The sequence below is a fragment of the Heterodontus francisci genome, chromosome 9 (genome assembly GCF_036365525.1).
Source record: "Heterodontus francisci isolate sHetFra1 chromosome 9, sHetFra1.hap1, whole genome shotgun sequence".
Taxonomy (NCBI): Eukaryota; Metazoa; Chordata; class Chondrichthyes; order Heterodontiformes; family Heterodontidae; genus Heterodontus; species Heterodontus francisci.
Genome location: NC_090379.1, coordinates 50759361 through 50892605, shown reverse-complemented (window position 1 = coordinate 50892605; position 133245 = coordinate 50759361). Strand labels below are relative to the sequence as shown.

General features: G+C 43.7%; 1 protein-coding gene across 1 annotated transcript; it reads right to left on the bottom strand.

The window, feature by feature from the left end:
* Positions 1-23502: 23502 nt before the first annotated feature.
* On the bottom strand, positions 23503-122683 carry c9h14orf180 (chromosome 9 C14orf180 homolog). The gene is made up of 11 exons (XM_068038148.1): positions 122647-122683; positions 121309-121441; positions 117685-117829; positions 116618-116728; positions 115300-115360; positions 111032-111137; positions 80019-80049; positions 74312-74393; positions 39681-39841; positions 39080-39218; positions 23503-31084 (listed from the first exon to the last, which is right to left on the bottom strand). The coding sequence occupies exons 1-11, from the start codon at positions 122681-122683 to the stop codon at positions 30885-30887; spliced, it is 1206 nt and encodes a 401-aa protein (XP_067894249.1). The 3' UTR covers positions 23503-30884.
* Between the last annotated feature and the right edge of the window lie 10562 nt (positions 122684-133245).

Sequence of the window (133245 nt, the reverse complement as noted above, 5' to 3'; positions counted from 1 at the left end):
TATACAGCACCTTTAAAATAATAAAATGTCCCACCGCGCTTCAAAGGATTTGAGACTGAGCCACATAATGATATATTAAGGCAGATGACCAAAGGTTTGATCAAAGAGGTAGGTTTTAAGGAGTTTCTTAAAGGCTGAGAGGTTTACAGCAGGAATTCCAGAGATTAGAGTCTTGGCAGCTGAATGCCTGCTGACCAGCGGTGGAATGATTAAACTTGTGGATGCTTAGGAAGCCAGAATTAGAAGAATGCAGATATCTTGGCGGGGTGGGGGGCTGGAGGAGATTACAGAGATAGGAAGGAGTGCGATCATGGAAGAATTTGTTAACAAAGATGAGAATCTTAAAATTGGGGTGTTGCTTAACTAGGAGCTGATGTGGGTCAGCAAGCACAGATGATAGGTGATTGGGACTTGGTGCGAGTAAGAACACAGGCAGCCGAGTTTTCGATGACCTCACGTTTACGGAGTGTAGAACGTGGGAAATTGGCCAACAAAAATAACTCTGCTGATCATCCAACAGAGTTGGCAGTCAACCTTACAAGAACCCCTGAGTCTGGGTTGTATAATCTGATAAAGTATCAAATGCCACAGTTTCCCCATAATGAGAAGCAATCAACAGTAAAATTTGCTCATTGAGCTACTCTTGGTAGTATTTATCTGGTATATATTTGGAAAATTGGTGTGTTAGCATTCAGAAAAAACAGTAACTAATATTTGCTCTCGTTCATAAACTTGCTTGTAGGAGTAACTTATCTCTATCGCACATGAACCACATGTGAGTATTTCTGTGTAGTATAGATGTTGATGCCAGATACTCTGTGGGAGATGGAGCAATAAACCAAGACATGAGATATTCAAGAGTATAGGATTTGATGCAACTTAAATATTGCTGATGTGTCAGTTATCTGGCCTTCAGTCAGAAACAGGGTAAGCAGGGGATGCCATAACAGAGATACGATCTCAGACCTGTGTCAGCTGCAGGACTAGATCTGTAACTATGGAGCAACATAAGATGGTACACTTAATGGAAGTGAAATTGGCCACCACATTCTCAACTTCTATGTTATGAGATGAGTCCAGGCACCAACTAGGATCAGCTGGTATGCAGCTCCTTGCTGTATCATGGAGGCGCCACAAGTCCCATCTGCCATACATCGCCTTAAACAAAGAAGCAATAAGTAGTTTAATTTTATCTTGGAATACAAAGATCTATGCAACACCAACTGGAAAGATAGATTTAATTTTATCATATGCAAGGCAAAATTGATTGCATTCATTACAAAGGACAAAGCAGTTCGCTTGATTGGCACCCCATCCGCAAACATTCACTCCCTCCACTACCGATGCACAGTGGCAGCAGTGTGTACCATCTACAAGCAACGCACCAAGACTCCTTAGCATCTTCCAAACCAACGACCTCTACCACCTAGAAGGATAAGGGCAGACGGTACATGGGAACACCACCACCTGCAAGTTCCCCTCCAAGCCACACACCATCCTGACTTGGAACTATATCGCCGTTCCTTCACCATCGCTGGGTCAAAAACCTGGAACTCCCTAACAGCACTGTAGGAGTACCTACCCCACATAGACTGCAGCGGTTTAAGAAGGCAGCTCACCACCACCTTCTCAAGGGCAATTAGGAATCAGCAATAAGTGCTGGCCTAGCCAGCGACGCCCATATCCCAGGAACGAATAAAAAAAAATCATTGCTCATGCACCTGTCAGTGGTACCCTCTATATTATTAACAAGGTGGGTTAGTGAGCCTGAAATACTCAGTAGTATGCTATCAGCAGAATGTTCTGTGAGTTAAAGCTTATTTTCCAAGGAATACACATGTCACATATCTTGAATGAATCTGCCCTTCTCTCTCATTGACTTGTATCTTAACTCTGCTTCAAATATTTATTCAATTTTACCTTAAAAAATGCAGTGATCTCTGCCTAAATCATATTCTGTGGCAAAGCATTCCATGCTCCAGCAGCCCTCTTAAGAAATTATTGCTAACCTCTCTCCTTACTCTTATGGTAATAATAGTATTTCCCTATTCACATTATCAAAAGTCATTATAATTTTAAAAACACCAACTAAATCTCCTTTTTGCCTTCTCTGGTCCAGTAGAGATAGTCGCAGTATCTCAAGTATTTCCTCCTAATTAGTTTCCCAGCCATGGCATCATTTTAGTTGTACTCTTTATGGCTTTACTTTTCTTAATGGGCCACCTAAATCTGCTCACAGTAGTCTAACTGTGGCCTAGTCAATGTTTTATATAAGTTCACCATTACTTCTTTACTCTTGTATTTTATTCTCCTGTTTATAAAAACTAAAACTATATTTCTCTTTGTCATAGCTTTATCAGAAGGTAAGAGTATTCTTGACAATCCAGATTATTTTGAGAAGGTGTAAGATATGGTAGATGGAACAAATGCAGTTAATGTAGTGCACACAGCCTTTGTCAAGGTACCTCTTAGGACACTACTGAAGAAGATTAAAGGGTTATGGAATTAGATGAATATAGAAAATTGGATTAAAAGATAGAAGGGAGGATTCAGAATAGAATTAGGGATAGTTGGAATAAAATCTGCAGATCGGGGTTCACATTGTGATGGATGTCTAGGTGCAAATTTGTTGCTGATGCTACCTAACATACGGAGTTTAAAATATGACGAAAGACTTCAAAAAAAGGGATGTTTTCATTAGAACATCGAAAATTAAGGGTTGATTTGATAGAAGTGATTAAAATTATGAAGGGATGGGACAGATTCAATCTGAACAGACTGTTCTAGTGATTGAAGGATATAGATCAAAGACACATAGCTAGATTTAAATGGAAGAGATTTGGGACAGAGAGCAGGGAAACATTGCATCCCCATTACCCCCTCCCCACCCTACCCCTGTCAAAATAAACAATGGGCAATTCTAATTAAAATAATGTATTAAAGGAGACGTTCCAGCATAGATAGAAAATTGGCTGACAGACATGAGCAATGAGTTAGGATTAATTGGGTATTTCTCTGACTTTGAGAAGGGTTAAAAGTGGTTTACCCTCAGAATCAGAGGGTGTGGGGTTGTGGAATGCATTACCATAATTAGAGATTGAAGCAGAGACCATGGGGTTAAAATGCTATGGTGGTTCTTCCAATCATCTGCCGTAACGGCAGTTGTCTACGTCTACTTGTTGCTTGTGAGGGAGAGTCTATTCTGTTCCTGAGGTGGAGGTCTGCCTACTTAGAAATTATTCTCCAACCACTTGCACAGAGGCAGCTGCTGGCACATGAGAGCCACATGCTTGTTTCTTTGCTTCTGCATGCATGCTGCTGCTACAGTCTCAGTCCTAACTATGACTGTTGTTCTCTGTATAAAAAAACCATTGCACTGCAGCAAACTCCCTGTATTCCTCCTACCTCTCCCACTCTCAACTGTAAATAATGGCCAATTTTAATTAACATAATTGTCCAAAAATTATTAATCAGTGTCATGACGCTTACACGGCCTTAGGCATCAGCCGATGCTCTTTCTGTCCTTCATGGCTATCCCTAGTATGTTCCCAAGTGAATCAGAAATACCCTCTGCCCTCCAGTGGCAGCTGTGCCTTTAGCTGTCTAGGTCCTATGCTCTGGAATTTCTTTCCTAAACTTCTATGCTCTCCACCTCCCTTTCTTTCTTTATGACCCTCCTTAAGACTTACTACTTTGACCAAGCTCCCAGTCACTCTTCCTAAGATCTCCTTCTGTGGCATCAATCTTTGTCTGATTACACTTGTGTGAAGATCTTTGGGAAGTTTTTCTACATCAAAAGTGCTAAACAAATGCAAGTAGTTGTTGTTGTAATAATACAGTACAATTTTTTTCTTCAGTTTAAAAGCAGAAATGCAATAACTTTTATCAACAACAACTTGCATTTATATTGCACCTTTAACATAGTAAAATGTCTCAAGGTGCTTCATAGGAGTGTTATCAAACAAAATTTGACACCAAGCTACATTTTTGGGTAGATGTCCAAAAGCTTGGTCAAAGAGGTAGGTTTTAAGGAGCATCTTAAAGGAGGAAGGAGATATAGCGAGGCAGAGAGATTTAGGGAGAGAAATCCAGAGATTAAGGCCTTGGCAGCCAATGGTGGAGCAGTTAAAATTGGGGATATGCAAGAGGCCAGAATTGGAAGAGTGCAGAGATCTCAGAGGGGTGTAGGGCTGGAGGAGATTATAGAGATAGGGCAAGGCAACACATGGAGGGATTTGAAAACAAGGATGAACATTTTAAAATCAAAACATTGCTCAAATAGGAGTCAATGTAGGTCAGTGAGCACAGGGTGATAGGTGAACAGGCCTTGATATGAGTTAGGACACGAGCAGCAGAGTTTTGGGTGATCTTAAATTTGTGGAGGGTGGAAAATGGGAGTCTGACCAGGAGTACATTGTAATAGTCACGTCTAAATGTAAAAAAGGCATGAATGAAGGTTTCAGCAACAGGTGAGCTGAGCTGGGTGGGGGTGAATGGGGTGGTGGGGGGATGGTGGTGGGGTGGGGAATTTGGATAATGTTACAGAGGTGGAAATAGGAAGTCTTGGTAGTGATGCAGATATGAGGTCGGAAGCTCATCTCAGGTTCAAATACAACACCAAGGTTGTGAACAGTCTGGTTTGGCCTCAAGACAGTGTCACGGAGCGGGATTGAATCAATAGCCAGGGAACGGAGTTTGTGGCAAACGGAAAATTAAATGCGATGAGACAATAGGGATAATCACAGAAAGAATAATCATATACAGACTCTGAGTGGAGTGGGTTAGATGGACCTCTTCTCATTTGAAGTTTTCTTATGCGTTCATATTAGAAAATTTGCCAAAAGCAAAATTACAAACGTATAATCCACAGCAATTGGTATATATAAGTGCGTAAAATTATTTTATTGCAACTGCTTAAAAACCTTTCATACATTTAGTGCACATTTATTATCTCAGCAGTTCTGAGCTATATTGAGCTATGCTGTCCATTAGATGAAATAAAATATATAGAGCAGTCTTTGCAGTGGCTATACATCAACATCTCTACATCTCTGTTTTCAATGGGAAAATCCTAATAAAACCACAAAGATGTTTGGATTAATCAGTCAGTTGTTACTTTGTAATATGGAGACCTTTTTAAGATAAAATATGTATTGTGTGCAGTTTTATCAAATGCTACAAGTTATACTGCATTAACTCGATACTTATGATGAACTGTGTCCATAATCAGAAACTCACTATTGTCCCTTCAGGTACACAAGGCAAGTCCATCAGTCACTAACTAGTCAAAATCATTACAACCAAGGACAGACAAATAGGTTTTCCTATCATCATTTTCAGTGGATTAATCATTGTACTAAATTTAAAAAAAGGGAACAATTTATAACCTTCTAAGAAAGTTGCACCACAGGATATGGAGGCTATGAGACAAGGATCAGTGGCCGGCTCAAAGTCCACGAGAGAGAGGTGTCAGGCTAAATAATAGCATGACCTGTGGCTTAGGAAATTTGAGTTGCTAACAATTTATTTCATGATTGCCCGCAAAATATAGGTTCAGTGTGCAGCTTATATTGTTTGTTAATATGATTTTGTATTATGATTAATTTTAAAGAAATATTTTGAACTTTTGGTTAGATTACTGTTATAGTGGGTAAAATGACATCAGCCTAGTTTTATTTGATATCTGTTTAGGTCAAATCCAGGAGCATAAATGAGGGGACATAAGATACAAAGTGCTCTAATTTATTGTTAAGAACTATCATACAGAAACCAACTGACAGTAAATAAACAGGGAACTTTTTATTTTTATTTAGAGATACAGCACTGAAACAGGCCCTTCGGCCCACCGAGTCTGTGCCGACCAACAACCACTCATTTATACTAATCCTACAGTACTCCCATATTCCCTATCACCTCCCTACACTAGGGGCAATTTACAATGGCCAATTTACCTATCACCTGCAAGTCTTTTTGATGTGGGAGGAAACCAGAGCACCCGGTGAAAACCCATGCAGACACAGGGAGAACTTGCAAACTCCGCACAGGCAGTACCCAGAATCGAACACAGGTCTATGGAGCTGTGAGGCTGCGGTGCTCGCCACTGTGCCGCCCACTTTGTATACAACAACATGTTTTAAGGATAGATCAGTTCAGGTAGTTTATCGTGAGGTCTTGTAAATAAAGCAGCAGAATCTGGGATTTAATTTTCACTAAAAAGTAATGTTCTTTGCAAGTTGCCATACAGAAGATATGTGTTTGTATTCTGAAAGGTCAGTCAGTGGCTTTTACAAGTAAATTATTAATTTTCCATATTGATTCTTTAACAATGTTTCTTTTGGCATATATATTAGAAAAATGAGATTCAGTATTAACATTAATTTTTAATTTCTAAAACCCTCCGACTGATAATTGGAACATTGCTATGACCAGTGGAAATAGGTGTTGTTAGATTGCCTAAAGTGTATGCTATAAACTAATCAGTCAGTATTTTGATATGGTGATATAGGAGGGAAATCTATAAGCAACCAGTCAGTTTAACTGGATAATATAGACACATAAGAACATATGACTTAGGAGCAGAAGTAGGCCATTCGGCCCCTCAAGCCTGCTCTGCCATTCAATAAGATCATGGTTGATCTGTTTGTGTTTCGAATGCCACACTCCCATTTACCCCCGATAACCATTGATTCCGATGCCTAACAAGACACAGTCCTGCAGGGAACCATAGATCAAGATAAATTGTAAGTGGCATTTCCAAAGGTTCAGCAAGCAATAATCATTAGCTAAGTAAACATGGTCCCTTCTTTAAAATGCCCACATAGTTTTGTTATATAGATGCAGGTCATTGGGGAGTATTGAATATATAGATCTTCTGAAGGAACAAGCTTTGGCAATATTTCCCCAAAAGCCACATTATCTTTAAAAACATCAACAAGTTTTAAATATTGTCCTAGCACTGGTATTGTGACACACAATCTCTTTTCAGGAAAAGCTCACGATTATTGATATTCCATAATTTTATTCTTGGACTACCACTAAATTAACCTTTAGGATTGCATATATTATAATTGTCAGCTACCACTGTCGAGGCTGAGACACTGGTTCATGGTGATCAAACAAATCAATATCGTCTTCATTATACTAGACTTCAGAATCCTCCTAGATCCCAACAGGTACCCTGGGGACAGCACTTTCTCCATGAAAGCTGCAATTGTTAAATTGACACCTAAGCAACTGGCCACAGTAGAAATTAACTGCATGCCAGTAGTTGCTGGCTATCAAAATAAAAATGAGATCCTCACTTTCAAATGTTGCTGACATGATGGAAAGGAGGTGGAGCCTTAAATGGTAAAGTACAGGATAGGGCTGATGGAACAGAAATGGGGGCAACATCACAAGTCACAAAATACACAGAAGCAATTGGATTTCTCATGTAGCAACACCAGGTTTCATTCAGTGACCATAAACTAGTATCAATGAATATTGTGGGGCTTGTTATCCAACAGTGGAGGGGCTGTGGATCGTAGGACACCCCAGTTGCATCTGCTCAGCACCTTGTCACAAAGGCACAACAGGAATACGGCACTAATGCCACTATATTCCATATTCCACAGCTACATTTTAAAACTGGTCCAACATCCAATCCTGTCCTCACCCAATGCCCGCAAATGCACTTTCAAGATGGCATCATTGTATAGTAATCAGGCACAAGAACCTGGTTTAATGGTAATAAGCCAAATACAGGTAACTCAGCACAGGCTGGTGATTAAATCTGGGACTGCATGGCTTAGCTACTGACTGCTTTATCCAGCTGAACCACTGGGTGGAGCCTGAAGGGAGCTAAATCTAAAAACGTACTCAATATTATTTTTTTCATTGGGACAAAACCATCAACAATCAACTTAAAGTGACAGGCATGTAGCCAATGTTAAGCAGGGAGAGAACATCATACGCGTGGGTAAAATATGCAAGTGTCCTTCGTGTACAAAAGTAACAGAAATAAAAATGTTTCCTTACATCTCATTGAAGTGAGAACTCTCCTGTTCTGCTTCACAGGAATGTGTGTACCAGTGCTATGGGTCTCTCTCCATCACTTAATGCTTTCCCCATACCTCTCTGGCTGAACAGCTTTACAGCAAGAAAATATCACCCCAAATCCAGGGCACTCACTTAAAAGTCATCCTCTCCTTCAACAACAAGACTGTGGTTCTGTGAAATTGCAACAGTGACTACACTTTAGAAGTACTTCATTGGTTGTTAAAACATTTTAGCCTTTGTGAAAGGCACTATATGAATGCAATTCATTCATTCTTTTTCCCTTCATGAGAATGGCCTAATTATAGGCTTTGTTAGAGTCTTATCCTTCTGGTGTGCTGAGTGTGAGATGGAGGGAAGTTTCAGAAATGGAGCAAGGTATTTCAGATAGTGGCGAGAGATGCAGGGATTGGAGACACAAATTGGGCTGGATTTTACGTCGAGCGGACGGGAGCTGGCCAGTCGGTGGTGAACCTGCTTCCGCCCAGCCCGGGGGTCCCCGGGCTTTAAGTGTTCCGCGGCGGGACTTCCACCCGCTTGAGGGAGGAAGTCCTGCCTCATTGACCTGCCGGCCAATCATCTGGCTGGCAGCTCTTAGTCCCAGCAGTGCCACCGGGAGTGGTGGCCACTGCTGGGACTGCAGCCCAGCCAAGGACATGGAGCCAGGAGTCCAGGTAAGTTGGGGTTTGCCTTGCCGGGCTAATCAGTTGCACCCCAACGAGGCAAGGATGGTCGTTTGGGGGTAAGGGGGGGGGCGTCACGAGTCCTGGGTGTGGTTGGGGAAGCGGGGGCAGCCCTCAATCGGGCACCCTGTGCCCATTTGTCTGGACCTCTCCCCCCACCAATAAGCTGAAAGGCCGCCAGGTTTCACTGGGCAGCCTTTCACATCTCCCGGACGCCCGCTTCCCACAGGCAAAATCCCCGTGGAGGTGGGCGAAGGCCCTTAAGTGGTCAGTAAGTGGCCATTTAAGGGCCTTGATTGGTCTGGGGCGGGCGTCCCATTTCTTGCCCCCTCCCACCTCCCCAGCCCACGTAAAGTGGAGCAGAGACGGGAGCAGGTCGGGAAGGCCTCCCAGAGCCTCCCACTCAATTTTACGCCACCCCCCACCCCACCACCATCCGGCTCGCTGGGGTGGCCTAAAATTCCGGCCAATGGACATGGTGGTGAATCACAGATACTTAGCAGATACTGGTGATTAGATCTGGGAACTTCTTGGCATGAATGGAGAGAACAAGAATTTCAGAGATGTAAGGATGGGGTGAGGAATGATAAATTGTCATTCACTCCTTTACAAATTAATTAAGTAAAATGTTAATTTAAAATGGGCAATATGCCATGATAAAGATTACTTAATAGGTGTACTTTACAGAATGTGAGGGACAAAGGTGGTGGAGTCTGTACAGAGTGAAACTGGAGCAGAGAAGAGAGATACCGAGGAAGGTACAGTCTGGCCTGATTGAGGGGAATGTTTTTCTAATATATTTGGTCAAGATATCAAGATCCCATATAAAACCCTAATGAGCTAAGTGAGAATAAATCTGCTTCAAAGTTCCTGCTTGGAATACCAGTTACAGCCATGTGAAAAAATATAATTTAAGATCAGTAAAATAAAGAAATCGAAAATTACAATTAATAATAAGGAATTATGAATGGATTAATTTATTCTCGTTGTCTAGGTAGGTGACTAATTGGAAGTTATCTAAATCTGAGTTCCCAAAAATCAAGAGTAATGTGGCCTCTTGAGCAGCATAATCCCTCACACAGTACAAACTATCTTTTATATATCAGTGTTGTGTGTTTTGAACATGTTAAACAGGGTAAAAACATCATTGCCACTCTGACCAGTATCTGAGAGAATTTATTGCTCTATTCATCTGGAAAGTTTGCATGGACAACATGGAGTGAATGCCCTGCCAAATTATACATTTGAATTTTATAATACACAAATACCCCTTGATGCAGAATTAATTTCCTGTTAGCATGATTCAGCACATGCTCCAATATAAGCCCATGGGCAAAGTTGAGCAAATAACTCTACCTTGATATGCCCTATTTTTTCTCACAACCAGTAGGTTTAGCACACAGTTGTGACACATCATTTTGCCTAGGCATACATAGTTTGCGTGTATATTTGTTGTGTATTATGAAACAATATTAGCAGTAGCACATTATATTGGACCAGTTCAGCGCCATTTGAGCAGTGGATGTATATCTAAATGAATTATGAACAGCTAGTGAATGTCTAACAAACCTGGAACTCAGTGTCACGAAGCGTGGAAAACAGGCCAAGCACCTTTTTCTTCTTTAATGTATACTCAGAGCAAGAATTTGGAAACCACCTGACTCAGGTAAATTGAGCTTTATGATGCGATGGGACAGTTTCACCGACACAAGTGCAAAAAGGTCAAGGTGTGGTGGTGAAAAAAAAATGGCCAAGGCCAACCAACCTGCCTCTGTTCCTCTTGTGACTGTCTTCCTTTCACCCCAATACATTTCAATAAGATTTATATTGAATAGGATCCTTCTCAGCTGTAGAATGGAGCTACAATCTGCTTTAGAAGCTTTTAAAAAATTACTCATTCCATTTTTACTTCAGTTCTTCATGATAAAAAAAGGAATCCAATTCGAGTCTAGTTAAAACCATTGATAGGGAGCCTGGGAAAATTATGGATCATGCAGCAGATACTTGTCAGCAGCAACATTCATTCAGACTGTAAGTTCAGTTTGGACCATGGTATTTATAATGGAAGCATTTGTTCTGTATTCTTGTGATTTAATGGCTGTTGCATCTTGCCACGACACCTATTTATGCAGCAGAACCACTGGCACTACTCGTTACAGGGTTTAAGTACTCCTTTTATTGACTTGTTGAAAGAAAACAGGATAACTGATATTTCAGTTAAAACCGAGCAGACTGTAAATGGACTTTACAGCGAAGTCTAACATAACTGCATGTACATTTACAAAAACATATTTTTCATGATTGTTTCTTTAGAGCTCATGTCATTAATGAAGAGATCTTCTGTTATCACAACCATGAAGTGAATAGAGCACTGCTACCCTATCTACATCAGTTGAGTACAGATCTTAACCCATAGTACACCAGTGTTGAATTTTTATTCATCTGGGCATGACTGGATTCTGAGGACTATCAAACTTTCATTTATCAGCAGCACTTTCTGCTTTAAAATGAGTTTGTAATGCATCATTCAAGCCAAAGATCAATCTCGAGACTTTTGGGTTTTTCACAACGCAACTCCTTTCAGGCGACCAAAACCCAATTTTTCCAAGTTGCTCCCATCTCCAAAGTAGAACTTGTGAGCCAAAAGGATGAAAAACAGAAGAAAAATTAAAGTTAGTTTTTTTTAAAAAGATAACAGTAGTCAAAGGTTGAACAGACTGGGCTTGTTTTCACTGGATTTTAGAAGAGTGAGGGGAGACTTGATTGAAGTATATAAGATCCTGAACGGTCTTGACAAGGTGGATGTGCAAAGGATGGCCAGAATTTTACTTTCGTTGGATGGGAGCTGTCCATGCACTGAGAAGTCGGTGACGATCCTGCCTCCACCTGGCCTGGGGATCCGGACCACATTTTATAGTACTCAGGCCCTTAATTGGTACGAGGCGGGACTTCTGCTTCATTGAGGCAGGAAGTCCAGCCTAATGGAGCTGCCGGCCAATCAGCGGGCCAGCAGCTCTTAATCCCAGCAGTGCCACTAGGAGTAGTGGCCACTGCTGGGACTGCAGGGGAGGACGGCCCTGGGAGAGGATAAGTTTTTGGGGCCTCACTGGGGGTGATCGGTTGAGCCCTGCCAAGGCATGGGTGGTTGATTTGGGGGACAGGGGGGTGTGTTGGGTGTTGGGGGTGGTTGGGGCATCGGGGGCAGCCCTCCATCGGGTACAGGGTGCCTGATCATGAGGGCCCCCCCCATCCCACAAAGCTGTCAGAAAGCCAACTGCTTTTGTCAGGCGGCTTTTCTCAGACTGGGCTGCCTGACCGGCCAAGGGTAAAATCCCTGTGGGGGTGGGTGGAGGCCCTTAAGTGGCCATTAGCTGGCCACTTAAGGGCCTTGATTGGCTTGGGGCGGGCGGGCCGGTTTCCGCTGCTGCCACCCCGCGTAAAATGATGGCGGAGGCAGGAGTGGCTTGGGAAGGGACCCCGAGCTTCACATTCCATTTTACGCCGCCCCGCCCCCTGCCACCAACCCGCTCTTTGAGGGGGCGTAAAATTCCGGCCGATGTTTTCTCTTGTGGGTGAGTCCAGAACTAGATGGCCACTGTTTTAAAATTAGGCATCACCCTTTTAGGACAGAGATGAGGAGAAATTTTTTCTCTCAGAGGGTTGTACGACTTTGGAACTCTCTGCCTCATAAGGTGGTGGAGGTGGGGTCATTGAATATTTTTATGGTGGAGGTAGATAGATTCTTGTTAGGCAAGGGAATCAAAGATTATCGGGGTAGATGGACGTGTAGAATTCGAGACACAAACAGATCAGCCATGATCTTATTGAATGGTGGAGCAGGCTCGAGGGGCCGAATGACCTACTTCTGCTCCTAATACGTATGTTTGTACGTATTAAGAAGGGCAATAAAAATATAATGCTCAAACATTATGAGCAGTTGGTAGTTCTGTACTGCCTGGGATTTGAATATTGTCTGAGCAAAGTGCAGATAGGAAAATCAGGCAGGAAGGATCATGCACCCATAATTCAACCTGCCTAGTCTTCCCCCAGTTAATTTAATTTAGAAGGAAGATCGGGTCAGCTCTGTTCTGGGTGTGTGATCCACCCCACCTGATTTTCCTCCCTGCACTTCACTCAGATAATAGTTTATGCCCAAGGCAAAAATCTCTCCCATTGTTTTATTTTGATGAGGTATCCAGGCCAAGGATGAATTGGTCTGTTCTCTTTGCAGATGCTGATTGACCTACTGTATATTTTTAGGAGACGGAGAGAAAAGGCTGTGCCAACAAAAGTATTTAAAAAAAATTTAAAACTGTGATTTCAGTGTTTACTTTTGTGGTATGTTGCTGATGTTAAAGTAGTAAAGCTACATTTGGCATTTACAATCACACATATTTAAATCTCATGCTTAGCATTACCAACCTATTATTTCTTTACCTAGACTGTCTACACAATTACTGTTTTGAACTTTGGGTAGTGTCCTGGATTATGAACCCAGGCCTGTCATCTGAGTGCCTCAAAAAATTGAATAGCTTTAGTATTGTATTAGTATTTCTTTCAGCAATGTATGCAAGCTGAAAGTTGACAAGAAATGCCTAATCCTGTAAGGTAATTATTTTTGCTAAACATCTAATATACCCTAAAATAAAAGCAAAATACTGCGGATGCTGGAAATCTGAAATAAAAACAAGAAATGCTGGAACCACTCAGCAGGTCTGGCAGCATCTGTGGAAAGAGAAGCAGAGTTAACGTTTCGGGTCAGTTCCGAAGAAGGGTCACTGACCCGAAACGTTAACTCTGCTTCTCTTTCCACAGATGCTGCCAGACCTGCTGAGTGGTTCCAGCATTTCTTGTTTTTATATCTAATATATCCTTGCTGAATGACCTACTGCAGATAATACAAATTGGATTAATCCAAGGAGTTATAAAAACACAAAATGGAGTCTAACACAACTGGTAAAAGAACAGTTCTCAGTTTTTAAATATAGACACTATATATTTGCTACAATTATGATAATATATAGTTTTTTACATCTACTTATGTTTACAGACTTTAAGAATCAGGTGCATCCTATCAAATATGGCTATTTGTTCTTAACAGGTTGGGGCCAGGCTAAATTCAGCTCTTGTTTTGTTTCTGCAATTCTTATCTTGACCATGTAGATGCCTATATACGAGCAAGTCTTTTTTCTCTCGATGAAATTAATACAATCTCATATGTAGTCCACTATAACTGATGCACATATTTTAAATATTTTATACATAAATTTTGTAAGACAAGTAGTAAGCTTGTTTTCAGTAGTATTTTAAAGCTGTAACATCATTCCCTCTGTGATGGACACAGCAACTTAAAGTTAATACTCGTGGTGAAATATGCCATAATTATGCTTAACAAATTACATCAAATTTCTTCCCTTCTCCTTATTTCAAATGTATAAATGTAATTGAACTCCCAGCATTTCTAACAAGAGTGGGAGTAATCAGCTTTCACTGATGCTTTTCAATTAATTATCTTAACAGTTTTCTTTCTCTGAATTAAAAGAATGCTAATGTGACTTGAGTCCCACTGAGTGAAATTAAATATTATGACATGGGTCAGTGGCCATGATTCACCATATGATGATTTTTAAAAAATCTAGACTGTGCTGACAGGGAGATATTCTGAATGAAAAGCAGCTGCTGTCCCTCACAAACGGAGTCAAAATTGATAGGAGAGTCACTCCAAACACCTTTACCTTGGTACAGACTGAAGAACTGCATTACTCGAAACATAGGAGGAGGTTAATTACTTGCCCTTCAGTCAGAGAATACTACCAGTCATCAAAAGAATGAAGGGTAAATAAAATAAATCCTTAACAACAGACTAAACAGAAAATAGGAAGCAACATAATTAACTAGGATTCCCTGTTAACAGTGGTTAAATTATTTTAGCAGGTTATTTCAGAAGAAAAAGACAAAAACTAGCAAATAAAAGCAAAATACTGCAGATGCTCAAAAACTGAAATAAAAATAGAAAGTGCTGTAAATATTCAGCCGGTCCGGCAGCATATGCGGAGAGAGAAACTGAGTTAATGGACTGGATTTTGTTGAGGTTCCGACGTCGGGATCTGTGGCACGGGAGGTCGGCAGACTGAACCGGCAGCGGCCCGCCACAGAGCCCGACACCGGGAGTGCCTGGCCCCATCTTCCCGGCAGCGGGGAGGCTCCGTGGTGGGTCCCCTGCCGCTGGGTGACGGGACCCGACTTTGAATATGTAAACTAAGGAAATGAATACATTTGAATAAAATTGTCAGCAATCTTACCGGCTACCCAGTATCTTCCAAGCGGTGGTCAGCACTCATGCGCCTTCACTTTCCTGTCCAGGGAAAGCTGGTGCCACCGAGGTGGGGAAGGGGGGGACTTTGAACATTTAGTGTAGTGGGGGGGGGGCGGTGGGAGGATGGTGGGGGGGCTATACGGGGTGAAAACAGCATTAATAGAGTAGGGGAGGAGGGGTGGAAGGGGTGGCCTCTGCACTTTGAACAGGTTGGGGTGGGGTGATAGGTCAGATCTTCCAGGTTAGTGTTTTGGGGGGTGGGGGGAGAGAGGCTAACGATTACATGTAAGTTTTTTTTCGGGGGAAGGGGCGATATTATTTTTTGCAGTGCATGGTGGGGGAGGGGTACGGCTTTAAAAATTTAAAAATGGTGCAGAGGCAGCTGACGCCATTGCTATTGTCACAGAACCCACTCCCACACATGATTGGAGAGGGCGGCCCGACCGGCATATTATCTTGAGCCGTCGCGTGGTAGATCACAGCGGCATGACAGCACATAGCCTACGCGGCGGGCCGCCATTTTTTTCATCCACCTGCCGCTCCTCGCGATGGGAGAATAAAATTCAGCCCAATGTTTCAGGTCTGTGACCTTTCATCGGAACTGGCAAAGGTTAGAAATGGAAAACTAGCAAGTTGCTTTTAGATTTTGTTAGTCCCAGGCAGACTCCTTTAAGTCTAATGTTATTCTTTTATTGAATGACTCTCTACTAACCAACTGTAAGCTTCATCTATCTGACTCTCCTCCTCCCCACTGTGTTTGCCAGCTCCTAGTTCAGTTCTGTTCCAACACTACCTCACTAGAAATTAGACACTGAGATGAACATAGTCCAACTCCAAACTAGCATGGTGAACTCCATCAAATGAAATGATTGTGTCCAAATAGTAAAGTTAAATGTGGCTGAGGAAATGTTGCAAGTTTCAAGCTCTCTAACAAAGCTTATCCAGGTAATTGTGGAAATGAAAGCAGGTGCTACAGTTACAGCTCTACAACTCTATTAATATTGGTTCATTTTAGAATCATGGGTACACTTTATAGCATACCACTCTCTTTAGAGTCTGTGAGCAACCAGATAACTGTAATAACTATAATATACTATAACTTTTAAATGACAAATGATCAGGATGAACTCATAAAAATCCAAATGGGGGCAATTAAATGCTTTTGCAGATTTCAAATGGAGCCAAGATCAAGGGAACAGAATTAAAAAATGCAAATTTTTGAAAAATGCAAGTTCTAAATTCAACTTTATCGGTCTATTTTCATAAATTGTCTATATTAATATGAACTTTAACCCACATTTTCCTCTTTTATTTATATTACATTCAAAACGTTATGCATTTTTAAAGGGCCTAATGCTTACCGAAAAGCAATTTACAATGAGTTCTGCATGGTAAAGTTAAGTTATTAGGTTTATGGGATGGGGATCATATGCACTCTGCCTTTTAATAGCAAGATGTATATTTGCAAAATTCTGGAAGATACTTTAAATATCTATATAAAAATGTTGAATATAATACATTATCTACAAAATATCAGAATGTAGAAACAGAGGTAACAGCTTAAAATTTAAATAATGCTCAGTAGATAGAATTTAGATCTACATGAATGTTCCATTTTATTTGTTAACAGTCCAGTAGAAATTTAAGAAAAAACATTTTTTTTCCCATTTACTGTAATGGTCAATGCTTGTAAAGTGCATTAGTAATAGCAAAAAAGAGTTTTCTAGGATCATGTAATTGTTTTGGTCCTTTTCTACATTTAATCTGATATCTGATAATTAGCTATTGCAGTAATTATTTTGCACTGAAGCCATGAATTTCACCAAGAAAAATATTTTTAAGTAGTCATGTAGTTAAATAAAGATTCCTGGAAGAAACCAAGGCAAAGTAGTGGCGCAGTGGTTAGCACCGCAGCCTCACAGCTCCAGCGACCCAGGTTCAATTCTGGGTACTGCCTGTGTGGAGTTTGCAAGTTCTCCCTGTGTCTGCGTGGGTTTCCTCCAGGTGCTCCGGTTTCCTCCCACATGCCAAAGACTTGCAGGTTGATAGGTAAATTGGCCATTATAAATTGCCCCTAGAGTAGGTAGGTGATAGGGAAATATAGGGACAGGTGGGGATGTGGTAGGAATATGGAATTAGTGTAGGATTAGTATCAATGGGTGGTTGATGGTCAGCACAGACTCGGTGGGTCGAAGGGCCTGTTTCAGTGCTGTATCTCTAAACTAAACTAAAACAAAGTCTAAAATGACTCAGTCTCTTGCAGTTCACACTACACTTCTGCCCAGCTGGAGACATCCACCAAAACAGTATGAAAGACTGAACTGCTGTCTTGTGTACACATTTCAGAGAAGTATTACAATTTCAGTTAATCTGATGCAAATAGCCTGAGTGCTTGCTTCAAAAACATCAAATGTAGTATTTATGTTGATAACCACTGTTCCCTTTTTTTTGTAGAAGTGCTGGTACTGGTTTTGTTGTTGCCATTTACAGCTCCTCTAGATCCAGTTACTTTATTTGTCACATGACCACCCCCTTTTGCCCTGGACTATCACTCCTTTTGTCATCCAATCACTAATAAAAACAGAAAATGTTGGAAATACTCATCTAACAAAAGGCCCCGCTCACCGGCTGAAAATTCAGTGGCGAGCCCACCTCCGCCAGGCTCTTAATTGGTCTTGGGCAGGATTTCCACCTCCTTGAGGCAGGATATCCCACCTAATGGGCCGACAGTTCTTAGTCCCAGCAGCACTTAGTCCCAGTGGCCACTGCTGGGACTACACCCAGCCAATGCAAGCAAGGTGAAGGACAGTTCCGGAAGACAGGTAAAGTTTTAGGGCCTCGCCAGGAACAATCAGCTGGGCCCGGCAAGGCAAGAAGGTTTGGTTAGGGGGGTGGGGGGAGTGTTGTGCATTGGGGTGGTTGGAGCTTTGGGGGTGGCCCTCTGTGTGGCACAGGGTGGCTGATTAGGAGGGCCCCCTCCCCCAGCCCGGAAGAAGGCTGCCTGGTTTTGCTGTCCAGCCGTCGAGAGTAAAATACCCACAGCGGCAGGATGAGGCCCTTAAATGCCAGTTAATTGACCACTCAAGGGCCTTGATTGTCCTGGGGCAGGTGGGCCGTTTCTTGCTGCCGCCTCGCCACATAAAATTGCAGCGGAGGCGGGAGTGGGTCAGGAATAACCCCACCCCCACCACCAGCCTACTCATTTGGGGGCCATAAAATTCCGACCAAAGACTCTGTTTCTCACTCCACAAATGCTGCCAGACCTGCCGAGCATCTCCAGCACTTTTGTTTTTATTTCAGATTTCCAGCATCCACAGTATTTGCCTTTTATGTAATGTCTTGTGTTGCTTTCTGTGACTCCCATCATTCAGATTGCATGACATTCTGTGGTAATCTAGATTTGAATTTGAAGAGTGTCAGTGGATTTGAACACTTAAGGCACCTAGGAGGTATGATGGTCACTGCAAGAAAGAGCAGGTCCCTTTGTATTTAATTAAAGACAAAATAAGTATGTTTTGAATTTGCAGCTGTAGTATGAGTTGGTTGGAGTACGAAGGAGAACTTCTATTTTCGAAGGAAATTTGAAACTAACCTTGAAACAAATTGACTTGCTCTCATTCATAAACTTGCTTGTGGGAGTAACTTATCTCTAGTGCACATGAACCACAGATAAGTATTTCTGTGTAGTAGAGATGTGAATGCTACATACTCTGTGGGAGATGGAGCATCAAACCGAGGCATGAGATATTCAAGAGTATAGGATTTTATGCAACTTAAATATTGCTGATGTGTCAGTTATCTGGCCTTCAGTGTGCCATCTTATGTTGCTCCATAGTTGCAGGTTTGGTCCTGGAGCAGACACAGGTCTGAGATCGGATCTCTGTCATGGCATTCCCTGCACACTTAATGAAAGTGAAATTTGCCACCACATTCTCAACTTCTACGTTATGAGTCCGGGCACCAACTAGGATCAGCTGGTATGCAGTTCCTTGCTGTATCAAGGAGGCACCACAAGTCCCATCTGCCATATATCGCCTTACACTAAGAAGCAATAAGTAGTTTAATTTTATTTTTTATTCAAAAGTCAATGCAACACCAACTGGAAAGACAGATTTAATTTTATCATATGCAAGGCACCATTGATTGCATTCATTAGAAAGGACAAAGCAGCCCGCTTGATTGGCACCCCATCGACAAACATTCACTCCCTCCACCGTCGACGCACAGTGGCAGCAGTGTGTCCCATCTACAAGATGCACTGCAGCAATGCACCCAGGCTCCTTAGACAGCACCTTCCAAACCCATGACCTCTACCAACTAGAAGGATAAGGGCAGCAGGTGCATGGGAACACTACCATCTGCAAGTGCCTCTCCAAGCTACACACCATCCTGACCTGGAACTATATCGCAGTTCCTTCACTGTCACTGGGTCAAAATCTTGGAACTCCCTTCCTAACAGCACTGTGGGTGTACCTACCCCACATGGACTGCAGCGTTTCAAGAAGGCAGCTCACCACCACCTTCTCAATGGCAATTAGGGATGGGCAATAAATGCTGGCCTGGCCAGTGACGCCCACATCACAGGAACAAATTTTTAAACAATTACCGTTTATGCGCCTGTCAGTGGTAATGAGGTGGGTTAGTGAGCCTAAAATACTCAGTAGTATGCTACCATTATATGATTGTTCCTGCCATTGGGTGTAAAATGGTTTGATGCTTCATTTCCCAGTAGTTCAATTTCCCACTTTGATGTACAGACGTCCAGAAACATAAAAGGATAATTGGAAAGTAGAGAAAATGATAGAATCAATGTAGGTGGGGGAAAGGGGCTCCTTTTCGGCCTGTGTAGAATATGCGGGAGCAGGAGGAGGACGTGGCGGTTGCCATCAACGACCCAGAGCATCCACTGATTCTGGAGGAGCTAAATGTTGTGGAACAGCTCTGAGTTAATTCTACTGGGAGCTCGACGGGGAGGAACAGGTGCCCCAAGTGCCCATGAGGTGGTGAGGCTGAGGACCTCAATCTAGCCTCGGTCGCCCTTCCACCGTCACAGCTGGGAGCCGGGAAAGAAGTTCCACTGTGAGCTGGATGGCAACCACGAGCACAGTGTCAGCCTGAGGATGCTGATATCGAGGAGGCCGTGCAAGCTGTGGACTGGTCCGCTCGCCAGGGTCACGACCCCCACCGGACGCCTCCACCCTCCCCCCCTCGCACCACATTCCCTCCACTCCCCTCCCCCCTCGCACCCCCTTTCCCACTCATACCTCCTTCTCCCCTCCCCCACACCCCCTGCACCCCCTCCCCCATTGCACTCCCTTCCCCCTGCACCCACTTCTCCCCCGCACCCCCTTCTCCTCCGCACCCCCTCCCCCTCCCCCTCCTCCCCCCTTGCACCCTCTTACCCCCCTCCTCCCTCGAACCCCCTGCTCACCCTCCCCCCACACCTCCTACCCCTCGCCCCCCCGCCCTCCTCGCACCTCCTCCCCCCTCGCACCCCCACTCCCCCTTACCCCCGCACCCCCCACTCCCCCTTACCCCTGCACCCCCTCCCCCTGCACCCCCTCCCCCTCGCACCCACTCCCCCCTCACTCCCCCTCCCTCCCCGCACCCCCTCCCCCCTTCCCTCTTCCTCCATGAAATCGCACGTCTTACTTGTTAGTGCCCCTGCTCAGGGATAGGAGCTAACAACCCCACTGCCTTGTGGGCGTCTCAGGAGAGACCAAGGCTAAGTAAGTAAACTCTAATGGAAAATCCGGAGCGGAACCCCTAAGGCAGTCATATGTCACCTTTGGCATGTTTCCGGCAGTTCCTGCAGCCATACTGGTGCCAAATGTCGTGCTCTACACTTCTTTGGACCCCACGAGGAAGGCCGAGAGGGGGGTTTTGATGCTTGGGCAACTCACAACCTCCATACATTCGCCCAGGTATGTGCCATGGAGAGGTCACTCCATAGTCGCCTCACAGCGACAAAAACAACACAGAAGGCAGCAGTTACAGGTTATAAGTCCAGCTCAATTGGCATAGAGATTAGGCGCCACAGGGTGCCTTTGTCGGTGGGAGAGGTCATCGCATCTCACTGGACAGCTACTGCCTGCCTCAAACCGGGCAGCCCCCGGTCAGTAAGGTTCTGTCCCGCCACAGTCCACCTGCTTCAATGGGTGCTTGGAGCTCAGGGTCATTGCCCGACAAGTGGACTGTAACACTGCACCAACCAGCACGACACAAAAAGGAAAGAAGGTACCAGCCTTTCGTTTTGCAAGCTGGAACGTCAGAACTATGTGTCTTGGCCTGTCACAAATCAACAACTCTCGGAAGACCGCCATCGTTAATAACGAGCTCAGGAGACTCAATGTGGACATTGCAGCAATTCAGGAGACACGCCTCCCTGCGAGCGGATCTCTAAGAGAGCAAGACAACACTTCTACTGGCAGGATAGGGATCCTGAAGAACCAAGACAACATGGAGTGGGCTTTGCCATCAGAAACTCTTTGCTCAGCATGATAGAGCCACCTTCAAATGGCTCGGAACGCATACTGTCCATCCGACTGCTCACCGCCTCTGGTCCAGTACACCTACTCAGCATCTATGCACCAACACTGCTCCACACCTGAAGTTAAAGACCAGTTCTACAAGGAACTCCAAAATATCATTAGTAGCATTCCTAATACTGAACACCTATTCCTGCTGGGGGTCTTTAACGCCAGGGTTGGGGCCGACCATGACTCCTGGCCCTCCTGCCTTGGGCGCTATGGCATTGGAAGGATGAATGAGAATGGACAGAGACTGCTGGAGTTGTGTACTTATCATAACCTCTGCATCACCAACTTGTTCTTTCACAATAAACCCTGTCACCAGGTTTCTTGGAGGCACCCAAGATTACGTCGTTGGCACCAGCTGGACCTCATCGTCACAAGGCGAGCCTCTTTAAACAACGTTCAAATCACATGCAGCTTCCACAGTGCGGACTGCGACACCGACCACTCCCTGGTGTGCAGCAAGGTTAGACTCAAACCAAAGAAGCTGCATCACTTCAAGCAGAAGGGCCACCCGCGCATCAACACGAGCAGAATTTCTTATCCACAGCTGTTACAAAAATTTCTAAATTCACTTGAAAAAACCCTTCAAAACACTCCCACAAGGGATGCAGAGACCAAGTGGGTCCACATCAGAGACGCCATCTATGAGTCAGCTATGACCACCTATGGCAAATGTGTGAAGCGGAATGCAGACTGGTTTCGATCTCACTTTGAAGAGCTGGAACCTGTCATAGCCGCTAAGCGCATTGCACTGCTGAACTACAAGAAAGCCCCCAGCGAGTTAACATCCGTAGCACTTAAAACAGCCAGAAGTGCTGCACAAAGAACAGCCAGGCGCTGCGCAAATGACTACTGGCAACACCTATGCAGTTATATTCAGCTGGCCTCAGACACCGGAAACATCAGAGGAATGTATGATGGCATTAAGAGAGCTTTTGGGCCAACCATCAAGAAGATCGCCCCCCTCAAATCTAAATCAGGGGACACAATCACTGACCAACGCAAGCAAATGGACCGCTGGGTTGAGCACTACCTAGAACTGTACTCCAGGGAGAATGTTGTCACTGAGACTATCCTCAATGCAGCCCAGCCTCTGCCAGTCATGGATGAGCTGGACGTACTGCCAACAGAATCAGAACTCAGTATTGCCATTGATTCTCTAGCCAGCGGAAAAGCCCCTGGGAAGGACGGCATTACCCCTGAAATAATCAAGAGTGCTAAGCCTGCTATACTCTCAGCACTCTACGAACTACTTTGCCTGTGCTGGGATGAGGGAGCAGTACCACAGGACATGCGCGATGCCAATATCATCACCCTCTATAAAAACAAAGGTGACCGCAGTGACTGCAACAACTACCGTGGAATCTCCCTGCTCAGCATAGTGGGGAAAGTCTTCACTCGAGTCACTTTAAACAGGCTCCAGAAGCTGGCCGAGCGTGTCTACCCTGAGGCACAGTGTGGCTTTCGAGCAGAGAGATCCACCATTGACATGCTGTTCTCTCTTTGTCAGCTACAGGAGAAATGCCGCGAACAACAGATGCCCCTCTGCGTTGCTTTCACTGATCTCACCAAAGCCTTTGACCTCGTCAGCAGACGTGGTCTCTTCAGACTACTAGAAAAGATCGGATGTCCACCAAAGCTACTAAGTATCATCACCTCATTCCATGACAATATGAAAGGCACAATTCAGCATAGCGGCACCTCATCAGACCCCTTTCCTATCCTGAGTGGTGTGAAACAGGGCTGTGTTCTCGCACCTACACTGTTTGGGATCTTCTCACTGCTGCTCTCACATGCGTTCAAGTCTTCAGAAGAAGTAATTTTCCTCCACACAAGATCAGGTGGCAAGTTGTTCAACCTTGCCCATCTTAGAGTGAAGACCAAAGTACGGAAATTCCTCATCAGGGAACTCCTCTTTGCTGACGATGCTGCATTAACATCTCACACTGAAGAGTGTCTGCAGAGACACATCGACAGGGTTGCAGCTGCCTGCAACGAATTTGGCCTAACCATCAGCTTCAAGAAAACGAACATCATGGGACAGGACATCAGAAATACTCCATCCATCAATATCGGCGTCCACGCTCTGGAAGTGGTTCAAGAGTTCACCTACCTAGGCTCAACTATCACCAGCAACCTATTTCTTGATGCAGAAATCAACAAGCGCATGGGAAAGGCGTCCGCTGCTATGTCCAGACTGGCCAAGAGAGTGTGGGAAAATGGCGCACTGATACGGAACACAAAAGTCCGATTGTATCAAGCCTGTGTCCTCAGTACCTTGCTCTACGGCAGCAAGGCCTGGACAACGTATGTCAGCCAAGAGCGACATCTCAATTCATTCCATCTTCGCTGCCTCCGGAGAATCCTTGGCATCAGGTGGCAGGACCGCATCTCCAACACAGAAGTCCTTGAGGCAGCCAACATCCCCAGCTTATACACCCTACTGAGCCAGCGGCGCTTGAGATGGCTTGGCCATGTGAGCCGCATTGAAGATAGCAGGATCCCCAAGGACGCATTGTACAGCGAGTCCGTCACTGGTATCAGACCTACCGGCCTTCTATGTCTCCACTTTAAAGACGTCTGCAAACGTGACATGAAGTCCTGTGACATTGACCACAAGTTGTGGAAGTCAGTTGCCAGTGATTGCCAGAGCTGGCGGACAGCCATCAAGGCAGGGTTAAAGTGTGGCGAGTCAAAAAGACTTAGCAGTTGGCAGGAAAAAAGACAGAAGCGCAAGAGGAGAGCCAACTGTGTAACAGCCCCGACAACCAATTTTATCTGCAGCACCTGTGGAAGAGTCTGTCACTCTAGAATTGGCCTTTATAGCCACTCCAGGCGCTGCTTCACAAACCACTGACCACCTCCAGGCGCTTACCCATTGTCTCTCAAGACAAGGAAGCCAAAGAAGAAGAAGAAGGTGCTGCCAGCAGGATGTTTTGTGAGTTAAAGCTTATTTTCCAAGGAATACACAATGCACATATCTTGAATGAATCTGTCCTTCTCTCTCCTCATTGACTTGTATCTTAACACTGCTTCAAATATTTATTCAATTTTACCTTAAAAAATGCAGTGATCTCTGCCTAAATCATATTCTGTGGCAATAATTTCTTAAGAGGGTTGCTGGAGCATGGAATGCTTTGCCACAGCAAGGCCTGGACAACGTATGTCAGCCAAGAGCGACGTCGCAATTCATTCCATCTTCGCTGCCTCCGGAGAATACTTTCACATCAGGTGGCAGGACCGTATCTCCAACACAGAAGTCCTCGAGGCGGCCAACATCCCCAGCTTATACACACCACTGAATCAGCGGCACTTGAGATGGCTTGGCCATGTGAGCCGCATGGAAGATGGCAGGATCCCCAAAGACACATTGTACAGCGAGCTCGCCACTGGTATCAGACCCATCGGCCGTCCACGTCTCCGCTTTAAAGACGTCTGCAAACGCGACATGAAGTCCTGTGACATTGATCACAAGTCGTGGGAGTCAGTTGCCAGCGATCGCCAGAGCTGGCGGGCAGCCATATAGGCGGGGCTAAAGTGTGGCAAGTCGAAGAGACTTAGCAGTTGGCAGGAAAAAAGACAGAAGCGCAAGAGGAGAGCCAACTGTGTAACAGCCCCGACAAACACATTTTTCTGCAGCACCTGTGGAAGAGTCTGTCACTCCAGAATTGGCCTTTATAGCAACTCCAGGCGCTGCTCCACAAACCACTGACCACCTCCAGGCGCTTACCCATTGTCTCTCGAGACAAGGAGGCCAAAGAAGAACAAGATGAAGTCTTTCCCTATTCACATTATCAAAAGTCATTATATTTTTAAGAACATCAACTAAATCGTTTTGCCTTCTCTGGTCCAGTAGAGATAGTCGCAGAATCTCAAGTATTTCCTCCTAATTAGTTTCCCAGCCATGGCATCATCTTAGTTGTACACTTTATGGCTTTACTGTTCTTAATGGGCCACCTAAATCTGCTCACAGCATTCTAACTGTGGCCTAGTCAATGCTTTATATGAGTTCACCATTACTTCTTTACTCTTGTATTTTGTTCTCCTATTTATAAAAACTAAAACTATATTTCTCTTTGTCATGGCTTTATCAGAAGGTAAGAGTATTCTTGACAATCCAGATTATTTTGAGAAGGTGTAAGATATGGTAGATGGAACAAATGCAGTTAATGTAGTGCACACAGCCTTTCAGAAAACCTTTGACAAGGTACCTCTTCGGACACTACTGAAGAAGATTAAAGGGTTATGGAATTAGATGAATATAGAAAATTGGATTAAAAGATAGAAGGGAGGATTCAGAATAGAATTAGGGATAGTTGGAATAAAATCTGCAGATCGGGGTTCACATTGTGATGGATGTCTAGGTGCAGATTTGTTGCTAATGTTACCTAATATACGGCAATAAAAATATGAAGACTTCAAAAAAAGGGATGTTTTCATTAGAACATTGGAAATTAAGGGTTGATTTGATAGAAGTGATTAAAATTATGAAGGGATGGGACAGATTCAATCTGAACAGACTGTTCTAGTGATTGAAGGATATAGATCAAAGACAAATAGCTAAATTTAAATGTAAGAGATTTGGGACAGAGAGCAGGGAAACATTGTGACTGTTGTTCTCTGTATAGAAAAACAATTGCACTGAGCAAACTCCCTGTATTCCTCTTACCTCTCCCACTCTGAACTGTAAATAATGGCCAATTTTAATTCACATAATGTTAATAATGAGTCATGGTCGGTTGGGGCTGACCATGACACATGGCCCTCCTGCCTTGGGCGCTATGGCATTGGAAGGATGAATGAGAATGGACAGAGACTGCTGGAGTTGTGTACTTATCATAACCTCTGCATCACCAACTTGTTCTTTCACAATAAACCCTGTCACCAGGTTTCTTGGAGGCACCCAAGATTACGTCGTTGGCACCAGCTGGACCTCATCGTCACAAGGCGAGCCTCTTTAAACAACGTTCAAATCACATGCAGCTTCCACAGTGCGGACTGCGACACCGACCACTCCCTGGTGTGCAGCAAGGTTAGACTCAAACCAAAGAAGCTGCATCACTTCAAGCAGAAGGGCCACCCGCGCATCAACACGAGCAGAATTTCTTATCCACAGCTGTTACAAAAATTTCTAAATTCACTTGAAAAAACCCTTCAAAACACTCCCACAAGGGATGCAGAGACCAAGTGGGCCCACATCAGAGACGCCATCTATGAGTCAGCTATGACCACCTATGGCAAACGTGTGAAGCGGAATGCAGACTGGTTTCGATCTCACTTTGAAGAGCTGGAACCTGTCATAGCCGCTAAGCGCATTGCACTGCTGAACTACAAGAAAGCCCCCAGCGAGTTAACATCCGTAGCACTTAAAACAGCCAGAAGTGCTGCACAAAGAACAGCCAGGCGCTGCGCAAATGACTACTGGCAACACCTATGCAGTTATATTCAGCTGGCCTCAGACACCGGAAACATCAGAGGAATGTATGATGGCATTAAGAGAGCTTTTGGGCCAACCATCAAGAAGATCGCCCCCCTCAAATCTAAATCAGGGGACACAATCACTGACCAACGCAAGCAAATGGACCGCTGGGTTGAGCACTACCTAGAACTGTACTCCAGGGAGAATGTTGTCTCTGAGACCATCCTCAATGCAGCCCAGCCTCTGCCAGTCATGGATGAGCTGGACGTACCGCCAACAGAATCAGAACTCAGTATTGCCATTGATTCTCTAGCCAGCGGAAAAGCCCCTGGGATGGACGGCATTACCCCTGAAATAATCAAGAGTGCTAAGCCTGCTATACTCTCAGCACTCTACGAACTACTTTGCCTGTGCTGGGATGAGGGAGCAGTACCACAGGACATGCGCGATGCCAATATCATCACCCTCTATAAAAACAAAGGTGACCGCAGTGACTGCAACAACTACCGTGGAATCTCCCTGCTCAGCATAGTGGGGAAAGTCTTCACTCGCGTCACTTTAAACAGGCTCCAGAAGCTGGCCGAGCGTGTCTACCCTGAGGCACAGTGTGGCTTTCGAGCAGAGAGATCCACCATTGACATGCTGTTCTCTCTTTGTCAGCTACAGGAGAAATGCCGCGAACAACAGATGCCCCTCTGCGTTGCTTTCACTGATCTCACCAAAGCCTTTGACCTCGTCAGCAGACGTGGTCTCTTCAGACTACTAGAAAAGATCGGATGTCCACCAAAGCTACTAAGTATCATCACCTCATTCCATGACAATATGAAAGGCACAATTCAGCATAGCGGCACCTCATCAGACCCCTTTCCTATCCTGAGTGGTGTGAAACAGGGCTGTGTTCTCGCACCTACACTGTTTGGGATTTTCTTCTCCCTGCTGCTCTCACATGCGTTCAAGTCTTCAGAAGAAGGAATTTTCCTCCACGCAAGTACAGGTGGCAAGTTGTTCAACCTTGCCCGTCTAAGAGCGAAGACCAAAGTACGGAAAGTCCTCATCAGGGAACTTCTCTTTTCTGACGATGCTGCATTAACATCTCACACTGAAGAGTGTTTGCAGAATCTCATCGACAGGTTTGCGGCTGCCTGCAATGATTTTGGCCTCACCATCAGCCTCAAGAAAACGAACATCATGGGACAGGACGTCAGAAATGCTCCATCCATCAATATCGGCGACCACGCTCTAGAAGTGGTTCAAGAGTTCACCTACCTAGGCTCAACTATCACCAGTAACCTGTCTCTCGATGCAGAAATCAACAAGCACATGGGAAAGGCTTCCACTGCTATGTCCAGACTGGCCAAGAGAGTGTGGGAAAATGGCGCACTGACACGGAACACAAAAGTCCGCGTGTTTCAAGCCTGTGTCCTCAGTACCTTGCTCTACGGCAGCAAGGCCTGGACAACGTATGTCAGCCAAGAGCGACGTCGCAATTCATTCCATCTTCGCTGCCTCCGGAGAATCCTTGGCATCAGGTGGTAGGACCGTATCTCCAACACAGAGGTCCTCGAGGCAGCCAACATCCCCAGCTTATACACCCTACTGAGTCAGCTGCGCTTGAGATGGCTTGGCCATGTGAGCCGCATGGAAGATGGCAGGATCCCCAAGGACGCATTGTACAGTGAGCTCGCCACTGGTATCAGACCCACCGGCCGTCCATGTCTCCGCTTTAAAGACGTCTGCAAATGTGACATGAAGTCCTATGACATTGGTCACAAGTCGTGGGAGTCAGTTGCTAGCGATCGCCAGAGCTGGCGAGCAGCCATAAAGGCGGGGCTAAAGTGTGGCGAGTCGAAGAGATTTAGCAGTTGGCAGGAAAAAAGACAGAAGCGCAAGAGGAGAGTCAACTGTGTAACAGCCCCGACAACCAATTTTACCTGCAGCACATGTGGAAGAGTCTGTCACTCTAGTATTGGCCTTTATAGCCACTCCAGGCACTGCTCCACAAACCACTGACCACCTCCAGGCGCTTACCCATTGTCTCCCGAGACAAGGAGGCCAAAGAAGAAGAAAGAAGAATTGTCCAAAAATTATTAATCAGTGTCATGACGCTTACACGGCCTTAGGCATCAGCCGATGCTCTTTCTGTCTTTCCCTAGTCTGTTCCCAAGTGAATCATAAACAGCCTCTGCCCTCCAGTGGCAGCTGTGCCTTTAGCTGTCTAGGTCCTATGCTCTGGAATTTCTTTCCTAAACTTCTATGCTCTTCATCTCCCTTTCTTACTTTAAGACCCTCCTTATGTCATACCACTTTGACCAAGCTCCCAGTCACTCTTCCTAAGATCTCCTTCTGTGGCATCAATCTTTGTCTGATTACACTTGTGTGAAGTTCTTTGGGATGTTTTTCTACATTAAAGGTGCTAAACAAATGCAAGTAGTTGTTGTTGTAATAAAATAATACAATTTTTTTCTCCAGTTTAAAAGCAGAAATGCAATAACTTTTATCAACAACAACTTGCATTTATATTGCACCTTTAACATAGTAAAATGTCTCAAGGTGCTTCATAGGAGTGTTATCAAACAAAATTTGACACCAAGCTACATTTTTGGGTAGATGTCCAAAAGCTTGGTCAAAGAGGTAGGTTTTAAGGAGCATCTTAAAGGAGGAAGGAGATATAGCGAGGCAGAGAGATTTAGGGAGAGAAATCCAGAGATTAAGGCCTTGGCAGCCAATGGTGGAGCAGTTAAAATTGGGGATATGCAAGAGGCCAGAATTGGAAGAGTGCAGAGATCTCAGAGGGTTGTTGGGCTGGAGGAGATTATAGAGATAGGGCAAGGCAACACATGGAGTGATTTGAAAACAAGGATGAACATTTTCAAATCAAGACATTGTTCAAATAGGAGTCAATGTAGGTCAGTGAGCACAGGGTGATAGGTGAACGGGACTTGATACGAGTTAGGACATGGGCAGCAGATTTTTGGATGAGTTTAAGTTTATGGAGGGTGGAAAATGGGAGTCTGACCAGGAGTACATTGGAATAGTCACATCTAAAGGTAAAAAAGGCATGAATGAAGGTTTCAGCAACAGATGAGCTGAGAGGGGGTGGGGAAGTTGGATAATATTACAGGGGTGGAAATAGGAAGTCTTTGTGATGACGCAGATATGAGGTTGGAAGCTTATCCCTGCTTCAAATACAACACCAAGGTTGTGAGCAGTCTGGTTTTGCCTCGAGACAGTTGTCACGGAGAGGGTTTGAATCAATAGCCAGGGAACGGAGTTTGTGGCAAACGGAAAATTAAATGCGATGAGACAATAGGGATAATCACAGAAAGAATAATCATGTACAGACTCTGAGTCAAGTGGGTTAGATGGACCTCTTCTCATTTGAAGTTTTCTTATGCTTTCATATTAGAAAATTTGCCAAAAGCAAATTTACAAACATATAATCCACAGCAATTTGAAAGTAACATTGAAACAAAGCGATTACAACAAAACTCTTTCATACCAGCCCAATTCAAACTGTTGCATGAAGTGCATGAGACAATAATTTGCTGCTGATTACATGGTAGGCAGTTCGGAGTCATCCATCTATCGGTGCCAAGTAATGATAAGTCTTTGCTTCAAGTCACTTCTTTTAGTGATTTCATTGGTGAATATCGGGATCAGGTATTAGGTTGACTTTTTTAACATTGTAGCACTTTTAAAGTTCAGTAATTTTCCTTCAAAGTGGGTATCATGCTCATTGCTATTTCCTCTTTTATTTGGACCTTTCGAGTCATTGCCAATGGTTGTTAAAAAAATTGCTTATAGCAGACGTTTTTGCATTTGCTGTTGATGATTACTGTGCCAAAAGGATTCTTCCAAACGAGGTTTCTCTGATGCTGCTGATATTTGTGGATATCTTAATTTTTCCTACTCCAAGTCAACCAGCTGAAAGTCATATGCTTCACTTCCAGATAATAGCTGTAGAGTTTTGACTGAAGTTGTTCAAAGATGTTTGATGCACTCTTGCTACAACAGACCAATATGATCACCAGGCTCAGCAAAATGATGATCAATAGCTTCCAAAACATTGCTGGCAAAGGGGAATTACATCCGTAAGCTGGTAAAAAGAAATACAAACAGGTCACAAAAATGTAACATTATATCCTTTTGTATGATGACAATATTTTTCAAAATATAAAAAAATTATCTCTTCACAAATATACTAACATTCAGAATATGCATTATTATGGCAGTTTGACATGAAGAATAAGCCAACTGTTGATAGTGGGAAATGCAGGGCAGGAGACCGATTATTGAATCAGACTATAACTGAATTCAACCATTGATCTTAAACCAGGGCTTATGAGTTCAGGACAGTTGATTTAATGGTATGAGTTCTTTTTTCTCTTCTGGTTTTAAAGTTAACTGGGAACCTGACAGGCAAACTTATTTCACCTCAGGTGCCTTCCGCCCTCTCCTTCAATTGCGTCACGGCAAAATTATCGTTGCTGTAAAATGCTACATTGATAACATTTGTCAATTGCACTCAATTTCAACATTGTTATTAAATATGTGCACACATTTCCATTAAAAATACTGCAGCACTGCTGAGCCATGAAGAATAGCACATCAATAAAATGAATCATGCCACTTTTTACAGATACTCACAAAATTAAAACTTGAAACATCTCTGAAGAAATATGATTCCTTCATAACACCTATGCAATGCAGCAGTCTGAATTAATTATTTAGTATACCTCTTTTTATGAAAAAATGTTGCAATACCTTTATGTAATGATTAAACAACAGTTTATTCAATGTCAATTATGTCCTAACCAGAACTACATTTCCATGTGTCTCCAATCTGGTTATTTAAAGTCTGTCAACAGCTATTCCTATAACTTTGAAGAAAGCTACGGCCGGACTTTTACAGTCCCCAAACGAGTGGGCTGTGGCAGGGGTGGGGGGCGTAAAATTCAGTGGGAGGTGGGGGGTGCGTTCCTGACCCCCTCCTGCCTGCACCCCACCCCCACCCCCGCTGCAATTTCATGCGAGACAGTGGAGGTGAAAAATGGCCCGCCTGACCCAGGCCAATCAAGGCCCTTAAGTGGCCAATTAACTGCCACTTAAGGGCCTCCTCCCACTGCCGTGGGTATTTTACCCCCGGCGGCCGGGTAACAAATGCCTCAGAAACCCCGCCTGGTAAAACCAGGCAGCTTTCTTGTAGGCTGGGGAAGGTCCTCCTGATCAGGCACACTGTGCCCCATGGGGAGGCTGCCCGCAAAGCCCCAACCGCTCCCAATGCACAACACTGCCCCCGCCCCCCTAACAGACCCTCCTTGCCTTACCAGGACCACGCCGATTGTCCCCAGCGAGGCCCTAAAAACTTACCTGTCTTCCGGGGCCGTCCTTCACCTTGCTTGCAATGGTCGGCTGTAGTCCCAGCAGAGGCCACCTCTCCCGGAGGCGTGGCTGGGACTGACAGCTGCCGGCCCGCTGATTGGCCGGGAGCTCCATTAGGCGGGACTTCCTGCCTCAAGGAGGTGCAAGTCCCAACCGAGACCAATTAAGGGCCCTGGGAGCAAAAAACTCCAGCCTGGTTCCCCAGGCCCAGTGGAGGTGGGCTCGCAACCGACTTTTTAGCTGGTGCGCAGGGCCTCCCACGCAACAAAAAATTCTGGCCTACATTTTTTCAAATATTAGGAGTTGGACAAAAAATGCGTTGTATGAAAATATTTTGATTCCTTCCTTTGAATAGATGTCTGTCTCTTATCAGATGAATGGCCAGTTAATGCGCTTTAGGTGTTGTCGTCCAGGAGATTGGGGGGATTCCCTATTCTTCTTGAATAATAAAGAAAGATTTGCATTTATAAAGTGCCTTTCATAACCTCAGGCCATCCCAAAGCACTGTACAGCTAATGAAGTACTTTTGAAGTATCGTCACTGTTGTAATGTCGGAAATGTGGCAGCCAGTATGCATTCAGCAAACCACCACAAGCAGCAATGTTATAATGGCCAGACAATCTGTTCTTGTGTTGTTGATTGAGGCATCAATATTGGCCAAGGCACCAGGGATAATTTCCCTGGTCTTCTTCGAAATAGTGCCATAGGATCCTTTACATGGACCTCAGAGGGCACATGTTTAGTTTAGTTTAGAGATACAGCACTTAGAGATACAGCACTGAAACAGGCCCTTCGGCCCACCGAGTCTGTGCCGACCATCAACCACCCATTTATACTAATCCTACACTAAGCCCATATTCCTACCACATCCCCACCTGTCCCTATATATTTCCCTACCACCTACCTATACTAGGGGCAATTTATAATGGCCAATTAACCTATCAACCTGCAAGTCTTTGGCATGTGGGAGGAAACCGGAGCACCCGGAGAAAACCCACGCAGACACAGGGAGAACTTGCAAACTCCGCACAGGCAGTACCCAGAATCGAACCCGGGTCCCTGGAGCTGTGAGGCTGCGGTGCTAACCACTGCGCCACTGTGCCTTAATTAACGTTTCATTCAAAAACAGTCACTCCAAAAATGCAGCATTCCCTCAGTACTGCACTTGAACCCTCAACCTTCTGACTCAGGGGTGAGAGTGCTACCAACTGAGCCGCAGCTGACTCTTCAATAAATCAGAATAGTGCTATGGGGTCTTTTACATTCATCAGAACAACAGACTGCATCTTATTTTAATGTCTCATCTGAAAGGTGGCAACTTTGACATTGAGCTGAGAGTTCTGGAAACTGAGACAAGCTGACAACAAAAGTAGCTGAACCAAGAAGCTCACAGATGTGATTGCTGATCTGTGCTGGATTAGTTGATCTGTCCTGGATCAGTGAGAGAGGTGCTACAGTTGATTGCAAAATTCCAGACTCGGGGTAAATTGGAGTAAATAGGCTATGTTTCCAGTACCTGGGAGCAATCACTGCTGGGAAATGCATGTACATAAATGCTAGAGGAGGGTATGATTGAGTTCAGCTGTTATGGCTGCTGACACATTTCAGAGCTCAGTCAGCCTGCAGTTCTCCTGCCCATTACAAGAAAAGGGGGTAATCACATGCTGGTAAGTGCACAAAAAAACAGGGTTAAGTCTAGGCTCACAAAAAGAATGACTAGCTGGGCAAGCTACCAGATGGTGGTCAAAGCAAGTGCATCTGTTCCCCTGCAATGATTCAGTCTGGGAAAAGAGGGCATAATTGAAGCAGATACTCCTACAGGGGCCCAGAAAATTGGGGCGATCTCTGGTTCCACCAGAATTCTGCCATACTAGCATGTTTATAAGAAAATCCAATAAAAGGGAATATAGGTGGATTTTTTACCCCACCTCACATCAAGCAGAGTATGTCTAGGGAAATCGACTGGTTACCTCAGGAATTCCACCCAGTAGGACCTGTGTAGGCCTCAGCGGAACTCTCATCAGGTTACAGTTGGCAAGAGAATCATGGAGGTTCCAAAAGTGTTCTACAAATATCTAATCCCAGCAACTGATTCCTTTAGGAGCCAATATTCCACTCTGATAATGTTGCTTAACTATCGCATTCAAATCATTGGTATGAAAATAATCCACCTCATAAAATGATTCTATTTCTAAAATATATCAATACACAAATAAAAACCAACAGGAACCAAGGAAGAAAATGCTTTGCAGAAAATTCAGGCTCCTACAGAATTTATAGCAGCTAATACTACTTACAGGAGAAATATGGTGGTTTCACACAGCAAGAGAAAATAAATTTTATGCTCAGCAGTTTACTTTGCATGTATAATGACATTGAATTTAGTGCAGGCACTGTGTGATTATGGCTTGGATATTAGCTCTAGGCCATCTGGACTGGCTCTCATAATAAAAGCAAGTTGCCTTTTAAAATGGTATGTAGAGCCATGAGCACAGTTACAGACAAAAATTAATTGCAGAAAGGTGTTGTGTTGACCAGGCACTAGAAAGATAGATTCACGCATCTGGAGTGCGAGCACCAGAGGGCCTTTAAAAGAGAAAGAAAGCAAAAGCCAGAACCAGGAAATAAAATGACAAACAAAGAGTAATGTTACCCCTGAGAGCACAAAATAGATTAGTTTGGAGGAAAACACCCCTGTGGAGTAGTGAATACCAAATGAAAATCAATAGTCAGCAGAATATTATATCTCTTTAGAAGTTATTTAAATTGCATGTTGGAAGCTTACCTCATATTTAAACATAATTCTAATGAGCTCCTCTTCGTTTCACACCTTTCAGAAATGCTCCTGTCGCTTGTTATGCATATAAAGTTAATGACCTATTGCAATTTTATTTTGAATTAAAAAATCAATATTTCTCATTATTCACTGTGCATATTGATAACAAGAAGTTAGAATTCCATCATCTCAATAGCACAGAGGTAATTTGAGGAAGAGGGGCGAAGACTGTTCAGTTGCACTTTCACTCACCCAGCTTCACACTCATATCAGGGAACGTCTGAAACATTAGATTCAGAAAGGGCCTGTAATCAGTAACAATACAGCTAGTGTCTGAAACATTAGATTGAGCAGGGTAATATGCATCAGCACAACTGGGGTGCTCAAAATGAGTATTAGCATTTCAGTAGCACAAACAATCACCTTAAGTGGTTAACTGAAAAATCAAAAATTAATCTTTTATTCTGTGCTTATAAGGTTGATTAGAGTTACAAGAACAGTTACAACAAGGTGTTTTTATTACTAACAGGGATTTATTGAAAACTTTTGTTTAACATTTCCCTAATATTATATGATAGCGAACAAGAAATCCAAACATGATCGAGATCTTGCTCTGTATTAATCTCTCTTAAGCAGATTGGCTTGGAAGGATGAACTTCAGATCCTGAATAGTCATTCAAAATAGAAAGTTTTGTCAAGGTTAATGGTTTTTTAACACCTCTAATCATAATGGAATTTCTTCTGGAAGAATTACATTTATTCAAGGGCGATAACTGTGGTTTCATGCAGGCATTTTTGGACCAGGAGCGTAAGTCAGAGAGCAAAGGGATGATGGCGAATAGGTCTTGATGCAAGTTAGGATAATGGCAGCAGAGTTTTGAATGAGCTTAAGTTTACAGAGGGTGCAAAGTGGGAGGCTAGCCAGAAGAGCATTGGAATAGTCTAGTCTAGAGGTAACAAAAGCCAGGACGAAGGTTTCAGCAGCAGATGAGCTGAGGCAAAAGCAATGTTACAGAGGTGGAAGTAGGTGGTCTTGGTGATGGAGTGGATATGGGCTTGGAAGTTCATCTCAGGGTCAAATAGGGCGCCAAGCTTGAAAATAATCTAGTTCAGCCTCAGAGACTGGCTGAGGAGAGGGATGGAGTCAGTGGTTAGGATATTTTGGTCCAGCAGCTCCAATTTCCTTTGGGTTTTACCTACCCATTTATTTAAATTTTAAATCAAATTGCTTAGAAAAACTGTCCTTATAACAAAAATAAAAAAACTAGAACCAGCAATTTGTGGTACAGTCAAGCTCTACACACTACATCAAGCACTGCTCCCCTTGGAACTCTATCCATTGGATGTGACAACTAAACTGGGAAGTTAACCATACTCTATCAGGATTGCTGGAGCAATGGTTAACATCAATGTCACTTAAGTAGAGTACACTCTATATTCTAAATCTCTCTGTTATTGAGTATCCTCATACAATTTCTACAATGCTAATACTCATTTTGAGCAACCCAGTTGTGCTGATGCATATTACCCTTCTCAATCTAACCTTTCAAAAACTGCTGTATTGCTACTGATTACAGGCCCTTTCTCAATCTAAAATTTCAGACGTTCCCTGATATGAGTGTGAAGCTGGGTAAGTGAAAGTGGATCTGAACAGTCTTTGCCCCTCCTCCTTAACTTACTTCTGTGCTATTGAGATGATGGAATTCTAACTTCTTGTTAACAATATGCACAGTGAATAATGAGGAGAAATATTGATTTTTTTAAAAATCAAAATAAAATTGTTTTAGTTTAGACAATGGCTTTTTACCAGTATTTAGTTGGAGGAAATTTTTGTTCATCCAATTTTGGATGTCGGACAAATCTGAGGCAGCGGATAGGTTGAGAGACCTGGTGGTGAGGTAGAGCTGGATGTCACCAGTGTGCATGCAGAACCTGATCTCGTGTTTTTGGATAATATTGTCAAGAGGCAGCATGTAGATGAGAAATAGGAGGGGACCAAGGGTAGATCCTTGGGGGACTCCAGAGGTAATGGTGTGGGAGTGCGAAGGGAACCCATTACAAGTTGAATTGATAGGAATGGAACCAAGCAAGGGCAGTCCCACTCAGTTGGACAATGGAGGAGAGCCATTTGAGGAGGATGATGTGGTTAGTGTCAAAGGCTGCTGATGGTCGAGAAGGATGAGAACGGATAATTTACCCCTTCAGAGACATACAGGATTACATCTATTCCAGACAGACTTATTTTAACCAGAAAAAAAGCTCAAAATAATACCTAAAATAAAAGCAAAATACTACAGATGCTGGAAATCTGAAATAAAAACAGAAAGTGCTGAAAATACTCAGCAGCTCTGGCAGCATTTGTGGAGACAGAAGCAGAGTTAACATTTCAGATCTATGACCTTTCATCAGAACTGGCAAAGGTTAGAAAAGAATTAGGTTCTCGAAACATCAACTCTGCTTCTCTCTCCACAGATGCTGCCTGACCTGCTGAGTATTTCCAGCACTTTCTGTTTTTATTTATTAGTTTTAGAAATATCAGTTGCAAAGAGCTTCAACTTCATTTTGGGTTTTACCTACCCATTTATTTAAATTTTAACCCTCTTTATTTAGATGGTGAAGTTAGAAAAACCTTCTTTATCACAAAAGTCAAAGCACTAGAACCAACAATTTGTGGTACAATCTCCACACACTAAATCAAGCACTGATCCCCTTGGAACTTTATCCATTGCATGTGACACGATGTATGAGGATTGCTGGAGCATTGCTGTGAGAAATCTCTGTTAATGGGTGTCCTAGTACAATTTCTACAAGTCTTGTTGTGTTTCCTATAACCACATTGGTCAAATTTGTGGAGAAATGATTTCTAGGCATTCAAGATAGAAAGAGTGTGCTCTACTTAAAATGACATTGATGTTAACCACAAAATAATTTCCTCACCAATGGAACTAACAGACCAAAATATCCTCTTTAGCAGAATGACAGCATAGCAAAGAGAGCAGAAATAGAATGGTCACCCAGTGTTGTCTTTGTGGGGGAGGTCAACCACTAACATGAGATCAGGTTTGCTGGGGATTTTGCAATACATTTGAAAAGAATATAAAGATTTTGCTGACAGAAATTTATGCAGAGCTAAAACCATCTGGGAAAACCCAATCAGAAGGATAATGAGATTCATATAGCACATCTTACAGTTGACTCCTGGCTAGTGTGAACCTAGAATTTTTTTTTTGTTAGACACTGAATTAAATTCACAAACTGGCATCAATGATATGTTTTTAATATGTATGTTCTTCCAATGCAGTAAATTAACGCTTTAATCATATTTTAGGTTGAATATAAACAAATTGATGTCAGTATATATGTCAAAATAACAAAACTGAGAATGCTGGGCATTTGAAATAAAAATAAATGTTCTGGAAATGCAGAGATTGACCAACGCTTGAGAGAAGAAGACAGGTTAATGTTTTGGATGTAACTCTTTGCCAGACCTGATGTAAATATTCCCAGCATTCTGTTATCATTTTAGGATATGTAATTCGCTATGCGTATATACGTGCATGGCAACAACAAAAAGGAACAAATGTTAGTAAACAGACAACAGCACTAATATGTCTGCTCAAACAAACCTTTCTTTCAAAAAATAAAAATGGAGAAAATGCCTAAAATGCGAGTTGCATTGAGAGCAATATCCTTAAGGAATAATCTGTTTTGTGAGTCAGGCTAATATATTAACTCCTATGAAATTGTGAGTTATTGGACCTGAAAGAGCATTGTGTAAGAAAAGTTAAGGGTGAAAAAAGGCCATTTAGCTCATCAAAGCTCATCCCTTTATTCCCAGTAAACCACAACTCAATATTGTGCACCTTATATTTCAGCTATCCATTTGCTTTCCTTTTTATACAATATAAAATAATCAAAATTGGTCAAACATACTGTGAAAAATTATTTCATCCATTTCTCGAAACCGAACTCTTCTTTCAGTTCTTCTTCTGTGAGAAACATAACCTTCTTCATTTCTTGTCATATCGGATCTCTTCCTCAGTATAGACCGTGGATATTTAAGTGTGATCACCTGCTGGTTTAAAAATATTTAATAAGCTATCTCTGTCTATACCCCATCATACTTAAAATTTACACTTCTCTATTTGTGGTTGATATAATTTAATTTAAAGAGGAACACTATTAAGCAAATGGCTTTAGAATATTGAACTCCAATTCAAATTTCCTTTTCTGGATCCCCAGCTTTTCTCTCAAAATCCATGGAAACCTATACCATGCCATTAAATTTTCATTGAAAGAATAATCTGCAAAGAAAAAAATGGGTCAATAGCGACCCTGAACTGAACTCTTGACTAGCTGAAAATACCTGATCAAGAAGCGAGGCTTAGATCTGATTTGAGTTTTATTTAATGGGGTATAAAATATAAATGACAACCAACTGAGTCTGGAGCACTAGTTAATTTTTGCTTAATGGTTACAAGAATACGCACAAATGCCCCATAGAAACACACAATGACATGTTAAGACATCATACCTCCTGTGTGTGGCAAATATTTGTAGATAACCTGTTTGTTTTCATCATTTTGGAATCTGGAGTGTTTTCAAGTGTCTCTGGCAAAACTTTATTTGAAAGCTCTGGCAGTTGATCAGCTGTAGAATTCTGAGAGATGGCAGAATTGTGTGGTCTTAACAAATCTAGAGAAAATTGATAGATATAATGCATACAATTATCTATGGTGTTTGAAATAGAATACATTTAATCAGCAAACAGAAACCATGGCAACAAAATTCAGCTCGCTAGTTTTGGCACAACAGATGCTGTTTGAGGTCTAAAATGGCACCTGTGACACTTCTGCCACTTCCAAGAGGTGGTGCCGAATGCCATCTTGGTGAAGGCATGAGCATGAGCGTCCTGATTGTGTGCCAGAAGTGTGCAGAGTAGGCAGATCATGACATCAATCAGCTACTAATGCTGATTTGATGCCCTGTGTTGCCATTTTGGAGCTCGACGTTCAGCAGCAGGAAGCATCCACCTACTCCCAGCCAAAGACTTGCAGGTTGATAGGTAAATTGGCCGTTGTAAATTGCCCTAGTGTAGGTAGGTGGTAGGAGAATGGTGGGGATTAATGTAGGATTAGTATAAATGGGTGGTTGATGGTCGGCACAGACTTGTGGGGCCGAAGGGCCTGTTTCAATGCTGTATCTCTATGACTCTATGACTTGTGCTTTTTAAAGGGATCATCAAGAACTTGCAAGTTAGTTGCTAACTGCTTTCTACTAGCTCTGTTTGAGTTTATGGAAGTGCTGGGTGTTTTGAGGAGATGATTACAGTTGGGTGAAATCTGTAGGGCATGGTGCTGCAAATATGGAAGGCATTGCTTGTGTCTGCAAGGCCTCTGAGCACACTACTTGCTCCCAGTCAAGAATGCTATAGTACCAGCCTTGGGCTGTAGCATGAGAGGAAGATGGGGCAGAGGCAGCAAATCAGAAGGCAAGTTGCACGCAGAGGGAGAAGGGAGCAGGATGTGGAGGAGAAGGCCTCCCAGTAGGAGCCCTTATCCAACTAGAGTCTTCCAGGAGCATTTTTCTTACCTCCACCTAAGCCAGGAGTAGTGTGTGCAGCTTCTGTTATTCAGGAAGTAGGTGTACACAGAACTCTGCCACCTCTTGCAACCAGACATGCAGTCTCAGAGCATACTGAGGCAGGCGCTGCCAGTGGCTCTGAATGTGACCATGGCCCTGAACTTCCTCACGTTGGGAACCTTGAAGGTTGGAGAAGGCAACATTTGTAACATCTGCAAGTTCACTGCCCATGATATATTCATTCTACGCCAGTCTGCTGTTCCATCAATCTTTCAGCCACCACGTCAAATCAGAGGATGGCTGCTGGGCGACAAGGACTATCAAAGATGCAAGTTCAAGGCTCGGGCGGGAGGAGCATTACAGGAGGTTTGTCCATTTGGGCTAGTGGAAGGGAGGGACATGGCAGAGGCAGTTGATCGGATGGTCTCGATATTAGTGATAAAGAAGTCCATGAGCTCCTGGCACTTATTGTTGGAGGTGAGGGTGGAGGAGACAGGGTACAGGGGTTTAAGAAAATGTCTTGCAGTAGAGAAAAGAAGCTGGGGATTAACTTTGCATTCCAGGATGATCCTGGAATATTGAGCAGTTTTAGCAGATGAGAGCAGGAGCTGATAGCATTTTAAGTAGTCCAGGCAAATATGGTGGTGGATGGCTAAACCAGTTTTCTGTCATATCCTGTCAAGTCTGTGTACCTTGGACCTAAGGGAGCAGAGATGAGGGCCGTGCCAGGGGAACAGCCAAGGTGAGACAGAGTAATGTCTTTATTGAGGACTAGGGCATCAAAGATGAAGGTGAGGATGCGGTTGAGCAAATCAGTAACTGCAGAAATGTTGTGATGAGTGAACTAAATGAGTACGGGAGAAGGAAGATCCATGAACATCCAGATCCTTAATGATAGCAGAGCCCAGTGCCTGACAATACTGTAGTGTTTGTAACCATCTTCAGCCAGAAGTGGCAAGTGGATGATCCATCTCGGCCTCCTCCTGAGGTCCCCAGCATCACAGATGCCAGTTTTCAGCCAATATGATACACTCCAATTGATATCAGGAAACAGCTGAGCGCACTGGATACAGCAAAGGCTATGGGTCCTGATAACATCCTGGCTGTAGTGCTGAAGACTTACGGTCTAAAAGTAGCCATGTCCCTAGCCAAGCTGTTCCAGTACAGCTACAACACTGGCATCCACCCGACAATGAGGAAAATTGCCCACGTGTGTCCTGTCACAAAAAGCAGGACAAATGCCAAAAGCAGGAAAATGGCATTGGGGTGGCACAATGGCGCAGTGGTTAGCACCGCAGCGTCACAGCTCCAGTGACCCGGGTTCAATTCTGGGTACTGCCTGTGCGGAGTTTGCAAGTCCTCCCTGTGACTGCGTGGGTTTTCATCGGGTTCTCCGGTTTCCTCCCACGGCCAAAGATTTGCAGGTTGATAGGTAAATTGGCCATTATAAATTGCCCCTAGTATAGGTAGGTGGTAGGGGAATTGTGGGGATGTGGTAGGAATATGGGATTAATGTAGGATTAGTATAAAAGGGTGGTTGATGGTCAGCACAGACTTGGTGGGCTGAAGGGCCTGTTTCGGTGCTGTATCTCTAAATACATATATAAATCCAATCCAGCCAATTCCGCCTCATCAGTTTACTCTCAATCATCAGCAAAGTGATGGAAGGTGTTGTCAATAGTGCTAACAAGCAGCACTCACTTAGGAATAACCTACTCACTGATGCTTAGTCTGGGTTTTGCCAGGACCACTCGGCTCCAGGCTTCATTACATCCTTGGTCCAAACATGGACGAAAGAATTGAATTCCAGAAGTAGGGTGAGATGAGGTGAGACTGACTGCCCTTGACACCAAGGCAGCATTTGACCAAGTGTGGCGTCAAGGAGTCCCAGTGAAATTGAAGTCAATGGGAAAAAGAGGAAACATTGTCCACTGGTTGGAGTCTAACTGGCACAAAGGAAGATGGGTGTTAGAGGCCAATTATCGCAGTCCCAGGACATCACTGCAGGAGTTCCTCAGGATAATGTCCTGGGCTCAACCATCTTCAGTTGCTTCATCAATGACCTTCCTTCATCATAAGATCAGTGTAAGAATAAGAGGCAGGACGCTTAGGACTGAGATAAGGAAAAATTTCTTCACTCAGAGGGTGGTGAATCTTTGGAATTCTCTACCTCAGAGGGCTGTGGAGGCTCAGTCATTAAGTATGTTCAAGACAGAGATCAATAGATTTCTAGATATTAAAGATATCAAGCAATTGTGGGAATAGTGTGGGAAAATGGCATTGAGGTAGAAGATCATAATCTAATTGAATGGCGGAGCAAGGACAAGGGGCAAAATGGTCTACTCCTGCTCTGATTTCCTATGTTCCCTCCACCTGCTTGGATGAGTGCAGCTCCAACAGCACTCAAGAGGGTCAACACCATCCAGGACAAAGCAGTCTGCTTGATCAGCATTCCATCCACCACCTTCAACATTCATTGCCTCCACCACAAGTGCAGAATAGCAGTAGTGTGTACAATTTACAAGATGCACTGCAACAATTTGCCAAGGTTCCTTCGACAGCACCTTCTATCCCGCGCCCTCTACCACCTAGAAGAACAAGGTTGGCAGGTGTGTGGGAACACAACCGCTTGCAAGTTCCTCTCCAAGTCACACATCATCCTGACTTGAAATATATTGCCGTTCCTTCATTGTTGCTGGGTCAAAATCCTGAAACTCCGTCCTTACCAGCACTGTTGATGTACTTAAACAGCATGGACTGCAATGGTTCATGAAGGCAGCTCGCCACCACCTTCTCAAGGGTAATTAGGGATGGGCAATAAATGCTGGCCTTACTGGCAACTCCTGCATCCCATGAACAAATAAATCCTGAGAAAGGAGAGCAAGTTCAGGCTTCACAGAGTCACTGGCACTCCTTCAGGGCAGCGCTTTAGCAGTCCGAGTAATCTGCTGCAGAACAGATTGCTGGACTTCTGTGAGACCATGAAAACCCCTTTGAGCACTAGTCTCCATAACAGTTTGGCATCAATCTGAACCTGCATTGAAGCAAGCTGTGATTTCCTGACCACAATCTGACCTGCCACTGCAGCACTCAGATGTTTGGTGGCTTCCGCTTGTTCTGCAATGGGAGCCGAGATATCAGGATCAGATGCTGCATCATGGTCAGATTTGCAAGTGTTCTCTTGAAGTTGGCCATCACTTCCACAATGGAAAGGATGGTGTGTTGTAAACCCCACCTACCAAGAATATTAATTTTGTCATATGGAACATTAATTTTAAACACTTACTGTCTGGAAACATTTGCATTCTAAGAGACAATTGCCTGGAGAAGACAATGGAACTGCTCCCTAATTCAATTAACCAAATGGATTTTGATCACAAGACGTTGACTGTGTGGAAGCCAACATTCCAGCCCCGTACTGAGGATGTCTGCTAAGATTGAAAGGATCCTCAAAACTTGCCAGGCAGGTTGTTTCAGGAATAAGAGCTAGTCACATGACTGGCCTGCTGGCTCAGGTTTGGTTTGAATTGTGTTCACAGAACAGTTTGAAGTCAGACTGCAACCGAACCTGAAGAGAGAGCATCTCTCCTGGTCTCTCTCTATCTCTCCCTCTCACGCAAAGACAGGGACCCACGGAAGAAACTAAGCCAAGACAGAAAACCACTGAAACAAGTTTGAAAGAGTGCACTGGGCCCCAATGAGACGGCAAGATTTAACTGCAACCAAAGACTTTACATTGAACTCAAAAGACAGTAAATGAACTCCAGCTATTGCTTCAAACCTTTCCCCTGATTCTTTCTCCTTATCTGTCTCTATCTACATTTGTGTTTATTGTGTGTGCATGCTAGCATGGTTGCGTCGCATATTTTAGTAGGTTTAACCGAAGTAGAGTTTTAAGGTTAATAAACTTCCACCCTTCTTGTTTAAATCTAAGAAAACCTGTTTGGTTGATTTGTTTGCCATTACAATTGGAGAGCACGGAACAAGGATTCACTGAGCGGAAGCTAAAACATGGTGTTTTAAAAATTAAACCCTATTATGGTCAAACCAGGAAAAGACTGAGAGGGAACCCCTAGATCCTTTCGCACCTGGTCGTAACAGAAATTTAGGGACTAGGTCCAGTTTCGACCCATGGACAAATGAGAAATTGGAAATGGGAAGCCAAATTGATCCCAATCAAAAAGAGAAAAGTTTTCAATACAGGTTTTCTTCTGGTTGTGTGTGCTAGAATACTAACATATCTGACTGAAGCCAGTAGCTCCCCAAGCCAGGGTGAAGTAACTTGGGGTAAGTTAAAAGCACTGTCTATGGAAGAGTTGAGAAAAAATGGCTGAGCAGTGTGGGATCACTGTGCGTGCCAAGACTAGAAAGTCTGAACTCTTAAGACTAGTGGCCAACCATTTTTCCCTTGAATCTGAAGAAGCAGAAACAGGGTTAGAAATAGACTCCAACAGAGTATTGTTAGCAAAAATACAATTGGAACAGAGGAAACTTGGATTTGAAGAAAGAGAAAGAGAAAAAGAAAGAGAGGAGAGAGAAAGAGAAAGAACCTTCCAGAAGGAATGCGACGAGAGAGAGCTGAGGCAGCTTGAGTTAACTAGGGGGCAACAGAGTGACCCCAGTGAAAGCATGGCCAATATGGAGGATCGTAATTCAGGGCTGGGTACAGAATTGTTAAAATTTGCTCAACTAATCCCAAAATTCAATGCGAGAGACATGGAAGCATTTTTTGTATCTTTTGAAAAACCTGCAGGGCAGTTAAAGTGGCCGGCTGAGACTTGGACTCTGCTATTACAAAGCAAGTTAACAGGAAAATCCCATAAAGTTTATTCCCTGTTGCCAGATGAGAGTTCATCAAATTTATGAATTGACAAAAAATGCTATCCTTGGGCATATGAGCTAGTACCGGAAGCCCATCGCCAGAAATTTCGAACTCTCAAGAAGCAGGCTGATCAAATTTACCTGGAATTTAAGAAAAGTAAGCAGCTGGCTTTTGACCAGTGGCTGAGGGCTCTTAAAGTGTAGCCCAGCTATGAAAATCTCAGAGAGGTAATTTTGCTCGAGGAATTTAAAAACTCTCTCCCACTTTCCATAAAGACATATGCAGAGGAACAGAAAGTTCATAGAGCCAGGCAAGCCGCAGTTCTGGCTGATGAGTTTGCTCTCATCGACAAGTTGGTTCCCCAGGGGAAAACCTTTCTTAGTCCCCCCCACAAATCTAAAAAGGACAAAGGGTGGGAAGGTGATAGAAGCCCAAGCAGTCTTGGGAGAGAGAGAAAAGCAGGAGACACAGGGGGCCCTCCCCCAGCCAAGAAGGTTATGTAAGTAGGAGTGAGACCCGGATACCTGTGTGCTTCCATTGTAATAAAGTAGGTCATCTAAGAGCTGACTGCTGGAAACTACAGGGAAAGCCTGTAGGGTTAATCAGGGTACACCCACTCAGTGCAGGAGAAAGGACCCTGATGGAAAGCACAGCAGAACAAGTTGTAGCTTTAACTGCAGCAGTAGTAAGGCCCAGGAAACATACAGCTGTAGGTGCAGGAAAATTTAATAGGATTCCTGGAGGTTATCAGGACTTTGCATCTGAAGGGAGAGTAAGCCCATATCCCTCAAATGGAGCAAACAAGCCCATAGTAATCCTCAGGGACACAGGAGCCACTAGATCCCCTTTACTTGGAAAAAGCCTGACCTTTCCCACAGAGAGTGCAGTAAATACCAGAATGGTGGAGAATGGCATTGGAGGGCAGTGTACGCCTGTACCATTATGTTGGGATGCACTTGGAGCGTGACCTAGTTTCGGGACTGGTGACCGTAGGGATTGTCCCTAGTTTATCTGTGGATGGGGTTGACCTGCTCCTAGGTAATGATCTGGCGGGGGTGAAGGTGGTAGCTTCCCCAGTAGTGAAAGAGAGACTGCAAGAGGTCAGAGAGACAGGGCAGTGGCAGGAAACGGTCCCCTGCAGTTTCACTGAATGTGTAGCGAATTGGGCCAAGACCAAACCAACTCCCCCAGAGGAGACTGAATTAGCACTGCAGGCAAATGACCATGAGGTTTGTCTGTCTGAGACTTTCCTTGGAAAGTTAGAAGACCCATGGAATGAATTAAATGAATCTTCCCTAGCCGAGGCTCAGCGAGCCAACTCAGTATTGCGAAAGTTAGCACAGGCTGCCCAGTCTGAAATTGAAGCAGACTGAGTCCCTGATTGCTATTATTTAAAGAATGAGGTACTGATGAGGAAGTGGAGTTCACCTCACAGACCTGAGGACAAAGAGTGGACAGTAGTTCACCAGTTAGTGGTGCCGCAGAGGTACCGGAGAGAAATATTAAGAATGGTCCATGAGATTACAGTGGCTGTACATGTCGGTGTACGAGAAACCAAAGCCTGCATAAGACAGCAGTTTGACGGGCCAAAACCCCACAAAGAAGTGGTGGAGTACTGTAGGAGTTGCCACATGTGTCAGGTTGAGGGGAAGCCTCAACCTACAGTGAAATTTGAACGCCTAAGCCCTGTATCAGTGTTTGGAGGACCCTCCAGCAGAGGGCTGGTGAACTGTAAGGGACCCCCACCAAGAACAATAGGTGACAGGCAGGCACAAGGCTGGCAAAAGGTTATAGAGGAAAGGGGAAAAAGGGACAAAGAGGACAGGTTAAAGGAGATCCGAGAAGAATCTGGATGAAAACCCCTACAGTGCAGTCAGCCAACCTCGAAAAATGTTTGAAAAATTAGACCCCACATCCTCCTATGTAAATGCAGACACCAGAAGCACCCCACCAGAGTTGCTAACAGCTTTTACAGAAATCTGCAGAGCAAAGAAAGTTTTCAAGAGGGCAGAAAAACCATGAAGGTGATGCCTCACCTAGTCAATGTGCTTCAGGGGAATGCTGTAGAATCTCGACAAATACCTGCAAGCAGTAGTATCCCAGAGGACAAAGGGAAGATTAGCAAAGAATCCACCCCCACAGTCAGGAGAAAAGGGAACCAACCATCCCCTAAGGTGAAAAGCCCTTGCATGACTCATCAAAGCACTGAGAGTTCAGAGTGGATCCACCCACTGCTGGCTCCCATGAGCTGAATTCCACACCAGGGCTAATTAAATCTAATCCTCCCCCTGCAGACCTCAACAGGAACAAAGACACCCTAGGCAGTCATGGAAATGCATAAAACTGAAAAAAACTTCCCCAAAAATCACATGTTTACTGGAATGCCCATTAAACCACTGCAGGCTGATAATGAAGAAACTTCAAACCCCTTTGGGGCAACATATAGCTAGACCCATGTCAAAGGAAAAGGGGCAGTTTAAAGCAGCGCTGCTTTAACAATTTTTTGGATTTCTGAATGAATGAGAATGATTGAGAGAAATGCATGTGTGTTTTCCTGTACTTACTCTTTTCTCTATTCTCTTTTAATGAAATGCTCTTCTAAAATCACATTTTATTCCACTGGATGTGGAGGTGCGCTGAAAACCCCACCTGCCAAGACTGATGCATATTAATTTTGTCATATGGAACATTAATTTTAAACTCTTACTGGCTGGAAACATTTGCATTCTAAGAGACAGTTGCCTGGAGAGGACAATAGAACTGCTCCCTAATTCAGTTAGCAAAATGGATTTTGATCACAAGGCGTTAACTGTGTGAAAGCCAGCATTCCAGCCCCCTACTGAGGATGTCTACTAAGATTGAAAGAATCCACAAAACTCACCGGGCAGGTTGTTTCAGGAAAAAGAGCTAGTCACATGACTGGCGTACTGGCTCAGGTTTGGTTTGAATTGTGTTCACAGAACAGTTTGAAGTCAGACTGCAACTGAACTTGAAGAGAGAGCATCCCTCCCTGTCTCTCTATCTCTCCCTCTCATGCAAAGACAGGGACCCACGGAAGAAACTAAGCCAAGACAGAAAACCATCAAAACAAGTGCACTGGGCCCCAACGAGATGGCAATATTGAACTGCAACCAAAGACTTTACATTGAACTCAAAGACAGTAAATGAACTCCAGCTATTGCTTCAAATCTTTCCCCTTGATTCTTTCTCCTTTTCTGTTTCTATCTGCGTGTGTGTTTATCATGTGTGCATGCTAGCATGGTCGCATATTTTAGTAGTTTTAACCAAATTAAAGTTTTAAGGTTAATAAACTTCCACCTTGTTTAAGTCTAAGAAAACCTGTTTGGTTGATTTCTTTGCCATTACAATTGGAGAGCAGTGAACAAGGATTCACTAAGGGGAAGCTAAAAACAAGGTATTTTAAAAATTAAACCCTGTGACAGTCAAACCAGGAAACGGCTGAGAGGGAACCCCTAGACCCCTTTCTCACCTGGTCATAACAACAGGCTTCCAACTCTGCACAAAGCCCCTGAACCAAACTGGAGCCAGACTCCTCCGCACTTCTTATGACTAACAGCAGGCTTTATGGCAGGCCAGCCAATTCACCAAGCCTGTTTGTGTATGTGTGCCTTTTTCTATATGCCGCCCCATCAAAGTCTTCCTCTATAGCCGAACACATATGTGACCTCGACCTCCGGGAGCATGGACTCATGCTATCCTTTTCCCCTGTCCTGACTGTGGCCTACTCGTGCCCGGTGACTCATCAGGCTGAATTGAATCATGGGTCCTGTTGGCTGTATCGGATGCAGGTGCCGTCGCCGCAAGTCACTTGTGCGGCCGGCTGGCCGTGATCATGCGGCGGCTGGCCAATTAACATAACCAAGACTTGGGACCCTGTTGTGTGATTGCCTTTAAGAGTAATGTACCTTTAATATCTTAGTATGTTAATGAGCTAAGTACCAGTATTTAATCATGTGACTACATGCTAGAGACACTCTGTAACTGTAACACCCTAGAGGCAAGTCATGCGGCTCTCAGCTAAAGCTATAAAAAGAAATTATTAAATCACTTGAACACTGAAGAGCTTTCACTCACTCAGCCAGAGTTTAATAAAGCCCATTAAATGCTTATTGCACAGCTGTATAAACAAACAGACCATATAGTGCTGTAAGCTAGATAAAAAGACAAGCTGCTCCTGTCAATCAAACCAGCCAGTCTACAGAACAGATTTTTTTAAGGAAAAGCAGTTGAGTCACAGAAGCAAGTTCTTAAAGCAAAAGAACAACAGGAAGATGGATACTAATTTTCCCAGCATGAACTGGAAAGCCTTGGATATTTTATCAAAGTTCAAACTGTTCCAATAGAGAATCCAATTATGCTTTACAGACCAAGTAATTGCAAAACCAGAAAAACAGACTGTAACTAAATGATAGCAATTGGAAATGAGGGATTGCACAGCATCAATGCATCTGGATTATCTGAACAGGACCAGAAAGATTCCGCAAACATATGGAAAGCTCCGATTGAGACTGAATTTTCGAATTCTGAATTTTCGTATGCCCTACAGGCAATAGCCACAGGAATCAATAGAGTAGTTTGTCAGAGAGGCAGAGAGGAGCCCGAGGAGCCGGAAAAAAAAAAATCGAGAAGTGACATCAGAGTGACGTCACATTGAACAGTGAGAGCAGGGAAACAGAGAGCAGCTGGGGGTCAGTATTCAGGTAAGTTTTTCATTTAATTTAATTGAATCAACATATAGTAAGACTTGATTAATTTATAAGTATATAAACTAAAGACTAAAGCGGTTTAAAAAAAATACTAAAGACCAGTCGGAAATTTAAATAACAAATTAAAATCTAATTATATAAAATATAGATGCAGGGCCAGGTGATGTATTGTACCTGCATGATGTGGGAGCTGGTGGACCCCATTGTGGTTCCTGGTGAACACATCTGTAGCAAGTGTTGGCTGCTCGAGGAACTCTGAATCAGAGTCGATGAGCTTCGGACACTGTGACACATCAGGGAGGGGGAGAGACGCTGTGTTTCAGGAGGCAATCACACCCCTTAGATTAACTACCTTGAATTCGGCTAGTGGTCAGGGACAGGAAGGTGTGACTATGAGTGAGGTAGGTAGAGGGATCCAGGAGGTCGTGCTGCAGGAGCCTCATCCATTGTCCTTGTCCAACAGGTTCAAGATCCTTGCTGCCTGTGTGGACGAGAGCAGGGACTGTAAGGAGGATGAGCAAACTGACCACAGCACCGTGGTACAGGGAGCCATTCAAGTGGGGGGAGAAAAGAGAAATGTAGTTGTAATCGGGGATAGTATAGTTCGGGGCATTGACACTGTTCTCTGTGGCCAGGATCGAGAGTCCCAAAAGCTCTGTTGTCTACCTGGTGCCAGGGTTCAGGATATCTCATGTGGGCTGCAGAGGAACTTGGAGTGGGAGGGGAAAGATCCACGTAGGTACCAACGATATAGGTAGAACAAGGTTAGAGGTTCTGCTGAGGGAATATGAACAGCTAGGGGCTAAATTAAAAAGAGGAACCAGAAAGGTAATAATCTCCAGATTACTACCTGAGCCACGAGCAAATTGGCAAAGGTCAATAAGATTAAAGAGGTAAATGCGTGGCTCAAAGATTGGTGTAGGAGAAATGGGTTCGAATTCGTGGTACATTGGCACCAGTACTGGGGAAGGAGTGCGCTGTTCCGATGGGACGGGCTCCACCTGAATCATGCTGGGACCAGGGTCCTGGCAAATCGCATAACTGGGGCTGTAGATAGGGCTTTAAACTAAATAGTGAGGGAGACGGTTCAGTTGCATGTGTGAGAATAAAAAATACTGAAATGTTGTTTCTACAGCTTGTGGAAAATTACCGAGAAGTCATTTCTACACAACATAATGAAATCACTGAAAAAGAGAACTGATAAGGGGATGTAAGTAAAGACCTTGAGACAGTACAGCAGTTAAAAATTGTGCTTAGGCAGAGAAAAGAGAAACAGCAAGAGCTAGAACAAAGGATGTAGTGAATAAGAAACTGCCCCACTAAGATAAAGGCTGACAGCTGCAAGTTAAAACACACAATGGCGAGCCAAATAAGGTAAAACAACAACAAGAGTTAGGGGCTAGAAAGTTAGAGTAGGGGGAGAAGTAAACAGAGGAGCAGACTGTAGCAACTATAGGATAGGTTAGTGTCATAATATGTTATAACCAATAATGTAAACTAAAGGCGTGGAAAAATGGATTTGTATTGTATAAACATGAACTGAATATGTTGATCAGTGTGCCTGCTTGTAGGACACCCGATCTTGCAAGAACGTTAAATAAACTTACTTCTTCAGAGTTTGACTTGGTGTAAATTATTATCAAGTGGGCTACGTTTCTCACAATTGGGGGCTCGTCCGGGATCTCTTCATCATTGCCGGGACCGCGGCCGACGACAGACGAAAAGACGTGTCCCGTTAATTTAAAAACGGTCTCGTTTCTCTCGTCGGTAGCGGACCCGAGTAATCGACTGAAAACGATCCTAGGGAAGTCACTCTGAACGAGTATTTAGTGCAGCAGGTACACACGTGAAGTCAGGCAACTCCGTGCACGGACCAAGGTAAGAAAAACGACTTTTAAGTATTATCTTGGTGACTTATGGTTAACTGTAGGATAAGACCTTCTAAGTACTAAAAGTCCTTGAGGAGTGAATTTTACAGTCCTGCAGTATAAGACCCTTCAGCTAGGAGGTGACTACTGTATGGTATAAGACCCTTCAGTTAGGAGGTGAATACCGTAAGGTATAAGACCCTTCAGCTAGGAGGTGAATACCGTAGGGTACAAGACCCTTCAGTTAGGAGGTGAATACTGTGGGGCAGTATAAGACCCTTCAGCTAGGAGGTGAGTACTGTATGGTATAAGACCCTTCAGTTAGGAGGTGAATACCGTAAGGTATAAGACCCTTCAGCTAGGAGGTGAATACCGTAGGGTACAAGACCCTTCAGTTAGGAGGGGAATACTGTCGGGTATAAGACCCTTCAGCTAGGAGGTGAATACCGTAAGGTATAAGACCCTTCAGCTAGGAGGTGAATACCGTAAGGTATAAGACCCTTCAGCTAGGAGGTGAATACCGTAGGGTACAAGACCCTTCAGTTAGGAGGGGAATACTGTCGGGTATAAGACCCTTCAGCTAGGAGGTGAATACCGTAAGGTATAAGACCCTTCAGCTAGGAGGTGAATACCGTAGGGTACAAGACCCTTCAGTTTACCATGGGAAATAAATCGTCTAAAAAGGAAGACGATGGGAGACAAGGAAAGTCTGCCGGCAACATCCCTCCAGAAAGTCCATTGGGACGGATGTTGGAGTATTGGGATTTAGAGTCAAAAACCAAGGAGAAAAAGACCCAAATATGATCTAAGGACAGCAAGAAGGACCACCCCTAAACCCGACGATAACAACGACGATAGAGACAGAGAGTCTCCTAAGACAATGATGCCCTTGAGAGAGGTACCAATAGGAAATAATGAAATTGGATTTGTTAGTGCACCATTAACGTCAGGAGAGGTAAGAGTGTTTAAAAAGGAAATGAAAGTCCTCGTAGAAGACCCCTGAAAATTTGGGAAAAAGAAAACCCTCCCGGGGTAGGGGGAAACGAACCAGCCGAACAAAAATACCCTAATCAAGACCCGCAGTGGCAGAACAATAACATCGGCCATAGGGGCCAGATGAAAGACCTTAGAAATCTGATAGTAAAAGGCATTAGGGAATCTGTCCCGAAATCACAAAATTTGAATAAGGCCTTCGAAGTAAGACAGGAAAAGGATGAGACTCCCTCAAATTTCTTACAGAGATTACGGGACACAATGAGGAAATATTCAGGTTTAGATCCAGAAGACCCGGTTGCCCAAGGACTCCTTCGAGTCCATTTTGTAACAAAATCATGGCCAGACATCCAAAAGAAAATTCAAAAGATAGATGGATGGAGTGAAAAACAATTGGACGAACTGCTCAGAGAAGTGCAGAAAGTTTTCGTTAATAGAGATGAAGCCAGAGAAAAACAGTGAAGCTTAAATGAGATGGTAATTGTACAAGTGTTCCACCCTTTTATGTTGTAAACAAGTAATTGAAGCCCCTGCAAAACTTATGCCTTTACAGAGTTACCGCAGGCCCCTCTTGTGGCACAAGCAGACGGCGTATTGAGTGCGACCCCTCTGGGTGTTGAAGGCTGTTTCTAGACAAATAGAGACCATTAAAGGCACCTAGGTGGGATCAAAGGATTGATTTTTAAAAAATGTTTTGAAGAATCAAAAGGGGGACTGTGAGAACAGAATTTAGATTTTAGAATTTTTAAGAACAGAATTACATGGGAACATTTAAGATGAAACAATTAATCAGTCATGTATTGCTAACAAGCTAGCTGACTTCATAACTTCAGGGCTGCAGAGGCAACTTGGCCTTGCAGCTGGTACAGCGAGAGAGAGAGAGAGAGAGAGAGAGACATTGTACTTCAACAGCACTCTTCTTATCACCCAGACATGACAATCCTAGGGGAAAGTTAGAATGAAAAACATAATGACCAGGCTAATACACGCCCCCTTGTTAGAGGGTGGCTCAGCCTACCCTTCTGATTCAGCAGTTGCTGAGTTTTTTATATTTGCTTTTATATTATACTGTTTAAATGTTATTTGAGTAAATAGATCCACATAATCCTAGTGAATATATATAATCATATATAAGTTGATCAGTAGAGAGAAGGTTATCATAGAATGATAAAAGGGGGGAATGTGGAAGTGAGCAGAAAGGCATGGCACTGGTACCTGAAACAAGGTTACCCTGGACCAAATGTTTACCTATAGCGATACTCAGAATTCGGACAGCCCCTAGAAAAGACGTGGGACTGTCCCCTATGAAATGCTATTCGGATGACCCTATATGGGAACCAGGGGCGAGATGCCAACCTTCGAAACTAAAGATTCGTTTCTAAAGAACTATATACTGGCGTTGTCTTCCTCATTGTCATTCCTCAGGAAGCAAGGCCTGTTAGCACAGACACCACCTCTCGAATTTGCAGTGCACAAGATCCAACCAGGAGATTGGGTTCTGGCGAAATCGTGGAAAGAGACTAAAATACAACCGAACTGAGAAGGACCATACCAGACTATCCTGACCACTGAAACAGCCATAAGAACGGCAGAAAGAGGTTGGACCCACTACACAAGAATCAAGGGGCCGGTACAACCCCCCCGGCCGAGGAAGGAACTTGGACAACCGAATTAACAGAAGAACCATTGAAAATAAAGCTAAAAAGACTTTGAGTAACGAACTTTTTTATATAGCGGCGCGAGCGCGGAAATACTGTCTGTAATATTGTGTGCCTTTTCTCTCTCTCGCTTTCTTTTCAAAAGTAGCCAGGAAATAAAATGGGTTGGATGTTTTTGTATGCAGTATTAGTCATCCCAGTAATGGGAAAAATAACAATGAGGGACGGAACTGACGGGGACAACGGTACACGAATTGAAATCCCCGAGAGCCAGGACCCTCAGGTGGTAGAAGTAGGCTCATGTTTCCTAATCCCATGTGGGGGCATTACCAAAGAAATTATCATGTGAAGTCCCTCCATTATTATGGGGATGGACTACTAACAGGAGACCCACTCCCACCGATTATATCCATTCACCAGAGCCCCATAAAACCAGGCCCAGATTGTCCAGATAAGGAATGCAACCCTACATATATATTTGACAATAAAAAGAACCGAGTGGACAGAAACGACTGGTGGAATATCCACCCAACGCCATCCGAATGGCTAAATAACAGAAGAACGACAAATCAAAACTACCCACTTCCAATTAGACAACAAGGTGTTTGGAGTAACAGTTAGAGAAGGGAAAAAGAAAGGTGAATTAAAATGTTGTTTTCAGGTAACAATAGATAAGACTGGTAAACCATCTAACAAACTAAAAAGGACCTCTCATAACGATCCTAACATAGTAAAAATAATAGAGGTAAAAGACTTGAGAAAGACAATTGAGATAGAAACCGGTTGCGGGGACACAAATGCCTGGGTAGAATGGATAAAATATACTGTAAAAAGTTTGAACAAAAACAATTGCTATGCTTGTGCATCTGGTAGACCGATAGCTTAAGTAGTACCTTTCCCGCTGGGGTGGGAGCGTGACCGAAAGGGCATGGAATGCATGTTAGCCCTATATCAGGATAAGACGGCTTGGGGTATTCAAACTTACATATCCTTGTCATTAATGTTCCCTCCCCTAGAGAAAAAAGATTCAAGGACTCCCCCTTCATTTTTAGCCACCAGTGTGAATCACACATCATGCGTAAGTCGACACGGTGCGGAGCTAACCAGAAATATGGGAGAGTTGAAGTCATGCATAGAGACTGAGGACGTAACTGGAAGAGTCAGGGGAGGGAACTACTCATCATTGAATGTCCCCAGAGCGGATTTATGGTGGTATTGCGGAGGAAAAATCCTGAGACAGACCCTACCCTCCCAGTGGAAGGGGACGTGCGCAATTGTTCAATTGGCAATACCATTCACCTTGGCATTTGAGAAACAAAAGATAATAACGAGGGAAAGGGGTAAAAGGGAAGCGATAGCGAACTCTTTTGACGACCAGGTGTACTTGGATTCCATAGGGGTCCCAAGAAGGGTACCTGATGAATTCAAGGCCCGAAACCAAATAACAAAATGGATAGTATCAACGGGAGTACAGACATTGAGAAGGCGGCTGAAATAATGCTCAGAGGATTTGAGAGGACATATGAGACCCCTCCTCAGTATGTAGAAAACAACAAGGATTAAGTAAAAGAAAAGGGGGAATTGTGAGAATAAAAAATACTGAAATGTTGTTTCTACAGCTTGTGGAAAATTACCGAGAAGTCATTTCTACACAACATAATGAAATCACTGAAAAAGAGAACTGATAAGGGGATGTAAGTAAAGACCTTGAGACAGTACAACAGTTAAAAATTGTGCTTAGGCAGAGAAAAGAGAAACAGCAAGAGTTAGAACAAAGGATGTAGTGAATAAGAAACTGCCCCACTAAGATAAAGGCTGACAGCTGCAAGTTAAAACACACAATGGAGAGCCAAATAAGGTAAAACAACAACAAGAGTTAGGGGCTAGAAAGTTAGAGTAGGGGGAGAAGTAAACAGAGGAGCAGACTGTAGCAACTATAGGATAGGTTAGTGTCATAATATGTTATAACCAATAATGTAAACTAAAGGCGTGGAAAAATGGATTTGTATTGTATAAACATGAACTGAATATGTTGATCGGTGTGCCTGCTTGTAGGACACCCGATCTTGGAAGAACGTTAAATAAACTTACTTCTTCAGAGTTTGACTTGGTGTAAATTATTATCAAGTGGGCTACGTTTCTCACACATGGAAAAACAGGAAGTTAAAGGAGAAGGTAGGAGTGCAGGTTAGTGGTGAAGCTGATTGTTACCAAACCGCAAGAAGTATACTGGTTAAACCAGAAGAGAACAATAATAAACAGGCGAATAAAGCATCAGTGCTGAGGGACAGGTTAGGGGGTAGAGCCCAAATAAGAGTTCTATATACAAATGCACGGAGTGTAAGGAATAAACTAGATGAGCTGCAGGCGCAAATTCAAATGGAAGATTATGATGTGGTGGCCATTGCGGAGATGTGGCTGCAGGATGGTCGGGACTGGGAACTAAATATACCTGGTTATAAAGTTTATGGGAGGGGCAGGGAAAATGGCAGAGGGGGTGGAGTAGCCTTACTGCTTAGAAATAATATCACCTCATTGGTGAGGGAGGATATAAGGAGGGGAAAGCATCCAGTGGAGACCTTATGGGTGGAATTGAGGAACAGAAAAGGATCTAAAATTGTAATAGGTGTTGTTTATAGACCCCCTGGTAGCAGTTCTGAGGTGTTAGATTTATAAATGCACAGATTAGGCAAGTGTGTAACAAAGGCAGAGTAGTATTAATGGGGGATTTTAACTTACACATAGATTGGGAGAGGCAGCACCTGTCAGAAAGGTAGTGAATTTCTGGAATGTGTCCGGGATAGTTTCCTACAGCAATATGTCCTAGATGTAACAAGGGGACAGGCAATATTAGATTTAGTTATGAGTAATGAGCCAAATTTAATAGCCTAACTGTGCATGAACATTTATCAAATAGTGATCACAATATGATCGAATTCAAGGTAGCATTTGAAAGTGAAAAGCACGAATCAGCGACTAGAATTTTAGACTTGGGTAAGGCTGACTTTACCGGGATGAGACAGAGACTGTCCACAGTAAACTGGGTAGATCTGTTAATGGGTCAAACGACTGAAGAGCAGTGGAGAATATTTAAAGAAACATTTAACGAAATACAGAGTGAGTATATACCCCTGAGAGGAAAAAGCTCCACTTCACACAAAAAACAGCCATGGACAACTAAAGAGATTAGAGATAGCATAAGACAAAAAGAAAGGGCTTACGAAAATGCAAAACGCAGCACAGTTCCGGCCAAATGGGATCAATACAAAGACCAGCAAAGGGTCACAAAGCAGCTTATAAGAGCTACTAAAAGAGGTTATGAAAGGAAACTTGCAAGGGATATCAAAATCAATAAGAAGAAATTTTAAAGTTACATAAAGAGAAAGCGAGTGGTAAAGAGCAATGTAGGTCCACTAAAAGCTGAAAACGGAGATATTGTCATTGATGATGGAGAAATGGCAGACATGTTGAACAATTACTTTGCCTCAGTATTTACAGTTGAAAAGGCAGATAACTTGCCAGAAGTCCTGAAAAAATTAATAGCCGATAGGGGACAGGGACTTAATACATCAGTAAAACATCAGTAACAAGGAAATTAATGGAACTAAAGAGTGACGGTTTCCATCCGAGGGTGTTAAAGGAAGTAGGGGAACACATTGTAAATGCCCTAACTATAGTCTTCCAGAGTTCTCTAGATTCAGGAGTGGTCCCTCTGGTTGGAAAGTTGCACATGTCACTCCACTTTCTAAGAAGGCTGAAAGGGGGAACCAAGGAAATTACAGACCAGTTAGCCTGACATCTGTGGTGGGGAAGCTGCTAGAGTCTATAATCAAGGATAGGGTGACTGAACACCTCAAAAATTTCAGTTAATCAGGGACAGCCAGCATGGATTCATGACGGGAAGGTCATGCCTGACAAATCTCATTGAATTTTTGGAACAGGTGACTAAGGTAGTGGACAGGGGAATGTCTATGGATGTTATTTATATGGACTTCCAGAAGGCATTTGATAAAGTCCCACATAAGAGACTGTTAACTAAGGTAGAAGCCCATGGAGTTGATGGCAAATTATTGACATGGTTAGGAAGTTGGTTGAGTGGTAGGCGACAGAAAATGGGGATAATGTGTAAGTACTCTGATTGGCAGGATGTGACTTGTGGTGTCCCGCAGGGATCTGTGTTGGGGCCTCAATTATTCACATTATTCATTAACGACTTGGATGATGGCATAGTAAGTCATATATCCAAATTTGCTGATGATACAAAGTTAGGCGGCATTGTAGACAGTCTAGATGACAGCATAAAATTGCAAATAGATATTGACAGACTCGGTGAGTGGGCAAAACTGTGGCAGATGGATTTCAATGTGGGCAAGTATGGGATTATCCATTTTGGACCGAAAAAGGATAGAGCAGGGTACTTTCTAAATGGGAAGAGGTTAAGTACAGTGGATGTCGAAAGAGACTTGAGGGTTCAGGTGCATAGATCTTTAAAATGCCACGAGCAAGTGCAGAAAATAATCTAAAAGGCTAATGGAATGCTTAGCCTTTATATCTAGAGGATTGGAGTATAAAGACACAGAGGTTATGCTGCAGCTGTACAAAACCATGGTTAGACCCCACTTGGAGTACTGTGAGCAGTTCTGGGCACCACACCTTAGGAAGGATATATTGGCCTTGGAGGGAGTGCAACATAGGTTTACAAGAATGATACCTGGACTACAGGGGTTAAGTTACAAGGAGAGATTACAAAAATTAGGCTTGTTTTCACTAGAATTAAGGGGTGATCTGATCAAAGTCTTCAAGATATTAACCGGAAAAGACAGGCTAGATAAAGATAAACTATTTCCACTGGTTGGAGATTCTAAAACTAGGGGGCATAGTCTAAAAATTAGGACCAGACCGTTCAGGAGAGATGTTAGGAAGCACTTCTTCATGCAAAAGGTGGTAGAGGTTTGGAACTCTCTCCCACAAACTGCAGTTGAAGCTCAAACAGTTGTTAATTTTAAATCTGAGAGATAGATTTTTGTTAAGCAAACATATTAAAGGATATGGGCCAAAGGCAGATATACGGAGTAAGGCCGTGGATCAGCCATGATCTCATTGAATGGTGGGACAGGCTCAAGGGGCTGAATGGCTTACTCCTGTTCCTATCTTCCTATCTTATTATGTTCCTAGTAGATGCCGTAGTAAGGGCAACGAATGCGACTTTTCAGAAGCTGAGCTCAGACCGAATAAAGAGGATGGTAATTGTATCAACATCCATTGAAGCATTCCAGAAAGACCTCTTGGGGAAGGAGAAAGGTCACAGCATTGACACACTGCTAGAGGATGGCCGGAAATATGAAGCCATTGTTGCTGGACAACAGCACCTACCAGCACTAGGTGCAGCCAACAGTATCGGCACCATAACCAGATCAAAAAGTGCAAGCAAGCTGTGTGGTTGGTGTGGTTGGTTCCACTCCCTGCGAAGCTGTCTTGCATATCGTGACCTGTGCAATGCGTATGGTGCAAAAGGACACTGGGCCCGCCTACGCAGGAATTCTGGCTCCAAAGTCGCAGCCAGAAGTCACAGTTGGATGCAAACAAACAGGCAACAGCAGCAAGGAAAGCACCAGAGACCAGAGTAAACGCAAGCTGATACATGAAGTCCACATCAAAACAGACCTGAGACAAGACTCAGAGGGAAGCAATTCTCAGACTGAAGACTAACAGGCATTCCACATTGTGAACCTGACACATCACGTTGATGAAGTTAACATCATATACCCAAATAAAGCTGGAAAGCATACACTCAAGGTTAAGATTGACACTGGCGCTAGTGCCAGTGGCTACCAGTTCGAATCCTCAAAGATATGTACCAGAGTCATCGGAAATCGATGGTACAATTGACAACTGTCAAGTTATCTGTATACAACAGTCACCCATCCCATGCAGTAGCACATTAACATTGCAATGCAGCTGCAGCAAGTCGGCATGGAAACCACAAATGTTCTACCTAGTAGACATGAGTGGACCAACAATGGCAGGACTACCAGCGTGTAAGGACCTCAACATCATAACTATTCACGAGAGCATTGCCAAGGGGAAATCTCCAAGGACCGGAACCCGCTCACAGTCTCTGACCAGCATCAAACGGTGCAATCTGGAAACCCAGCAACAGCACAACTATGCTGCACCTTCACTTCTGCTCTTTAGAGAAATGCCAGAATGAACAGGTATCTCCATGATACCAAGTACTCTTCCTCCAACAAGTCCTTGACCTGGAGCCCCAAGCCTTCAGACACGGAGGATGAGGAGAGGCGAAGGACACCCAATGTCCTGAAGAGGCAGAGGAGGAATGAGTTGAAACATTATCCATTGGTTCTTCAAGATGAAGTTTCGGAACTTGCCAAGAATGACAAGGCCTCAAAGTTGATCATCATGAGAAAAGCAAGCTAAAGGCAGAGCAGCAGAAACTAAATACAGAGAGGGAGAAACTTCAGAAAGAACAGCAACAGATGAGACACAAACTCCCTGAGCAAGAGTTGTCAAACCACCGAGATGAAATATGGACTTTTGAGCCTCTATACTTGTAAAGTTCATAATCTCTATACCTATGTAAATAATTTTGATTTTATCTAATTTCATACATTTTTGCTTTTAGCAGACGAGACTTATCTTTGGTAAGAAGGGGGATGTTGTGTGATTTCCTTTAAGAGTAATGTACCTTTAAGATTTTAGTATGCTAATGAGCTAACTACCAGTATGTAATCATGTAACTACATGCTAGAGTCACTCTGTAACTGTAACACCCGAGAGGCAAATCATGTAAATAGATAGCTCTACACTGTATATAATAGTTAACTGTTAATAAACCTGTTTGAGATCTTCGACAACCTGATCTCCATGGATCTCATTTATGTTGCATCAGACAACATAAAAACCTTCTCATTACAGATTGGCGATGCCAATATCATCACCCTCTATAAAAAGAAAGGTGACCGCGATGACTGCAACAACTACCGTGGAATCTCCCTGCTCAGCATAGTGGGGAAAGTCTTTGCTCGAGTCGAAACAGGCTCCAAAAGCTGGCCGAGCGCCTCTACCCTGAGGCACAGTGCGGCTTTCGTGCAGCGAGATCGACCATTGACATGCTCTTCTCCCTTCGTCAGATACAGGAGAAATGCCGCGAACAACAGATGCCCCTCTACGTTGCTTTCGTTGATCTCACCAAAGCCTTTGACCTCGTCAGCAGACGTGGTCTCTTCAGACTACTAGAAAAGATTGGATGTCCACCAAAGCTACTAAGTATCATCACCTCATTCCATGACAATATGAAAGGCACAATTCAACATAGCGGCACCTCATCAGACCCCTTTCCTATCATGAGTGGCGTGAAACAGGGCTGTGTTCTCGCACCCACACTTTTTGGGATTTTTTTTCTCTCTGCTGCTCTCACATGCATTCAAGTCTTCAGAAGAAGGAATTTTCCTCCACACAAGATCAGGGGGCAGGTTGTTCAACCTTGCCCGTCTAAGAGCGAAGTCCAAAGTACGGAAAGTCCTCATCAGGGAACTCCTCTTTGCTGACGATGCTGCTTTAACATCTCACACTGAAGAGTGTCTGCAGAGTCTCATTGACAGGTTTGCGGCTTCCTGCAACGAATTTGGCCTAACCATCAGCCTCAAGAAAACGAACATCATGGGACAGGACGTCAGAGATGCTCCATCCATCAATATTGGTGACCACGCTCTGGAAGTGGTTCAAGAGTTCACCTACCTAGGCTCAACTATCACCAGTAACCTGTCTCTAGATGCAGAAATCAACAAGCGCATGGGAAAGGCTTCCACTGCTATGTCCAGACTGGCCAAGAGAGTGTGGGAAAATGGCGCACTGACACGGAACACAAAAGTCCGAGTGTATCAAGCCTGTGTCCTCAGTACCTTGCTCTATGGCAGCGAGGCCTGGACAACGTATGTCAGCCAAGAACAACGTCTCAATTCATTCCATCTTCGCTGCCTCCGGAGAATACTTGGCATCAGGTTGCAGGACCGTATCTCCAACACAGAAGTCCTCGAGGCGGCCAACATCCCCAGCTTACACACACTACTGAGTCAGCAGCGCTTGAGATGGCTTGGCCATGTGAGCCGCATGGAAGATGACAGGATCCCCAAAGACACATTGTACAGCGAGCTCGCCACTGGTATCAGACCCATCGGCCGTCCATGTCTCCGCTTTAAGGACGTCTGCAAACGTGACATGAAGTCTTGTGACATTGATCACAAGTCGTGGGAGTCAGTTGCCAGCGTTCGCCAGAGCTGGCGGGCAGCCATATAGGCAGGGCTAAAGTGTGGCAAGTCGAAGAGACTTAGCAGTTGGCAGGAAAAAAGACAGAAGCGCAAGAGGAGAGCCAACTGTGTAACAGCCCCGACAAACAAATTTTTCTGCAGCACCTGTGGAAGAGTCTGTCACTCCAGAATTGGCCTTTATAGCCACTCCAGGCGCTGCTCCACAAACCACTGACCACCTCCAGGCGCTTACCCATTGTCTCTCGAGATAAGGAGGCCAAAGAAATAAACCTGTTTGAGATCTTCAACAACCTGATCTCCATGGATCTCATTTATGTTGCATCTGACAACATAAAAACCTTCTCATTACAGACCTGTCATACTGCAGAATGGGGGAGCCCCCCCTCCCCACCCCACCCCACTGTTGATTCTGCTGCTGTAACTCCTGGACCCCCCTCTACTACTGCTCCTGCTGCTGCTGGACAGCACCGCCACCCCCCCAACCCCACCACTGATGCTGCGACTCCAGCAGCTCCCTGCACCAGAACTGCGGACCGATCAGATGGAGCGGGAGCCAACTGGGACCATGTCGGAGGCAAGACAGAGGGTGGGCCCAGAGTTTAGCGATGCCTCCCTGGAGATTCTCCTCCAGGCTGTGAGGGAAAGGTGGGAGGTCCTCTTTCCAAGGGTGGCAAGGGATCCTCCTGCCTGACCAAGCAAGCCTGGATGAAGATCACAGAGGTAATTAGTAGCCGTGGGACTGGGTTCACTGCCACAAGAGGATCAATGACCTCCTTCACTCCACCAAGGTGAGTCTTCCATACCCATCTCCTCTTTGGGGCTTGGATGTGGCGATGCAGGAGGGAGCACTACATAGGAAGGGAGTGACCACAAAGGCAGTGGCAAGAGGGTTTAGGCATCACCACATCCTGGCAGATGCATGGCTGAATCTCGGCGACAGGCCGCCTGCTTTCAGAGCTCACCCCTACTACATCCCCTGAGAGCCGATATTGGGAGGAACCATTTGGGAGACCCCATCAGGGGGCGAGGGGCTGCCACTAGCATAAGCATCCTGTTGTTATCAATACAAAGTCTAACTGGATCCCTCTTTCTGCTTGCAGGAGAAACGAGTGCATAACACCAGGGAGACACCGAGGGTTGGCAGTGTGATCCCTGATGTGTATTCTCTGACATGGGAAGAGGAGGAGGCTCTGGAACTCGCAGGGGCCCAGGGCAGTCATGCAATCGCGGACGGTGAGAATGGAGCGCCTGCATAAGAAAGTGAGGAAATATTTTGTTCATATGTCCTCCATCACACTTCTGAGATCCACATCACGCATGGTTGGTATGAGAAGATATGAACAATCTAACTGACAAATGTTTGTGTTTGCCCATGCAGGTGATGACACTTCGGAGGCAAGCTCAGCCGCTGGGACAGCAGGCCTGCAGTAAACCTCTGAGAAGGAGGAGGAACAGTCAGAGGATGCACCGTCACATCATTCCCCGGCACCATTCCCCAGCACAGATACTTTCACATGGGTGGCTATACGCTCAGACTTAGATTCAGGGTCACAAGCTGGTGAGAGGACCACACATGTGCCGGAGCAGCTGGCTGAGGCCACTGAAAGTCGGAGGTCTGTGGGTCTCCAGACCCATGCTGAGCCCCAGAATGATGACAAGCCTGTGCTGTCAGCGGCACAGGACATGCTGTAGGTTCAGGGAGAGTGCACTCAGGTGTATGAGTGAATGGCTTCCTCCATTGACTGGTTGGCGACCCTCATGGAGAGCCAGATCCCGCAGATGCACGCAGACCTGTACACCGTTGCCTTGGCCATGAGCTCAATGCAGGAATGGCAAGATGAGAAAGGGAACATGGGAGCAGGAGTAGGCCATTCAGTCCATCGAGCCTGCTCTGCTATTCAATACAATCATGGCTGATAATCCACTTCAATGCCTTGTTCTCACACTATCCTCATATCCCTTTATGTCATTTGTATTTAGAAATCTGTCAATCTCTACTTTAAACACATTCAATGACTCCACAGGCCTCTGGGGTAGAAAATTCCAAAAATTCACAACCCTCTGAGTAAAGAAATTTCTCATCTCTGTCCTAAGTGGCTTCCCCCTTATTTTGAAATTGTGTCCCCTGGTTCTAGCCTCCCCAATCAGGGGAAACATCTTGGCTGCATCTACCCTGTCTGTCCCTTTAAGTATTTTGTAGGTTTCAATGAGATCACTTTCATTCTTCAAAACTTTAGAGAATACAGGCCCAGTTTCTGAAATCTCTCTTCATAGGACAGTCATGCCATCCCAGGAATAAGTCTGGTAAACCTTCGTTGAACTCCCTCTATGGCAATAAAATCCTTCCTAAGGCAAGGGGACCAAAGCTGCACACAGTACTCCAGGTGCGGGAAGAGTCTGCTCCAGGTCCTCGTACCTCTCAGGTTAGCAGGGAGGTTCAAGTGATCCTTGAAAGGGAGGAGGAGAGGCTGACCTCCAGATCTGGGGGCTCCCCTCCAGGCATTCCGAGTGTGGACAGCAGCTCCTCAGCTCCTCTGACAGTGAGTCCAGCTCCAGTAGCTGTGATGACTGAGGAGGCTCCTGTGCCTATGCAGGAACCCCTCAGCCACCCGGGGCCCTCCAGGCAGCCAGAAGATGCCTGCCAAAGTCATCCCAGGCCAAGGGACAGCCCGACCAGCAGCCTGCCTCCACGTCAACTGCCAGCATAGGGGTTGCACTGCATAGAAGCACGGAGCACCTAGACCCACTTGAGGCTTCACAAGTGTATTAATTGTAGCCCTTGCATTGTTTGCTACAATTGTGGTAATAAATAAAGGTCAGAATCATTGCTGTAAATGGCTCATGCTTTCATTGGTGACTTGTGAGATGTAACCTTCACCCTTGCTCCACCAATGGGCTGCCAGTGTAGGCACAGGCCACGTTTTCTCAGCATCTCAGACATGTCAGAACACGTGGTGAAGCCAGGCACGTGGCACTGGAGTGCAACAGGAGGGAGGCAACAGGCAGAATACAGTGAATTCACCTTAAGGAACCATCATGGTGGCAGGAAGCAGGTATGAGATTGTCTTGTACCTCCATTGCACAACTCTCAATGGCCCTGGCCTCTCAGGCAAGAGAAGCAAGATCCAATTCTGCCTACTCAGTAGCCTCCTCCACATCCTCCTCACGAGATGAGGACTGGCGATCAATCATGTCCTCTTCATGCAAGGCCTCCCCCCTCTGCTTTGCTAGACTGTGCAGAGCAGAGCAGACCACCACAATACACGAGACCCTCACTGGGGCATACTGCAGGGTTCCACTGGATCGATCAAGGCACCAGAATCTCATCTTCAGCAACCCAATGACCTGCTCAATGGTTGCTCAGGTGGACCCGTGGCAGATGTTGTACCTTTCCTCTGCTGCAGTGCAAGGAGTCCCGCAGGTGTGAGTAGCCATGTCTTCAATGGGTTACCCTTGTCCCCAAGAATCCAGCCCTGAAGACAAGGAGGGGGCCTGAAAAGCTGTGGCATTTAGAACTGTCGAAGTATCGTGGCTGTTTCCCAGGATGTGGACACACACCTGCAGGAAAGGCCTTCAGTGGTCGCAAAATGTTGAGGAGAGAGGGTCGACTAGTCCTATATTCACTAGAGTTTAGAAGAATATCTCACAGAAACCTATAAAATTCTAACAGGACTAGACAGACTAGATGCAGGAAGGATGTTCCCGAAGGCTGGGGAGTCCAGAACCAGGGGTCACAACCTCAGGGTACGGGGTATACTATTTAGAACTGAGATGAGGAGAAATATCTTCACTCAGAGGGTGATGAACCTATGGAATTCTCTACCACAGAAGGCAGTGAACGTCAAATAATTAAATATATTCAAGAAGGAGATAGATATATTTCTTAATGCCAAAGGGATCAAGGGATATGGGGAAAAAGTGGGAACAGGATACTGAATTAGACGATCAGCCATGATCTTTTTTGAATGGTGGAGCAGGCCCGAAGGGCCAAATGGCCTACTCCTGCTCCTATTTTCTATGTTTCTATGAATGGAAGCCTTTCCTGTTGATGAAGGTGGCTGGCTGGTCCGTTGGAGCCTTGATGGCCACATGCATGCAGTCGATGACACCTTGCACCTGGGGAAATCCAGCAATGGCCCCGAACCTGAAGGACCCCTTGACCTGGCTGTCAGGGTTGGTCCTGTAGCACACATAGTTGCCGGCCCTCTTGAACAGGGCATTGGCCACCTTCTTGATGCAGTGATGGGCTGCTGCCTGTGACACCCCACACATGTTCCCAGTGGATCCCTGGAAAGAACCAGGTGCATAGAAGTTGAGTGCCACGGTGATCTTCAGAGCCATGGGCATTCGGTGTCCACCGAAGCCCATGGGTCACAGCTTGTCCTACAACATGGTGCATAAATCGGTGATGGCCTACCTGGAGAACTGCAGTCTTCGCTGACAATGTTGTTCGGACATTTGGAGGTAGTTGAGGCAAATCCGGTACATTCTCTGCCGCAGATAGGCCTTCTTGGCATGGCCAGCTGCTGCTGCTCTCCAGGCTGGTGTGTTGCCTCCCTGGTGCAAGAGTCATGGATATCACCGAGTGGCTACAGAGCATTCTGGAGGGTGAGGGTGCACAGCCAGAAGTCATGGTCCACATTGGTGCCAATGATAGAGGTAGAAAAAAGGATGAGGTCCTGCAGGCTGAGTTTAGGGAGTTAGGAAGTGGTAGCAAGCAGGACCTCAAAGGTAGTAAACTCTGGATTACTCCCAAAGCCACGTGCTAGTGAGTACAGAAATAGGAGAATACACCAGATGAATACGTGGCTGGAGAGATGATACAGGAGAGAGGGCTTCAGATTTCTGGGGCATTGGGACGGGTTCTGGGGAAGGTGGGACCTGTACAAGCTGGAAGGTCTACACCTGAACAAGACTGGGAAGAATATCCTTGCAGAAGGTTTGCTAGTGCTGTTGGGGATGGTTTAAACTAGATTGGCAGAGGATGAGAACCTGAGGGCAGTTTCCGATAGGACAAATTCAGAGCAGGGAACGGGAGGCAGAAAAGTAGCGAGTGACTCTGAAAGACAGAAGAAGCAAAGGTTAAAAAGTATACAGCACAGGAATTTGGCAGTGTTAAAAGATAATTATTTAAATGCAAGGAGTATAGCAAATAAAGTTGATGAGCTGAGGGCACAGATAGACACATGGCAGCATGATATCATTGCTATCATGGAAACTTGGCATAAAGAGGCTCAACATCCCTGGATATAGAGTTTCCAGGCAGGATAGAGAGGGGGATAAAAAAGGAGGGGGGCGTAGCATTATTGGTTAAAGAATCAATTACAGCTGTGAGGATGATATGCTAAATGAGTCATCAAATGAGGCCATATGGGTTGAGCTCAGAAATAAAAAAGAGGGAATCACACTACTAGGAGTGTACTATAGACCCCCAAATAGTGAAAAGGAGATAGAAGAACAAATATGTCCACAAATTTCTGAGTGAATAAACAATGGGGCAATGATATAATAAAAGCAAAATACTGCAGATGCTGCAAAACTGAAATAAATACAAGAAATGCTGGAAATACTCAGCAGGTCTGGCAGCATCTGTGGAGAGAGAAGCAGAGTTAACGTTTCAGGTCAGTGAACTTTCATCAGAATAGGGCAACAATAGTTGGGGATTTCAACTACCCAAATATCAGCTGGGATACAAACAGTGTGAAGGGCACAGAGGGCACAAAATTCTTGAACTGCATTCAAGAGAACTTTTTTAGCCAGCACATAACAAGCCCAATGAGAGGGGGCGCAATTCTAGATTTAGTCTTAGGAAATGAAGCTGGGCAAGTGGATGAAGTAGCAGTGGGTGACCATTTTGGAGATAGTGACCATAAAACAGTTAGATCTACCATTATTATGGAAAAGGACAAAGATAAAACAGGAGTGAAAGTTCTAAATTGGGGGAAGACAAATTTTACGAAGCTGATAAGTGATCTGGCGAAAGTGGACTGGATGCAGCTACTTGAAGGAAAATCAGTAGCAAACCAGTGGGAGGCATTTAAAAGCGAGATTCTACAGGCATAGTGTAGACATGTCTCCACAAAGAAAAAGGGTGGTACTGTCAAATCTAGAGCTCCCTGGTTATCTAGAAGCATACAGGGTAAGATAAAACAGAAAAAGAAAGCTTACGACGGTCACAAAAACTTAATACTTTAGAAAGCCTAGAGGAGTATAGAAAGTGCAGGGGTGAAGTAAAAAAGGAAATTAGGAAAACAAAGAGAGGACATGAAAAAATATTGGCAGATAAAATCAAGGAAAACCCAAAGATGTTTTATCAGTACATTAAGAGCAAGAGGATAACTAAGAAAAGGGTAGGGCCTATCGGAGATGTACAAGGGAACTTATGCATGGATGCAGAAGATGTGGGCAGAGTTCTTAATGAGTACTTTGTCTCTATCTTCACAAAGGAGAGGGATGATGTAGACATTGTAGTTAAAGAGAAGGAGTGTGAAATATTTGATACAATAAGCATAATGAGAGAAGAAGTACTAGAGGGTCTGACATCCTTGAATGTGGATAAATCAGCAGGGCGGATGGATTGTATCCCAGGCTGTTAAAGGAAGCCAGGGAGGAAATTGCGCATGCTCTAAGGATCATTTTCAAATCCTCACAAGATACAGGTGAGGTACCAGAGGATTGTAGATCTGCGAACATTGTATCATTGTTTAAAAAGGGTGTGAGGGATAGGCCAAATAGTTGCAGGCTGATCAGTCTGACCTCGGTGGTGGGCAAATTATTATAATTAATTCTGAGAGATAGGATAAATTGTCACTTAGAAAGGCATGGATTAATCAGGGATAGTCAGCATGGATTTGTTAAGGGAAGGTCATGCCTTACCAACTTAATTGAATTTTTGGAAGAAATAACAAGGAGGATTAATGATGGTAGTGCAGTGGATGTTGTCTACATGGATTTTAGTAAGACATTTGACAAGGTCCCACATGGCAGACTGGTCCAATAAGTAAAAGCCCATGGGATACGGGGGAATTGGCTCAATGACTGGAAACAAAGGGTAATGGTCGACAGATGTTTTTACGAATGGAAAGCGGTTTCCAGTGGTGTTCCACAGGGCTCAGTGTTGGGTCCCTTGCTGTTTGTGGTCTATATTAATGATTTGGACTTAAATGTGAGAGGCATGATTGGGAAATTTGCAGATGTCACAAAAATTGGCCACATAGTTGATAGTGAAGAGAATAGCTGTAGACTCCAGAATGATATCAATGGTGGGCAGAAAAGTGGCAAACGGAATTCAATCTGGAGAAGTGTGAGGTAATGCACTTGAGGAGGGCAAACAAAGCAAGGGAATACACAATAAACAGGAGGATATTCAGAGGGGTAGAGGAAGTGAGAGACCTTGGAGTGCATGTCCACAGGTCCCTGAAGGTGGCAGGACAGGTAGATAAAGTGATGAAGAAGGCATATAGAATGCTTTCCTTTATTGGCCGAGGTATAGGATAAAAAAGCAGAGATGTAATGCTGGAACAGGATAAAATGCTGGTAAGGCCACAGCTGCAGTATTGCGAACAGTTCTGCTCGCCACATTACAGGAAGGACATAATTGCTCTGGAGAAAGTACAGGGGAGATTTACAAGAATGTTGCCAGAGTTGGAAAATCGCAGCTATGAGGAAAGATTAGATAGGCTAGGGTTGTTTTCCTTAGAACAGAGCAGGTTGAAGGGTAACGTAATTGAGGTGTACAAAATTATGAGGGGCCTAAATAGAGTAGACAGGAAGGACCTGTTTCCCATAGCGGAGAGGTCAATTACCAGGTGGCATAGATTTAAGATGATTGGTTGGAGGATTAGAGGGGACATGAAGGAAAACTTTTTTAACCAGAGGGTGGTGGGTGTCTGGAATTCGCTGCCCGGATTGGTGGTGAGAGCAGAAACCCTCAACTTATTTAAAAGGTACTTGGACCTGCACCTGAAGTACTGTAACCTGCAAGGCAACGAACCAGGTGCTGGAAGGTGGGATTAGTTTGGGTGGCTAGTTTTTTCAGCTGGTGCAGACACGATGGGTTGAAAGGCTTCTTTCTGTGCCATAACTTTTCTATGGTTCTAAATTTCCTATTGGTCAGGCCCAGCCAGATCCTAGCCCTCCCTTCCTCGGAACCACTGCTGTGTGGCACATGGTCCACAAAGGCAAGGTGTACGAGATGCATGCCAGTTGATTTTTGCCGACTCACATGCGCTGCCTTGCAAAGATGAGCTTGCCTTGGGACCTTTCTGTTGCTACTCCCTTCTGAAGATGCACTAATACCCTCAGTACTCAACCTTGCACACAGCCCAGCACCCAAGACTACACCCAGCCTATCTTTGCACCCGAGATTGCACCCACCCCTGCCGAGGGCCAAGCACCACATGCTGACAATGGCCTCCACTCACCGCCCCCCACTTCCCTTATCCACTGCTACCCCCTGGCTGCCTTCCCATGATGGCACTGCCGCCAACATTAAACGACCAGGAATTTGAAGCTACATGATCCCTGTGCACTGTTGACGAAATTTAAAACACCCTATAAAATTTGCTTCAGTTCAATGCAAATACATTCTAATTAGCTGTTCACCAATTCAAATTACAGTCCCATGGTGGCACTGCCGCCTTGGAGCTTTCCCGGTGCTGACAAAATCCAGAATAGACGTCACGGCACCGGGTTTTCGGGTGAGTGCATCCACCCCGATATTTCAGACACCCATGCTGGCTGGACAAAATCCAGCCCACCATGTGCAGAATCTGCCTCTATGCTAACCTTTAAAGTATGTGCAGTGTCAGTCTCTGAGCTGATGGCTACAAGTGTCAAATTGAGTGATGATGTTTCTTCTTCATCAGTCTTGTCTTCTTCTGGGACTTCAGCCTCCTGCACCAGTGCCTGGCCAGGTGGCAGTTCTTGGGCATCTTAAAACATAAGGCACAAAGGCAGAGTTGGGGTGAGGGAAGGGGGGAAAGCAAGAGTTTCATCATTTACAGATGGACAACATATTTCAGGTTGACGATTAAGTGCGATGTGAGACAATGGATTAGGCAGGAACATACGGTCATCCTCTGTGGTTTCAGCCCTGTTGCTGACCACTGCCTCAATGATGGCTGTTACAATGATTGCCAGCACCATCTTCACCATGGGGGTAAGGATTTGCCCCTTGCCAGTTAAGTGCTGATGCCTCCTTTTATGGATTACCTTGTCCTGGAAGAGAGTTTGAAATATATCTGTGAGTGTGGCACAATATTTTTGGGTGATGTGTCTGCCACAGTTAAATAGCTAACAGTGTGTACAAGCTCTGTGAGATGTGAGTGTGAGTCTTGCAGCAGTGCTAAGTGCATAAGGGTGAGGTGAGGCTATGAATGTGTGGTATGAGTTGTAGTTGATAGAGACTGTCGGTAGGGGAGTGAAGAGGGTGTGGTGAATGGTGCAGTGTGAGGCTAGTGGTGTAAATGGTAGGACATGGCATATGAGGATACCTTCACTGATCTTGACCAGTCTTGTGAGATCATTAAACGTCTTGTGGCACTGAATCCAAGTCCTCAAGATTAGAGGGCTGGTATTGACCGCAAAGGCTACCTGCTGCCACTGCCTTCTCAATATCTGCCTGGAGGGCCTCCTGGCCCCCTGAAGGAAGAGGACCTCTCTACTCTCAACCTCCTGTACCAAGGCCTCCTACACTGCATTGGAGAATGCTAGGGCACACTCTGTAGTCTGTTGTGCCATTTTGCCATTTTCCTGCTCGTTGACTCTTTCATCATTTATAGCCCTGCTACAGCAAGAATGCACTTCACCTATAAGAGGTACAGGCTGAATTTACGTGATGCAGCCATTCAACAGCGCATTCAATGCTAGGCTGCATGCCACAATCATCATCATTAGCAGGCAACATGTAGCTTGCGAGCTGACTATTATTTGAACAGGCTGAGGTTAATTGTCTATCATGATCTCCAGATCCGATTTCGGGGCTATCCGATTGAGGCTCCTAGATTTTTGTCTTTAAAAATATCACAGAAAATTGAAATTTAAACACCAAAATGCTGAAACACAACAGAAGCTACAACACACAAATCAAGAAAATAGGGCTATTTTCCATTGTTTACTATTTATTTTAATTTATTTAAATTTTTCTAGCAATAAGTTAACATAATAAAAGAAACACCACCAACACTTCCATGGTGCTTCTCACCAGAACAGGAAATAGAGGAGCCCTGGACTTAAAGACCATAAAATTTGAGTGGGTTAGCCCCAGATGACTTGAGTTTAATTAGGGTGGAGCATATGAGATCGATGAAAGGACGATGCAGTGAGAGTGAGGTTAGCACCGCAGCCTCACAGCTCCAGCGACCCGGGTTCAATTCCGGGTACTGCTCTGCGTGGAGTTTGCAAGTTCTCCTTGTGTCTGTGTGGGTTTCCTCCGGATGCTCCGGTTTCCTCCCACATGCCAAAGACTTGCAGGTTGATAGGTAAATTGGCCATTAGAAATTGCCCCTAGTACAGGTAGGTGGTAGGGATAATATAGGGACAGGTGGGAATGTGGTAGGAATATGGAATTAGTATAGGATTAGTATAAACGGGTGGTTGATGGTCGGCACAGACTCTGTGGGCCGAAGGGCCTGTTTCAGTGCTGTATCTCTAAAAAAAAAATATAGGCAGGCAAAGTTGCAGAGGTGGCAGTAAGGGTGACAGAGCAGATGTTGAGTCTGAAGCTCAGCTGAGGGTCCAAAAGCAAGCTGAAGGTGTGCATTACTGGTTCATTATGAACAAGCATGAGGACTTGATGTCTAACAGACAATAGATAGCAGTATTAAGAGTCAAAGGTAGTGACAGAGAGATAAACCTAGATGCCATTGGCATACATATGGAAGAGAAGCACATACTTATGGATGCTGCTACTGAAGAATAACATGCAGGCTGGGAGAGCTGAATTCTGAGTACAAATTATTGTACTCTCATCACAGCCAGAAAATTAAGCAATTATTACCCAAGTGGGACACAATTTCACTTTATTAATTATAAAAGCACTTATAAATTATATAAGTGCAGAAAATGTTAACTTTACATATTTTATCAATTAGAATTAAGCAAAATGCAGCTTCTGGTCTTCAATTTTTCATTACAGTCCCAAAATACATCAGAAGATATAGCCTCCTGTTCAATCACATTTCTCCTCTCACTTTGTAATGCCACTAATAAAGAAAACCAAGTTACCTGCTTCATCGATCACTTTACATTCAGAAGTCAAGAATTCAAAGTTTCTGGTAGTAACTGGATTTTCACTGACAAACACTTTCTAATGCAGAAAAAAAGCAGAATAGAGAACTGAATTTTAGCCCAGGCTATTCCTTCCACAGATCACCTAAGAACCGCTTACTGGATTCTGCCCAACCAATTTAACTTCCTGAGGTGTGGTTCCGTAAAGTTTCTCCTTGTCCTTGCCTCCCCATAAAGGCAAGAAAAGCAAAATTCTGGTCCATCTGATGATATATTGTATTCTATGTTATTCACCCTTGACAGGTTTTCTTATCCACAGAAACTAACAACAAACTGCATTTATGTATAATTTTTAATGCAGTAAAATATTCCATAATGCTTCATGTTGGCAAAAGCCAAACCCAAGCTGTGGTGGTAGAAGCATCAAGGAAATGGGTAGGTTTTCAAGGGGATTTTTGACAGAGGACAGAGAGTTAGCAAAGCAGAGTGCTTGCAGGAGAGTATTCCACTGCCACTGAAAGTGAGGCAGTGAGAGGGCGAGTTGCAAATATGTCCAGAGTAGGAAGATCAACTGGCACACAGAGAATTAGCCCAAGCTGAGTTTCAAACAATACAGATATGGTGGAGTTATTTGTAAATGAAGCTAAATGTGTTGGGCTATGCGGAGCCAATGGAGGTTGCTAAAGACAGGGTTGATGGCAGCAGGTTGCTAACTATGTTATAGTAGCAGAGGGACTGGCAGATGTTGTAGAAAATGGGATAGAAACCTCAGGGTTGTAAAGCCTTGTGAAAATGGTGCGGTCATGGCCATGGCAGCAGGAATTGATGTGCAAGATGAGGCTGTATTTGCATAATGATAGGAGTACAAACAAATTCAGAGGAGAAAGGACTAGGGAAATTTAGGTGATGGTTAAAATCACCAAGGATAAGGAGTTGCTGGCTGCAAAGGCTACGGAGGAGAAGGGAGAAGATTTCAGAAAGAAAGACTTGCATTTATATCACACCTTTCATGACCACTGGATGTTTCAGAGTGCTTTACAGCCAACGAAGTACTTTTGAAGTGTAGTCACTGTTGTGATGTAGGAAACGTGGCAGCCAATTTGTGCACAGCGAGTTCCCACAAACAGCAATGTGATAATTACTAGGTAATCTGTTTCTATGGTGTTGATTGAGGGATAAATATTGGCCAGGAAGTGGGGAAAACTCACCTCGAGCAAGGAAGTTGCCAAGGGACTTGGGAGTGCAGCAGGTATTGAAGGAGATGTGGATGGGGTGATAGAGAATGAAGTTTTAAAGAAGATGCCAGAAACATATGGGGACAGTTTGAGAATGAACCTGGCAAAGGAAGCTTTTTTCCTCTTATGTGTAGTGAGGACATGGTGGAATATGTATTTGAGTGGATTGGGCTCAGTGAATGGGTAGTGTAAGAAGCTGTAATATTCTTGACTAACTTAATCTTACCTTAAGTGAAATTTATGGTTGAGATTTGCAAAAGCTATTCAACCCAGGAGGGCATCAAAAGTTCAGATAAAATGCCAAGTGCTTTTGCTTTAGACAATTGTCAGGCTCTTTTTTTTACCAATAAACAAAGCCACTGGTCTATAAAAAACAACACTTTCAAAGCTATTTAGCAAGAGGCCCAAGGGTCAGATAAAGGGTTAAAAAGCCAATAAACAGCCATACTTCAAAGCTGTGTTTTGCTGTGATGCAAAGTTAGAACTTTGAAGGAGAAACTGCATGTTTCAATAAGTCTGATAAGAAATGAAACTGGAAACAAAGAACGTGGAGACGTGATGTCTGTTCTGAGGAGGTTGTAAAACCCAACCATGGAGATTTTTTAAAATTAATAATTTCTTGGGATCTTGGCATTGTTAGCAAGGCCAGCATTTACTGCCCATCCCTATTGCCCTTGAGAAGGTGGTTGTGAGCTTTCTTCTTGAACCGTTGCTGTCCACCTTGTGTGGGAAAGGAATTGCAGGATTTGATCCAGAGACAGTGAAGGAATGGTGATATAGTTCCAAGTTAGGATGGTATGTGGCTTGGAGAGGAACTTGCAGGTGGTGGTGTTCCCATGCATCTGCTGCCCTTGTCCTTCCAGGTGGAAGAGGTCATGGCTTTGGAAGGTGCTGTAGAAGGAGGCGTGGTGAGTTGCTATGGTACACACTGCTGCCACTGTGCATCGGTGGTGGAAGGTGTGAATGTTTAAAGTGGTGGACAGGGTGCTGATCAAGCTGGCTGCTTTGTCCTGGATGGTGTTGAGCTTCCTAAGTGTTTATTGGAGCTGGACTCATCCAGGCAAGTGGAGAGTATCCCATCACATCCTGACTTGTACATTGTAGATGGTGGACAGGCTTTGGGGAATCAGGAGGTGAGTTACTTGCTGCAGAATCCCCAATCTCTGACCTGCTCTTGTAGCCACAGTATTTATATGGCTGCTCCAGTTAAGTTTCTGGTCAATGGTAACCCCCCCAGGATGTTGATAGTCGGGATTCAGTGATGGCAATACCATTGAATGCCAAGGGCAGATGGTTAGGTTCCCTCTTGTTGGAGATGGTCATTGTCTGGCATTTGTGTGGCGTGAATGTTATTTGTCATTTATAAGCCCAAGCCTGGATATTGTCCAGGTTTTGCTACATATGGACACTCTCATGAAAACCCTACATGTCAAATGGGAAATATTAATTTCATCAGTTGGAACCTTGCCTGAGACATTTGCTGGAAATTCTTACAAATAACCTTTTTAAAAAGTAAACTGGCAGCCAAGATGGCCACTGCAATTTGCATTTGAACCACCAAAAGATTAGACTGAAGACAACATGACTGACTCGACCGAGCCAGAACAATGGGGTGCTTACTGATTAAATTACCTGAAATAGCCTCAACAACACGGTTGTCAGTTGCCATCGACACCCATTGACTTTGAAAGAGCCAACCCCCATCAAGTCCAGAACCACCCTCTCTCTTTTTTGGCTTGCTACGTACTGGCTATGTTCCCCTCAATGTATTTTAAGAATCCTGCTTCCTCTGTGCCTTTCACACTAATTCTATCCTAGTTAATATTAGGGTACCTGATATCCCCTTCTAAAACTGCCCTATTGTTTTTGCACTTCTCAGAGATTTGCTTAAATATTTGCTCTTCTATCTGACTGTTTGGAGGTGTATAGTACACTCCCAGTAGTGTGATTGCCCCTTTTATGTTCTTCAGTTCAACCCATAGGCCTCATTTGATGATCCTTCTACCATATCATCCCTCCTCGCTGCTATAATAGTTTCTTTATTTAAAATTGAGAGCCCTGCCACCTTTCATAACCCTCTCCCTATCTTGTCTGAAAAATCCTGTAACCAGGAATGTTGAGCTGCCATTTCTGCCCTTCTATCAGCCATGTCTCAGTAATAGCTATAATATCATTACTCCCACATGTTAAACTGTGCTCTCAGCTCATCTGCCTTATTCCCTAGACTTCTTGGATTGAAGTATATATCATTTAGCACTGCCAAACTCCCTTGTTGTCTATTTTCTAGCCTTTGTTTCCTCTGCGTTCCAAACATGCTTACTAATTTTCTGCCTTTCATTTCCAACGTTTTTTCTCTCCCTTCTGAATCTACTCTCAGATTTGCATTCCCCTGCCAAGCTAATATAAATCCTCCCCAATAGCACTAACAAAACCCCTTGTGAGAATATTGTTCCTTGTCCTGTTGATGTGCAACCTGTCTGGCTTGTACAGGTCCCATCTCCCCCAGAAGCAATCTCAATGCCTGAGGAATCTAAAGTTCTCCCCCCACTGCCATCTCTCCAGCCACGTATCCATCACCTCTATCTTCCTATTTCTGTACTCACTGGCACGTGGCACCAGGAGTAATCTGGAGATTACTACTTTTGAGGCTCTGCTTTTCAATCTCTCTCCTAGTTCCCTAAACTCAACTTTCAGGACCTCATCCCTCTTTCTGCCTATGTCATTGGTGCCGATATGGCTCTTGCTGTTCACCCTTTCTCCTCAGAATGTCCTGTAGCCGCTGAGCGACATCCTTAATCCTGGCACCAAGGGGGCAACATACCATCCTGGATTCATGTCCATGGCCGTAGAAGCACTGGTCTGTTCCCCTCACTATTGAATCCCCTGCCAATATTGCTGTTCCCTATTCTTCCTCTACCACTGTGCAGCTGAGCCACCCATGGTGCCATGAACTTGGCTCTGCTTTCACTTCCCAGAAAAACCATCACTCTCACCAGTATTCATAACTGGGATCCCTACCCTGCCTGCCTGGTCCTTGTTGTCCTTCTGGTGGTCACCCATTCCTTCTCTACATGCTGCAGGGTGACCACCTCCTGAATCATGCGAAACCTGGAGCTTGAGCTTCTCTAGCTGGTGACATTTCCTTTGCATGTGGCCATCCAGGCCATGAGAAGCATTCAGGATTTCCCACTTGGCACAGAATATGCATTCCATGGGGTTGAGGTTCCCTGCTACGCCTTTATTTTCTGGACTATTATCTAGAAACATTTACCAGCTGCTCAATAGGTCTCGCTGTCTCCCACTCTCTCACTGGGACAGCTGCTTGTCTTGTAAAAGACCAGAACAGCACCTCCTCCTTCTCTGAACCGAATTCCCTCAGTCACCAAATTTCTCGAGTTAAGTACTCTGTTGAAGCAGTACTCCATTGAGCTGGACTCCATGTTATTTCCTACTATGTTGCCTAACCTATTTACCAAATCTAATAAAGACATTAGTGTCTAATTTGGGCTTTGAGTGTTGTCTCATTATTTCCCGTAATTCTCGTATCCAAACTGTACAGTAACCTGTCAAGGGGAGAAGTTAACATTTTAGAGTAGGTGTCAATGGCAGTAAGCCAAAAGTAGATTCATCCAAGGTTATTTTCTAGATGCTGAGACACTTATTCACAAGAGAACAGACATTTTGATGGGTAATGTGAAATAGATAGGTGGTAAGGAAATCTGCAGATAAGTACTCAATCATACCTATGTACATATCCTTAAATCTTGCATTCAGTTCTTCACAAGGTAATTGCCCAGCTCCTTTTAAAAGTTATTAAGGGAAATTGTATTGGCTGCATTTGCTCAGAGTTGTCTGACATATCTAATACTCTAAGGAGAAACAAAAGTTATTGCTTAACCCAATGCTGATTTTATACTCATGCCCTCACTCTACACTTACAGTCCAAACTAAATAACATGGTTCCAGGTACATGATCTTTTCCTTTCAGACCTGGATCATACCTCTTTAACAAACTTCTTTCCCCAACAAAAACAAGTCTATCTCAGAGTCTTTCTTCTTAGCTTAGAATCAAAATCCTCTTAACAGCCTAGTCACTCTCTTCTGAACATGTTCAAATCTACCAATGTTCTTTTGAAGGCAGGGGTGTTCAAATATGCACACAAATTCCAAATGAGGTATCACTGACGATCTTTGCGAAGTTAGAATAACTTGTTTTGAATTATAAAGGTAAATATTGTGAGGCTCCACTTCAAAATTTATCCTACAGTCAAATGGCCTTGGGATATATCCCATTACTTCATTACCCTTTGTTGATACAGTTCACATTGACTCATTACTTTCAGTGAACAGTCACAAATAACACCCAAATCCAAATTATCTGATTTTGCTGGATGCAGAACAAGTGTAACTCTTATGTTTGGTTTATTTGGCAGATGCTGTCAGATGTTTTAAAATGATGGAAAACATACCTCTCCACTGCATTCCAAAGCAAGATGTGACCTAGAAAACAAACATAATTTAAAATGGAAGTAAGACCATTAGCTGAATCGTACGTTTGTACACAAATATTCACAAAGGACTGCAAGAACAGCAGTAATGGATAAAACTGCACTGATAACGTGATTGTTATTTAAAAATAAGCTCACTGGATTGAGTATCTGTCCAAGAATACATATTCATCTTTAAATTAATTGGAAACAATGCCTATTGTTTAATTCCAAGAAGAAAACTTGCTTACACTAGCTAACACAACAGAAAATTAATACCTCAGTATGCTTTAACATACAGCTTATTTCCAGCTCTAGGGATTTTTGGATTCCTCGTGACATTTCAGCTCATGCATTGAGATGCAGAAAATTTCTCTTTATATGACCGTAATAATGCTGCCGAGATGTCAAAGTAGCTTTATTACTATTGCCATGTATATTGTATTGTATATATCCACATGCACATGTGCATACATTCACACCTTAAAACTATTCTAAATCAAAATATAGACAACTATTTGCTATTGTTACAATCAGGTGAGGAGGGGTTGAAGGGCTCCCCTCTTTTCCCTCTCCTTATTTGCCCACAACAGGTTTATTTCTTTTTAAATGGATAACTTGCCAATTCAGTGAGTGTTTAACTGTTTACGCGCAATTATTATAAAAAGAACCAATCGGACAAGTTTTCTTGAGTTTAACAAAGAAAGAGGTTAGCTTTATTGGACTTAAACTGATCTATGTAACAGAATAAAATACACTCCAAATTTCACATACACACACACAAATAGGTTACAGAGTGGGGAAGGATAGATTGGTTGAGTTCAAGTCCAGAGAAATTAAAGGAATATACAGCCTTGAACATATTCCATGACCCAGCCTCCAATGCTGTTTGGGGAAGAGAATTTCAAAGATTAACAACCCTCTGAAAGAAGTTCCTCCTCATCTCTGATTTAAATGGGAGATGCCTTATTTTGAAACTGTGTTCCCTAGTTCTAGATTCCCCCACAAGGGGAAACATCCTCTCACCATCTACCCTGTCAAGCCCCCTAATCTAATATGTTTCAATAAGATCACCTCTCATTCTTCTAAACTCCAATGAGTATAGTCCCAACCTGATCAACCTTTCCTCATAAGACAACCCCTTCATCCCAGGAATCAGCCTAATGAACCTACTCTGAACTGCTTCCAATGCAAGTATATCCCTCACGTAAGTGAGTGCATGAATCACAAAAGGTTAGTAGGCAGGTACAGCACGTAATTTGGAAAGCTAATAGAATGTTACCTTTTGTCATGAGGGGAATTGAATACAAAAGTAGGGAGGTTTTGCTTAGTTATACAGGGCATTGGTGAGACCACATCTGGAATACTGTGTACAAGCTGTATGTTAAAGCATACTGAGGTATTAATTTTCTGTTGTGTTAGCTAGTGTAAGCAAGTTTTCTTCTTGGAATTAAACAATAGGCATTGTTTCCAATTACTGGTCTCCTAATTTAGGGAAGGATCTAAATGCATTGGAGGCAGTACAGAGAAGGTTTACTAGACTAATACCTGGAATGGGTGGGCTGTCCTCCGAGGAAAGATTGGACAGGCTAGGCTTGTATCTGCTGGAATTTAGAAGAGTAAGAGGCGACTTGATTGAAACATATAAGATCCCAAGGGGACTTGCCAGGGTGAATATGGAAAGGATGTTTCTCTTGTGGGAGAATCTAAAACTAGGGGTCACTGTTTAAAAATAAGGGGTCGCTTGTTTAAGACAGAGATGAGGAGAATTTTTTCTCTCAGAGGGTCGTGAGTCTTTTCATTAAAAGGCGGTGGAAGCAGAGTCTTTAAATATTTTTCAGGCAGAGGTAGATAGATTCTTGATAAGCAAGCGGTGGGAGGTGATAGGTGGAAATGTGGAGTAATCAGTTCAGCCATGAACTTATTGAATGGTGGAGTAGGCTCGATGGGCTGAATGGCCTACTCCTGCACCTAATTTGTATGTTTGTATGTAAGGAGACCAAAACTGTATGCAGTACTCTAGGTACGGTCTCACCAATGCCCTGTTCAGTTGTAGCAAGACTTCCCTACTTTTATACTCCATTCCCCTTGCAATAAAGGCCAACATTCCATTTGCCTTCCTAATTACTTGCTATACCTGCATGCTAATGTTTTGTGATTCATGTACAAGGACACCCAGATCCCTCTGTACTGTAGCATTCTGCTTTTCTATTCTTCCCGCCAAAGTGGACAAGACAACCTCACATTTTCCCGCATTATTCTCCATCTGCCAAATTTTTGCCCAGTCTTTTAACCTATCTGTATCTCTTTGCCAACACTTTGGGCTGGATTTTCTTCTCCCACTGCTGGGAGCAGGCAGCGGGCAAAAATAATGCCAGGCCGTGTGCCGTCATACCACGGTGGCTCAGGATAATGAGCCAGTCGGGTGGCCTCCCAACCCCCACCAATCACATGGAGGGGGCGGTGTCGCCAATGCAGGCAATGGCATCAGCTGCCTGTGCGCAGGAGCTGACGCCATTTTTAAAGGGCAGCCAGCCCTGCAGGGTCATTTAAATTTTTAAAGGGCTACCCCCCCCACCCCCCCCCACAAAGTACTGCTGTTAAATTTATCACCCCTTTCCCCCCTCAATAACAGTTAAATGCAACATTCGCCCTCTCTCCCTGCTCCCCCCACCAAACACTTACCTTCAACACTTGTCCTTCCCCCCTCATCAAAGTGCAGAGGTCTCCCCTTCCCACTCTCCCCTACACTAGTAATTTGCATTACTGCCCAATTCCCCATCTCCCCACTGCACTAGAAATCATAAGTTCCCCACCTCCCCACCACTATTGTGTCTACTTTCCCTGGATGGGAAAGTGAAGGGGCTTGAGTGCTGGCTACCGCTCGGAAGATTGCGGCCTGAAGGTAAGATCGCTGTTGATTTTATTTAAATATATTCATTTCATTAATTTAAATATGTTAATCTGGGTCCCATCGCCCAGCAGTGGGGGAGGCTGCTACAGAGCCCCGTCCCCGCCATGAAAATTAGGCCCGACACTCCCAGTGTCGGGCTCCATGGCGGGCCACTGCCAGAACAATCTTCCGGCCCCCCCGACCATGGAGCCCGACACGGGAGCTCAGTAAAATCTAGGCCTTTGTGTCTTCCTCACAACTTGCTTTCCTATCTTTGTATTGTCCATAAATTTGGCTACAATACATTCGGTCCCGTCATTCAAGTCATTAATATAGCTTGTGAATAGTTGAGGCCCCAGCACTGATCCCTTAGCGTTACACTAATTACAGTTTGCCAACCTGAAAATACCCCATTCAACTGAACTCTCTGTTTCTTGTTAGTTAGCCAATCCTCTGGCCATGCTAATATATTACCCCCAACACCATGAGCTCTTATCTTGTGCAGTAACCTTTTATGTAGCACCTCATCGAATGCCTTTTGGAAATCCAAATGCACTATATCTATTGGTTCCTTTTCATCCAGCCTGCTTGTTACATCCTCAAAGGACTCTAGTCAATTTGTCAAACACGATTGCTCTTTCATAAAACCATGTTGACTCTGCCTGATTGCATTCTGATTTTCTAAATGTCCTGCTACTACTGCCTTAATAATGGATTCTATCATTTTCCCAATGACAGATGTTAGGCTAACTGGCCTATAGTTTCCTGCTTTCTGTTCCCCCCCGCTTTCTTGAATAGAGGTCTTACATTTGCGATTTTTCAATCCACTGGGACCTTTCCAGAATCTAGAGAATTTTGGAAGGTTACAACTAATGCATCCACTATCTCTGCAGCTACTTCTTTTAAGAACATCTTTTAAGATGCAGGCCATCAGCTCCAGGGGACTTGGTTAGTCTTTAGTCCTATTAGTTTTCCATGTATTTTTTCCCTCTAGTGATAGTGATTGTTTTAAGTTCCTCCCTTCCTTTTGCCTCTTGAATTTCTACTATTCTTGAGATGCTTTTTGTGTCTTCTACTGTGAAGACAGATACAAAATACTTGTTCAAAGTATCCGCCATTTCCTTGTTTCCCATTATCAATTACCCAGTCTCATCCTCTACCGGACCAACCCTTACTTTAGCTACTCTGTTTCTTTTTATACATTTGTAGAAACTTTTACTGTCTGCTTTCATAGTTCTTGCTAGTTTACTCTCAGACTCTAATTTCTCCCTTTTTTAGTCATTCTTTGCTGGTTTCTAAAATCTTCCCAATCTTCATGCCTGTTGCTAAGCTTTACAACATTGTACATCTTAACTTTCAATTTGATACCATCCTTAATTTCCTTAGTTAACCACAGATGGTGCAACCTTCTCATAGAGTCTTTCTTTCTCAATGGAATATATCTTTGTTGAGAGCTATGAAATATCCCCTTAAATGTCTGCTTCTCTACTGTCTTACCTTTTAATTTATTTTCCCTGTACACTTTAGCCAACTCTGTCTACATACCAAAATAAAAGCAAAATACTGCGGATGTTGGAAATCTGAAATAAAAACAAGAAACGCTGGAAATACTCAACAGGTCTGGCAGCATCTGTGGAGAGAGAAGCAGAGTTAACGTTTCAGGTCAGTGACCCTTGTTTTTATTTCTGTCTTCATACCCTTGTAATTGTCTTTATTTCAGTTTAAGATACTCATTTCAGACCAAAATTTCTCACCTTTGAAATGAATGTGAAATTCTATCATGTTATGATCACTGTTGCCTAGAGGATCCTTTACAGGGAGGTCATTTATTAATCCTGTCTCATTACACATTACCAGGTCTAAAATAGGCTGCTCCTGAGTTGGTTCCAGAATGTATTGTTCTAAGAAACTGTCTCAACTGCTGTCCATGAACTCATCCTCCAGGCTGCCTTTGCCAATTTGATTAGTCCAATCTATATGAAGATGAAAATTGTCCACGATTATTGCAGCACCTTTCCTACAAGCCCCCATTATTTCTTGACTTATAGCTGGTCCTACATTGTAGCTACTTTAGGGGGCCTATAAACTACTTCCAGCAGTGGCTTCTTTCCTTTGCTATTTCTTATCTCCATCCAAACTGATTCTACATCTTCATCTTCCGAACCAAGATCATTTCTCGCTATTGTACTGATCTCATCCTTTATTAATAGAGTTACCCTACCTCCTTTTTCTTTCAAAAATGTCCAATACCCTTGAATATTTAGTTCCCAGCATTGGTCCCCTTGCAACCATGTCTCTATAATGACTATCATACCTTGCCCATTTATTTCTATTTGTGCTATCAATTCATCCATCTTGTTATAAATGCTGCAGGCATTCAGATAAAGAGTCTTTAATTCAGACTTTTTCCCTTTTTTCCCTAGTCTGACCTTATTTGGTGGTGCACTCTTATGTCTGTATGCTCTGTCCTTTCCTGTCGCACTCTGGCTATCATTACCTGAATTGTTACCCTGCACTATTGCCTTGTCCTTTCTCGTTAACTTTCTAAGTTTCCCCTCACCTGAACCCTCCCCCCTACTATTTTGTTTAAAGCCCAGTCTACAGCCTTAGTTATACAATTCGCCGGGACACTGGTTCCAGCGTGATTCAAGTGAAAACCCGTCCCAACAGTACAACTCCCTCTTCCCCCAATAATGGCACCAGTGCCCCATGAATCAAAACCATTTCTCCCACACCAATCTTTGAGCCATGCGTTCAACTCTCTGATCTTATTTACCCCATTCCAATTTGCTCGTGGCTCAGGTAGTAACCCAGAAATTATTACTTTACAGTTCTGTTTTTTAATTTAGCCCCTAGCTGCTCATACCCCCTCAGCAGAAGCTCCTTTTTTGTACCCACATGGACCATGACAACTGGATCCTTCCCCACTCACTCCAAGTTCCTCTCCAGGCCTGAGGAGATGTCCTTAACCCTGGCACCGTGCAGGCAGCACAGCCTTCGGGACTCATGCTCTTGGCTGCAGAGAACAGCATCTATCCCCTAACTGTACGGTTCCCTACTACAAATCCATTCCTTTTTATTCCCCACACTTGAATGGCCCCCTGTGCCATGGTAGGGATTCAATTTGCTCATCCTCCTTATAGTCCCTTCTCTTGTCCACACGAGCTGCAAGAACTTCAAACATGTTGGACAAGTGCAAGGGATGAGGCTCCTCCATTGCTACCTGCTGGATCCCCATACATGCCTCACTTGTAGTCACACCGTCCTGTCCCTGAAGACAGACCAAATCTGAAGTACCTAGCCTAAGGAGTGTGACTATCTCCCGGAACAAAGTGTCCAGGTAACTTTCCCCCTCCCCGATGCATTGCAGTGTCCAAATCTCAGACTCCAGCTCATCAACTCTGAGCTGAAGTTCCTCAAGCTGCAGACACTAACTGCAGATGTAATTGCAGTGGATCACACTGGTGTCCACTAGCTTCCACATGCTACAGCTGCAACACATCACCTGCCTTGCCATCTTTGTTGTGTTTTATTTAATTAATTAGGTTTCAAGTTTAGAAATATCACTGTTAATTTGTATATCTATTCAGAAGTTTAACAAGTTAAGCTACAGATTTAATACAATACTTATATTTCCCCAGTACCAGCTTAAAATACTACCCCAGTTTAGAAAGGAGAAAAAAAAAATTAAAACTCACCAACCTGCTCACCTAATTAATACCTCCAGACTTCAGCTCTCACTCTTAAATCAGATGCAGAAATGGACAGCCTGCGAGGCTACCTTGAAAAGCATTCCTTCTGTCAAAGAGTGCTATCACTACATCACAGGTGAGTGCCAACTGCCTGGAAGGCACTTCACCTGGCCAGCACTTTATTTTATTTAGAGATACAGCACTGAAACAGGCCCTTTGGCCCACCGAGACATGCTGACCAACAACAACCCATTTATACTAATCCTACATTAATCCCATATTCCCTACCACATCCCCACCACCTACCTACACTAGGGGCAATTTACAATGGCCAATTTACCTATCAACCTGCAAGTCTTTGGCTGTGGGAGGAAACCGGAGCACCCAGCGGAAACCCACGCAGTCATAGGGAGAACTTGCAAACTCCGCACAGGCAGTACCCAGAACTGAACCTGAGTCGCTGGAGCTGTGAGGCTGCGGTGCTAACCACAGCACCACTGTGCCGCCCTTCATCCACCCTCAGCTGCATTTCCCTAGCGCCAGCCTTCAGAGTGGCATGGGAGCAGCTTATGCAGCAACACTGGCCCCTCTTTGCTGAGGGTCTAGGGCAGGGAGCTTTCCACTGCAACATGTTCCAGCTTCAGCTGGTCTAACAGAGGGTCTAAATGCAGAGGACCAGCTATCCCAAAATGTGCTAGGACCAGTGCCTCATGAGGCTCAGCATGTAGCGGCAGGTCACTGACATCTTCATCCTCATGGTTCAAGACCACCTTCACAGTGGGTCAGGCAGGCATGCATTGCCAGTGCCTGACAAGATGCAGGTCACTGGAAGCCCACACCCACTGCATCCCACAACCCTTGTCCCAAACACAAAAGCAAAGTACAGTGGATCTTGGAAGTCTGAAATAAAAACAGAAAATGCTGGAAATACTCAGCAGGTCAGGCAGCATCTGTGCACAGAGAAACAGAGTTGACGTTTCAGGTCTGTGACCTTTCATCAGAACTACCAACTGCCACATCTCTGACTCCTACCAACTTGTGTGATCTCTCTTGCAAGGAGAGAAAGCCGGGAGGTGGAAGTGTTAGGAATGGCTTGTGTTCAGAGGAGTGAAGAACACCATTTGTGTATGATGACTGTGAGACATGGATGCAAGAGGGCAGAAGGCTAAGGGTCATTGTGAGTGTTGGCATCTCAGATGGGCATGTAGGCTGCCTGCAAAGAGAGGAATGATTGGAGTTGCAAGGTGGTATTCTGTGCAGGAAAATGCCGTGCAAGTAAGAGTGTGGGGCTTGGCACCTGACAGTGTTATGCCATTCACCTGTCATGCCCTCCTGAAGTCCTGGATCCTTCTGGTCCACTGCCTCCATGTTAGAGGGGCCACACTGCTGCTGCTCACTTCACTTCTAACCATGCCTGCTTGGTGGAAGAAGGTGCCCTCGGCCTCCTGCCCTCAGGAGAGCTCACCTCACTGCAGCTCCTCAGCTCACATAGGTGAACCTCCATGTAAGAGTGGGAGACCTGAGGGGCAGCCTTTCCAGGTAGCCTTACCATTCCTGTAGGTTGCTGCAACCTAAAAAGTCCAAATCGTGGTGAGGTTCTCTGAAGCATACCATGATCTCTTTCATTAGAAATCCCTCCTCTTACAATTGGTTATGTCATCCCCCCTCACCTTCCCCAGTTGGTCAAGAAGCCTGGAGGCGGACTCTTAATTGTTTTGCTCTAGTAAAGAGCATGCTGGAGGCCTGCAACTCCACTGATTGGGTGTGCGACCTGAAAATAGTCCGATGTCCAAAAACAAACTAAGTCAGGAAAATTCAGTCTATTGTTTCTAACAGTTGACAAAGGGTAACATTGAAAATGTAACACTTTTTTCAAGTGTGAAAACTCTTTACAATTGATATCAAAGGCATTTATGTAACTTATCACTTTTTTGGATGCTGATATGGATCCCTGGAAGCTGGTGCTTTTTAGTACCTGGTTATACGTGCTACCATGACTTCCAGTTGGATCTTTTACCATTTCAATAATAGTCCCAGATTTTTAAGCCTGCCACTAATGTTTGAACACGTTTCCCCCTCACCAATTTTCTCCACTTTACTACTGAAGGCCTTGAATCTTTACTGGGATATGATTCAATGGACACCTACCACTGTTTGAAATCTTGCCCAATTGGTCATTATGCAGGTGTCAGCTTTGACACTGAGCATCAGTAAGCAATTAATCTTTGAGGAGCATCACAGTCAATCGATTCTCAATCAATATTTACCCACACAGGAAGGAGTGCTGAGGTCAACAGTATTACTCCCATCCTGCTGGCTGAGATCAGCAAACCAAGCTGAGGCAGGGTCAAATCTGTGACCTTCCTGATCTATACCAGGCATTTTCGACCTGCTCGGCAACTTGCTGACAAAAGGTGCTGAGCCCTCAGAAGGATGTCGATTAAATTCACAAGTACTACTGCAATGGCCCCACAGGCACTATTAAACAACGCATCATGGCTATTTATTTTAAAAATATTTTTAGGAAATTTTTTAGGTCTTAGGAAAACAATTGCGCTGAAATCTTATGTTGCTTACATTTACTACAGATTTTAAAATAATTCTCAAATTATAAAGTCATTTACGGCATAGAAGGAGGCCATTTAGCCCATCGGGTTCATGCCAGCTCTCCAGTCAATCCCATTCCCCCACTAAATCCCCGTAGCTTGCAAGTTTATTTCCTTCAAGTGACCATCCAATTTCCTTTTGAATTAATTCTGTAAATTCAGATTCTGAAACTTTGCAATCACGAAGCTCATTAAAAAAACTATCACTAACATCTGGGGACTTGTGTCAAAATTGGGAGAGCTGTCCAACAGCCTAGTCCAGCAACAGCCTGACATAGTCATAGTCACCGAATCATATCTTTCAGCCAACATAGCCGACTCCTCCATCACTATCCCTGGGTATGTCCTGTCCCACTGGCAGGACAGATCCAATAGAGATGGTAGCACAGTGCTATACAGTCAGGAGGGATTGGCTCTGGGAGTCCTCAACATTGACTGCGGATCCCATGAAGATTCATAGAATCAGGTCAAACATGGTCTAGGAAGCTTCCTGTCGATTACCAAATACAGCTCTCCCTCAGCAGATGACTCGGTACTCCCATGTTCAACACCACTTGGAAGAAGCATTGAGGAAAGCAAGTAAAGGCCGACTCACCGACCCAAACCTGATGGGACCCGACGGCGTGTGTCGGGTTCGGGTTGGGTCGGGGCGCACGACTGGGTCTGGCATTCAGGTTCGGCTCGGGTCGGGCCGGGTCAGACCCGCCCTATCATGACCTCAGGCAAGTGGCTGCAATTTTAATTTAATTTTTGGACTAGAAAGGTGGTGTTGTTACAGTTATTTTAAGCTTGTGCAGATCAGCAACAAAGTGAAAAACGGAAGGTAGGTTATCTGATGGTCGGGTCGGTTCAGGCATGGGAAAAAAATGGAAGGGCTCGGGCCGGCTCGGGGTCGGATGTGGTTCTGTCGGGCTCGGGTCGGGTTTCGTTTGCAGACCAAAGCCGGCCTTTAAAAGCACGGGCACAGAATGTACTCTGGTTGGGGGACTTCAATGTCCATCACCAAGTGGCTCAGTAGCACCACTACTGATGAAGCTGGCCGAGTCCTGAAGGATATATCTGGCAGACTGGCACTGAGGCTAACACGAGGGTAAAACTTACTTGACCACCTCCTCGCCAGTCTACTTGTTGTAGGTGCACTTGTCCATGACAGCATTGGTAGGACTGATCACTGCTGCACAGTCCTTATGAAAACAAAGTGTCATCTTCACACTGAGGATACCCCTCCATCGTGTTCTGTGGCACTACCACCATGCTAAACTGGATAAATTTAGAACAGATCTAGCAGCTCAAAACTTGGGATCCATGAGATGCTGTGGGCCATCAGTTGCAGCAGAATTGTACTTCATGACAATCTGTAACCTCATGGAACTGCATACCACTTACTGTACGATTACCATCAAGGCAGGGGACAACCCTTTTTCACTGAGGACTGTAAAGCAGCATTCCAGGAGCAGCACAATGCATACTTAAATATGAGGTGCCAATCTGGTGAAGCTACAACACATGCATGCTAAACAGCAGAAGCAGCAGGCTAAAGGCAGACCAAAGCAAATTCCGCAACCAACGGATCAGATGGAAGCAACACCAAAATACCGTGCATGCTAGAAATCTGAAACAAAAATAGAAAATGCTGCAAATACTCAGCATGTCAGGTAGCATCTGAGGAGAGAAAAACAGAGTTAAAGTTTCTGTGGCGTTACGACCAGGTGAGAAAGGGGTCTAGGCTTCCCTCTCAGCCTTCACCTGGTCTTACCGTAACAGGGTTTAATTTTAAACACACTTTTTTTAGCTCCCCCTTGGTGAATCCTTGTTCACCGCTTTCCAATTATAAGGCAAATAAACTAGCCAGACAGGTTTTCTTGGGTTTAAAGAAACAAGGTTGAACTTTATTAAACTTAAACTCTAATTCGGTTTACGCCTACAGATACGCGACGACAGTAGCATGAATATGCGATACACACATGCAGACAGAGACAGAAAAGGGCAGAAGAAATAAAGTGGAAAAGTTTGAGGCAATAGCTGAAGATGCTTTTGGTTACTGTCCTTCGAACTCGCTGTAAAGTCCTTGATTGTAGGTAGGTCTTGCTTTTCGTTGGGGCCCAGTATTCTTCTTAAACCTTGTTCAAGGTAGGACAGTTGCTCTCTTGAAGTTCATGTGTCCTCAGTGGGTCCAGAGGCTTGTGAGAAAGAGATGGGAGCAGACAGGAGAGGTCTTCTCACTCCAGGAGCAAACAGACACTCTGAGTTCAAACTCTTTGTACAATTCAGAAAAACCCAGGTTGCCAAGCAGGTTTGACTAGCTGGTCTGACCATGTCTGTTTGTGGTTTCTCATGTCTTAGCCTACTCTGGAATGTCTCTTCTTACACACAATACCTGGTTCTCAACGTCCATTGTGGGTTAAATTGGAGCAGGGAATAGCTTCTTTGTCCCTTCAAGCACTGGTAGTTAGCATGCAGATGTTTTTTCCAACCACGTCTGATCTGTTTAACAAGTCATTTCCTCACTCCAGCAACAGTTTAAAATCAATGTTCATATGATAACATTAATATGCCTCATTCTTGGCAGGTGGGGGGGGGGGGGGTCATGTGCATGACAGTAGCTTTTCATCAGAACTGTTCAAAGTTAGAAATGTCATAGGTTTGGAGCAAGTGAAGTGGGTGGGTGGGGGTGGTTGCTGGTGGAAGAACAACAAAAAGGAAGGTCTGTGATTGGGTAGAGGACAGGAGAGATTAAATGACAAAAAGTGTCATGGTACAAAGCCAAAGGGAGTGGTAATGGAACGAATAAAGAAACAAAAGATGTGTCTGAATGAGGCGTAAATGGCAGGATAGCAGCTGTCCAAACATAAAGTGAAAGGATTAAGAAAGAAAGAAAGAAAGAAAGAAAGAAAGAAAGAAAGAAAGAAAGAAAGAAAGAGGAAACGAACCAGTAAAAGAAAACAACAAAGGAAAAAAATGGGGGCAGAGGTTATGATCTAAAATTATTGAACTCAATGTTAAGTCTGGAAGGCTGTAAAGTCCCTGTAGAAAGATGCGGTGCTGTTCCTCGAGCTTGAGTTGAGCCTCATTGGAACACTGTAACAGGCCAAGGACAGAAAGGTCAGAGTGGGAACAAGATGGAGAATTAAAATGACATGCGACAGGAAGCTCAGGGTCACACTTGCAGAATGAATGGAGCTGTTCCACAAAGCTCCCACTCTGACCTTTACTTTGTTTTTGGATGGCTGCTTTGTATTCTTACCACATCCAGTTGTAAATGGTGGTTGTGAATTAAACAATTAACGAAAGGAGGAGGCTCCAGGAACATCCCATCCTAAATGATAATGGAGCCCAGCACCAAAGTGCAATATACAAGGCTGAAGCATTTAGGATCATAGGTACAGGAGGAGGCCATTTAGCCCCTCAAGCCTGTTCTGCTATTCAATAAGATTACGCCGGATCTGTAATCTAACTCCAACTTTGCTCCATATCCCTTAATATCTTTCGCAAACAAAAGTCTATCAGATCTCAGTTTTAAAATTAATAATTGATCTAGCATCAATTACCATTTGCAGAGGGGAATTTCAAACTTCTACCATCTTGTGGGTGTAGAAACATTTCCTAATTTCACTCCTGAAAGGTCTCCTGAAAGGTCTGGCTCTAACTTTTAAACTATGCCCCCAGTCCAAGATTTCCCAACTAGAGAAATAGTTTTTCCTAATCTACCCTATTTGTTCCCTTAATATCTTGTAAACTTTGATCAATTACCCTTTAACCTTCTAAGTTCCAGGGAATACAACCATAGTTTATTTAATTTTTCCATGTAGCTTAACCCTTGGGGCTGAATCTTCAAGACATTGAAAATTTTTGGTAAGCGGGACCATTTTTAGGTCCCGACGTCGTTTGCAGCAACAGCATGCCTCCCAGGATAAATTTTACAGGAGGCTCCCTCTTAAGAGGCCGCCTCCAAGAACAGGTTGTGGAAGCACAAGAGTGAGCCAGCTCTTGAGACTGCAAAGCTAGCTGGCAGCCTTCATTGTATATGCAGTGAGAGTGCTGCTGCTGTACAGGAGGCACGAGAGGGCTGGACAAAATGGAGGAGCGAAACAGCTGGAGGCAACGACTGCCACTTCCTCACCCACCAGCATTATTCGTCACTGCAGTGTCTAGGATATTGGAAGCAAATTGCAAGCCTCTGCCTGCAGGGGACCTCAGGCTTTCTGATTTGTATCTTTAGGTGGTAGATTTAATTTATTTGTCATGGCGCTCCAATCTCCCACTTGCATGTGCCTCCTGTTACCTGACAAGCTGCAGACACAGCGGGGATCCAGTGTGATGCTGGTAAAATCTCATTTGCACTGGAAAATTGCTGCTAACAGGTTGCTGATGAAGCTTAATTAGCTTCCCATTGCTGCCAGTAGGTTGCCATCACTGCACTGAAGTCCCCTCTGGGAAAAGCACAAGGAGGCAGGAATGCATCACGGGAACTGGCACAACCTCTTTCTCTACAATTTTTCTGGCCCCCGGCTTCGACCCACACTTCCGAGCTCCTGAGAAAACTGCCCCCATGGAGTCCAGGCATGGTCTAACAAGGGCTTTGTATAACTGAAGCATGACTTCTACCCCTCGGTTTGCAACAACTTCATTGAGTGGATGATCCAACTCGGCCACCTGGTGAGGTCTCCACCATCACAGATGCCAATCTTCAGCCAATTCAGTTCAGTCCATGTGATATCAAGAAACAGCTGAGTACACTGGATACGACAAAGGTTATGGGCCTCGACACCAACCAGATGTAGTGCTGAAGACCTTTGCTCCACAACTAGCTGTGCCCCTAGCCAAGCTGTTCCAGTACAGCTATGACACTGGTATCTAGCCAACAACATAGAAAATTGCCCAGGTATGTCCTGAGCACAAAAAGCAAAACAAATCAAATCTGGCCAATTACTGCCCTATCAGTCTACTCTCAAATCATCAGCAAAGTGATGGAAGGTATCGTCAACAGTGCTATCAAGTGGCACTTACTCAGCAATAACTTGCTCACCGATGTTCAGTTTAGGTTCTACCAAGACCACTCAGCTCCTGACCTCATTACAGTCTTGGTCTAATCATGGATAAAAGAGCTGAATTTTAGAGGTGAAGTGAGAGTGACTGCCCTGCATATCAAGGCAGCATTTGACCGAGTGTGGCATCCAGGAGCCCCAGTAAAATCGAACTCTTTGAGAATCAGGGGAAAACCCTCCACTGGCTTGAGTTATACCTAGCACAAAGGAAGTTGGTTGTGCTTGTTGGAAGCCAATCATCTCAGACCCAGGACATCACAGGAGTTCCTCGGGATAGTGTCCTAGACCCAACTATCGTCAGCTGCTTCATCAATGACCTTCCCTCCAACATAAGGTCAGAAGTGGGGTTGTTCATTGATGATTGCACACTGTTCAGCACCATTTAGCACCATTAAGGAAGCAGTGTGTGCCCACATGCAGCAAGACCTGGACATCATTCAGGCTTTGACTGATAAGCAACGAGGAACATTCACGTAGACAAGTGCCAGACAATTACCATCTCAAACAAGATAGAGTCTAACCACCTTCCCTTGACATTCACCAAAATTACAATCACTGAATCCCCTACTATCAACATCCTGGAGGTCACCATTGACCAGTAACTTAACTGGAACAGCCACATAAATACTGTGTCTACAAGAGCAGGTCAGATGCTAGGAATTCTGTGACGTGTAACTCACCTCCTGACTCTCCAAAGCCTTTCTACCATCTACAAGGCACAAGTCAGGAGCATGATGAAATACTCTTCTCTTGCCTGGATGAGTGCAGTTCCAACAACACACAAGAAGCTCGACACCATTTAGCAGAAAGCAGCCCACTTGAATGGCACCCCACTCACTACATTAAACATTCACTCCTTTCACCAATGGCACACTGTGGCACATGTACAAGGTGCACTGCAGCAATTCGCCAAGGCTCCTTTGACAGCACCTCCCAAATCTCCAACCTCTACCATTTCGAAGTACAAGGACAGCAATTACATGGGAACACCACCTCCTCCAAAGTTTTCCTCCAAGTTACACACCATCCTGACTTGGAAATATATTGCTGCTCCTTCATCGTTACTGGATCAAAATCCTGGAACTCCCTACCTAATAGCACTGTGGAAGTACCTTCACCTCAAGGACTGCAGCAGTTCAAGAAGTGGCTCACCACCTTCGCAAAGGCAGTTAGGAATGGGCAATAAGTACCAATGGCCAACAATGTCCACATCCTATGAAAGAACAAAAAAAAGCATATCTTGTGGAGTTATAGTACAATTTTGTCACCGGTTATGTAAAGGAGAATGCAAAGCTAATTCTTGTTCCCACAGCCTAGGGAGTGACCATTACATTAGGAAGGGCAGGCTAGAGAATTGTGGCTACAATGTTGTAGCCTAATCTCTGACCCAGGATGGCTTCTTCTATGGGAGTGCAGAGTTATCCCCTACATTGGCATATTTAGGAATGTCAGTAATAGTTGTATATATGCTGGCAATTGAGAGTTGAGAGTAATTTGATGACAATATGTACAAGCAGCACAAGCGGCCTACAGCTGAACCTCCTACTTTGCATGCTGGCTACAATGATCTGTTTTGCTGGAACTATTCTCATCGTGTTTTAAATAAACAAAGTAATTTTCCTCAAATGTTCATGAGAAGCTGCAGACATTCCTATCACTGAAATTTTGGCTATATTTCAATTGAAAAAGTTCCACATCAAATTGGTACAGGCCAACTAACAAAAACATGATAAAGAAAGAAATACCAAGCCTAATGTTTCCTATTCAATGCAGAGGAAGAATATCTGATCTCTCTATAATGGTGATTGGTTTACCTTGATTAATTATTTAGACATAAAAGCAATGTGTTCAGCATTGGTAGTCTTGTTTACTTTGTATCTGTGGCATGTGATTATTATCACAGGAAATGTTTTAAAAACGTCTATTATTGGTCAGGAAAAGCACATATATTTAGTACCTGAAACCGAATCTGTATGTGTGTAAATATTTCTCCTGAGTGAAGCTACTTCACAAAATTTAAAGAATGAGCTTGACCATCTGCCTCTTTAGAATTAGTTATGTTTAAAAGTGCAAACACTCTACATCAAGAGCCTGCCATTTCATAGATAGGGAACACATACAAACAGCTGCTTTTCCTCTATGAATATTTAATATGCTTGTATTATATCCTTTAGTGAGTTTTGTCATGTAGCTGTGTAAATAAAGAAGTTTATATCATTTTTAAAAAGGTGCTTAGGAACTTCTTAAGGGATTAACACATTAAGCATTTGTATGGGAACAGCAGCAATCAGAAATTCTTCTGATAAACGATCAAAACCTACAAAGATAAGACACAGAAATTTAAAAAAAACTTTAGTAGCTGAAGAGGAATCAAGCAAATTAATTTTCAGACACACAGAAACATCATAAATGCTCCTTCTATAAGCCTAAAATGGGATTTTATTGCGATTTTTTCTGTTGATTTTTCATCTTCCTTGCTAAAGAAAGCAAGATTTCAACAGGTTTACTGAGCTAAAGGAACAAACTATGTCACATATTATTTAGCAAAACTTGGCAAAGTAGTAAGTAGTGATGTGGATAGTTATAGACTTCAGGATGACAGACAGGATGGTGACAGGGGCAGAGACATGGTAGATGGAGTTCAATGCTGAGGAGGGTGAAGTGATGCATTGTGAAAGGACTAATATGAAGTGACAGTATACTATAAATGTTATGGTTTTGAAAAATGGGTATGAGTAGAGAGATCTTGATGTCATATAGTCAAATTCTTAAAGATAGGGCAAGTTGATAAAGTTGTTAAAAAAGCAACAGCAAAATAATGCAGATGTTGGAAATCTGAAAGCAAAGCAGAAAATGCTGAAAATACTCAGCAGGTCTGGCAGCATCTGTGGAGAGGGAAACAGAATTAACGTTTCAGGTTGATGACCTTTTATCAGAGTAGTTAAAAAAAAAAATGGGTTACTTGGGTTGATAAATAGAGTTATAGAATATAAAAAGCAAAGCGCTCCTGTCATAACGTTATAAATCACTGGTTAAATCTCAGCTGGGGTATTGCGAACAATTCTGGGCTCCATATTACAGGAAAGATGTAAAGGCCTTAGAAAAGGTACAGAGGAGGTTTACCAGGAATGAGGGACTTCAGTTATGAGGAGAGATTGGAAAGGTTAGGACTATTTTCCTTAGAACAGAGAAGTTCATTAGATGACCTAGTAGAGGTTTTCAAGAGAATAAGATGCCTGGATAGAATAGATATTCCCCCTGGTGAGTGGGTCAATAACCAGAGGTCATAGATTTAAAATCATTGACAAAAGGTCTGAAGGGGAAATGAGGAGTAACTTTTCCACTCAGGTAGCAGGATCCGGAACGCCCTACCTGAAAAGGTGGTGGAAACTAATTCTGAACATAATTGAAAAAAGGGAGTTGAACAGGTACTTGAGGATGACAAACTTACAAGGTTACGGTCAAAAAGCGAGGGTGTGGGATTAAGCATGACAGCTGTTTCGAAGAGCCAGTATAAACATGATGGGCCAAAAGGCCTCCTTCCATGTCATAAGTTTCTATGATTCTATGGTTCTAATACCTTGTCTTCCTCAAGAGGGTATTGTGATCTTTAGTGTCAGTTAGTGTAACAATGCTGAATGTGCAGTACAGTCTGCTGATTTCACAGAACTAGACATTGATCACTGGCAGCAAGACACAACTGAAAAGGTGGCCTTCAATCTGCTGCTGTGTAACTTTCAGTTTAAAGTTCTTTCGAAAACCGATGTGCTCCATTGCAGTGCCTTTAATTTCTAATGACTAAAGAACTGATTATTTTATGTTACATAATTATAAATGTATAACTGGGATTATTTCTGCTGGATCCAAGAAAGATGTGATTTATTAGTTTTAAAATTATGAAATATTTTGATTAAAACAAGGAAAGACTATTTTCTTAAATATTTAAAGCAGTAGGAAGGAAGAGGGCAGGTAGTGGGACTGGTTTCGTTCCCCTTCTGTGCTGTAAAATCCTGTGTTTCCATGTTTATTATGTTTTGATCTTGAATACATTGCCTGAAAGGGTGATGGAAGGAGTTTCGATAGTAAGTTTCAAAAGTGGGTTAGATCTCTACTTATAAATGAAAAATGTGCAGGGCTATGGGGAAAGACGAGGTGAGAGGGACTAATTAATGGTTCGTTCAGAGAGTCAGCACAGGCACAATGGACTGAATGGCCTCCTTCTGTGTTGTATTATTCTATGGTTAACAGAACAATTAAAAGGTACATGTGTTGATTTGTTTCTCTCTCATATCTTCTCCTGTTCTGAAGATGCTAACTCCTGGGATATAGCTCCATCGGCTCCAGTCTGTACCTTGCCTAAATGGTAATTATTCATGCATGAACCTTATTGCGGAGAGTCAAAAGACTATTCAACCACAGGGTTATCACAGTCACTGTTGTTACATAAGGAAATGCGGCAGCCATTTTGTACTGCATAACCTGATTTTTAGTGTAATTTGAGGAACGACTGTTAGCCAAGCCATCAGGCGAAGCCCCTGCTCTCTTTCAAATGATGCCATGGGATCTTTAATGTTCAGCTGCACTGACAGACGGGGTTTATTTTAATGTCTCATCTAGAAAAAAACATCTCTGACAGAGTAACACTCCCTCAGTACTGCTGAAGTGCCAGTCTAGATTGTGTGCTCTAACCTTGGGTGAGGTTTGAATGGGCAACTTTTTGAATTAGCAACAAGAACTTTTTTTTAAAAAAGTCATCAAGTAATATGCAATCCTGTGTATTAACAGTTCTCATTTAATCAATGTGTTACACAAATTGCATAAGAATACTTTATTCATGTTTTCTTGTCAACGTTTTGTGCACAATCCCTGTTAATGCAACAGCCCATGATTATTCTTTTCCCACTAAGATCCACAGTATCCTGATTTTCTCCAACATTTCCACACATTAAAGCCAGTAGGACTGAATGTGATACTGCTGTATAAATAATTTAGAAACTGAGAACATTCTTTCCTACACTTGACATTTGTTAGCTTTATCTAGCCATCATTGACTGAACTCCAAAACATTGTGCACTCTGAACAGTGTTAAAACATCATTCTAGTATAGTTGCTGTAATTCTGAATGCACTGAACACCATGGTAATAAAAATAAACAAACACAAACTGGAGTTAATCCCGTCACCTTTTTTCATTTATTCATCTATTCCTCTCCTTCAATCTTCCCTCCCCACTTCTCCTACCTTGAAAATAACAACACACCCATTTCCACGTGCAGGAACAGCTCACTTTGATTATGCCTGAATTTGCATTCCTTGTAGATAGTGAGTATTAGTAGGTTAGTCAACATCATAGCCAATCCAAATCTGTTCAAAATACGTAACAATATGTGTACCCTTCTAACAGGGCCTAGTGGATAGTGATCATGAAAGAGAACCATCCCCAAGTTTCCCTCCCCCAAGCTTGGGAGTACTGAGGTAAGTTATAGCACCCTGAATACCAGCCTGGTTGAGACCAACTAATATAACATAAGAACATAAGAACTAGGAGCAGGAGTAGGCAATTCAGCCCCTTGAGCCTGCCCGCCATTCAATACGATCATGGCTGATCTCATCTCGGCCTCAACTCCACTTTTCTGCCCATTCTCCATAACCCTTCAACCCATTACTAATTAAAAATCTGTCTATCTCCTCCTTAAATTTACTCAATGTCCCGGCATCCACCGCACTCTGTGGTAGTGAATTCCACAGACTCACGACCCTTTGAGAGAAGTAATTTCTCCTCATTTCTGTTTTAAATCTGCTACCCCTTATCCTAAAACTATGACCTCTTGTTCTAGATTTCCCCACCAGAGGAAACATCCTCTCTACATCTACTTTGTCAATCCCCTTAATCATCTTATATACCTCAATTAGATCTCCTCTCATTCTTCTAAACTCTAGAGAGTAAAGGCCGAAACTGCTCAATTTCTCTTCATAAGACAAACCCCTCATCTCTGGAATCAATCTAGTGAACCTCCTTTGAACTGCCTCCAATGCAACGACATCCCTTCTCAAGTAAGGGGACCAAAACTGTGTGCAATATTCCAGGTGCGGTCTCACTAATGCTTGGTACAGTTGCAGCAACAGCCCCCTACTTTTATACTCTATTCCATTAGTAATAAATGCCAAAATTCCATTTGCCTTCCTTATTACCTGCTGCACCTGCATACTAGTTTTCTGCGATTCATGCACGAGGACACCCAGATCCCTCTGCACTGAAGCACTCTGAGGTTTCTCTCCATTTAGATAATAATTTGCCTTTATATTCTTCCGACCAAAATGGATAACCTCACACTTATCCACGTTAAACTCCATCTGCCAAATTTTGGCACATTCACCTAACCTATCCATATCCGTTTGTAAATTTCTTATTTCTTTATTGCAACTTACTATTTAGTGTCATCTGCAAATCTGGCTATAGTACCTTCTATGCCTGCATCCAAGTCATTAATATAGATTGTAAATAGTTGGGGCCCGAGGACCGCACCCTGTGGCACCCCACTAGTTACATCTTGCCAACCAGAAAAGGACCCATTTATCACGATTCTCTGTTTTCTGTTGGTTAGCCAATCCCCTATCCAAGCCAATAAATTGCTCCTAACCCCATGTGATCTTACCTTGTGCGGCACCTTATCAAATGCCTTCTGGAAGTCCAGATATACTACATCTACAGGATCCCCATTATCCACTTTACTTGTTACATCTTCGAAGAACTCTAGCAAATTAGTCAAACACGATTTACCCTTCATAAAGCCATGCTGACTCTGATGGATTGCATTTTGACTTTCTAAATGTCCTGTTATTACTTCCTTAATAATGGATTCTATAGCACAGACCAGAAATTAAAGTGGGAGGCTTTCTACTTCCTTACTCAATACTACATCAAACGTGCAATTGCCTAAGCCATTGCTAAGCTATTTTATAATTTATATAACTTTACTCCTCTAGCACTTCTACCTTAGCAGTACAGCATTCATGATTTTCAATTCTGTTTAATGTTAATGCTCCAATCAATACCCATAGAACAATAATCCAACAATAATTTTTTTTGGGTCGGGGGCAGAGGGGAAAGAGAACATATACAGCATATTGAAAGAAACGAATTACATCATTTGAGAACAGTGTTAATCATTCAGTATTAAAAACACTAAAATGTTTAGACATGAAGTATTCCAGTACTTACTGATTGATCATGGCTGTGTAAAATATATTTAGTAAGTTGTGAACAGCTTCAGTCTCAGCCAGGCTGCAGTACTTGCCTAAGAAAGTCAATGATGCTACTTATTCTTCCAGTAGTCCGACTTTGGTAGGTTAGTTGGTCTTTAACACTTGACTATTTAAATAAAACCAAAGGAGCTATGACTGGCATTACCAAACTTATCGCTATTAACTAAGCTCCACAACAAGTGCATGAACCAACAAGACAGAAAAACATACTTGACCTCGTCCTCACCAATCTGCCTGCTGCAGATGCATCTATCCATGACAGTGTTGGTAGGAGTGACCACCGCACAGTCCTTGTGGAGACAAAGTCCTGCTTTCACATTGAGGATACCGTCCATCGTGTTGTGCAGCACTATCACCATGCTAAACAGGATAGATTTCGAATGGATCTAGCAATGCAAAACTGGGCATCTATGAGGCACTGTGGGCCATCAGCAGCAGCAGAATTGTACTCAACCATAATCTGTAACCTCATGGTCCGACATATCCCCCACTCTACCATTACCATCAACCAGGAGACCAACCTAGTTCAATGAAGAGTGCAGGAGGGCATGCCAGGAGCAGCACCAGGCATACCTAAAAATGAGGTGCCAACCTGGTGAAGCTACAACAGAGGACTACTTGCATGCTAAACTGCGTAAGCAGCATGCAATAGACAGAGCTAAGCGATCCCATAACCAACGGATCAGATCTAAGCTCTGCAGTCCTGCCACATCCAGCCGTGAAGGGTGGTGGACAATTAAACAACTAACTGGAGGAGGCGGCTCCACAAACATCCCCATCCTCAACGATGGGGGAGCCCAGCACATTAGTGTGAAAGATAAGGCAGAAACATTTGCAACAATCTTCAGCTAGAAGTGCCGAGTTAATGTTCCATCTCGGCCTCCTCCTGAAGTCCCCAGCATTACAGATGCCAGACTTCAGCCAATTCGATTCACCCTGCGTGATATCAAGAAACGACTGAAGGCACTGGATACTGCAAAGGCTATGGGCCCTGACAATATTCCAGCAATAGTACTGAAGACCTGTGCTCCAGAACTTGCCATGCCCCTAGACAAGCTGTTCCAGTACAGCTACAACACTGGCATCTACCCTGCAATGTGGAAAATTGCTCAGGTATGTCCTGTACACAAAAAGCAGGACAAGTCCAACCCGGCCAATTACCGCCCCATCAGTCTACTCTCAATCATCAGTAAAGTGATGGAAGGCGTCATCAACAGTACCATCAAGCAGCACTTGCTTAGCAATAACCTGCTCAGTGATGCTCAGTTTGAGTTCCGCCAGGGCCACTCAGTTCCTGATCTCATCACAGCCTTGGTTCAAACATGGACAAAAGAGCTGAACTCAAGTGGTGAGGTGACAGTGACTACCCTTGACATCAAGGCAACATTTGACAAAGTATGGCATCAAGGAGCCCGAGAAAAACTGAAGTCAATGGGAATCAGGAGGAAAACTCTCCGCTGGCTGGAGTCATACCTAATGCAAAGGAAGATGGTTGGAGTTTGCACTGGAGTGCTGACTAGGGTTGCAATAGAGTGCTACAGTGGAAGTTTGGTAAGTGAGGATAATTAAGGTTTAATTTTATCTTAAATCTAATCTGTCTTTTATTTAGCAGATCAACTTAACAGTTGTTGTTAGGGTTGGGGAAGGTGCGTTTTAGACCAGCTTTAAACAGGGTTCACTCAGGCTCTGCTTGCAGCTGCACCTTGTTAATTAGAGAATTGGTTTAAACCAGTTTTCAGGGGGCTAGAGTGAGTCAGTATAAAAGTGAGCCATCTTACAGTGCTAACTTTGTTTGCAATGGAGTGCCGTCTTGGTTTGCAATACAGTACTACAGTGGAAGTTTGGTAAGTGAGGAAGTTTGGTAAGGAGGGAGCGAGGAGCTCCTTTCATTTCCTACCTGTCCTCAGAGTGAGTGGAGCCCAGAGCTTCCAAAGAGCACAGCTGACTGGGAGAAGACTTGGAGGGCAGAGTTCTGGACTGGCAAGTATAAAAAACTTACCTCTGGTAATAAAAACTAAGTGATGTCACAGGAAAGCTGGGACCTGATTGGCTGGTAGGGAATTTTTTTTTACTGAATTTGAAAATAAAACATTGATAAAAATTGATTAAAACTCTAATTAACTAATTAATAAGTAGAGTAACTAAACCAGAGGGAGGAGGTTACTGTATTTAGTTAGCATTTAATATTTATAGTAGGAATCTAGCACTAGGGACCATATAGTTATAACGATTTAGTAAGTATTTATTTATTTTAAATTAATTTAATTAATGCTTGAAATGACAGTTAGAGGGGTGAAGTGCTTCACCTGTGAGATGTGGGAGGACCGTGACGCTTCCAGCGTTCTGGACGACTACATCTGCAGGAAGTGTACCCAGTTGCAGCTCCTCACAGACCGCATGGATCAGTTGGAGTGGCAACTGGATGCACTTAGGAGCATGCAGGTGGCAGAGAGTGTCATAGACAGGAGTTTTGGAGAAGTGGTTACACCCAAGATGCAGGCAGATAGATGGGTGACCGCTAGAAGGGGAAGGCAGTCAGTGCAGGAATCCCCTGTGGCTATCCCCCTCTCTAACAAGTATACCGTTTTGGATACTGTTGGGGGGGGGTGGCCTATCAGGGGAAAACAGCAGCAGCCAGAGCAGTGGCACCATGGCTGGCACTGTTCAGCAGGGAGGGAATAAGCGCGGAAGAGCAATGGTTATAGGGGACTCTATTGTCAGGGGCACAGATAGGCGCTTCTGTGGACGTGAAAGAGACTCCAGGATGGTATGTTGCCTCCCTGGTGCCAGGGTCAAGGATGTCTCTGAACGGACAGGGGGCATTCTGAAGGGGGAGGGTGAACAGCCAGCTGTTGTGGTACACATCGATACCAATGACATAGGCAGGAAGAGTGACGAGGTCCTGCAGGGGGAGTTTAGGGAGTTAGGCAGAAAGTTAAAAGACAGGACCTCTAGGGTTGTAATCTCGGGATTACTCCCTGTGCCACGTGCCAGTGAGGCTAGAAATAGGAAGATAGTGCAGCTAAACAGGTGGCTGAATAGCTGGTGTAGAAGGGAGGGTTTCAGATATCTGGACCATTGGGATCTCTTCAGGGACAGATGGGACCTGTACAATAAGGCTGGGTTGCATCTAAACTGGAGGGGCACAAATATCCTGGCTGCGAGGTTTGCTAGTGTCACTGGGGAGGGTTTAAACTAGTGTGGCAGGGGGGTGGGAACGAGAGCAGCAGGACAGCAAGTGAAATAAGTGAGGGGGAACTAGTAAATAAGGCCAGTAAGACTAAGAGGAAGAGCAGGCAGGGAGATGTTGCGGAGCACAGCGGGACTGGTGGTCTGAAGTGCATTTGTTTCAATGTGAGAAGTATAACAGGTAAGACAGATGAACTTCGACCTTGGATTAGTACTTGGAACTATGATGTTGTTGCTATTACAGAGACTTGGTTGAGGGAAGGGCAGGATTGGCAGCTAAATGTTCCAAGATTTAGAAGCTTCAGGCGGGATAGAGGGGGATGTAAAAGGGGTGGGGGAGTTGCATTACTTGTTCAGGAGAATATCACAGCTGGACTGCGGGAGGACACCTCGGAGGGGTCGTGCAGCGAGGCAATATTGGTGGAGCTCAGGAATAGGAAGGGTGCAGCCACGATGTTGGGGGTTTACTACAGGCCTCCCAACAGTAGAGCAGGAGGTAGAGGAGCAGATATGCAGACAGATTTTGGAAAGATATAAAGGTAAGAGGGTTGTAGTGGTGGGTGATTTTAACTTCCCCAATATTGACTGGGACTCACTTAGTGCTAGGGGCTTAGATGGGGCAGAATTTGTAAGCAGCATCCAGGAGGGCTTCTTGAAACAATAGTCCAACTAGGGATGGGGCCGTACTGGACCTGGTATTGGGGAATGAGCCCAGCCAGGTGGTCGAAGTTTCAGTAGGGGAGCATTTCGGGAACAGTGACCATAATTCCATAAGTTTTAAGGTACTTGTGGATAAGGATAAGAGTAGTCCTTGGGTGAAGGTGCTAAATTGGGGGAAGGCTAATTATAACAATATTAGGCAGGAACTGAAGAATTTAGATTGGGGGCGGCTGTTTGAGGGTAAATCAACATCTGACATGTGGGAGTCTTCCAAACGTCAGCTGATTAGAATCCAGGACCAGCATGTTCCTGTGAGGAAGAAGGATAAGTTTGGCAAGTTTCGGGAACCTTGGATAACGCGGGATATTGTGAGCCTAGTCAAAAAGAAAAAGGAAGCATTTGTAAGGGCTGGAAGGCTAGGAACAAACTAATCCCTTGAGGAATATAAAGACAGCAGAAAGGAACTTAAACAAGGAGTCAGGAGGGCTAAAAGGGGTCATGAAAAGTCATTGGCAAACAGGATTAAGGATAATCCCAAGGCTTTTTATACATATATAAAGAGCAAGAGGGTAACGAGGGAAAGGGTTGGCCCGCTCAAGAAGGGAATCTGTGTAGAGCCAGAGGAAATGGGCGAGGTACTAAATGAGTACTTTGCATCAGTATTCACCAAAGAGAAGGACTTGGTGGATGATGAGCCTAGGGAAGGGAGTGTAGATAGTCTCAGTCATCTCATTGTCAAAAAGGAGGAGGTGTTGGGTGCCTTGCAAAGCATTAAGGTAGATAAGTCCCTAGGGCCTGATGGGATCTACCCCAGAATACTAAGGGAGGCAAGGGAAGAAATTGCTGGGGCCTTGACAGAAATCTTTGCATCCTCATTGGCTACAGGTGAGGTCCCAGAGGACTGGAGAATAGCCAATGTTGTTCCTTTGTTTAAGAAGGGTAGCAAGGATAATCGAGGAAATTATAGGCTGGTGAGCCTTACATCAGTGGTAGGGAAATTATTAGCGAGGATTCTTCGGGACAGGATTTACTCCCATTTGGAAACAAATTAGCGAGAGGCAGCATGGTTTTGTGAAGGGGAGGTCGTGTCTCACTAACTTGATTGAGTTTTCTGAGGAAGTGACAAAGATGATTGATGAAGGAAGGGCAGTGGATGTTATCTATGTGGACTTCAGTAAAGCCTTTGACAAGGTCCCTCATGGCAGACTGGTACAAAAGGTGAAGTCACACGGGATCAGAAGTGAGCTGGCAAGATGGATACAGAACTGGCTCTGTCATAGAAGACAGAGGGTAGCAGTGGAAGGGTGCTTTTCTGAATGGAGGGATGTGACTAGTGTTGTTCCGCAGGGATCAGTGCTGGGACCTTTGCTCTTTGTAGTATATATAAATGATTTGGAGGAAAATGTAGCTGGTCTGATTAGTAAGATTGTGGATGACACAAAGGTTGGTGGAGTTGCGGATAGTGATTAGGATTGTCAGAGGATACAGCAGGATATAGATCGGTTGGAGACTTGGGCGGAGAAATGGCAGATGGAGTTTTATCCAGACAAATGTGAGGTAATGCATTTTGGAAGATCTAATGCAGGTGGGAAGTATACAGTAAATGGCAGAACCCTTAGGAGTATTGACTAGCAGAGAGATCTGGGCGTACAGGTCCACAGGTCACTGAAAGTGGCAACGCAGGTGGATAAGGTAGTCAAGAAGGCATAAGTCATGCTTGCCTTCATCGGTCGGGGTATAGAGTATAAAAATTGGCAAGTCATGTTGCAGCTGTACAGAACTTTAGTTAGGCCACACTTAGAATATTGTGTGCAATTCTGGTCGCCACACTACCAGAAGGACGTGGAGGCTTTGGAGAGGGTACAGAGGAGGTTAACTAGGATGTTGCCTGGTCTGGAGGGCATTAGCTATGAGGAGAGGTTGGATAAACTCGGATTGTTTTCACTGGAACGACGGAGGTGGAGGGGCGACATGATAGAGGTTTACAAAGTTATGAGCGGCATGGACAGAGCGGATAGTCAGAAGCTTTTTCCCAGGGTGGCAGAGTCAGTTACTCGGGGACATAGGTTTAAGGTGAGAGGGGCAAAGTTTAGAGGGGGTGTGCGAGGCAAGTTCTTTATACAGAGGGTGGTGAATGCCTGGAACTTGCTGCCGGAGGAGGTGGTGGAAGCAGGTATGATAATGACGTTTAAGAGGCATCTTGACAAATACATGAATAGGATGGGAATAGAGGGATACGGTCCCCGGAAATGCAGAAGGTTTTAGTTTAGACAGGCATCAAGATCGGCACAGGCTTGGAGGGCCGAATGGCCTGTTCCTGTGCTGTACTGTTCTTTGTTCTTTGTCAATCATCTGTACTCCAGGACATCACTGCAGGAGTTCCTCAGGGTAGTGTCCTGGGCCCAACCATCTTCAACTGCTTCATCAATGACCTTCCTTCAATTACAAGATCAGAAGTAGGGATGTTCGCTGATGATTGCAAAATGTTCAGCATCATTCGCGAACCCTCAGATACTGAAGCAGTCCGTGTAGAAATGCAGCAAGACCTGGACAATATCCAGGCTTGGGCTGATAATGGCAAGTAACATTTGCACCATACAAGTGCCAAGCAATGACCATCTCCAACAAGAGAGAATCTAACCATCTCCTCTTGACATTCACTGGTATTACCATCGCTGAATCCCCCACTATCAACATCCTAGGGGCTACCATTGACCAGAAACTGAACTGGAGTAGCTATATAAATGCTGTGGCTACAAGAGCAGGTCAGAGGCTAGGAATCCTGAGGCGTGTAACTCATCTCCTGATTCTCCAAAATCTGTCCACCATCTACAAGGCACAAGTCAGGAGTGTGATGGAATACTCTCCACTTGCCTGGATGAGTGCAGCTCCAACAACACAAGAAACTCGACACCATCCAGGACAAAGCAGCCCGCTTGATTGGCACCCCATCCTCAAACATTCACTCCCTCCACCACCGACGCACGGTGGCAGCAGTGTGTACCGTCTACAAGATGCACTGCAGCAACGCACCAAGGCTCCTTAGGCAGCACCTTCCAAACCTGCAAACTCTACCAACTTGAAGGACAAGGGCAGCAAATGCATGGGAACACCACCACCTGCAAGTTCCCCTCCAAGTCACACACCATCCTGACTTGGAACTGTATCGTCGTTCCTTCACTGTCACTGGGTCAAAATCCTGGAACTCCCTTCCTAAAAGCACTGTGGGTGTACCTACCCCACATGGACTGCAGCGGTTCAAGAAGGCAGCTCACCGCCACTTTCTCAAGGGCAATTCGGGATGGGCAATAAATGCTGGTCTAGCCAGCGACACCCACATCCCATGAATGAATTTAAAAAAAGCAACCAACAATTTACATTTCTATAGCAGTGGTCAAAGAATGGACACTGAACAGAGGAGTTCCAAGGGACAGGGCATAGTAGCTGAGAGGCAGATGTCAGTGGTGGGGTGTAAAGACGGAGTAATCTGGTACCAAAACAGAAATTGCTGGAAATACTCAGCAGATCTGGCAGCATCTGTGGAGAGAGAAACAGTGTTAACCTTTCAGGTTGAAGACATTTCATGATCAGGTTCTGATGAAAGGGCATCAACCCGAAACGTTGGGCAGGATTTTATACTGCCCTTGGAGACGGGAACAAAGGTAGGGTTTGGAGCAAACAAAATAGCAAGGGGTGCCATTCCCTATGTTGTCCGGGCCGCCTGCTATTTTGTCCGGGGCGGGGAAGGCCACTTAAGGGCCTCTTCCCGTCTCCACTCCAATTTTGTCGATGGCTGAGGAGCCCGCTGCTGCGTGTAGATGCTGCCAGGTGAGAACTGGCTGCCTCCTAGTGGGGTCATGTGGTGCTCCCTCGTTTGGGGGCAATCCATAGCCCCCAGAGGGACCCTCGGTGGCAATGGCCGCTAACCCCCCTAGACCACCCCCCCCCCCCCCAAACCCTCACCAACCCCCACCCCATCACTGGGCCTGCTTGTATTGCTCCAGTGACCCTGAACCCAGTTACCTGCCTTGGGGTCTCCTCCTTCTTCGATACTGCAGGCCTTTTGCAGTACTAGCAGTAGCCACCGCTCCCAGTTGCGTTGCCGGTACTGCAGAACTGCAAGCCCTCTAATTGGCTGGCAGCTCTGGAGGCAGAATCTCCCTTAAAGGGATGGTGGAGAGTTAATTGGCTGCTCACCGTTAGATTGCACCAGCTGGAGCAGGAAGAGGCCTTTAATAGGGGGTTATTACCCAGTTAAGGGCCTCAATTGGCTGCGGGGCAAGAAGGCTGTTCACAGGCAGGATGGTGGCGGGGCCCTAACCTGCTAAGGGGGAGTGCATAAAATTCCACCCTATCTCTCTGAAGTGCTCCCATGCTGGTTGTGAAAATGTACATTACACATCCTTAAACTAGAGTTATACTGTTAAAAAAGTAAAGTATTATCATCCTCATGGTTCACTACATTTCTAAGTTTCGCGTCATCTGCAAACTTTGAAATCGTGCCCTGTATACCCAGGTCCAAGTCATTAATATATATCAAAAAGAGCAGTGGTTCTTATACTGATCCCTGAGAACACCACTCAGTGCTTCCCTCCAGTCTGAAAAACAACCATTCACCCTACTGTCTGCTTACTGTCCCTTAGTCAATTTAGAAAATATATACAAATATTTCTCTACTCCTGAGCATTGGGTAGGTTAGAAACACCTTGTGAAATGCACCGTATTAAAGCAGCGTTCATACTAAATGAGCACTTGCCCACTATATTGTGGGAGGTGAGCTTGTGAGTAGAGTAGTGTGTGTGTTTCACTAATGCTGTCACTATGTTGCCAAATTCTGGGATCTTCCTGTGCAGGCTTACTGTTAGCTACTTCTCAAAATCTGTTGTATGAGATACAATGACCTTACTTGTAGATTGCATTTTGTTGGGCAACAGCCACCATAACATTTAATATACTGTATACATTTAATTTACTCTTTAATGATTGCACTCTTGCATACAGCCCTATAAATCGGCGGAGGCACAATGGGCCAAGTGTCCTCTTTCTGTGCTTTAAACTTTCTATTTCTATGATTCTACTGCAAATGGTGGAAATCTGAAATGAAAACAGAAAATGCTGGCAATACTCAGCAGATCTGGCAGCATCTGTGGAAAAAAAAAGTCAACTTTTCAGATCGATGACCTTTCATCAGAACTGGGAAATGTTAGAAAAGTAATAGGTTTTAAGTAGGTCAAATGGGGGAGGGCGGATAAAGATCAAAAGGGAAGGTCTTCATGTCATTTAATGTCTGTCTCTCGTCTTTAATAGACCTTCTCTTTTGTTCTTTTTCCACCCTCCCCCATGCTGCCAGACCTGCTGAATATTTCCAGCATTTTCTGTTTTTATTTTATATTAGCTTTATACTGTGGTCTTTGCATCAACTCAACTACTGTGACATCAATGCAGAAACTGCAGCTTAACTAAACCACAAAAGGTTTGCAGAGTAATTTATATTTGTAATGCCAGCAACATAACAACTGAATCAGATAGCAGATATTGGCCTGACTGAATCTTAATAAAATATATCTCCACTTCGCCAATAACAAGCAAATAAAAATCTCCACTGGTTTAAAACAGTAAAGTACGTACTGTTTTTTTAGCCCTACCTGTTGCTCATGATGCAGAGTTTGGTCAGCTTCTTATAATCTCTGGCAAGTTGGGCCTGTATTGAAGACTTTTCACTGGAGTTCCAACTTTCTCCTTCATCTGTAGCTATTACAAAACACCATCAAACCAATACGTCATTAAGCCCTGTTCTCAGCTGGTAGGAAAAAAAGATGCCAAAGATTGGCATCCTGCCACTTTAGATAAACATTAAGCGTTCAGCTAAAAATGGCAGTAAAAGGCTCTGTACTTCATAAATAATAATGCTATCTTTGCTGTTTGGAATTCATTTTGATTGTACAATATCTGAAACAGCTGGAGGATAAAACTGAAGGGGTATTCCATAGCTGAACTGCCACACAAAACAGTTTGTATTGGTGGGCAGCATTAAACAAGCACTAAACTTAATGATTGAACAGGGTAAGCAATTGAGGAAATGCAGTCCTGTTTTATACTTTTTTCCAAACTGCAAGAGCATTGGGCTGTAAGCAATCAAAGGAATTTAGTAAATATATAATTACACAGAACTTTGAACTCCACAGCCTGAATTGTAACTCCCAATGTGAGTCATGTAGGTGGTAACTGAGAAGGACAGCAAGCCAACACACCTTCTGCAGTGTGAGGACAGGGGGATTTTAATTTCTGGGCTTTATCTACCTTAGCCCCATCAGACTCCCACAAGCACCCAGTAGGAAGAGCTAGTTGACTAGGCTGGCAAATCTTTGGGTGCCACCACTGAGAACCTGAAGGAACAGTGCCTGACAGTTAACTAAGTTCTTAGGAGAGAAATTGAGAGGGCATCATGGTCAGGGGAAGGGCAGGGAATCCTGGAGCAGGAAAGCCTCATGTTTTCTTTTTGGACCCAGAGGAGCACACCTGCTCCTCCTGGTCCACATGGAGACAGGGAAATATTAAAAATTCCCCACCACTATGGGCCACTTCTGGCCCAGTATCAGTTTTCTGCCAGTTTGGCCTGGTCGGGAAGCTGTTGTGTTTTGCTAACACTGACCTCAGGTTAAAATTGCAGTCAAGCCTTGATGACCTAATCAGAGGCAATTCTCCATATTTAAAGAAGGACCATCCCCTGCCTACTGCTGGGTGTCCGACTCAATTGCTCAGAAACAGATTAGATTTGCAACCTATGGGAAAACATTGGGAACGGAGAGGGCTGCGGCTATTTTAACTGTTTAAGATTATTTTAAGGGTTAAAATCAGGTTTTACATTTCAGCAAAGGACTACTTGAAAATTTAGATGATAGAGCATTCAGAAAGCAAGGGAACAATATGGAAACAGAGGCATCCTAAAAGTCATACATAAGAACATAAGAAATTGGAGCATGAGTAGGCCATTTGGCCCCTCGAGCCTGCTGCACTATGCAATAAGATCATGGCTAATCTGATTATGACCTTAACTCCACTTTTCTGCCTGCCCCCCATAACCCTTTACTCCCTTGTAACTCAGCCTTGAATATATTCAATGACCCAGCCTCCACTTGAATAGGATGGGAATAGAGGAATACGGTCCCTGGAAGTGCAGAAGGTTTTCGTTTAGGCAGGCATCAAGATCAGCGCAGGCTTGGAGGGCCGAATGGCCTGGTCCTGTGCTGTAATGTTCTTTGTTCACTACTGTCTGTAGAAAATTCCAGAGAAGAAATGCCTCCTCCTCTCCATCTTAAATGGGAGACCCCTTATTTTGAAACTGTGCCACCGAGGGTAAAACATCCTCTCAGCATCTATCCTGTCTAGCCCCCTTAGAATCTTACATGTTTCAATAAGACCACCTCTCATTCCTCTAAACTCCAATGAGTATAGTCCGAACCTGATCAACCTGTCCTCATAATACAACCCCTTCATCCCAGGAATCAGCCTACTGAACCTTCTCTGAACTGCTTCCGATGCAAGTATATCCCACCATAAATAAGGAGACCAAAATTGTAGCAGTACTGTAGGTGCAGTCTGACCAACACCCTGTACAATTGTAGCAAGACTTCCCTACTTCTATACTCCATCCCCCTTGCAATAAAGGCCAACATTCAATTTGCCTTCTTAATTACTTGCTGTACCTGCATGCTAACTTTCTGTGATTCATCTACGAGGATGTCTGGATCCCTCTGTACAACAGCATTTTGCAATCTCTCTCCACTTAAATAATATTCTCCTTTTTATTCTTCCTGCTAAAGTGGATAACCTCACATTATACTCTGTCTGCCGAATTTTTGCCCACTCACTTAACCAATCTATAACCCTCTGCAGACTGTTTGTGTCCTCTTCACAACTTGCTTTCCTACCTATCTTTGTATCATCAGCAAATTTGGCTACAATACAGTCGGTCCCTTCATCCATGTCATTAATATACATTGTAAGTAGTTGAGGCCCCAGCAATGATCCCTGTGGCACACCACTAGTTATAGTTTACCAACCTGAAAATAACCCGTTTATCCTAACTCTGTTTCCTGTTATTTGGCCTATCCGCTATCCATGCTAATATATTATCCTCACCACTGAGCTTTCGTGAAAGGGCTGTAATATAAATATAAACCCTACTGTTCTAATAGAACTTTTTCCTTGCACTATTAGGCATGGGGAAGCCCTGTCCTCTATACTGTTCTCTTGCTATCAATGAGAGAAGCAGAGAAACTACACAACACATTGCAAAGCGGCCTGCAAAAGGAGAAATGAGGAAGTAAAGGGTGGAGCCAGGAAAGTGATGGGAGGAGGGAAGGGTGGGGTGGGGCAGGGTGGTGGTGATTAATACTGTTCAGTCAGCTTTACTGCTAAGATTTTTAAAACTAGGTCTTTCTGCCCAGTAGCCTTCCTTCAAATATTTTGCAAAGCAGGGTGAAAAATTGCAAAACTTTCACTAAATTAAAATTTATATAGTGCTTCTTTCCAAAAAAAAAGCCGTGTATGTCTGAGTGAGACAGAAAAAAAATCAGCTCTCACGACACACTTTTGTGTTGACAGACACAAGCAGGGATATATGAGAGAGAAAGAGAAAGAAACGGAGACAGAGACAAGAGACACACTGTCCTCATCTAACGTTGCCTCTGGTCAACATCTGCAATCAACCCCTTCTCACTGCCCCTGCCCAGTAAACAGTGTATGGCTCCCTCCCTATACCTGCTGGCTCAGTTCTCTCAGGTTTTGCTATGCTTGATCAACATTTAACAAAAATCTTGACAGACGCTTTTGTCTGAGTATGCTTCCACACTTGACTCCTTATGTTGCTGATCAAGTTCCTCTTCCTTGCTTCCACTTGCCAGTCCTTGCCCACTCCCTCTCTTTGCCTTTCACTCTACCACCTTTGCTGTCTCTCCTTCTCTTGTGATCTCAATGGTCTCAGCAGTACAGCCACTTCATTCGAGCTCCAGCCCCACTCCAATATCATCTGGTAACATTCAATTCTCTCCCACTCCTCCCCCTCTCCCCCACCTCCAACTCTTTTCTAACCATTTACAATGCTCTATCTTCCCCTTCAGCCCTTGCAACATAGAACTCTTTTATCCTCTCCTCCTGACTTCTAATTTGTTCTACCTTTCTACCCAGGTTTCTAACCCCACTCTACCTATCCCCTCCATACAATCCATTGTATCTTCTATCTCTCCCTCTATCCCACCTTTTTCCCCTCCGTACTATTCCAGCTTCACCCTACAGCTTCTTATACCCACTACCATAACAGTCCTTACTCAGCTCTGGTCCAATTACTCTCTATCCCCACGTCCTGTGGAGTTCAATGTCTTGACTCCCTTGTGCAATGCCATGAGAGATAAACTAGTGAATTAAAAGTTTACTTACTGTGTGCAATATATGTGTACATTACCTTTATATCCTATATCAGCCTTTTATAATAGAAAATCTGTATGTCAACATTTCACATTGGAAAAACTCTATTTTGAAAGCAGTTAATCTATGCAAACTTTCTGAGTTTGCCAGGAGTGAATCAGACACAGAAAAGCTAACCATAAACAGTTAGCAAATTTTAAATTCACTGTAACTAACTTTTGTGTCAGAAGTAGTAAATGTTCAGTTCAAGTTATTGTTTGAAATCTAGGTAGAACAATCATAAAAAGGTAATGAAATATAAAGCTACACAGGATACAAATTACAGAATACTCAACTCAATTTTTATACAATAAAAAATTGCAACTGAGTAATACTAGAGCTTTTTTAAACTAAAGTTTAAAACACATTTATGAAACAAAAATGCATTTCTTTCAGAATATAAATTCAGAATGTCCTGCACGAGATAAAGGCAAAATAAGAGACTTACCTAATTCTTCCATCATTGCAGTGAGATTGATCAAAGCTGTTTCATAGTACATTTTTTCAGCCTGAACAAATTGCAGAGCTCGATTATCTGTTTATTTAAGGGTGAAGTTCTTTAACCCTGGTGTTACTTTTCACAAACTCATAAAAAAAAAATAAACTCATGCCGACAAATTCTACTTAACAATACTTTTAATGATACTTTTCTATGCAACCATGCATATGTACTTTTCATAGATTAAATACACGTATTGTCTTGTTCTCTTAAATGTATTAACTTTGTAAAGCTACATGTATTTCCAAGAAAAACTTTGTTCTGGGTCATAGTTTGGCAGGCGCAATACTTTAATTTCCACAATTACCTTTAGCTTCATGAAGGGGGTTGGGAAGAGAAAGAGGGGGAAAGAGAGAGTGTGAAAAGGAGAGATTTAGACAGAGACCATGTATATTCAAGTGTGATAGAGCACAAACATCAGTAAAAAGGGAGAGAAAACTGTTTATGTAACACCTTACCACATTGTTGCAGCATCTCAAACACCCAAAGAATTAAAAGCAAAATACTGCGGATGCTGGAAATCTGAAATAAAAACAAGAAATGCTGGAAATACTCAGCAGGTCTGGCAGCATCTGTCGAGAGAGAAGCAGAGTTAACGTTTCGGGTCAGTGACCCTTCTTCGGAACAAGGTGCAGTGAAGTGTCAGCCTAGATTATGCATTCAGGTCCTAAGCACAGGAAAGAGATAAAAGCGTGTGACCTGTATGTTAACTACTACTTTCAAAATTGTATCCCATAAACTATATGTTTTTAGCTTCAAATATCAAATCCATTCATACACAGGCTCAGTAAACCATATTGTAATTTAAAAAAAGTTAAACTGAAAATATTCGTACATCAGAAAAGGATAGTTAGATAAGGCAACTTGCCAAAAACAGAACATTAAAGACAAGAAAAGAGCATTCTGAAATGTGCTACATACTGCAACTACGGATTACGGATAGGTGCCTGCAACGGTAGTTTCTGGAAAAAAAAATCCGATTTGCTCTTTGATGAAATAAAAAAAGAATGTGCTGGAAATAGTCAGCAGGTCTGGCAGCATCTGTGGAGAAAGAATCAGTTAACGTTTCAGGTCTGTGACCATGCATCTTTCGTCTGATGAAAGGTCACAGACCTGAAACGTTAACTCTGCTTGTCTCTCCATAGATGCTGCCTGAACTGCTGAGTATTTCCAGCCCTTTCTGTTTTAATTTCAGATTTCCAGCATCAGCAGTATTTTCCTTTTATTTGTTATTTGACAAAACTGGCAACACCCTCAGTTTATTTACTGGTCTAACTGGCAATTGTAAACTGGTAACACCATGGGCAGTGTTTGGCTGCAGGTTGTGTTCAGCATCATAATAAAAGAATACAGTCTTCATCTTGGAGATAAATTTTTGCTATCTGAAAAAAAGAAAAAAAGAATATTCGTGAATTTTGATTTACTATTAAATAACGCAGTAACCAACTGCCGACATAAGATTGGCCCCTTTCTCCGAGTAAATTTTAGCAATGCATGTAAAGTGAAAAACTAATTTTGGTAGCTTTTCTGCTGGATTAGAGATAAGCCCAAAATTTATATGTACTTATATCCACTATTGTAGGTGAGATGAAAAGGGAAATACTGTAAAATTGTTTTTTTTAGCTACTATCCCATTCGGAAGTGCACCTATTTATATACTCTGCTGACCAGTGATTATAGCCTTAGCTCTTTCAGCACAGCAACCAATTATGTATTAGCATCGAGTGCAAATATTAGTTTCACTGATACACATAGGGCTTTTGCTCCTTCACCAGTTAAGAATTTGATGTTTTACCAATATACATAGTAATTATATCATTACAGCAGATGCTAGAGATAGCCAGTGGCAGAAAGCACTACTGCACAATGTTTCCTCGACTTTGCTATTTTAATAAGGATAATGAACTCCTGTTTTAGATCTATGTATTGAACAGTGTTATTGATTAATAAATTTATTATTCATTATTAGTAAGCTCTGGACGATGCTGTAATGCATTGATCACTGTGTTTGTAAAGGAAATGGATAATAGTCAAAATATTTCATTATGACATTGGGTATTATTAGGTCAATATAATTGAAGAATCAAAGGCAAATTCAATAATGGTCCAAATGAACAGCACATTTGCAGTTTTCCTTTTCTCCCCTCTTGGCTAATGTCTAGCCTGGAAGGTTTCACTTCTATAGTTTCGTCCAGTTTTTCTTGATTGCTGTTTCGTCATACAAGCCCATCTATTCACAGCACCCACTCATTATATCATGGTTGGCCTCTTAAAATTAATTCAGGCCTTCAGCATCATTCTTGTAAGTCTAATCTGAGACAAACATGCCCCTACTAATGTAATTTCCATAGATGTATTATGGTCACTGTACTGTCGTTGTTGTTTTATCACTGAACAGATGACATCCACAGTAACAGCTTCTACTAGCTCTGCCTTTTGATCATCTATAGTCATGCTTCTTTGTAGGTTTGAACAACAGCTGAAATGTAGATAAAAAGAAAAGGAGCAAAGACAAGAATATGAAAAATGTTTACTTTTACCTCCCAAACTCCATTTCAACTTCAAATGTCTATGTAACCAATATTATTTTGACTGAAAGAAAATGAGGTATGACTCAATTATGATATTAATCAAAAGAGTGATTTAATGATTGCAAAATATTCCACAATGTGAGTTACTGCCTTTAGGACAGAAGTAGCAAAGGGATCGTTTTTTAAAAAAGTTTCACTTAGAGTTCCCTCACTTATAGCCGATGGAGAATATTTACTCCTGAATGCATTGTTCATGCTATATTTAGTCATTTAGCACCATTTCCGATGAATGAAATGTTCTGCAGATACAATATAAACTAGCAATTGTTTAAACAGCAGAGTGAAAATCAATTTATCTCCTTTGCCTTTGATTAATGTCTTGATTGTTCATGTTTCCCAACTGTGCTGAACTGATTGGTGTAATTTGTATGTCTGAGCTGTGAGTCCAGCTCCAAAGCCTTGAATCCTTTGACTTGACATGGCTAATCAGTCTAAAATGCTTAAGAATAATGAGACATAATAATCATCCTTCATGGACTGTTTCAATTACTATGCAAATTTAAAGTCATCCTCAACTTAGATTAGACATACTTAAAACAATTAATAAAAAAACTTTATTAGTCATAATAGATTGTAAAGCAGAAATGCATGCATTTATCACTTGTAGAAAATATAAATTATGATTCAACAGAACTTTAGAACCAATATCTCAAGAGGATTATAAATGGCACTTTCATTCTAGAAAAATTCTACATTTATAACTCATTATCAGGCTCGATTTTCTGTCCACCAATCGTGAATGGCAAAAAAACATAACTTTATATGTGAATGTACAATTTAAGTGCCCACCTTTTGATGTGCTCATACCCTACGGTCTGCTGATTAATGTGCAATTATTCTTAACTTCAAATATCAATGTATAGTAAAGTCTAATGACAATAGCAGGATATAATTATAAATTACTTTTTTGACTTTTTTCATTTCTCTTATAGATACTAGTGTATTTTCTGCAGCATTATTTATAGATAGTCAGGTGCTAGAGTGGAGTAGTGGAGCAGGGCAGCTGTGTGGGCCAGTGCACCGAACAGTTGGGTGAGTTGGCAGCTGGAGAGAGGATGCAGTGGAATGCAAGGCTCAAGTTGAAGCACAGGTGGAATACTGGAGATTTGGTGTCAACTTGGAACTGGGAACTACAAAGTGCAGGATGTGGGTCAGTAGAAGGCCTTGGTTGAGCTAGGGAGGTAGAGGTGTTCCTAGGGACAAATTAAGGACCAGCAGTGTAAACTGAGGCAATATTGATCAATTTTGTGTGCAATATGAGTAGTGAAAATTAAACCAATCGCACCATCAAAGGTGAATCTACTGATACATTGAACACAAAATATTATACAGATAGATAATCACCACCAATCACTACACTTCATTGTATGTAAGATTTTTACAATACCTACATGCAGCGATTCTACCTTTCCCTTCCTCAACTTCTCCATCTCCATTTCTGCGGATAGGCTTCCCATCAACATCCAGTGCATACCCACTGACTCCCATAGCTACTTTGATTATATTTTCTCCCACCTTATTTCCTGTATGTTCACAATGCAATGTCCTCTACATTGGGTAGATCAAATGTAGATTGGTGATCACTTTGCTGAACACCTCCATTCAGTCCGCAAGCTTGACCCTGAGCTTTGGTCGCTTAATTCTCCATCCCATTCCATTTTTGGCCTTCTATCTATCCTGTTTCAGTGAAGCTCAATACTATCTCGAGGAATAGCACGTCATCTTTCTATTAGGTTCTTTATAGCCTTCGGTTTAACATCAAGTTTAACAATATTAGATCTTAATCATTTATTTCCTCTTGCGCTTTCAGTAATCATTTACATCCCTTAATGACCCTATTATTTCCATGTTTAGTCTATTATCATCCTTTTATCATTTAATTACTCCTGCCTGTCACCTTGTCACAGGTTCTTTCCCTGGTTCAGTCATCGCTTAAAAGCTGTCCATTGCCATCACCTTCTAGCTCTGTTGAAAGGTCATCACCCTAAAACGTTAACTCTGTTTATATCTCCACAGATTTCTCTTTTTATTTCAGATTTCCAGAATCCAGAGTATTTTGTTTTCGTCATAGTTGAAGAATTGTTGGTTGGGTGGAATGCCTTATTTCTGTCGCCTTGACCTCAAGTTAAACAAGTTGATATCCATTGATAATAGTGTGTAAGAGCACATATTTTATCAGCCTTTGTTAGTGTCCATGAAACAAAGTTGCTGCTAGATTATTATGAAAATGCAACCTATATTATATGATAATCAACAGAGGAGCTTATTGGAAAATAACTCGTCATTAAAGTCACTGACTCTTAGTGGTCCTCTTCTTTCAATTGGTATGTCATGGTATTGTTATTTATGGAAAGTAGCATAGACACTTTTGGCTCACTGATAAGCCACATTCTAATATGGTGCTGGAAGGAATATCCATCTCAAATTAAGGGGGATGTTTTTATTTTTATTCCTTCATGGGATGTGGGTGTCACTGGCAAGGACAGCATTTATTGCCCATCTCGAATTGCCTTTGAGAAGGTGGTGCAGTCCATGTGGTGTCAATACACCGACAGTGTTGTTAGAAAGGGAGTTCCAGATTTTGACCCAGCAACAGTGAAGGAACGGCAATATAGTTCCTAGTCAGGATAGTGTATGGCTTGGAGGTTTCCATGCAGGTGGTAGTGTTCCCATGTGCCTACTGCTCTTGTTCTTCTAGGTGGTAGAGCTCGCGGGTTTAGAATGTGCTGTTGAAAGAGCCTTGGTGAGTTGCTGCAATGCTTCTTGCATATGATACTCATTGCTGCCACTGTGCCCATGCTGGAGGGAGTGAATGTTCAAGGTGGTGGATGGGGTGCCAATCAAGCAGGCTGCTTTGTCCTGGATGTATCAAGATTCTTGAGTGTTTTTGGAGCTTCACTCATCCAGGCAAGTGGAGAGAATTCCATTACACTCCTGACTTGTGTCTTGTAGATGGTGGACAAGCTTTGGAAAGTTAGGAGGTGAGTTACTCGCCGCAGAATTCCTAGCCACTGACCTGCTCCTGCAACCACAGTATTTATATGGCTGCTCCAATTAAGTTTCCGGTCAATGGTACTCCCCAAGATATTGATTTTGAAGAACAACCTGGGGTGTCTCTCCTCATATGTCAAAGTAAACACATTTGACAAAAATAAATTGATATACAACAAAATATCATTTGATTCTTTTTGCTGAGTAAATTCCATTTAATTTAACTAAAACAGATTGCTGTGCGGAAAGGTATTCATCTATATATGACAGTATTAGTTACTTTACCTGATGTAGACACTGTGGTAAGGAAACAAAACTGTCAGTCTCAGTCAGACCTTGAAGACAGTTTTGAAAAGATTTTAGAGCAGCCTCTAACTTTCCCTGCTGAAGATATTGCACGCCTTTTGTATAAAGTTGCTCTCTCTTATTATTCAACATTGATTTCTCTGGAAATATATCGTCTCCAGATCTGTCGGTTTCCTCCTCTGGAATCACCATTTCCATTAATTCTGTATTCAAAAACAAAACAAGAAAAACACAATGAAACCAGCAACTGCAAGGTTATCTTGTTCTCAACAAGCGTGGCATAAAAATCTGGTTGTAGCCAGCAGTTTCATTTGTGAAATTCAAGATGTATGTATGAAGGCCTAAAATGTACCTCATCCTGGATGAATTTATTGAGTTTGAGATCACCTGATGAAATCTGGTTCACCATGTGACTTTTGCCCCATCACTGACACTGATCCATCTGCCTATGCATTGTCCATTCAAAATAGTGTTGGCACATATTGGGCTGAATTTAGTGAGGCCGTTTGGAGTAGGAATGGAGGCATGGGGATGCTGGAAAATAGCATTGGACGAGTCTGCCCGGAAATCTGAAGTTGTAACATCGGTTCCAGATTTAGTCAGCGGCAGGAAAGCACCAGGAAACTCCTGACATGATAGGAGTACAATTTAAATTGTAGAACAGTTAGGTTTAATGCATTAGCATGATTGCAATTCAGTGGAGTGCTTGGACGTCAGGCGGCCCTCACGTGCCTTTGGATCTGTGGCATTGAAAACTGGCAGCACCAAGGTGAGGCCTCAGTGCCATGACGGGTAAGCAGCCATGACCAGCACTGGATAGGTGAAGGGGAGGGGGGAGCGGACGTCATTGTCAGCCTGCAGTGCTGCGCACTCTACACAGGTCGATTTGGTATCGGGTGGGATTAGCCTCGGGTGGTCTGCATGAGGGGGCTTGGTCTCAAATGGTTTGCACGGGATGGGGGGGCTTGATCTTGGGTGGCAGTACCAGGTGGCGATAATGCTGGGTGAGAGGGTTGGGTGGCCAATCTATCGGATGAGAGGGTCGAGTGGCCATGCAATCGGGTGAGAGGGTTGGCTTTTAGCAAGGGAGGGCACTGAAACACTGAAGGCCATTAGCAAAACAGCCGGGAGGAGCCAAGGTTACTTCATCTCTGCAAGGACAGCGCTTTGGAAGCCTACGGATCAGCTGGCATGGGTCTCATACACCCTGTCATTTTGGATCCCCGTGGCATGATGCAGTACCTCCGACGGAGGGAGGATCAGGAGGCTGCTGTGCCTGCCCGTGATGCTCCATGATGAGAGCAGTGGCAGTCAACCATGCCAAGAAGGGCCCACCTGCTTCAGAGAATGTTCTGGACTCAAATCAGCTCCCTCCAAATGTCCAAGTGGCATTGTCAATGAAGATTACGGTTCTCCAGGGAGCCCGTCACCAACTTAAGCGCCATGCTGCAGGACGAGTGGCGACCTATGGGATTTGGTGGTCACCCTATTGCTCGTGGCATTGAAGATCACCGTGGCACTCAATTTTTACATGTCGGGATCATTCCAAGGATCCACTGGGGACATGTCTGGTGTCTCCCAGTTAGCAGCACACCGCTGCATCAAAGAAGTGACCAATGCCTTTGTCAAGAGAGCTGGCAACTGACAGGCAGAGAGGACAATCGGATTTGGGGCCATCGATGGATTCCCCCAGGTGCAAGCTGTGATAGATTGTACGCAGGTGGCCATCAAGGTTCCAATGGACAGGAAAGGCTTTCATTCCATCAATGTTCAGTTGGTCTGCAACCACCAAAAGCATTTCCTGCAGGTGTGTGTCCTCTTCCCAGGAAGCAGCCATGATGCCTACACACATCAACAGTCTTAGGTGCTGCAGCATTTATGGCCCCCTGCTCACCTTCTGGGATGGATTCTCAGGAACAAGGGCTGACCACTGAAGAGGCTACTGATGCCTCTGAGGAACTCTCGCACTGCAGCAGCGGAGAGGTACAACACTTTCCACGGGTCCACCCAAGCAACCATTGAGCTAGCCATTGGACTGCTGAAAATGAGATTCCAGTGCCTCGATCGATCGATTCGGTGGAGCTCTGCAGTATGCTGCAGTGGTCTTCTGTGCTCTGCACAATCTAGCACTGCAGAGGGACAAGGCCTTGCATGACAAGAACATGATTGACTGCTACTCCTCAGCCAACAAGGAGGACGCAGAAAACGGTGATGAGCAAGCAGCACTGGAAGTTGAACCCCCTGCACCAGAGGCCAGGCACATTGAGTGACAGACCAAGGAAGCAAGAGACCGACTCATACCTACCTACTTCCAACCACCATGATGGCCTCTCATAGCCAAATCTTTAAAGATTCACATCAATGAATTCAGTCTGTCGCCTCCTTTCTATTTGTGCTCTGTGCATGGCGTCCAGCTTAACCACACACGCTGGTCCATGTGAGACTCTTCCCAAAGGAAGGCTGTGCCTACAATGGCAGCCCAATAAGGGAGAAGGGGGAAGTCAGCATCGCACAATTAAGGCATGAAAGAATAAGTATCTTCCACAATGAAAATTAAATTCAATAATGGGAAAATATTATAAGACAAAAATAAATAGCAAATGCTAAAAACCAATGAAACCCCAAGTGTGTCTAGATGGTTTTCTTTAGATGTTTACGAGTGCTTCTATGAGGTGTGATCCCTGGGCTGGAGGCAGGCTGCTGATCAGGCTGCCCTTTAGTCTGTGACAACTTCAGCGGCCATCCTCTGGCTGCCTGAGACCTAGAGGGCCCTGGCTGCCTGAGGGTTTCCTGCACAGGTGTAGAACTCTCAAAGAACAAAGAACAAAGAAAATTATAGCACAGGAACAGGCCCTTTGGCCCTCCAAGCCTGTGCCGATCCAGATCCTCTATCTAAACATGATGCCTATTTTCTAAGGGTCTGTATCTCTTTACTTCCTGCCCATTCATGTATCTGTCTAGATACATCTTAAAAGATGCTATCGTGCCCGCGTCTACCACCTCCGCAGGCAACGCGTTCCAGGCACCCACCACCCTCTGCGTAAAGAACTTTCCACGCATATCCCCCCTAAACATTTCCCCTTTCACTTTGAACTCGTGACCCCTAGTAATTGAATCCCCCACTCTGGGAAAAAGCTTCTTGCTATCCAACCTGTCTATACCTCTCATGATTTTGTACACCTCAACCAGGTCCCCCCTCAACCTCCGTCTTTCTAATGAAAATAATCCTAATCTACTCAACCTCTCTTCATAGCTAGCGCCCTCCATACCAGGCAACATCCTGGTGAACCTCCTCTGCACCCTCTCCAAAGCATCCACATCCTTTTGGTAATGTGGCGACCAGAACTGCACGCAGTATTCCAAATGTGGCCGAACCAAAGTCCTATACAACTGTAACATGACCTGCCAACCCTTGTACTCAATACCCCGTCCGATGAAGGAAAGCATGCCGTATGCCTTCTTGACCACTCTATTGACCTGCGTTGCCACCTTCAGGGAACAATGGACCTGAACACCCAAATCTCTCTGTACATCAATTTTCCCCAGGACTTTTCCATTTATTGTATAGTTCACTCTTGAATTGGATCTTCCAAAATGCATCACCTCGCATTTGCCCTGATTGAACTCCATCTGCCATTTCTCTGCCCAACTCTCCAATCTATCTATATTCTGCTGTATTCTCTGACAGTCCCCTTCACTATCTGCTACTCCACCAATCTTAGTGTCGTCTGCAAACTTGCTAATCAGACCACCTATACTTTCCTCCAAATCATTTATGTATATCACAAACAACAGTGGTCCCAGCACGGATCCCTGTGGAACACCACTGGTCACACGTCTCCATTTTGAGAAACTCCCTTCCACCGCTACTCTCTGTCTCCTGTTGCCCAGCCAGTTCTTTATCCATCTAGCTAGTACACCTTGGACCCCATGTGCCTTCACTTTCTCCATCAGCCTACCATGGGGAACCTTATCAAACGCCTTACTGAAGTCCATGTATATGACATCTACAGCCCTTCCCTCATCAATCAACTTTGTCACTTCCTCAAAGAATTCTATTAAGTTGGTAAGACATGACCTTCCCTGCACAAAACCATGTTGCCTATCACTGATAAGCCCATTTTCTTCCAAATGGGAATAGATCCTATCCCTCAGTAACTATTCCTCAGGCATAGCAGCTACTGGAGCTGGGCTCACTGGCAGAGGGACTGAGTTGCTGCTGTCCACACTCAGAGCACCCTGAGGGGAGCTCTCAGCTGTGGAGGTCAGCCTCTCCTCCTCCCTTTCAAGGCTCACGTCAACCTTCCTGCTGACCAGAGAAGGATGAGGAACTGGAGAAGACTCCAGGAGCCTTGACCTTCTCTTGCCTTGCCACTGCTGCATTGAGCTCATGGCCAAGGCAATGGTGTGCAGGTCTGTATGCATCTGCAGGATCTGGCTCTCCATGAGGGTCGCCAACCTCTCCATGGAGGAAGTCATGTGCTTGCACGCCTGAGACATGGCAGCACTCATGGCATGGATGGACTCCTCCATCGTCTCCTCATGGCTACGCATGGCCTCTGGCATCTCTGCCAGATGTTGCCTTACCTCTCTCTGCGACTCCAGCATTCCCTGTGCTGTCAACACCAGAGGCTCGTTATCAGCCTGGGGCTCAGTATGGGCCTGGCCGCCCACAGTCCTCCGACTGTCAGAGACCTCGGCTGTCTCAGCCTCAGCCAGCTGTTCGGTCGCGTGTGTGTTGCTCTCACCAGCTTGTGACCCTGATTCTACAGCCGAGCACAAACCCACTGAGGTGACAGTATCCCTGAACCCTACCAACACCAATGGCAGACCTGATATCTATCCATCACCAAGACTAACTTTTACCTCCATTACAACTCATTGCCTCTATTTATAATTCACCCACCTATCACTGAAACTGTGGTTTCAAGGGTTGACTTCTCTAATACTCTTCTCATCCCCCTCTCGAGCTTAAGCATATCCAACTTTACCTCATTCAAAACTTTACAATTATTATCCACTCAGCAATATACCCTACTCACCTATCACCTCATCATCCCAACCACAATGGACTCCACATCTCAGAAGTATTACATTTAAATTTCTAATCACTGTTTATAAATCCATCCATGCTTTTGCCCCACCAGACCTCTACAACCTCATTCAGTGCTACTTCACAGCTCATACCATCCAAACTTCTGGCAATGGGCTCTTGTACATCCCTTTTCTCATTTACTGCACCATTGGTGGCCCATTCTGCAATCACCACATTCCTATAAAAAGTTGGTTTATGTGCAGGCTGTAATTATCAATATTAAAAAAGTTATGCCTGTGTGCAATTCCTGTACACAAAACTTTACTTGTCACACTTTTGTATCAACTTTTTCTCATTATAAATGCCTACGTTTATATTTATAATGAAATTACCCATGTAAATTTGGCATTTTATAATAACACCCTCCAACAACTGTGATACTGGAGTTTTTCAGCATTATGACATCAAACAATTAGTGCCAGGAGCTCATGGAATTCTTTGTCACTAAGATCGAGAACATCCGATCAGCTGCTCTTCTGTTCCCCTCCCTTCCACAAACCCACCAGGCCAAACCTCCTCTAAAGTTCCCCCTGCTCTAGCTCTGAACTCGTATCTTTTTCTAGTTTCTCTCCTTTCTCTCCTCATGCCCTCTCTGAGCTCATCTTGTCCATGAGAGCCACCTCCTATTCCCTTGACCTTATTCCCACTAAACTACTGACTACCCAACTTCCCCTCCTGGTCCCTATGTTAGCTGATATTGTTAACAGTTCTTTCTCTTCTGGTACTGTCCCTCTCCTTTAAATCTGCCCACTCCTCAAAAATACAACCCTATACCCCACCATGCTTATAAACTACCACCCCATTTCCAACCTCCTTTTCCTGTCCGAAGTCCTTGAACATGTTGCTGCCTCCCAAATCCGCCCCATCTTGCACAGAGTCGATGTTTGAATTCCTTCAATCAGATTTCCACCCCTGACACAATACCAAAACGATTCTTATCAAGTCACAAATGACAATCTATGTGACTGCGACAAAGGTAAACTTTCCTTCCTCGTCCTTCTCGACCTGTCTACAGCCTTTGACACAGTTGACCACACCATCCTCCTCTGTCTCTTCTCCAGCATCCAACTGGGTGGGACTACACTCACCTGGTTCCATTCTTATTTATCTAATTGTAGCCAGAGTGTCACTTGCAATGGCTTCTCTTCCGGTTACTGCACCGTTACCTCTGGTGTTCCCCTAGGATCTATCCTTGGCTCTCTCTTATTTCTCATCTACATGCTGCACTTCAGTGGCATCATGTGAAAGCACAGCATTCGTTTTCATAGGATCAGAGAATGTTTAAAGCACAGAAAGAGGCCACTTGGTCCGTCGTGTCTGCACCGGCCAAAGGAAAAGGCACCCAGCCTAATCCCACTTTCCTGCATTTGGACCATGGTCCTGCAGGTTATGGCACTTCAGGTACACATCCAGACATCTTTTAAATGAGATGAGGTTTTCTCCTTCTATCACCTTTTCAGGCAGTGAGTTCCAGACCTCCACCACCCTCTGGATGAAAAAACTTTTCCTCATGTCCCCTCTAATCCTTATACCAATCACGTTAAATCTATAAACCCCCCCAAGTCACTGACCCCACCCACACCCCCGCTAAGGTAAATAGCCTCCTCACCTCCACTCTATCCAGGCCCCTCACAATTTTGTACATCTCAACCAATTCCTTGTTCATGAGTCACTAAAAGCTAGTATGCAGGTGCCGCAAGCAATTAAGAAGGCAAATGGTATGTTGGCCTTCATTGCAAGGGAATTTGAGTACAGGAGTAAAGATGTATTGCTTCAATTGTATAGAGCCTTGGTGAGACCACAGCTGGAGTACTGTGTACAGTTTTGGTCTCCTTATCTAAGGAAGGATATACTTGTCATAGAGGAAGTGCAGCAGAGGTTCACCAGACTAATCCCTGGGACGACGGGATTGTCTTATGAGGAGATATTGCAGAAACTGGGTCTATATTCGCTAGAGTCTTGAAGAATGAAAGGTGATCTCATTGAAACTTACAAAATTCTTACAGGGCTGACAGAGTAGATGTGGATAGGATGTTTCCTCTGGCTGGTGAGTCTAGAACAAGGGGACACAGTCCCAGAATAAGGTAGCCATTTAAGACTGAGATGAGGAGGCATTTCTTTACTCAGGGTGGTGAATCTATGGAATTCTCTACCTCAAGAGGGCTGTAGAAGCTCAATCATTGAGCATGTTCAAGACAGAAATCAATAGATTTTGGAATACTAACGACATCAAGGGATATGGGGATAGTGGGGAAAATGGCGTAGAGGTAGATGATCAGCCATGATCTAATTGAATGGTGGAGCAGGCTTGATGGGCCAAATGGCCTACTCCTGCTCTTATTTCCTATGATCTATGATCCTCCCTTTAGCCTCCTCTGTTCCAAGGAGAACAGTCCCAGCCTATCCAATCTTTCCTCATAGCTGCAATTATCCAGTCCTGGCAACATCTTCGTAAATCTCCTTTGGACCCTCTATAGTGCAATCATATCCTTTCTGTAATGAGGTGACCAGAACTACACACAGTACTTAAGTTGTGGCCTAACTAATGTTATCTACAGTTCCAGCATAACCTCCTTACTCTTATATTCTATGCCTCGGCTAATAAAGAAAGGATTCCATATGCCTTCTTAATCACCTTATTGACCTGCCCTGCTACCTTCAGGGATCTGTGTACATACACTCCAAGGTCCCTCACTTCCTCTACACCTCTCAGTATTCCCTCATTTATTGTGTAATCCTTTGCCTTGTCTGACATCCCCAAATACATCATCTCACACTTCTTGGGTTAAATTCCATTTGCCAGTTTTCTGCACCTGACCAGTCCATTGATATTTTTCTGCAGTCTGCAGCTATCCTCCTCGCTATCAACCATGTGGCCAATTTTTGTGTCGTCTGCAAACTTCTTGATCATTCCCCCTACATTTACGTCCAAATAGTTAATATATACCACAAAAAACAGGGAACCTGGTACTGAGCCCTGCGTAATCCCACTGGAAACAGCCTTCCAGATGCAAAAAGACCCATCAACAATTACCCTTTGTTTCCTGCCACTGAGTCAATTTTGTATCCAGCTTGCTACATTCCCTGGATCTCATTGGCTTTTTTTAAAAACAGTCTGCCATGTCAGACCTTGTCAAAAGCCTTGCTAAAATCCATGTAGACCACATCAACTGCACTACCCTCATCAATCCTCCTTAATACTTCCTCAAATAATTCAATCAAGTTAGTCAGACACGACCTTCCCTTAACAAATCCATGTTGACTATCCTTGATTAATACATGTCTTTCTAAGTGACAGTTTATCCTAGCTCAGAATTGATTTCAATAATTTGCCCTCTCCCAAGGTTAGACTGACTGGCCTGTGATTATTCGGTCTATCCCTCACTCCCTTTTTATCTATCATCTTTCGTAGATGGACGATGCCAATCATGATTTTTAAACAAAGATACAGCATTAGCAGACCTGTATTCTAATGCCACCCGTCTCTACCTCATCATTATCCCTCCCAACTCCTCCACTGTTGCTAAACCATCAGTCTGCTTATCTGACATCCAATACTGCATGAGTAGAAATTTCCTCCAATTAAATATTGGGAAGACCGGAGCCATTCTCTTTGGTTCCCACTCCAAACTCTAGCTACCAACTCCATCCCTCTTCCTGGCAACTGTCTGAGACTAAACCAGACCATTCGCAACCTTGGTGTCATATTTGACCCCGAGATCCACACCATTACTAAGACTGCCTATTTCCACCTCCGTAACGTTGTCCGACTTCGCCCCTGCCTCAGATCGTCTGCTGCTGAAATCCTCATTCAAATTAATATATTGTATTTGCTGCTCACAATGCAGTTGCCTCTACATTAGGGAGACCAAACGCAGATTGGGTGACCGCTTTGCAGAACACCTCCGCTCAGTCTGCAAGCATGACCCCTAGCTTCCAATTCCTTGCCATTTCAATTCACCACCCTGCTCCCAGGCCCATATTTCTGTCCTTGGCCTGCTGCAGTGTTCCTGTGAACATCAATACAAGCTCGAAGAACAGCACCTCATTTTTCGATTAGGCACTCTACAGCCTTCTGGACTGAACATTGAGTTCAATACCTTCAGAGCATGTCTGACCCTTTTTTTATTATTATTTTGTTTTATCTTTTTTTTTACCATATGTCTGCCTTAAACTTGGTTTTTCATGTTTGCGCTTTTGGACAGAGCTGTTCATTATTCTGTTATTAACACTCTCTCTGCACTAATGCTTTGTCTTTCACCATGAGCACACTCCCTTTGCCTTTGCCCCATGACCTCCTTGTCAGTTAATCTCTCCGGCCCTCTGTCTTATCACACACTTCCCTTTTGTTCTCTTCCCCCCACCCCCGCTTCACTTGCTTAAAACATTTCTAACCTTTGTCAGTTCTGATGAAAGGTCACAGACCTGAAATGTTAGCTGTGCTTCTCTCTCCCAGATGCTGCCAGACCTGCTGAGTATTTCCAGTACTTTCTGTTTTTATTTAAAATGGTTCTTGTTGCATAAAATGGTTCTTGTTGCATGAAAACTATTCTGGTTTCCTAATGCATATTTCACAGTGAAAGTGGAAAATGTAAAGGCAAGATAGAGAAAGGATTTATTATCCATTCTTTGTTGAAACAGAAAATAAATCATGACACAGTAGAAAAGAATATACTTAATCTGTTACTCTGTAGCCTTATCAAGGCTTAAAATTTAGATTAATATACAGCAGAGAGAGAATAAATAGCTCAAACACAGTTGGCATATCAGACTCAGCTGGAACAGTTTATAGAGATGGGGGTTTTGACCCACTAGGCACAATTGTGCACATAGCAAATTGTGCACATCTGACAAAATTGGCACACTTTATTTAACTGACATAATCAGCAGTTGTCACAGCAGGAACTAATGGCAACTAACCTTCATTCTATGAACATAGGCAAAAATACAGAAGAATTACTTTCCTAAAAGCTACAGGGCCACTTTCCTAGATCATTAAACCTATCAAAATGTATTACTAACAAAATGGCATTGCCAGTGAACATCTGAATTGCTTTCATTGTCCTGTTTTTATTTTAGATTTACATTTTCATAATCATTGTACTATGAATTCCCATCTAATTCAGACGCATTAAAAGATGATCATTCTTGAATTGATCATGCACAGTCAAAAAATTCTGTTAAAGAATAATGATGGTTCAGAGTATATGAAATACGATATACTATACACATATTATAAAAACGCATACTCTGAGCATATTACAATGTACAGAAAAGGAGATGATATTATTAACCAGAAGAGGAGGCTTGCTTGGTTTCCAGTATGGTCATTTTAACCCTAAGGTGATTGCATACTTAAAATCATTCCAGCCTGCACTATTCTATCCAATACGTATAGGTGGTGCTTCAGAGAAGATGGTTTGATTATATTTGAATACTATTCTTTGTCTGATAAACTGCCAGATGCCACTGTCACCTATCTGCAGACTACACAATTTTAACTGAAGCTATACTGAGTCCTGCCCCACCCGCCTGAAGCCTCCCTGCACCATAGATTTCTCACCAGCACATATCCTGCAGTTGACCTGATCCTGAGACTCATCCAACAGCACTCCAACCTGGAAGCAAGGAGCGACAGTAGATGCCTAGATGCAGCTCATATTGATTGTCCCTTTTCCCTTCTCATGACAGCATAGCTAAGAGCAGGAACTCAGCCCAAAGGGAAATTTAAGACAATATAAGCAGTACTGTAGAGTCACACATTAGTGCTTCAACATGCTGCCTTTTTGTACTGCTTATTGATATTGGGTTTCATTGCGCTGCATGTTACAGAATAATGATCCATTCAAGCATGCTTCTGTGCACTGAGTGCCCAGTAGGTGGACATTTTTTGATGAAGCATTCTGGGATGATATGCTATAAAAAGAACTTTAATTTCATGCACCTATTTAGAACATGTGCTTACACAAGAGGAAGGTCATGCGGGGGACTAAAACAGATTAACTAGTTACACATTTCACTGCTATTTGTCACCTTTGCTGCCATGTAATGTCTACTCCCATTTTCTTTTAACAATTAAAAAGTAATTCTTGTGTTACAGCATTTTGTCACTTTGATGATCATATGGTGCAACATAAAAATATAAGTACTTCTTGTGCCTTTTTTTTACCAATTTGCCAACAAGTGCTGTGTATCCCCATCACATAATCAGCATCCCTTGTAAACACCTTAAATACAGACAAATGGTTACATTCAATAAAATTCTGAAGGTGATAGACATTCATAATCTTACTTGAAACTTTATGTAAAATGCTTACTGCATTACTGGCGGGCAGCCATAAAGGCGGGGCTAAAGTGTGGCGAGTCGAAGAGACTTAGCAGTTGGCAGGAAAAAAGACAAAAGCGCAAGGGGAGAGCCAACTGTGTAACAGCCCCGACAAACAAATTTTTCTGCAGTACCTTTGGAAGAGCCTGTCACTCTAGAATTGGCCTTTATAGGCACTCCAGGCGCTGCTCGACACACCACTGACCACCTCCAGGGGCTTACCCATTGCCTCTCGAGATAAGGAGGCCAAAGAAGAAGATTATTGATTCAATAATTATGATTTTAATGCAATGAGCCATTTATCACAAACAGCTAGAAAATTCTCTTTCCTTTCCATTTTATTCAAAACATACAGGTCAGAACATATACTGTGTTAGAATCTTTTGATTCACAATTCAATTACTAACTTATTTAGAAATGGAAGCAGATCTGTCACTGTTAGCTTACAGTGACTTTTGTATGTACACTTCTCTGTGTATGCACCCATTTTGCAATAAGCAAGTATAGCTGAGAGTCATGAACAATCCACATTCAAGAGACAATATGCAATTGCTACCATTTTGACTGAAGAATGAAGTGTAAAAAGT

What these genes read in the sequence shown, in the direction of transcription:
- c9h14orf180 (XM_068038148.1), bottom strand. Translation starts at nt 122,683, where the DNA reads ATGGCGCTTAAGTTGGTGACGGGCTCCCTGGAGAACC. An exon ending in TGCAATGATGGAAGAATTAG is followed by an intron (nt 111,138 to 115,299) that starts GTAAGTCTCTTA and finishes GTTTTGTAATAG; the next exon opens with CTACAGATGAAGGAGAAAGT. An exon ending in CTTTGGAATGCAGTGGAGAG is followed by an intron (nt 74,394 to 80,018) that starts GTATGTTTTCCA and finishes TTTCTGCATTAG; the next exon opens with AAAGTGTTTGTCAGTGAAAA.